Source organism: Scomber japonicus, chromosome 24, assembly GCF_027409825.1.
Source record: "Scomber japonicus isolate fScoJap1 chromosome 24, fScoJap1.pri, whole genome shotgun sequence".
Lineage (NCBI taxonomy): Eukaryota > Metazoa > Chordata > Actinopteri > Scombriformes > Scombridae > Scomber > Scomber japonicus.
This window is the reverse complement of record NC_070601.1, coordinates 17,967,637-18,093,049: the sequence shown is the minus strand read 5'-3', so window position 1 is coordinate 18,093,049 and position 125,413 is coordinate 17,967,637. Positions and strand designations below refer to the sequence as shown.

At 39.0% G+C, this 125,413-nt stretch overlaps 4 protein-coding genes across 4 annotated transcripts; all 4 read right to left on the bottom strand.

Annotated features, from left to right (window-relative positions):
* Window positions 1-17,393: 17,393 nt before the first annotated feature.
* On the bottom strand, window positions 17,394-42,401 carry gucy1b2 (guanylate cyclase 1, soluble, beta 2). The gene is made up of 17 exons (XM_053314492.1): window positions 42,270-42,401; window positions 37,972-38,045; window positions 37,790-37,884; window positions 36,071-36,231; window positions 35,322-35,421; window positions 33,209-33,381; window positions 33,011-33,104; window positions 31,376-31,479; window positions 31,102-31,203; window positions 29,184-29,277; window positions 28,562-28,758; window positions 27,072-27,195; window positions 26,840-26,988; window positions 21,825-21,971; window positions 18,857-19,011; window positions 18,142-18,323; window positions 17,394-17,593 (listed from the first exon to the last, which is right to left on the bottom strand). The coding sequence occupies exons 1-17, from the start codon at window positions 42,399-42,401 to the stop codon at window positions 17,394-17,396; spliced, it is 2,283 nt and encodes a 760-aa protein (XP_053170467.1).
* A 6,530-nt stretch (window positions 42,402-48,931) lies between these two features.
* On the bottom strand, window positions 48,932-74,772 carry LOC128354484 (protein SON). The gene is made up of 20 exons (XM_053314710.1): window positions 74,680-74,772; window positions 73,481-73,696; window positions 69,583-69,617; window positions 69,190-69,392; window positions 68,293-68,501; window positions 66,971-67,188; window positions 65,801-66,095; window positions 62,901-63,094; window positions 61,830-61,982; window positions 61,238-61,413; window positions 60,886-61,020; window positions 60,406-60,492; window positions 58,905-59,123; window positions 58,655-58,765; window positions 56,458-56,574; window positions 54,757-54,904; window positions 54,176-54,244; window positions 53,398-53,513; window positions 52,590-52,691; window positions 48,932-50,083 (listed from the first exon to the last, which is right to left on the bottom strand). The coding sequence occupies exons 1-20, from the start codon at window positions 74,760-74,762 to the stop codon at window positions 50,006-50,008; spliced, it is 2,964 nt and encodes a 987-aa protein (XP_053170685.1). The 5' UTR covers window positions 74,763-74,772; the 3' UTR covers window positions 48,932-50,005.
* A 3,095-nt stretch (window positions 74,773-77,867) lies between these two features.
* LOC128354485 (protein downstream neighbor of son homolog) lies at window positions 77,868-84,502 on the bottom strand. Its single transcript, XM_053314711.1, has 12 exons — window positions 83,953-84,502; window positions 83,560-83,634; window positions 83,230-83,430; window positions 82,958-83,136; window positions 82,042-82,117; window positions 81,863-81,962; window positions 81,301-81,412; window positions 79,501-79,620; window positions 79,222-79,420; window positions 79,059-79,128; window positions 78,810-78,946; window positions 77,868-78,179 (listed from the first exon to the last, which is right to left on the bottom strand). Exons 1-12 carry the CDS (start codon window positions 84,400-84,402, stop codon window positions 78,039-78,041), a joined length of 1,860 nt encoding a protein of 619 aa, XP_053170686.1. The 5' UTR covers window positions 84,403-84,502; the 3' UTR covers window positions 77,868-78,038.
* A 13,499-nt stretch (window positions 84,503-98,001) lies between these two features.
* On the bottom strand, window positions 98,002-125,110 carry runx1 (RUNX family transcription factor 1). Its single transcript, XM_053314712.1, has 8 exons — window positions 124,601-125,110; window positions 122,442-122,593; window positions 122,225-122,335; window positions 119,052-119,208; window positions 111,146-111,250; window positions 109,164-109,367; window positions 100,028-100,174; window positions 98,002-99,040 (listed from the first exon to the last, which is right to left on the bottom strand). The coding sequence occupies exons 1-8, from the start codon at window positions 124,626-124,628 to the stop codon at window positions 98,493-98,495; spliced, it is 1,452 nt and encodes a 483-aa protein (XP_053170687.1). The 5' UTR covers window positions 124,629-125,110; the 3' UTR covers window positions 98,002-98,492.
* Between the last annotated feature and the right edge of the window lie 303 nt (window positions 125,111-125,413).

Here is a 125,413-nt window from a genome sequence, read left to right as displayed (position 1 = left end):
TCTGCTGCTCTCCTCTGGAGCTTGTACACTGCCTCTTGTGCTTTCTGTCCTCCTTCTCCTTCTCTGTTCCGTCACTCTCTTTTTCCCACCAGCTGTGTTTCTTTTAAAAGGAGTGGGTCTATCAGGCTCACATGTCCAGCAGCTCAAATTTCAAACTAAACACATGCAAATAAAACATATATAAAATAAAAGCCACCACAAAACATAAAGATATGAATGTAAGAATACAAATAAAACATACTTTCAGTGTGACACATTTACTTGAATGGGGATAAAATCATCAATCATTAATCTGCTTTATTGATACTTAACAAATATTACTGAATGGATGAAATTCTGATAATAATATGAGAATATTGATGTTGTGATGTTCGAAAAATGTATTCACCATTTTACAACTGCTCAATTTCCAATGATTGTGTGTGGGGAAAAATGCTTGTTGGGCCAGTGTGCATCACATGATGGATCTGGAAGTTGTAATTACATGCTGGGGCAAGATACTGAACCCCAAATTACTCCCAAAGGCCATTGGTGTGTGTGTATGAATGAACATTAGACCTCCTGGTGAGCAGGTTGGCACCTTGTATGGCAGCCTCTGTCATCAGCGTGTGTGAATACCTGAAGACCATTGCGCTGTTCTTATTATCATTAGTCATAATTGTATTACTATTAGCGATGTTGTTGTTGTGCCTCTATGTGTGTGTCTCCCTCTCTCACACTCTCTCTCCTTTCGCTCCTAGGCAACTAGAAAGCAGCTATAAATGCAGCCCATTAACATTACAGTTTGGCCACTATGTCACATTGGTTCACAGCCCAGCATAGTTCCTGGTGGTTTGCCTGAACCACCAACAATCAACAATCAAGAGACCACAGTGCAGTATGTTGTTTGTCTCAGAATATTAGTTTCTGATATGAAGCTGAGCAGGTTAACCTACTTAACAGTTGTGCTATAAAAGGACTGTAATAGACTGTACTTATAGAGCAGCTTTCTAGTCTTTTTGACAACTCAAAGCACTTTTACACTACATGTCACATTCACCCATTCACACATTCATACACTGATGACAGGAACTGCCACACAGTGTACCAGCCTACTCATCATTCATACACAGTCACACACATTCACACACCATTGGCACAGCCATCAGGAGCAATTTGGGGTTAAGTATCTTTCCAAGGACACATGGACTGAAAGTAACTCCTGAGCCACAGCCGCTTTACTAAAGTAGCATCTGCGCCTACAAATGCTCAACTTACCTCCTGTTCAGTGTTAAAAGCTGCACACTATAGCTGAGGACTTAATACTTCCTTTAATTGATATGGTTTCCATCATGATTGATGAAGCAACAGCCGGAAAACCAAAGACTATATAACCAAGACCCCAGAAAGACCAGATTTTTTCCATACTGCACAGAAATGGGAGCTGATCACACAGATGTTTTGTTTCACAGTGAGTCCCAACGGCTGTCATGTGGGAAGGTTTTATCTAGGGTGTTTGAATTATTCTTTAACAATAATAACTTCCTCATGAAACTTGCATACCTCTGTGACATGTTTCAGAAGCTCAATGAAGTAAATCTGCAGATGCAGGGCACCAACACACACTTTCCACAGCTGGCAGATAAAATCACATAATTCACAAGAAACCTTGAGATATGGGAGCAGTGAGTGAAACAGGGGAATATAGACTCATTGGAGAGGTTGAAATCATTCATTGAGGTAACACAATCTACAGAACACAGTGATTCCATGTGTGAAAACTCATATCTCTGCCCTACAAAAACATTTCACACTACAAAATATGAGTGGATGTGAGGCCCCTCCAGTGTAACACCAGCTGCTGACTTCAGAGCTGCAGAAGACCAACAGTTCATTGATGTCATCTTTAATTCAACAATTAAGCTGCCACAGTCCTGCCTGTGTGAGGTTTTTCTGCAGTTGCCTCAATCAAGACCAAATACAGATCAAAGCTGGACATCGGAAATGAGCTAAGGGAGGCAGTCTCACTGCTGCAGCCCTGATTTTACTTTTTTTTCAGATTTTTGTTTATTCTCAGGGATTTGTTAAACTTGCAATTATTGTGCCGAGAGGCAATTTTGAGAAAATCTGTTGAAAGCAATTAATTCTGTTACACCATAAAATTGTTGAATGGCTGTGGTTACAAATAAGACAAATATCAAGTGATTCAAAAATCAAGTGTGTACAAAAAATTAGAGCATGCACGCTGCAGTGCTACTTCTAATGCTTCCACTCTAAAAGTGACTTGTTCTTTATTTAGTCTTTTTCAGTAAGAGGTCACACATTTAGGTTGCAGTTTTGTATAAATTACAGAAAATACATTTTTCCAAACTTTTGTTTGCTCTAAGGATCGGGGCTTGAACATATTACATTTATTTAATGGTCAGGGGTTGAAAGGCAGCCAGTGGGAACTCAGTGGTGCCATAGTACACCTTCTCCAAAAACTTACTTATGCTTATTCAGTCATTTCAGTTATTCTTAGTCATTTGTATCAATCTTTTATTGACAGTCTCTTTTTTATCGTTTATTCTCTGGTTTTGTGAGTGAGAGACAGAAAGTTTTGTATAGAAAATTAAAACATTGTGAATACCTTTTAGGGCCAGCAAATCATGAGGAAATCAAAGAGCATTGCTGCCTTCAGGGCATCACTGTACTCTACCTGCCTTTTAAAAAACCTTTATTGTCTCATCTCATCATAGTGTTTGTAATACTAATGATACCAAGGTTCATATTAGTGCATTTTGAAGACAAAATATAGCCATCTTTAAGAAAGAATAGTAATTATGAGCTTAAATCACATTAGTTTTTGTACACAAAATTGACAATATACTGTATCGTCCACTGTCTATCTCAAGTATTAAATTATGCTGATGAATCAAACTGTCAGCATGTCAATGCATAACACTTACACAACCTGCTTCAAGTCCTGAAGGCTTCCATTTTCTGTTTTGTTCAACTCTTCTTGATGCTTTCTATCTCACACTCCCTCTCTCTCAGCCTCCACTCTGCACTGCGCTGAAATATTGCCATTTACATAGACACACACAAAGTAGACTCTTGTGTACTGTTACTGTCACTTCAAAGCTAACATGTTAATTAATCCAATTAGGAGAGGAGGAGGACTAAGTGCAGAGGAATGGAAAACAGGGTGAGGTGGGATAAGAGTCTGTAACATCAGTGCATATACAGTATATATAAATACTCAAAAAATAAGGGCAGAAATATGGTACAATAATAACAGTATTTACAGCAGCTCCACACAGTCATGTTAGCATGTTAAAGCAGAAGCACTATTCACTGAATCTGCAGAGTTTAGATAGACTAGGGAAGTAATAGTTTAAGTAAGAATAAGCATGATAGATCAATTTGATTTGAGAAGTGGATTAGAGAAGTTAAATAGGTTGTAATAACTGAAATAATGGGATGGATAACTGAGGTAAAGTAAGTGGTTAGGTAAGATGGGTAATGGGTAGAGGTTTAGGTGGACAGATTAGGGATAAGACTAAGAGGTAAACGCATACAAATAACATATCTTTTCTGCTCTACCAAACAAGTGAGACTATGCTTCATTAATCAAAAAGAAAACTTTTTGTACCCTCCCTCATTTCTAAAGCAAACTCCCACACTTACTTTCTCTCCAGTACACTTTGTACTGTCCCTAATTACAAGGGAGACAGAGACATTTCTAGGATTCCCCTGGTTGTGCCTGATGTTGTGTTAACGAAGCTTAGCTGAGACTGCACACTGTCTGCCAGACACATTTGTTGCAAGTGTGGAATTTATACTTACCATAAACAAAGACATTCTCTATTCTTGCTTTTCAATATTGCATTTGAACAATGGGTCTAGATTTCAACACTGAAAAACACACAATATGTTATATGCCTTTACTAAAGAATAAGTTCTAATCTCTGCAATTGCATATAACCTGGACACCCTGGGAGAAGGACATGGTCTGCCTGTCATGTGGGTCCAGATTGAAATATATCAAAAAAATATTGGATGGATTGCTGTTGTATTACATGATGTCATGTATACTCCAGACATTGCTGGTCCCCTGATTCATCCTCTAGTGCAGGGGTGTCAAACATGCGGCCTATGGGCCAGAACCGTCCCGCTGAGGGGTGCAATCCGGCCCACTTTTCTTCCTGTTCTTTTCCTTCCTTCCATCTGTCCTCCCTTCCTACCTTCCTTTTTTCCTTTCTACGTTCCTTCCTTCCTTCCATCTTTTCAATGATCCGGCCCACATGAGATCAAATTGGTCTGTATGTGGCCCTTGAATGAAAATGAGTGTGACACCTCTGCTCTAGTGCCAGCAGCAGGTTGATGTTTGTGGTTTGCTGTAATCAATCTAATTCCAATATTTCATGGATTGCTGTAAATGTGGTACATAAATCCAAGTCTTCTTCAAGATGAAATGTAAGATTTTGGTGATCCCTTAACTTTTACTCTGGCACCATCATCTGGTCAAAATTTTAAAGTTGTCCATTTCTTTGGTGTGTCATCAAATACCTGCAAAGCTAATGACATTCCCATCATCCTCAGCTAAAAATGGTGACCATGGTATTAGCAGCTCAACATCAGCATGTTAGCATTGTCAGTTGGAGCATGTTGCCATAATGAGAGAAGCATTTAGTTCAAAGCACAGTTCTGTGGAAGTACTAGTAGCCTGGACTTCAGACTTTAGGTCAGGTGGTTAACAGGTGGGTAAATCAGGTAAGTGACATACGTGATTATAATCAGGTTAAGTAGATTCGCTAAGGGGATTAGAGATAGGAGGATAAGAGGTAGATGATTAGGTGAGATACAGTAAGAACTAAGGTCAGATGGGTGATGAGCAGAGGCTTGGGTGGATAATCAGTGGGCTAGATTAAATGAATGACTAATGATTAGGTGGATGTCTATGGGGATTACAGGTAAAGGTAGTTTGGTAGGTTGTGAATGGTGGTTTAGTCAATTTACTCTCAATCTCAAACAAGTCATAGAAAAGAGTCACAGACTAAAGGAGAACATAAAAGAAAGAGGTAATTCAGTTAGCCACTTCTTAAAGAGAGTTAAACAGACCTCATATAAATGGTTGAAGGTGTAGAACATGTTTCTTTATCTTTCTGATGAGGTGTTGACCTGGGTTTTAGCAGGAGGGAGTACAAATGTCTGTTTGTTTGTATGTTTAAACAGACAAGCTTACATAAGAAATTCTATGCTCTACTCACCTCAACTTTGACATGCACACACACAAACACACATCGTGTGTGTGATTATGGACTGAAGTGGGCTGATTTTGGCTTAGCCATTATCTTCTTACACAACCCACTACAGTGAAGAGAGTCTCGGCGTATGTGTGTGTGTCAGCACTTACATCACTCATGTGCTTATGTGCCATTTCAAGTCATTTCTAAAATTACACCCTAATAAAACAGCTCGTTCTGTCTATCAGCCCTCTTTGTCAGCAGGGCTGGTGGGCCTCCTGGTTAAGTGTGTATGTGTGGAACAGAACTGATGCAATTGCTGTCAGTTTGAAACCACTGAAAACAGCTTTCTTAAACCAGGTGGCTCACCAGCGTCAACATTTGCTATACAGTACGCTAAAATAATATAAGTCTGATCTCTCACACAATACTAATGCATTGTTACACAGAGCTTAGTCATGCCTTTCTGCTGTTGTTAACGTGGAAACTGAGGTATTGACTTGCATATTGCCAGTGTCATATTTTACAGTGGCCCTGGGATGCACTAACCAAAAACACAACCAAAAAATAAAACTGAAAACTAATACCACAACAAATCTGAAAAGCACAGCAACCTTTCAGAAAACATGAATGAATCAGTAAAAAAACAACAACGAAGCTGAAGACTCAACATTTCAGGAAACACATTTGTAGCAACTCATAATGTAATAAATTAAATATAATAAAAGTTCATAATGTAATAAAATCTTGAGCGCATAACGTAATGATGCCTTTGTGCATAATGTAATAATGTAACAATTTATTACATTATGAGCCCAACTATATAGCATAATGTAATAACAGCTCATAATGTAACACTGGCTCATACTGTGACCAAAGTGTTGCATTATGACCATTTCTTTACCGTTGCCGTTCGTGAAAGGACTTGTGATTGTCTGTCTGTATGTAAGCAGAATCATACAATTTCTGCAAAACGTGGTGGAGCATTAAGTCCATAATGGCCACACCTGCACATTGACTACTCGAATTCACCTACAGGCAGAGGTCTGTGTTTGACTATGATTTGTACATAGGTGGCACTACAGTAATAGGGTGGATAAGGGAAGAGGGAGGGGACTGTAGTTCATGTAGTTTAAGAACATTTTCTATTGCTACAATAAATGCAGAAAACAGTAACTTCTACATTTAAAAACACATTTAAGATGGTTCTTTTCAAATAAGTAAGTTAAACACTCTTTCCTTCACAGCCTGATGACGACCTTAGAGTTAAAATGTTGCTGTTTTTTTTATTGCTGGTCTTTAATGCCAATTCAATAAACACTTTTAAACATTTTCCTGCTACTTACATTAAATACATGATACAAGCAGCATGTTCATTCAACATTCACTTTATTTAGAAACTGGTGAAACTATATACTCAACATGAACCAGCTCACTGAGCTCATAACTTCTTCAGCCTGTCAGGATACCCAAGTAAAAAAAAAAAACACAAGCCGTGATTTAATTAAACAATTCACATAAATAATACATCATTTTTGACTGAAGAGCTGTCTGATGTTGGTTGCAAGGCCACTATTGTGTCCAGCTGCTTTATATAACCTGCTAATATTTATACAGCAGTCTTCATCCATCTCAATATCTAAACATTCAACCAAAGAACCACGTATATAAATTCTTGGTAGGAATGGCCGGGTTAGCTCTCTGAATAAGTTGGAAACTCTGTAGGTGCCCAGCATTGTGATATCCATCAACAGACAATGCTGGATAATGGATGACACTACCAGCAAAGGCAGGTTAGGGCTAACAACCAAGAGGGTATCATCAGGAACAGAAGGAACAATATCAGGGCCAGTTTGATGGACTGTGTTGAGGTCACCATGTGGGAGATCACATGGTGACCCTAACACCATGTCATCATTCTAGTGATGGTTAGAGTCAGGGTCAGAGTGATAATCAGAGTCTGGGTTTGAAAATTGGTCAGAGTCAGGGTATGAATGGTCTGAATGGTGGTCAGAGTCAAGGTTTGAATATTGGTCAGAGTCAGGGTTTGAATATTGGTCAGAGTTAGGGTTATAAAGATGTAACCTCTGCTTCTCTGCGTCCTGTATTCTTTTTATCAATGGTCTGACTGGTCCCATGAAACCCATGTCTTTTGCTTTATTTGTACCTTTATTTCAGAGGTAAATGATGATAATGCAACACTTTTTTCACAATATAATCTATATGCTCTATTATGAGCATCATCAGTAAGGCTAATGATGTAATAAGTTATTACATTATGTGCAAAGCTGTTACATTATGTGTTCATGATTTTATTTCATCATGAGCCGATTATTACATTATGAACTTTTATTACATTGAAGTTATTACTTTATGAGCTGTTATTACATTATGAGCTGTTATTACATTATGAGTTGCTACACACATTAACAAAACCGTGAACACAACAACAAAACTGGAAGCACCACAACAACACAAGTTTTGGTCAGCAACAACAGACTGCACTGAGTGGGGCTGTGTGGGGCTGCTTACTGTCAGTCAGCACATGCCCAGGTGTTTGCTTCTAAATAATATCACTGACCAAAACTCTGAATTGACTTAGATTCTGTTCAATCTAGAAGAATTGTCTCCACCTTTTCCATTCTGTGAAAAGTTTTGAATATTTTCATTTTGGGCATTATGTGTTCTCACTTCATGTAAATTCAGTGGACACATTCTTATACATTGAACATGAATTATACTACATTGGGAATTATACTAGATTTACTAGGTAATAACATTAAATGACATCAGAAATAATACTGGAAAATGATACTTGGAAAACGGCAGAAAGATTTATTTTCGGGAAGTCCTATTCCTCCTGGTTTTGACAAGGTTGTTCTTCAATGATATTTTTACCATCAAATGTAAGGTAGCTATGAATATACCAGATATAGCCCAATTACATTTCTGAACCACAGCATTACTGTAGAAGTTAAAAGGACTATGGACAAAGCTAAATTGAAAAAGGCATCTGGAAGAGAAGGTATCTCAAATGAAGATTTAAAATCTCCACAAGTCTTATAGAGGTCCTCTTTTATCTTTTCAAGACATTCTGTGAATATGGTATAATCCCATCAGTGTGATACAAATCAATTATTAAGCTTGTTCCACAGTCATTGAAGAATTAACCCAGAATAGCTCTCAATTACAGGGGCAGCAGCCTCCTTAGTACAGTTTACAAATTGTACTCTAGTATAATGAACACCAGGCTCAGGCATTATAGTTAGAAATGGGGCAGTATCTTGCCTCTTTACCTGCTCTTCTGGTATTTTTCCACTCACCTCCACCCTAACCCTAACCCACCTCTGCTCCACTCTGCCAGTCAGCCACACCCTCCTCATCAATCAACTCTGTTCACCTGGGCATTCAGGTGCTCCTCATCTGCAATCAGGCCAGTACATATACTCCCACTGCAGGCTCACTCTTTGCCAGCTTGTTCTTCATGCTCTACATGGGAGGCTTCTTTCTGTTTGGCTGTTGGGTATTCTGCTTCCCTGTCATCTCACTTATTGTCCCCCATTGGACTATTGCATATGTGAGCTTCCCATTCTGTCCCTAAAAACTGATATCTGTCTTATGAACTGTACCTTGCTTCATTCCCCCTGTTAACCTTCATGCTTGTCACATTTTGCAATAAAGATCATTACAAAGTCTAGCTGTGGTGTTTGTGCTGCAACTGGGTTCTACCTCCACCCGTTTACAGTCTGAGAAAGAAACTATTTTAACATATTTTGATTTTCAAAAGGCATTTGATTGGATTAATTTTAATTGATTTTATGTTTTTGATTCTCAATATATGTCAGTTTAAAGGCTAATTCTATGAAACTTGGCCAGGATTTGTTTTTTATTATAATTTTTAAAATTCCACAATGCCCTCTATTACAAGGTGCAGAGAATTGGAGATATGCATAATGCTGCCACTTTTTACCCTAGGGCCCGATTTAGTCCCATTGACTCCCATTATAACCACATATTTTTGATATACTGTAATCCTGACATCTTATAAAGCTTTTCCCACAAATACCTAATAAACCTAAGCATCTACCCCAAAACCACCAGGGGCAGCAGAGCTTTATCATGTAAAGTTTCAATGGAGGCCTGGTTCTCTTAACTTGCAAAATGCATGGCAATAAAAAAGCTGAACAGCATAAAAATGGTCTTGGTGTATTGGGATTGATATAAAAGAGTGGTGTGAATGTGGTTGAGGATATATGTTGTGTGTGTGTGTGTGTGTGTGTGTGAAATTCAAATCATCAAAGGCCAAATGTACGGTGGCCCTGAAGGGCAAACGACACCAACAAAAAGGAAAACACAACGACATTAACAAAAACACAACGACAAGAAGAAAAACACAACGACATTAACAAAAACACAACGACAAGAAGAAAAACACAACGACATTAACAAAAACACAACGACATTAACTCCTAACGGAAAGGGTAGGTACCTGCTATGACAAGGATAATTGCTGATTGGACAAAAGCACGTCCGTCTTTTTAACAGGTGGGAAAGGCTGCTTTACGCCATACCAGGTAATCAATTTCATATTTGGTCATATTGCTTTCCTCGCTCCACTACCCACTATCCATTCAGTCTAAACTTCTTCATATCAACAAGTGATGTGATGAATGATTTTATAACTGAGTATGCCAATATGTGTGGATATCCTATATGCCACACGTTACTCCGCTCGACTTCAAATTGTTTTATTTTACACACTGTTGCTCCTACATGATTTACAACACACGGACTGATGGACATAAACGTGTCTAAAACATCAAATGCGTGATTTTCCTCGACCATCTTTACCAAACGTGATCTTTGATCATCGTGAAATGTTTTTCAGAGGTGCAACAAGCTGGACCTGTAAGGTGTTAGAGTGTTATCATTGCAATAACAGTGGTCACAAGTTAATTTGGCCATGGTGTGTTGACAGTCGTGGCTATGCAAACGTGATTTTTAATTCAACAGTAATTATATCACTTTATGACAAATACTTGTTGTATAGCTACGTGGCCTAATGGTAAATCATTAGGCTGGGAATTTTTTGCAGTTGGTTCAAATCCCGTGTCGGGTGACTTTTTATTTATTTATTTTTATTTGAACATGTATACAGAATATGGTGTCCAGTGTTTCGGATCCCACAATTGTACTTCACAACATGAGGCATCATGCTTGGATTAAGCAGGTGGAGATCATCAGATATATATATATATGGACGTGCATTCACTAAACTACCTGGTATGGCGTAAAGCAGCCTTTCCCACCTGTTAAAAAGACGGACGTGCTTTTGTCCAATCAGCAATTATCCTTGTCATAGCAGGTACCTACCCTTTCTGTTAGGAGTTAATGTCGTTGTGTTTTTGTTAATGTCGTTGTGTTTTTGTTAATGTCGTTGTGTTTTTGTTAATGTCGTTGTGTTTTTGTTAATGTCGTTGTGTTTTTGTTAATATCGTTGTGTTTTCCTTTTTGTCGTTGTGTTTTTGTTAATATCGTTGTGTTTTCCTTTTTGTCGTTGTGTTTTCCTTTTTGTCGTTGTGTTTTTGTTAATATTGTTGTGTTTTCCTTTTTGTCGTTGTGTTTTTGTTAATGTCGTTGTGTTTTCCTTTTTGTCGTTGTGTTTTTGTTAATATCGTTGTGTTTTCCTTTTTGTCGTTGTGTTTTTGTTAATGTCGTTGTGTTTTCCTTTTTGTCGTTGTGTTTTCCTTTTTGTCGTTGTGTTTTTGTTAATATTGTTGTGTTTTCCTTTTTGTCGTTGTGTTTTTGTTAATATCGTTGTGTTTTCCTTTTTGTCGTTGTGTTTTTGTTAATGTCGATGTGTTTTCCTTCTTGTCGTTGTGTTTTCCTTTTTGTCGTTGTGTTTTCCTTCTTGTCGTTGTGTTTTCCTTCTTGTCGTTGTATTTTCCTTCTTGTCGTTGTGTTTTCCTTCTTGTCGTTGTGTTTTCCTTCTTGTCGTTGTGTTTTCCTTCTTGTCGTTGTATTTTCCTTTTTGTCGTTGTATTTTTGTTAATGTTGTGTTTTCCTTTTTGTCGTTGTGTTTTTGTTAATGTCGTTGTGTTTTCCTTTTTGTTGGTGTCGTTTGCCCTTCAGGGCCACCGTACAAATGGGCTCTTTTCTTGATCAAGAGAGAGCCTCCTCGCATGTTTACGCAGGTGCATGTTTGAAGTCTGCAAGAAGTTTGCAGCCTTGTCTGGCTGGTCATTTCTCCAGCAGACAGCCATGAAGAGAAGCCTGAAACTGGAGGAGGCTCTTGCTGAAGTCTTGCAGTCCTCTGAGGAGAGTGAGCAATATGTGAAACTAGCCCTGTTTCCAGTGAAGAGCATTTTACAGGGCAGGGGCCGTTGGTGCGTGTCTCCATAGCAGGAACCTCCCCCGAACGACAATCTCCCAGAACTTTTACAGGGGCTAACCGAGTCCCTGCCTTGGGGTACTCTGTTCGGCACCGAAAAACCCCAGGGTGGGGCTTTACTCGGTGCTGATTGGGTATACTCAAAGCGGGATGTAGTGTCAACAGAAAGCACTAAAATAGCAGCATTTTTAAAAACCAGCAGAAGATGAACAGTAGTAGAAAGCGTCTACACCGCTGGAAAATAAGTCCATAGCGTCCACCACCATGTACACAAACACACAAACCAGAAACATGGCAACCACCTCAGCTCCTTCCATGTTCACCTCCTCCATGTTTATCTCCTCGTCATTTTCTTTATGTTTTTGGCGAGTCGCCTCTGTGATGTCACGGTGGGTCCTATCTGGGTCCTACTCTGCTATGGAGACACAACAGCTGAGAGGACAGAGTGAGAGGACTTTCCTGTAAAGGTCCCGCCTCTTAAATTTTACCAGGAACTTCCTTAGTGGAAACGGGGCTACTGTTATCCATCCATCCATCCTCTTCCGCTTATCTGGGGTCGGGTCGCGGGGGCAGCAGTTGAGCAGGGAAGCCCAGACTTCCCTCTCCCCAGCCACTTCGTCCAGCTCTTCCCGGGGGATCCCGAGGCGTTCCCAGGCCAGCCGAGAGACATAGTCTCTCCAGCGTGTCCTGGGTCTTCCTCGGGGTCTCCTACCGGTGGGACGTGCCCTGAACACCTCACCAGGGAGGCGTCCGGGAGGCATCCTGATTAGATGCCCGAACCACCTCATCTGGCTCCTCTCGACGTGGAGGAGCAGCGGGTCTACTCCGAGCTCCCTCCGGATAACTGAGCTTCTCACCCTATCTCTAAGGGAGAGCCCAGCCACCCTACGGAGGAAGCTCATTTCGGCCGCTTGTACCCGCCATCTTGTTCTTTGGGTCACGACCCAAAGCTCATGACCAGAGGTGAGGGTAGGAACCAAGATGGACTGGTAAATCGAGAGCTTCGCCTTTCGGCTCAGCTCTCTCTTCACCACGACGGATCTGTGCAGAGTCCGCATTACTGCAGACGCCGCACCGATCCGCCTGTCGATCTCAAGCTCCATCCTTCCCTCACTGTGAACAAGACCCCGAGGTACTTGAACTCCTCCACTTGAGGCAGGATCTCATCCCTGACCCGGAGAGTGCACTCCACTCTTTTGTGTGTGTGTGTGTGTGTGTGTGTGTGTGTGTGTGTGCAAGGGCGTCAGTTTGGTTTTAGAAGTGGTGGGGACAAAAAACGTAACGCCCCCCCCCCCCCCCCCTCCTTTCCGTTTTTGTTGTTTTAAAAAAAACAACTTGTTATATCCACAATGAGTCTTGAATTAGTGCAGCGGTTCCAAAACTGTTGCCCCACGACCACCCACCATCCGACACAAAAGTAACGCATTCTATTGATGTAGCTGTTCCAGCGTCATGTTTAATAAGCTGCCCTTTTTTTGATGAACACCTACACAGTTTATAAGTGATATCCTTTAATTTCATGTTTCCATATCGTTATGATCCGATTCGAAATTATGTATTTATTCATGAATTAATTACAAAAGATTTAAAAAGTTAATTTTAACACCTGTCCGCCATAGCCCTTTTCATCTCGCGTACCCACCCCCTAGAAGCAGCTCGCGTACCACCGGGAGTACGCGTAGGCCTACCACAGTTTGGGAATCCCTGCTCTACAGTGTATTGTCAGGTGTTGAAAATTGTATTCGAACAATAAAAGTTGAAAACCACAGATTGTGTTTTGGCTTGTTTTGCAAAACGGCGTTGGAAACACCAGTGTATTGGCTCGGGATATGTAATACTAATACACATAGGACAAAGAACAGTGTTGGCAATTTAACACTTCTCTTGACATCAACAAAGTTTACCAGACAAACAATGCCAGACTGTAAAGGGGGTACGAAATGAAACGAGGTACTGAGCATCAGCCTTCTGAGAGCCAGGGCTGCTGGCAGCTTATGTTATACTGCATTAAAAAAAACAGAAGAAAAAAGCACCCACGAGAATTGCATCTGTCAAATCCTGACCACCAGTAAACACTTGCGAAGGACCAATGTAGACTTCACTCGTTACATCATAAGCAAATTGCCCGCAAATAAAATCCTACAGTTTAGGATAATCACATAGGTTATGCGAGAACATATTGATAGGCCTACCAGGCTTCAAGTCTAACGTCACATATCTCAATCAGACAAAACAACTATAACCACATTGGTATAGCAATCCCACTGTGTGTAGCTTGTTAGCTGACCACCAGCCAGAATCAGATCACAATCGTAGCTTAGGACCATGGGTTACCTTTGGCCAGGTCATCACGAGCAAACAAAACCAGCAGCAAAATTACGTAAACCAATTTCTTACCTTATGTGGCAGTCCACATGCAGGCTAGATGATGTATCCATATCGTTATCCAGGGTCACAAGCATGCTTTTTACAGGAAGCAAAAGGACCGGCTATTTTCTGAATAAAAATGTCAATTTTGTCTGTTTGTCTTGAAAATGATTTAAGCCACTTCTCCATTATAACGCCGTGTACAGACAGCACACGTTTTTTTCGGTCGCAATTGGTTTGCACATTTTAAAAGTGGTGGGGACAAAATTCAAATTATAAATAGTGGTGGGGACATATCCCACCCGTCCCCCCCGTAATCTACGCGTATGTGTGTGTGTGTGTGTGTACTATAGATAACTATCTGCAGAAAAATACTCTATGAAGTGGAAATACATTTACAGTTGTTAGGAAAACATGGCATTATAATTGTTTACTTACCCATGGTGAAAAAACAGCTCAAAGTGTAAATACAGAACAGCTGAGGAGCAGAGCAGCCTGCCGACCGGAGCGGAGAAATGTGCGTCTGGTGTGAACTGAAGGGTTGAGGCTCGAGCGAGAATTTCGGGGCGCGGCGCTTCCGCATCCGGTGTGAACCAGACTTAAGTGTTATTATACACATTATATAGTTTCTCTGGCTGGGCCTTATCTACAGAATGTTAAATGTGGTTAGTTTGTGGTGTAAATGGAGATTAGCAATTTGAGCAAAACACAGTAAATCTTAAAAAAGGTATGAAAAGAAGTACACGTTTTGATTCAGTAACTTTAGAATGTGTTAGTGTATATAAATACTTTGGTTTCTTTCTTAAGGAATTGATGATCTATGAGGTTGGCACTGGGGCCCTTGCTGACTGCTGGAAGAGCTTTGGGATCAGTTATTGAAAAAAAACTAAAACTATGTAATCTTGCTGTTCTACATCCCAACTTTACAATGCATGTCTCTTCCCCCACACTGAATTATGCTGCAGGGGTGTAGGGTTTAAAAGAATCTAAACATATAGACACCATACAGAACAGAGCTATAAGATGTTGTCTTGTGGTTCATAGATTGACTCTGATCCCAGCAATTCAGGGAGACATGGCCTGGGTACCACAGTCCATAGAATGAAAATATGAAATGATCCAACTGTGTAACCATCTAATCAAAATGGCAGAGGACAAAATAAATAAGAAAGTATTTATGTGGAACAAATCACAGTTCTCCATGGGCAAAGGAGCTTTACTCAATTTTCAAGGAGGCGGATATGCTGTATATCTACAGGAATAATCTGTGCTATAATGTTGACAGCATTATAAAAATAAGCTTTAACTGAAAATGTTCAAATCCTAAATTATGGACATATGTGCATATAAAACAGAACTGTGGCTCTGAATTGTATGCCCCATCTTGTCTCCTGTAGTTGCATAGTTGAGAGCTGATATCTGGCCATTGAAGTTGGTCCATTCAAAGATATTCCAGAGGAAAGTAGCCTGTGTGAGTTGGATGAACTTGGATGAGTTGAGTGAACTTGGATGAAGTGGAAAGTGAGTCCCTTTTTTCTTTTGCACTGTACAATTTATGGCAGAAGAGAGTTACTCATCCATGAAATCAGAGACTGAGATGAGCAAAAACTGGTATGGCAGTTTAATTTTGTCTGTTACCTTTATCTCAAAAGCCTGGAAAAGAAGGCCAGGTAGATCGTTTAATTAGTATTTATTTAGATTTTTCAGTAATACAAAGTAAGCTGCTGTCAGAAAATAACAAGTTCTATGCTACTCAGATCTGAAAATGAAAGATGCTTTAGTTGTTTCTTTATTTTCTTCCTTTACTGCTTGACAGTGTATATGCTGTGCTGTGGTGCTGTCTTATTTGAATGTATGGTGTCTTGTAAGCCCATGTGCGCTGGGCATGCAATTGTATACATGACACAGTAATACAAACTTCATTCATTCATTCATTTATTCATATATATGGAACAGTGTGAATCATAATTTAATCATATCTGGATTATATCTGCATATGACACTGTGCCACACTCTCCTCTCTCCCTCTCCTCTTTATTTCTCTCTCTTCTCTTTCTCTCCCTTTCCCTTTCTCTCCTTCAACCCAAACCAGCCAAGGCATATGGCCACCCACCCAGAACCCAGTTCTGCATGAGGTTTCCTCCTGTTAAAAGTTTTTCCTTGCTGCTGTCACCAAGTGCTGCTCATGTGGGGATGTTGGGTCTCTTTAAATTAAATTAAAGAGTACCTGCTCTATGTGAAAAGGGCCTTGAGATGACTTTTGTTGTGATTTGGTGCTATATAATTATAATTATCTATTGGCACATTTAAATTGACACGGGTAAATGGGGTTACGTTTTTAACAATTGTCCTGGACAGGTTTGTACCAATTGCCAGGCTCTCTTCCACTCCTCCAATTTGAATGAAACTTTCACATTAACGCTAATGATGACGGAGAGAGATGACTATACATCATCTGTATTATGGCTGAGGTAATATTTATTTTTAGCCATTCTTGAGAGGAAGTGAGAGTGAGTACCACACAGATGAAGGTAAAGTTTGGTTCAAAAATAAAAGCCCTATCAATGGGGATCTATTAGATTTATTATTTAAAGCTGAATTTACAGTAAGGTTTGTCTGGTCTTGCAGTGCAATTCAGGGACCGTACACTGTAATCATGAATGTTTATGAGTTAAAAAATGTACATAGTTGTAATGAATGCCGCTTTGTCTTCTTTAATAGATGCAGTCAAAATAATAGTTTGTAATAGTTGACACAAGATATATTTTCCAAATGCTTTGCCTTCATCTCTGTGTTCAAATGATTTGTGTTTGACTTTGCAAAAATGTCTACTTTGCTATATTCAATATATATTTTTGTCTGGTTTGGTATGCTATTTGAACCAACTGTATATAGGGAATCTATATACCTATCTTGCCTTCTTCTGGATCAGAAGAAGTCATGGCCCCACAGAGCTTTTCATCTCTTTCAACATACACACAGCATTTATTTATTTGTTTGAGCCATGGTGTGCAGTATTTTGGATGACAGGTAAGAGTAAAGTTAAGGAGGTTGACCATCAGTAATTGCTTGGATTGAGTCTGGAATTGATTTAGAGATAATTGTGGGTAACAGGTTTGCTCCTATACTGAGCTGTGTAGGTGCAAGACTGGACCTATGTGTATATTCTGTTATTATAGCATATTTGGACAGAGTGACTTTGTGGTTTAGGATATCACTTACAGTATCTGTGACAGCAACTTTGTGAAATAATGTGTGTGTGGTTTGGGGTTGAGCATCGACTGTTAAAAAGATAACTAATCTAACTAAAGTAGCCTCACTGTTGTCTTGTGTGCTGCTGTAATTGTAATTGTAACAAACTCAGCATATTTTGTCTGTGGGTTGAGCTCATACATCTCTAAACTGTAAGACACTGAGAGGGTTCTCACTCAGAGTAAGACACATAGTCTGCTGTTGGAATGGTTGGCAGGTATGCTGTTGCTGTCCTCATTGGTCTCATATGGCTTGGTGATGTCCCAGGCAAATGGAGTGATTCTGTCTAAGTGACTGGGACCTGGGGCAATGACTCCATCTGAGGATGTATCTTTCCAGTCAATTTCAGTTTTTCCATCAGTGTGTGTGTCAGGCTCTAAATGAAAGAGAATGTTTATGATTTAATGAACCACTGTACCCACACTTGAAATTCTCTCATCTGCTACTCCTTGATGTCACAAGTTCCATTGTCTAATAACACACTCACCAAATACAGCAACTAATGATGTCTGGATGTATAGTAATCTGTCTCAAAACAAGGGGTCAAGTTCATGTATTCCTTTACAAATAGCTTCTAACATGACCACCTCCCTTTTTTGGGGTTGCTCTGACTGTGCTTCTGCTATGCAGCTTCTAATAGTTGATTAGGTGTGAAGACAACTGGATAGTTTGTTTCCAAAGCAGAAGCTCTATACACTTACCCAACTGCTCATCACCCATCTCACCTAACCATCAAGTTAGTTGAAGTTAGATCAAGGCATAAATCACTGTCAAGGTATATCCCTTTATTCACTTAGTTGTTTTTTTAGATAAAATGTAGTTAGCTAATCTAGTAGTTGTTTTCAATCCTACTGATCTACCTTTACAAATTGCATATTATACTTTGATATACTACTGTTGCTTAACCATCACATTTGCTCTTACCTTTCTTGGTCTGGTCATGAAGGTCCTCTCTATAAAGACAGGTCTGTCCAACTGCTTTTCCCATGATGCAATCTTCTGACATCAGCAGGTTACCGAGTAGGAAGTAAGTGGTCATCAGGCCTTTACCCTTCACCTCAATGTGCCCGCGCTCTTTTATGTCAAATCCTGCATCCTTCAACTCGCTTAAGAGGGGATTGGGTGGGAGGACAGAGTGACACAGAAGTGTATTAAGTAAAGTGTTGAGCCCCCCCCCACTGTACAAAATCTACAAAATATAGATTAGAATACATGCTGTAGTAGTGGTTGGAAATTGTCCAGGAAATCCATGTTATGGAAAAATTGACATTCCTGTTGAGACTTAAAGGAAAGGAACTGGGAAAAATGGAACATTTACATGAGACGTGACACCAACTGAACAAACGCTAAATGGAACAATGGACTGAACAGCAGCATCTCCAGACAGTATTAGTGTTAGTGTTATTATTGTTACCATAATTTGTACCTTGTTTGTTGTACTGTTTACTTTTCTGCCTATATGTGAAAACTCAATAAAAATTTAAGTGTTAAAAAAAGAATACATGCTGTAGTACAGTGTAATGTAGCCACAAAGTATCTGTACCACATTGATATGCTGCTCCACACAAAAGCCTTCAAGCTAGTAGACAAAGTCACAGTTGGTGGGGACTGAAACATACGCACGCATGCACACACACACCTATATGTGGAAGTGCTGAGGTGAATGTGATCAGGGACTCCATGACTCTCCATCCTGGAGGCAGTGTTAACTGTGTCTCCAAACAGGCAGTAGCGAGGCATCTTCTCCCCCACCACCCCAGCTAACACTGGGCCGGTATGGAGGCCAACACGGATCTGAAACATACACACCATGTCAGCACATATATGCTAGCCAGAAAACATGACCACGACAGTTGTCTAAATTGAGACATAAACCTGAGTATAAAGCATAGACTGTATAAAAGACATGAACGTAACATCCATGATGTCACCCATTGGTTTCGGATCTGGGCAGCACCATCTTGAAAATTTCAGGTGCATGCCAAGAAAAAAAAAAAACGGATTCTACTTATATGGGCATGAGGTGGGGTCATGGGCGGAGCGGGAGGTTGTGAGGGATGGATCTCAAGGACATAGGGCAATCAACCTGTCAATCACGACGTAGCCACGCCCTAATGCATACCCTGCTTTATCGTCAAATATAAAATCAGGCCAAAATTTCACAAATGAACATCATACTGCATTGAAGAAGGCTTTAAACTAGTGATTGAGATCATAAACACATTTTGAAAACGTGTACTGAGGTTAGAAATCAAGTGAGAAGTTGGTGAATTCTCCATTGACTGTAGTGTAGAGATGGAAGTCCTTTTGACACCAAAACAGTCACCCCCTGGTGGCCTTTTGATAGAATGCAGTTCTAAGTTACTTCCGTGTTGGCCTCATTTCAGAGGACCGGAACTCCCCGCCTGGTATAAAGTATGTCTGTTCTCTGAGACAGGATGAATGTAGAGGCACATCAGGGTATACATTTCACCTGAGTGAGCTATTCAACTGCCTGGCTCTTCTACTTTAGTTTTACACTATATACCTGCATATATATAGCCTCAATACAGTGAGCAGGGACTGACCTGGAATGCACTGTCAAGTGTGTTCACCATAAACTCTGGTGTGAAGGGATATGTGGTCTGGTATGATGGTCATGTTGTCCTGGTGTGACAACATGGAGCAACCAATCTATACTCCAAAAACAAACAGTAACTGTAATAGACTGAAGCTGAGGCCAGTGCAGAATAACCTTAAAGTGTAATGCCAGCTGCCCATTCAGAAAGCATCATCTCTTTAGAAATACCAAGACAATCATTTGTCACATTTTGCCTTAACAAGTCAGGAGTACAGCTGTTAAGCTACAACATTTTTGTGCGTCAGTCACCAGCAGTCCCTGCCAAGGACAAGAGGCGAGACAATCCAAAACAACAGATGAGACAGCGTTCTGGAGAAGAATTGCTACCGCCTGAGATAAGGACTGACCACGAATGTCAGCACACCCAGAGAGAGGATTTAACGTCATTATCCTTACCCCAACACAAGGAGTCTCCCCCAGCCCTAACAACCCAACAGGAGGAGTCTCCCCCAGTTTTCTTAAAAGACTTTATTGGCATAGGCGCCTTTATTCATCAGTACATCGACAGGAAACCTGGGAAAGAGAGGGGGTTGGTGACATGCAGCAAAGGACCTCCGATCGGGATTTGAACCGGGGTCGGCTGCGTATATGGCATGCACTCTAACCACTCACCCACCTGCGCGCCCAATTGTATGTTTTAATTCAAATTACATGTTTTTCTGTTTTATGTAAAGCACATTGAGTTGCCATTGAGTATGAAATGCGCTATATAAATAAAACTGCCTTGCCTTGCCTTACAACTGATACTGAACTTTATAGAGTATCTCTTCACCCAAGTGGAGTAGTTTGCAAAACTACTTGCAACTAACTAACTAATGCAATAAAACTGCAAAAGATACTCTAGCAATAACCACTCTCAACAAAAACAGGAGCTAATGTGCAATAACAAAAATGATTGTATGTTGATGAAGGTGGAGGGGTGAATATGTCTAGATATATATTTATTTTATTTTATTTATTATTTTTTAGTTATTTTATTTTATATATGATGCACTGACTGGAGAGCACTTTTAATTTCGTTGTACCTGGTGACAATGACAATAAAGATCTATTCTATTCTATTCTCTACTCTTTGTGAATTCATCTTTAAATTTCCACAACAAATATTCATTTACAGAAGTATTCATTTTAATCATGTTAACCCTGGAAAATCTGATTTTTAATTGGCTGAGAATGGAGGAAGTGACATTGGTTACATTTAATACATGACTGACAAAGATGAAAAGGTCAGCTTGTTTGATCAGTCAGCCTGTGGTACGTATATGTCAAGTTTGTAGGACACAGTGCAGAGGGGGAAAAAAAGCAAACTGTAAATTCAGTGGGCAGAAAGTGGAACTCATCTGAGGCAGTGCAGCAGGCGAAATCCACTCTCATGCATGGATATATTGCGTGCCAAGTGCGCCATATAAAAGGTAGGCCCACCTACCCAGAAGAGAGGGCTGCTGGTAAAAGAGACATGGCAGCAGGAAGAGGCAGAATGATTCAGTTCAATGGTATTTATATAATGCTTAATCACAACAAAAGTTATCTCAAGGCACTTTTATCATAGAGCAGGTCTAGACCTTTCCCTTTAATGATGTGAAAAGGCAAAACAAGCCAATACAAGATAGGAAAACCTTGAACACTGGAGGCTTGCCTGAAAAGATGCAGATTTCCTCATCAGAGTGATCTACAGTGCTCTTTCAAGTCCCAACAACCTAAACCAGTAGCTTGGGGATGACAACCCTACAACACATACTCACCAGCCTAGATCAGCCTCAGGACACTACACATGGAGAAACAACCAGGTCCTTTGACAACTGACACTAGTTCTGGAAGAGTGGTGGACTAACAACAATGCCCTCTCTCCCTCAATCCCTGGCTTCTCAAACAAAATGGACTTTGTACCAGCAGGTACTCATAGCCATAGCCTCTCATTCACCTGTTGTACTTCCTAAGCCACGGTCCAAGATATGAATTAGTATTGGTAAGAATGCAAAATCCTTACCTGTATGGGTTTGCCCGTTACAGGGTTGATGACCTCTCTGGCAGCTATCCTCATACCCAAAGCAAAGTTTGCAACTCTGTGAGCATGGGTTATTGTAGGGACTGGAACACCTCCCACCACCATGTATGCATCACCAATCGTCTCAACCTTTAGAAACCAAGGGAATTCAACCAATATGTGATTAAGTGAAGTGTTTTTCAATTGCACAAATAACCATATACCAGATAATACCAAACACTGTTAATTAATACATGGGTTTGATAGCTAATTCCATCTTGAACTGGATTACAGGTTGATAAAATACCAGAATTTCCTGTGATGTGACACTATATTCATTTCATTTTCAGATAGACGCTACATTATTATGTACTTAAGTAGTTTTTATGCTTTCTCATGACTACAATATTGTCAGGAAACTCATCCAGTACAACAGTGTATTTCATTATATTCCACACAAAAACCTTCCTTTTGAACATGAATATTCTTTCATAATCTTATCTCAAATATTCATTTCAAACACAACAGTATTGTTGTAAGTTTAAAAAAAGGGTTACCCTAACCCTAACCACAGCCTAAACCTTGTGGGGAGATAACAATTGTCCATGTGACATGCCAAAGAGGATTTTAAATGCCTAAATGACAATACATACAATACATGTTGTTATTTGCATTTCTTTTTGATGTATGCATTTATTGTGTCATAATTAAATGAAAAAACAATTAAATGACAATATTTAGATTTTTATCATTTATAACTGAATAAATAATTTTTCATTATGGCATGAATTTTCCTTTCCACATCTAAATCACAACACAGAAAATAAATTAGTGTGTTGTCCAGCACAGAGTAGCATTACTTTTCATGAAGAGGTGCAAGGGAGCTTTTTCTTTAACTAATGGAGATGCATCATCAATGCCAAAGTGAGAAAAAAGAAGAAAAAAAATCAATCACAGCTTTGGGGACAAGAGCACAGGAAGAGCTTATTGTAACTGGCATTAGTTTTGTGAAGTTATAGTGTTTGTATTGTCAGACTATATCCAGGTTTGAACTTTTAAATGTATTGAGTCATTTCAGCATTTTAAATTTTCCAGTACTAGGAAGTGCACTTTTAGTACTTCTTCTCAGTTTCTGAGAATTCTCAGAAAAAATGATGTAGAACAGAAGTTGCTGGTGACCTTCTATCGTTCCTCGATTGAGAGCGCATCACAGCGTGGTACGCTGGGAGCTCGGCTACAGACAGGAAGACTCTGCAGAGGATTAGGGTTAGAGTTAGGGTCCAGATCAATTCTCAAAGACTCCTCCCACCCAGCACATCATCTGTTCCACCTGCTGCCCTCTGGCAGGTGTTACAGCTCAATGAAAGCCTGCACCTCCAGACTCACAAACAGTTTCTTTCCCTGGGCCATAAGAACTTTAAACAAACAATGATGTTGTGCAATACTCTTGACCGCTGCTTCTAAATTTTTTTATTTATTCTATTTCATTCTATTGATCTTATAAAGTGCAATACCCTCCTACAGTACTATGCCATCTTTTTTTTTAGCTGCGTGTGTGTCTTGTTATCTGGTTGTTGTTTTATTGTCTCAAAAGTACAAATGGAGTGGCACCTGTAATCTTATTATATATTAAATATAATAACAATAAAGCTTTCTATTCTATTCAAAGCACTTTTACACTACATGTCACATTCTCCCATTTACACACATTCATACACTGAAACTAACCATTCACTCACACATTCATTCACCATTACACCGGACGATTTGGGGTTAAGTATCTTGCCCAAGAACACATCAACATGTGGACTGGAGGAGCCGAGAATCGAATCACCAATCTTCCGATTAGTGGATGACCTGCCTTACCTCCTGAGCCACAGCTGCCCAAACAAAACAGTTTTGTTCACATCCACAAAACCTCAGTGGTTACCCCACTGAGGTGCTGGGTACCAAATATCAGCTAGATATATCGAGTACCACCCACACACTAAAATCCGTTTCTCTATTTGCAACATTTTGTTCAAGTCTTCCTCTGGCAAACACCCACAGGAGGGAACTGAACATACACTATAAATGACCAATCACATTCACATGTGTTGAAACAATTAGAAATATGATGGAGCAGGGTTGGAGACCACCGGTCCATTATATCACATGCCAAGTATTCATAGAAAGTCCTAGAAGAAATAGTACAGGAGGAAGATGTTCATATACAGTATATAAATATACACCTCGGTAGGTGTATAAGGTTAGAGGCACTGGAAACAAATGTACAGTATAGGCCCTAATACTGGATAACCTACAAGAAGGGTTTAATGTCTGAGTAAAAACGTGGTTGAAACGTTAAAAGAGTTGATAGAGTGAGATTCATAGTGCAGGTAGTCCTTGTAGCTACTCTTTCATTACAACATTAAAAGATCTGTGATATTTATACATTTTCAAATACATCTCCCTCCCCAGAAACGCTTTTCAACACCAAGACAATTCAAAGAGCTTTATATAAGACAAAAAAAGTATGAATGGGTGGGTGAAGCCTCATGAAGTTTTGGGGCTTTCTTTCTGTTTGTGCTGAAATAACATTTGAAGTTAAATCGTTTTCTTTTCAGATAAAGATGAATAATCAGCAACAACAGTGCAAAAAGGATATGTCCTGTCAAAACTTTGAACTCTACAGTGTCCCACAGTATAGGAATACCAACCATGGCACAGGAAGAGAATCTGGACTTTCATACATGAAGCATTTTGGTAAACAGACAGGCACACATAATGTTGCTTATACAAATTCACCAATCCTGGTTTTGTTTTAATAACAATGACACATTTAACATTATGTTCCATCTGTCTGTGGGCTGTGTAGTATCAACAGTTTCCAACAAGCTAACATGATTATTGTTAATCAGACATCAGCCATCTTGTTAAATTACTATACAATATATTCAGCTTTGAATGCTGAAGATATCATTTGCATTTCAAGATCCACTCTGTAGTCTACATCATAGCAGAATCAAGGCTGATGCCCTCCACATGTCTCTATCAACCTGTACGTCAGGGAACTTCTTAAGGTTCTGATTTTTGCAGGATGTGCAAATGTAGGCTACAGTTGATGCCACATTGTAAAGCTTCTCTAACCAATAACAACATCATGGTAAATGGTAAATGGACTGTACCTCTATAATAGTGAATAGTGACAGCACAACAAACACCAGACTTGGCTGAGCTGCTTTCATCAGTTGTAATTAACATTATACACCTCAAAGTCCATCCATCCTGTGGTCTTACATTAACGCATTCCTAGCTATCTATCTTGGAGACATCTGTTAGCATTAGCTAATTCCCCTCCATTAAACCAGCTGTTTTACTCTATCGCTAGCTACGTTACACTAATTAGTTTAGCAGACAACACCAATAATTTGGCCGAGAAGATCCTCTAGGTGTCAATTTGAACAACTTCCTACAGCACAATCCATTAACAGCAGACAATCGCAAATATGACTAAATGTACAGTAAATAGTAGTGTGCCTTCAGTGGGCTGGCCCACACAGGAAATGTCCATGTGAAAGACGGTCACAGCTGCCATCAGCTTATGCCAGTCAGCAGATACAAAAAAATAAGCCAGCTGATATGATTTCTCCTGCACCACCACCACCACCACCACCACCATCACTGCAGTGGAACTGAACACAAAGCAGAGATGTTTCAGCAGTCACCCCCTCCAACAGATGAAGGTGTTTTTTGTGAATATGAAAGTTATTCAGTCTCTAACAATAGTATGAAATTAATTAGGATGCAGGCTTTGTGAAAAAATAACACTGTTTCTTCTCCGACCTCCACAGTACTGTGTGGGGTAACTTTGAGCTAATTAAACCCAGCGGGAATGACTTGCTAGTTTGTGATTTAATTCAAACTCCACGATTTCATGCATTTTAATCAAAATAAAAGTATAAGTTCATTAAAACACTAATATGGGGCTGATGGCAGCTCTGTGTGTAGTCAGATCACAGTCTTTAGCAGTACCTGGTGGGTTCAGTACTTCCCTTTTTTCAGAGTCTCAGAGCTGCTAATAACAGAACAGCTCACAGTATAGTAAATAATCATGTGTACAAACTACACTATCAGTTAGAATTTGCTAGATGGGTGGATGCTTAGATGCTGTAAAACAATGTAAATATCCTGTGATAGTTATTACTAAGTCAAAAACTATGATAGAAGTCACAATCATGCCTGATTTCAACTTCTCACTTTGGAAAAAATGTGTTGAAAGCAATGCATCCTACTGGCTATTCACTCCCAGTGTTTGGAACTATTCTATATCTCCATGGTCCACCATTATAGAAAAAAACATAGACATAGAGTCAATGGAGACGTCACCACTCTGCATTAATCACTCTGATGCCAGCACTGATAAACAATGTCCATGATCCTTCCCCCGAAGCTTTGATTGGACATTTGATTGTTTTTCATTTTGGTATTGAGGATGTGTCATCACTTGACGAAAAAAGCTCCTTTGCACCTCGTCATGAAAACTAATGACATGTTTTGTATTTAGTATTGGAAGGTATATGCTGCTCTCTGCTGGACAACACTGAAATGCAATACTGTGTTGTGATTTGATTTCAATGAGGCATGGGAAATTCAAAAACAATTCATTCAGTTATTAAAGACAAAAACTCCAAATGATCATCACTACAAGTGTGTGGCAATTCATTTATCTGCAGAGACTTTGTATTTTCTTATTAGTTTGCTGTGTTTGTCACTTGTGTGCGGCAGTCTTTGAGCAGTGGGTGTGTAAGCTAATAAGGACGCTCAGTGTGTGACATTGGGACTCATGGTGTAGGGACCAGGTTACATTGTTGTTTCCGTCTCTCTCCTCTGCTTCTCTTTAAGTTATGTTTTACATTTTAACATGATGCAGTAAATGTCTACATCAACACAAAGAAATATTTCTTAGTTTGATTTCTTTTCATGTAGGCATTTAACACCTTTCATACACAGGAGACACACTTTACTATAAATAATACCTTGTAGATGTTGTGTATATTGGTGAGTCGGTCGAATCTGGAGTACATGGAGTTTAGCATGTGAACAATATGAATGGGCTCACAGGCAGCACAGATGTTCGTGAAGGTCACCACGTCACTGAACAAAATAGTGCACACCTCAAATTCCCCTAAAAAAAGACAGACACTGTGACAGAGCAACAGAAGGATATGATGAAATAGACTAGTGGGTTGATTAGATAGACAGACTGACCTGCCTCTACGCTTTTCCCATCTTTAAGCTGATTGGCTATGTGGCGTGGCAGCATGGCATACAGTAGAGTTTCTGATTTCTCCTTTTCAGCCTCTAGGTGGCGTGAAAGAATTCTCAATTCCTCCTACGGACAGACATACGCAATATGTATTCCTCTATGTTTGAAAATAATCTATAGTTGCCATACAAACCTCATATTTAGTAAATAGTTAGTTTAGATAGTTTGTATCTCTATCTATATATCTATAGATCGATACAGATATAGAAATAGATCTACGCACATACACACACACATACATGCACACACATCCCAATCCTGTGTTAAATCAAATGTGTCACAAAAAATGCAGTTGTGGACTTAGGGCGCACTCACACTAGGGCCAGTTGTTCTGTACTGTGCTGAAGCACGAATGTCCCCCCCTCCCCTGTCCCCCGCTGGCCTGCACTCACATTACCTCAAACCCAAGTGTACTCAAGCACGGTTGCCTCCGACACATACGTTGTGCAAAAACATATAGACAGTTTATTCTCATAAAACATGCTCAGGTTTGTGTTTGCTGTGCGCTGGTAAAACACAATACAGCTGATCAATTAACACAACGCACTATGATTAAAAAGTTCAAGCTTGTTCTTCTGAGTCATGCCTGTGTAGTATGCAGTACTAGATACTTGTGTAAAAAAGACTCTAGTAAAAGCAGACGTACTGATTCAACTCTTTACTCCAGTAAAAGCAAGACTTAGTTTAATGACTTAGAAGTCGCCAAATGAAACAAAACTTTTATGAGGTTACAGGTCACAGTCACAAACAATAAACTTAGCATTTGATAATTGTGGTAGCAGCGGTGCAGCAGATGTAATGAAGTCCACGCAGCACGCTGGATGCAAACTAATATTAAGCCTATAGCCTATTCATTATAATGTCCATGGACATAAATTGAGTTATTTTGCCTTAATAATGATACAATAATACACAATAAATGGTCGGATTGGAAACCCATATGCATAAGTGTTGCTTGAAATGACCAGGGCTCAGCTAGTGTTGCCTTTTAAAAATCGTTGATTTCCCAGGATTCCCTGGAAAATTGGCTTCTTTTCCCGGGATTTAAAATGTCTTATTTTTGGGAAAAATATTAATCCCTAGTGCGCATGCGTGACCAAGTGTACCGTGCTCAAGCACACCTCTTCCAAGCGTACTGTGCCAGGGAAGTGTACCGTACTCAAGCACTCACACTAGCCAAATAATCCGGATTTTAGGGGGCAAATGTGCTTGGACACGGTACAATTGCCTAGTATGAGTGCGCCCTAAGATATGTGGACTTCAACACAAAGCAATGAAAACCTGTACAAATATCGATTACAATGTTATGTGAGCCCAAAAATGGATATATCGCCAAAAAGGATGCCACAAAAAATCATGGCAATTTTTTGGCATTTACTTTTGGTAGCATTTTTTTGCCAGAACTCACAAAAGACTACTATTGCTTTCCTACTTTTTTCCTCTCCAGCTGATTGGTCAGCTCCATCTCAGCTAGGCGTTGCTGGTTGAGGAGAACCAGGTCTCTGGTGACATCATGCTGGGCCAGGTCAGCCAGGTGGAGGCCAACATTTTGAAGTTCCTGGAGGCTTCGTAGCTTCGGAGAACACAGGTACAACATACAGCCAAGAGACTCCATCCACAACATCTGACCTACAGATACATAAATAGCATACAGGTTAACTATATATTTGTAGATGTTGCAGAGTTGGGAAAATGCACTGACAGGCTTTGACTAATGTGTCCCACTGTAAGTTCATAAGTTCTCCACTCTCTTTTGCCTGCTTTGCCCACAACTAAATGGGTGTAAAACTCCAAAATCTCAAGTGCATGTCAAGGTACCGCTTGAGGGTCAACCTGGATAAGAATTTCATTTTGTCTCTTAATGGGAAGGGATGCCCACACTGACATTTGTCCATCGCCATGACAGTTATGTAGTGGTGGAGTGGAGACTCAGATATGTGGAACCTGGGTGTGACCCTGGGTGTGTGGGTGGGCCTTTCCGAACAGTGCTTCTACTGTAGAAGATAAAGAGATAGGGTGATGGGATGTAAAATGTGTTGTTTGTCAGAACACACCTCTTAGCTTGAGCGTGGTGTTTTTCTCTTTGGAGCTCTTCAAGACAAACTGACTGTTGATGAATTTCCTGATGCTTTCAATGGTAAAAGTCACCTGGAAGACAGAAATAGAGGCTGTACAATACCTGTTAAATATCTACTACTGCTCACCTCTGTTTAACTGCATTACACAATTCTCTATTAAAATTGTAATCCATTGTAATCAAACCCAATTGATTAAGTTTGTCATCTCCTACAACCATACCAAAGCACTATTAAGTAGCTGCTAATACAAAACCAGCATGTTCTAATGCCGCAAGTTCACATTGACATCAGGATGCAACTTAAAGTCCATGTAAAGTAAGAATAAATATGTGTTCTGAGTTTGACATACCACAGAAAATTGTGTTATTAACCACCCTGCCAAATTTGAATGATTAAGGCATCCAGGCATTATTAGTGGGGTCATTTAAGAGATACACTGGAGGTCCCATTAGCGCCTGCACTAAGCCATTCGGCTGATGCCTCTAACAACACTATTTTATATTAGATAGACCTCATGGTGCATATGAAACTAGGTCGAAATTACGCCAAACCATTGCTTTAAAGTCTGTGTAAAGTAAGAATAAATATGTGTTCTGAGTTTGCTATACTAAAGAAAAGTGTGTTGTTAACCACCCTGCCAAATTTGAATGATTAAAAAAAATCGCCAAATATATGAAATTAGGCTTCAAAGTTGTGTAAAAATCTGCCTCTTTCTCTGCTCCCAAATGCTGTGGGAGTGCCCACCGAGCTCGCTTAAAAACCGCCCCCTACCAAGTGTCACCTGTTAATCAAAGTCACCACCTCTACCAGAAACATGGACGCTAGGTCTGCGAGCTTTCTGCTGCTAACTCTGCGGCTAACTCAGCAGCTAACTCGGTGGTTAGCTCAGCTAACTGGCTAACTGTAGACTGTAGTAGTAGTGGGCGGGTTTATGCCAACTGTGATTTTCAGACCCGCCCACTAAATCCTGAACACAGGAATGTTGAAACACAGTTTTATAGTCATTTATGACCTATTTAATGTGTTTAGAAGAAAATGTCTGAATTCACTTTACACGGTCTTTAACTATCTTAAAATGGTGTTATTTAAACATGAGTGGATTCAACAATCCAATGAAATGGTGTACAGTTATAATTAAGCTAAACAAGAAATATCTAAAGAAGATTACTATATATAAGAAACAACATACAACTATCAGCTCCAGGATGCTGAAAGAACTCTGCTGGAAAGGTAGTCAGATTCTACGTGAGAAAATCATGCAAAGAGGATCTGACAACTTTAGGGCAGCAGCTGTACATTGTTGAAGACATATATTGAAAAACACTCTTGTTCTGAGAACTCCACTATTGGAGTTCAATGAAAAACTGGAAAATTACTTCCACTTATAAATCAAGGACATTACTAAAACCTCTGTACAAATATTTGAAATTGTGCTGTACACAGGCACAAACTGTGCATTTCTATGGTGGAAAGTGCAGTCTTGGAAAACAGTTCACACTATTGAACCTCTTGCCATCACATACAGCGGCATACTTGCTATGTATTTTCTGATTGATTGTTCTATGTAGTTTCCAAAAATGTTTTGGTTTGCAAGTCTTAGCTAAAATGTTAATATAGTGACTTTGACAAAGTACTTGTCATGTCCATGCATGCATATTTTCTGTATACATACATCTGTATTAAGATGTGCAAAGGAAAGTGAACTTATTATTTTCGACAAGTACCTCCTGTGGGTTTAAGACTCATAGTTGCCCTAGAAGCTCAGAGTTGATAGCTGTAATTATATCAGCTGCAATCTTCTTTTCACTCCTGATAGATTTTATTCTGCATTTCACAAAATCTCACAACTCTATTACTTTGCTCTGGAACTCTTGGCTCTATGACTGTGGTTTACCTGTGGGTGTATAATGGTGAAATAGTGATCCACTGAAGCATCTCTGGCCTGGAGACCTGGAATGAACTTCTGTATATTCACCCCTGTTTGCTTTACCTTCAGCTGATAGACCATCCAGCACAGAAACCGTGTGGACAAGAAACAGAGAAACACAAAAATATGTGGTATCATGATTCAACAGTATGAGTTTGAGCCAAACCAAAACATTTGAAGTGTTTTTGAGTAAAAACAATCTCACAAGGCTATAAAAGCACACAGATGAGTGTAGCCTTACATTTTCATCAAAGATAATATGGAAAGGAAAAGCGTTGCAGAAAGTTTTCTCTTCCATCCATAGCTTGTCAGGGTAACATGGACTGCAGATACACTGGAAGTTGCCTGGGAAATAAATCAACTCCATCAGTGATGAATGAGCTATTCTTAAAACATAGTTTACTAACCTAGAAATGTACAGGATCTGGTTGTGTTGTGTTCCAGTGTCTTCAGGAAATGTTTCTGTGTTTCACCAGACACATTTCCAGTATTCTGTAGTTTCATTTTTCTTGTTTTACAAGCATAAATACACATTTGCAGCTCATTTATATGTATATGTGCTAATAGATGCTTTGTGGCTGTACCTTACTCTTTAATTACCGTAATTTCCAGACTATAAGCCGCTACTTTGTTCCCACGCTTTGAACCTCGCCGCTTAAACAATGACGTGGCTAATTTATGGATTTTTATGGACTGCTTAAATTGTAAACATCGTTGAAATATCGCGTGACCACACGGTATTTCAGTGATCACGCGATATTTCGACGATGTTTACAAATTGAGCAGTAGCAGCAGAGTAAAAACCATCAGGTAAGTGTTTATTTTAATAAACTCCTGGTGTACTTACAAACTTTCCAATGCATGGATTTATGAGTAAAGACCTTATTTGTACTACTGTAGAAGTTTGATAACAATCCAGGCATTATTAGTGGGGTCATTTACCAGATACACTGGTGGTCCCGTTAGCGCCTGTACTAAGCCATTCGGCTGATGGCTCTAACTCCATTATTTTATATTAGATAGACCTCATGGTGCATATGACGCTAGGTCAAAATTACGCCGGACCATCTCTTTAAAGCCTGTGTAAAGTTCCTTTGTTTCAATGTAGGCACCTGTGGCTTATAGACATGTGCGGCGTATTTATGTTCAAAATAAATGTTTTTTAAAAATTCAGTGGGTGCGGCTTATATTTACGTGCGCTTAATAGTCCGGAAATTACGGTACTGTAATGTTCCAATGTTGTCTTTTATTTTATTGTCCTGAATAGTTTCAATAGATTAGCCTCACATCTAAATTACACTTATAATCCTTAAGTTTTTCATTAAATCAAATGCCATAATTGATACTAATTATGGTCTGCATCTTTTCCTTTGTATAGTAGTTTTTATTGGGAGTCTGCCATTCCTGTGCATCAGCAACACATATTCTATATTGCTCACTCTCCTACTGCCATTTCAGAACCATTAATACTGACCCTGCAGATACAGATGTTTGCTGTGATATTGGCCAACAAAAGAAGACAGTTAGTAGCCAGAAAAAAACCTGCTGCCCTCCCGTTCTCACTTTTCCTTGCTTGGAAAGGCTATGGCAAATGATGGAGCTTGAACTAGATGCAGCCGGATCTGAACTACACAGCAGTGGAAATACTTAAGACAGGGTGGCAGCAATGCTGAATGGCTGATACGGTATATCACAAAGCTAATAAAAAAGTATGTAGTAAAATGAAATATGGCTACAGTTGTCAGAAGGTACAGCTGCAAATTCATTATAATGCATGAATAGTTCATACACTGATCTGCTATCGTTCAAAGACCTAAATGAGAAAATTGACATCAATCACATTTCTGTGTTAAATGCAGATATGGAGTCGGTTAACCTTTATCAGAAAGAACCACAGCCCTGATCAGGTCCCAGCCTTTCTTTTCTCCAGCCAGGGACACACACCTGCCCCTCATTCTTCTGAAAAATGCCTTTTGGGGAAAATCACAGAGAACACATGAGAGCCAAGAGTCAGAAACACACAGGATGTATACATATGAAAACAGACCATGCACATACAATGACAGACACTCACTTCACTATGACTAGAATGGTCCTGGTGTCTGGTCTCATTAGCTTGGATAGTCTGTTTGACCAGAAACACAACATGCTCCTTCTTCCCTGTCCGTTCATCTTCTTCTGATTGACTGACAACCACCATGTTCACTTCACTGTCAAAAAAATCTCTGGCAACTGCTTCTATGATACCTGCAGCAAGAGGGAGCAAAGAAGGAAAAGCTACAAGGATAGAAGATGGGAGGTAGCAAGAAATCAGTGTGTGGTCAACGATTCAATAGCTACCTGGAACATTTCTCTGCACACAAGCAAACATGCACAGATTTTGTTCAGGACATTTGTGAGTCTTTGTTAAGAAATAACTCATTATTCTGCATGGTGCTTTGATCATCATGAAAATTGTTAAATCTTCCTAGCACCCACAGCTTTCATGTTGACTGAAACTGATGCCAAATAGTGTAGTGTTTCTTGTCTGTCTTGTCAGCCACACATACCCAGTAGGAGGAGGATTACCTGCTCTGGCATTTTATTGTGGACAAAGGTATTTGCAAGAACCAGCTTGGGAACTCCTGCTGTGGATGCATGTCATTTTTGCTAGAATTTGCCAGCTTAAAGGATAATTACTGTTTCTTACAATTTGGACCTTATTTCTAGCATAAAATACGATCATTTACTCACCCAGACAACTTTGGTGTCATTTGGAGTTGTTCGGACGAAATTAGCTTGTTTTGCGCTACGTATATCCATATAATGCGAGTGCACGGGGCACCGAAGCGCAGCCTCTATATAACACATTATCTGCCACAAAACTAGTTCATTTAACCAATATTTAGTTATGACACGTTAGTGCTATACGTGGTGGCATGTTATCAACATCCGGGGTTTGTAGGTTGACCAACTAACCTCTGATCTGGATGATGTCATTTCCGAACGTCTCTACCACAGCCCGGTTTATCATTGAGCGTAAATCCTCCAGTGTTGTGATACAGACGTTTATTGACACATCCAGACGCGTACCTCACATGCCACCACGGGCTCGGAGGATAATAGCACTAACGTATCATAACTAAATATTGGTTAAATGAACCAGTTTCATGGCAGATAATGCGTTATATATAGGCTGTGCTTCGGTGCCCCGTGTACTCTCATTATACGGATATACGCGGCGCTCCACTGGAGCTAATTTCGTCCGAACGACTCCAAATGACACCAAAGTTGTCTGGGTGAGTAAATGATCGTATTTTATGCTAGAAATAAGGTCCAGGTTGTAAAAAAACGGTAATTATCCTTTAATGTAGACATAATCTGATATTGTAGCAAGTGATGCATTGTGCAGCTAGGTTAGGACAAATTACTCAACAAAACATTACAATCTCAGCCTGAATCCAGTCAAATTATTCAGTTCAGTTTTATTTTTAAATAAAGGTTAAAGTAAAAGTTCAAATTTTTTGTCAGATCCCCAAACAGCATTTGAAACCCCCTCCACTCACACATTTATAGTTGTTTTTTCCCCAAACCCATTGTAACTAACAATCTGACAATCATGTCCACTTTACAATGTCCAGTTATGTGGAGGTGTCAAATTGGCAGTGTTTAATTTTTTTCTTTCCGGCTCTCTCTTTCCATTCTTAACACAAGTATTTGGTCACATGGACAACACCATGCTTCCAATGAGAGACTGTCAAAAAGTGTGTCTTTCCTGTGTGTATATCTACATTTCTACAACCCATTACATCAAGACTCCTAACACAAAAGAGAAGTTCATGAGAAATTAATTAATTTGGGATATGTTTTCCTTGGATAGGAATGCTTGCAATGCATTCTGGTTAATGTAGGATTTTCATCCATCCAATAGTGAAATCTAAAGCCTTTTCCTCTGCTTTCTCTAGTGCACCTATTTCAAAAATGAATGTCATTTCTACTACATAGGTGACCTAGTTAACTTAATGTGATAAGATATTGGGTTTAACTTTGGGGTGCGAGATGGGCAAAGGCCAACAACACAAAGCAAATCTAACAAGACGGTTAATAATTCAATGAAAATAAAGTGCAAGAAATTATTTCCTGAACTCTTTCCTAACAAATTAGGACAGGAGAATCCAAGATAAACAAAACTGACAATGCACACTCACCAGGTACAATATGGTACAGGCCCTTCCTGTCAGAATAGTAGTGAAGTAGCATGTTTCCATCATCTGTCATCTCTACTCTGAAAGATGGTGCATTCATTTCCTTAAAAACAGGAAGGGTTGAGTTAGATTCAGTGTAGGAAAAAACAAGAATATAATTGAAGAGACACACACCAATTACCTTTATAAGGCAAAGCTCCAGTGGTGGAATGTAAGTACATTTACTCAAGTACTGTGCTAAAGTACACTTTTGAGATATTTGTACTTAACTTGAGTATTTCCTTTTGATGCTACTTTATACTGCCACTCACATAATATACATATATTTAACAATATCAAGATTCATCTGGTGACCCTTTGGAGGGGCTAAACTACCTAACTGTATATAAAGTAGTATAAACTAGCTAACTGTATATAAAGTAGTGTAACTAACACTGATGCTTCACTATTAATAATCTTATGATGTCATCATATAATAATATATTGGCCACTGGCCACATTTTGCAGGTTAACAATAACTGTAAAGTATATATGTTTTTGGGCACTTGCATGAAACAAATGATTCTATCTCCTTCTTTAACACTGACATCATAATCATCTTAATCATCATAGTCCGAGTCCTTAAGTAGAAAATCAGAATTACATAGATTTTTTTTAATTTATTTATTTTTGCTTTGCTTTGTTTTCTTTTAGGTTTGAGAGGTTTTTGGCTGTTACAATGCTAACAGAAATAATAACATACACAAGCATACCTGATAGGACAGGGCCAGGTAACTATGGAGAGCATCTAAATTGCCTATGAATTCAATGAGATTTCCCCCAAGTGTCCTCAGCATGGTGTCATAGCCTGCTTGCTTACAGAAAATGAAGAAATGTTCTCCAAAAAGCTTCAGTAACACATCAGCAGGGACATCTGAGATATCAAAACACATACAAGACACTGTCACAGACATTTATAGATATTATATTTTTAAATATACATCACATATCATTTTGTAGAATGGCCTCCCAGTTTACACCTGCGTGTCTCATTATACCTCAGGCAGCAAACAGATATTCAATTACAGCCTACTCCCAAAAGTATGTCCAGTCTGGATAATGAGACTCTTGGGAAGAGCTCAGTACCCCGTTGACATGCCCTGAATAAACAATTCTTGTTAAGTTTTATACATCTGTTCCCAGCGGCCCACTGTTTCATCATCTGTCCATGGATCTGCCAAAGATGAGCCATGTATATATAGCTATACACAATTTGTCATTTACAAAGCTTTCTGCAGCAGCTTAACTCAAATTTAAACTAGTCACCCTTTATACGTAGTACACCATAGATACTCTGGCTATACAGTGTTTCTTTTGTGCTAACATGATGAAAAAATAAACAAAATTATCACTAAAATACTGATTTAATAAGTCTCATAGTGATCCTTTACAAATAACTAACAGTAACTCCTGTTCTGTGCAAAGACCAAACTGGTTCAAACTGGCTACAGCATGCATCAGTCACACCTGCCATCTGCTTTACTCCACTGGTAACTTCCAACACTGGCTTCTGCTCTGCATTGGTTAGGATGGTCTTAAGTAGGAGTGTGTTGGAAGGATTTACATCACACATGTCTAAATGTTTCATGTATTATCATCTAATTTTAATGCAGGATGCCCATCACCACTATATCTGCACTATATAGACATCACATCGCTTTGAACATAGACACTTATCATTATTTATTAGTTATTGTATATGGCTGAAATTACATAGGTTGGATCTTAGGAGATACTTTGAAGCTTTTTATACACCTTAAAGACCATGTAAAGTGAATTCAGACATTTTCTTCTAAACACATTAAATAGGTCATAAATGTATTTCTAAAAAAGGTGTAAAAAGCATTTCAACCATTTAGATTTGAATTGTGGAGCTAGGCTTCACAAACTGTGTTTCAACATTTCTGTGTTCAGGATTTAGTGGGTGGGTCTGAAAGAAGAAGAACATTTCTGAATTCACTTCACACGGTCTTTAATGTTGGTGGAGTCCTACACCATGATACGAATGACACAACCTGACTATACCGTCTCTCAGTATGTACTTGAAAGAACTAACAGAAGCCCAACCAAGTCGTTATATATGTATTCTACAGCACAATAACTATTATCTGATTTTCCCTTGTTCAGCTCATTTGCTCCTTTTCAAGGTTGTAGGCATTGAAAGAAATTGATTTAAGTACACACACACTCTCCAAGACACAAGAACACCACACAGACACACACATTCCCACTATACAGTATATCTGACCTTCAAAACTTTTTCTTGCAAAACATATAATTTACTTTCAATTTGTCATTCTAGCCTCAATTGATTATTATTTTATCACAAAGCAGCTTTTTGATTGGAGTTGGATATTTTTTGATTGCAGTGCAAGGTTTACTCTCAAAAATAGGGGGCTCCTACCAGGATGTAGAGGTAATACAACTCTTACTCAGCAGTGAACAGGCCTCCTGCACCAGGCTTAGGGTTAGGATATCGTCGTAAACTGTGTATGTCATGAAGGTGTCCTGGACTCCTGGTAGAGAGCTGGACAAAAAGTGATAGCAAGTATCATCTCAACAGGCATTGTCATTCATAATAATGTACAGTGAGTGAGTGCATGTGTGCCCAAACCTCAGTTTGTTCCAGGTCTCCTGGCCAAACCTCTCTATCACAAGTGACTGCAGGCAGCTGTTGATGAACCCGTACTGCCAAGGACACAAATCAATTCAATGACATCATGTTATTTCATTTGTGTCACCTTCATTTGTAAAAACAACTTTATTACTGTAAAAGCTCAGTCATTATGAAACACATACAGGACCTTCACTGAATCAAATCAGGTTCCTTATGAGTTTACATGTAAGGACTTTATAAACAGTGTCAGGGAGTACATTCATTATTTACACTGTACATACATACATACATACATACATACTGTACATATATACTGTACATACATACATACATACATACATACTGTACATATATACTGTACATACATACATACATACATACATACATACTGTACATACATACATACTGTACATACATACATACATACATGCATTTTATTATTTTATTGATTGGATGAACTGAAGATGATTATTTAGTATTGTTGTCTGTCTGACTGAATGCTGGTGTTAACAAATAAATCAGATGTTACTCAACAGTTACTCAGTACTTGAGTAGTTTTTTCACCAAGAACTTTTTACTCTTACTCAAGTCATTATTTGGATGACTACTTTTTACTTTTACTTGAGTCATATTATTCTGAAGTAACAGTACTTTTACTTGAGTACAATTTGTGGCTACTCTACTTACCTCTGCAAACAGCAACAGATTCATTACTGAATGGACATGTCTTCTGTCTGTGCTGAAACGGTTTATTAAATTGGTTTTGCTACTCAGTTGAAGCATATGGTACTGACAGTCCATACAGGGGGTATATGTTATGTTTGACAATGTTAAACTTGCTTTTATTATTCTTGCTTATCTGTCTTGCACATCATTTCCTTAAAAATGAGGTGCTTTAATTTGTCATCTTGTCTGGGAAGATAATCAATTAAAATTGCGACTTGATCCTAAGATTAAACATTTATTGGCCATACCACCCAGTCCTGATATGAGTCAGCCTTTTGCTCAGAAGAGTCATTCAGGTTTTATAGTTTGTTATAATTAAACAATTATTTATGGCAATGCCAATCAAGTAAGAGTCTCCATTGTTTGTAAAGCACAAGATTCAATCCTCTGCTTAAATGGCAGCAGGGAAGCATTACATATGTACAACACAGATAGATAGATGTTGACTGTATGAGACAACAGTGCGTGTGCAATCTGAAGTGCTTAGAGAAGAGACTCAAGCAAGACCAGCAGTATTACAAAGGCTTTTATTGAAAACTGTCTGAGATACTGAGAAAAATTACTGAGACAGTAATTTAAAAGATATCCATCATGGTACATTCCACTCCATGGGATTTATTACCCAGAAAAGTTTGGAAAGATTCGTATCAGCTGTCACTGCTCAGTGAAGTTTCCAGAGATACTTTTCTGAAATATCCGAAACAGATAAAACCCAAGCAAATAAAAGCAAGTGATTTACATGGATACACTAGGGAGGCACCATCTATCAGTGACTGACATGCTTTACTTCACTTGATGATGGCTCATTATCAAGTGCATCAAAATCACCAAGCAAGTGTGACAGTATGATCAATGTATTATACAACAGAAATGCAAAGTCTTTGAAAACTCTGACTGCAGTCAAGAAACCGACTTTTGAAAAATCACATTTCAAATAAACGACTATTTTTCTTTCCCAAAAGAAAAAAAACAAATATATTTACTCCAAGAAATGTTGATTCATTTGGATGGTAGCAAAAAACTAACAAACTAACTCAAACCTAATAGCTGTGGCTGAAAATTCAAACCTGGCTGTAGAGTAAGGTATCCAGCTATTTTTAGTGGAGAGAATTCATTCATTCATTTCATGTCTGTACCTCATCTCATCACACACAACTACAAACTGACTGCACCAATGCATTCCTTTGTTCCTAACTAAACCTCCAAAATACAATCCAAAAGCATTGGACCACACATTCTTAATTATTGGCAGTGTTATATAAACATGTTATGCTTGTCAATAATCCCACCAGGGTTTGGTAGACAGTCTGTAGTCTGTGAAATTAGCAAAACATACTTACCATGTCTGTTTATTTGATGTTGTTCTACTGAATTCTTCAAGCACAATGATGCAAATTTAGGATGGACTCTCTCTCTCTCTCTCTCTCTCTCTCTCTCTCTCTCTCTCTCTCTCTCTCTCTCTCTCTCTCTCTCTCTCTCTCTCTCTCTCTCTCTCTCTCTCTCTCTCTCCTCCCCTTCTCATTGCTTACTGCTTCTTGTATACCAAAATCTAAAATATACAAGGCCTGTTTTTCCTCTTTTCTTTCTGTGATTTGAACATTCATGTAAATGTATACAACAACTTCTCATCTGCACTCAACTCTAAATTGTAAACCCATGTGTGTGTGTGTATGTGAGAGTGAATGTGTGTTTGTCTCGATGTGTCAGCCATGACTGTAACCTGCCTCTTGCCCCCTGTCTGCTAGAATTAGTAACAGACCACATATGATGCATAGCCACTCAAACACAGAGTGCTTTATCTGAATTAGTTACATAAATGATTGGTTCAAAACCTGCTTTATCTAATATTCAGTCTATTACTAACAAAGCTCATCTAATCAATGATTTCATCTCAGATCATAAACTGAACATTTGATGTGTTACAGATCTATGATCTATTAGCAAAGATCAACAGGTTGATGATCCCTGGTTTATGATATGATGAAGAAGGAGGGATTATTAATTCAACTAAAAGTAAATGAGGGGTTTAAGGTTGTTTTTAGGTGGATCATCCAAGACACTGGAGAAGTTATCCAGGAAATGTGGTTGCACTGGATGGTTTCTATAATGATTAATGATGTGTTTTTGAATATGGAGAGAGGGAGAGGGTTGTAATGAATGGCTCTTTATCACTAGTGACTGATGGCTTTGGCCTTGTAAATATTGCACAACTGGATCTCTGTGTAAATGACATGTTTAAACAAATAACTACACTATGCACTTTGTAATGACACTTTTGGGGTGATATATGCACATTAATTAAACTTTGGGCATTTTGTGTCAAGTATTTATTGAATATTAAACAGTGCATGATTCATTGTGTTGGGTACTCAGCTCCACCCGAAAGAGAGGAGAGTTAGATTCTGTTTGTGAATATGTTTCTTCATAATTGACAAACAATGGTTACAAAATAAGTTCTGTTGAGTTTTGTGCATTAACATCTAAGTGCCACAATATTGTGATATAATATTTAGGGATTATAATGTTTTAATTGAGTTGATTTTAGGTTGTCCACTCACACCTGGCAGGGACAACAGATGAAACTAGACTTTGGGCTAATTCTGGCATATTTACAGAAATGTTTTTAACATGGACTGTCCCTGACAAATAAACACATGTATATCACATTCAATATAAACACTGACCTGTTCTGTGCTTGGTCTCCTCCATAGTGTTCAGCCATGAGAGTCCCCAGGGTTTACAGGAGGGACCAATCACAGGAGAGTTGGAGAGTTACATACAGGTTATGTTTATTCTGTGTAAATAGTAGTAAGTAGATCAGAGTAGATTGAGAGCAGCTGATAATAGAAGCATCCAGACTTATAAAGCAGGATATACAGTAGTATAGAAGACATCAGTTTCCATCTGTCTGTATTGCTGATCATTACCTGTTACACATGTCAAACACAGCAACCAGGAAATGTCAGGAATCGAAAAATAGCACCAGAAGTTTGTTTACGCCCCTCAATAATTTGATCTCTGTTCTCTCTTCTAGCTAGCTTGTCAACAGGAAGCAGCGTATACATTTCAACCAATAAGAAGTGTTTAGAGGAGGGACACGGCCATGAAAGTTCATCCAAATAGAGACAGAGCGAGTGATTTTTTGAGGGGTGGGCCTCTTCGCTGGACAGGGCGATGTCACTCGCGGCGTGTCAGGAAAGACTGATCTCATGCATTTGAATCACTTTTTCTCGCTCGCTTGCGTCGCTGTATGTCAGGATGTGGTGTAATGCTACCATGGCTCTGCTGCTAGAATTGATTTGTTGATTGGTTTAAAAACACCTGTACTCACCTATACTGTGCTCCAGGCACGCCGGATGATTGGGACTAGGCCTACATTACTAAATGAACACAACAACACATGAAAAAATAGCCTAACATAAAGGCATTTATAAAACTTTACAAAACATTTACAAAACTATGAATTTATTAGACTTTGGCAAACTATAAAACTAAAAGTGCTTATTGAACTGTGAACTGTGAACGGTTTGATCTAGCCTAATTAAGGCATAATTAATGTCCCCTCAGACTTTGCCGAAGTAAATTTCTCTTCGCTCACTGGCAAAGCAAAAGCTGCGGAGCACCTTTCGGAGGTCCAGGCCATCGGTCAGGTGTTTGTGGATGTGGAGGAAGAGGAGGTGATTCAGGTGTCGCTCAGTCATTGTCGAGCGAAGAAAAGTTTTCAACCGACGGAGGGAGGAGAAGCTCCGCTCAGCCGTTGCGTTGGACATGGGCAGCGTCAAATACAGCCGGAGAAGCCTGTCGACTTCACTGAAGAAGGATTGCGTACCTCGTACCTGTGGCCAGCATGTCTGCAAGTGTGGCCATCTTCGTCACCCGACTGATGGGACTTTCAGCAGAACTATTATGTGACTGCAAAACAGCTGGAAGCATTGACAGCTGGGTGCGTCCACATCGCCTGTGTACATGTCGACCACATTTTGGGGGATGCTGATGCTACTGAATCCGGGGGAACTGTTGTTAACTGCTGTGAGGAGTATTTCTTCCATGCTCATCAACAGATGCAGAGTGGGCTGGTTGAACCTGCGAGTCAGCTCAGAGGTGAGCAGGTCGACTACTTGAAAGAACTGGCTCCTGTAGTAGTCCTCTGGATTTTCCCACTGGTGCGGTGCGTCTCCGTCATCATAGTGGCGAGGAGGTGCGCGTCGCCGTGGGGGCGGAGCCGGTTCCTGAACCAGGTCAACAGTGACCGTTTTTTGGGCATCTTCAAAGATGCTGTTGAATGCCTTGGTTGACCGGAGGTTTTTGTAGTGTGTTTGAAGCATCTGCACTGATGACTGAACTGTCTCTGGACAGACGTCTGTGGACTGAAGCACCCGAGCCACCTCCTCTGCAGAAGACAACAGTTTTAGAGACACTTTCAAGCCCAGAAAAATGCTGAATTGTGTCATCAGTGCCTGTAGCCATGGTGCTTTTTTGCAGGCCTCTGTGTTTCCCACCATCCAGATCATTTCCTCCAAAGTGTCGAACACCACTTCATAATTATCCAGCAAGGATTTTACTGCACTGGCTCTGGCTGTCCAGCGAGTGGGGCAGAGCGGTTTGAGGCTAGTGGGTGTGACATTAGATGCGGCACTGATAGTGTTAAAGATGGCAAGTCGTTTCTGTGAGTTATTTATTATTTCATGTATGTCATGAACTAAACTGAAGACACCACGCACAATGTTGCACTTTGAAGCAGCTTCTTGTAGTATGAGGTTTAAACTGTGATTAGTGCAGTGCATTGAGAGTGCTTTTGGATTTATGTCTTGTATCCGTTTAGCCACACCTGACATTTGTCCCTGAAGAACGGATGCTCCATTATAGGTTTGCCCTCTCATGTCAAGGCCGCATCTAAGTAATATGTCCTTTATCGTTTGGGTTATTGATTCTGCGTCAGTTTTAGGACAGTCATACATTCCTATGAAGTCCTCATGGACAACATAGTCAGCAGATACCCATCGGACAGACAGAGAGCTGTTCACGCCCAGCAACATCGTGAGTTTCATCCACGATAATCCCACAGTGTTTTGCATTGGATTTTATTTCCATTAAGAGAGTGGTGAGAGACTCCCGGTACATCACATTTATAAGTTCATTGATGGTCTCGTGTGATGCATATTTCCCAGTGAGCATAAAGCTTCGTCACAAAGCTGTCTTCTCCACATTTGGGTAAAGTGACAAGCTGTTTGATAGCAGCAAATCTGCATATTTCGCAGAAGGCTCACTTGGTGGTTTTACACAGGACTAACCACTCTCTGTTTTTGTACCAGTCTGCATTGAAGTACCGCTCTCTTTGACCAAATGATCTAGCGGTCTCCTTTTTACTGATGATTAGCTGTACAGCTTTACCCGTCTCAATATCTCGGCAACAATCCCCCACGCAGTCTGAACCAGCCTGGCTGGGTTCATCGCCAACTCCGGCAGTAGTCTCAGCGGGAACAGAGCTGCTGCTTTGGGGTTCTTCTGTTGGCTGAGATGAAGATCCAGGCTCCGATAAAGTTGTTGAAATCGATGTAGCATTTTTCTTTATGAAGTTCAATTTTGTTTGGTGTTATATTTTCTTATTCGCCCGTTCTTCTGACATGTTTGCAGGAGTAGGTTATGCAGTCTATTGCAGCTACAGCAGTTCAAACAGACAACACACAATATATCGAGTAAATAATTGTATTGTTTTTTGAATTGTATGATGTGATCAAAAATGTAAATAATCTCTTCTTCTCTTGTTTTTTATGTTTGTGTACTACTCTCTTCTTCTTTTTCGTTTGTGTACTACGGAGCCGTGGAGGGGCCATTGAGAAAAAAAAACACAGCACTAGAAATTGTTTGATTGCGAACCAGATTCACACAATTTGGCTTTTTAAAAAAAAAGTATTTCCATTTTTATAACTGTTTGTGGGGATTACTGCGAGGTGCTAGAGCCAGAGGGCTGAGAGTCTACCCGGAGCCTGCCGAAGACACTCGAGGCTTTACCGGTGTTGTGCCGTATTAAGCACCCCTGCCGTGAAAAGCACCCCCTCGTCGCGGGAACGCGCATGTGAAGACAGACGCGTTAAACTACTACCAAACGGACATATATTACCCACAGATCTCTTATTCACGAGTAAATGTCAAAAAGGACTAAATGCTCATGTTTAATTTACTACAAATGACAACGTACACACAATGACAAAAATGATATTCTCATTCCATGTCACGTTCTGTTTAGCGTCCAGTTTTGTGTTAATGATTCATGTTTAAATGCGCTCATGGATTCCACAATAGTCATACTTTCCCACAATCACAGTCACAGATAACAAAAATCAGGTAAATGGTTATTGATGTCATTAATTAATAGCCTGCTTACTGTGTTGGCTTCCATAATATTTGTAAATATATTATTTATTTATATATTTATAAATATATAAATATTCCTAAGTATGTGTTTGTGTGAGTATATATATATATTGAAGTGTCAGTGTGTTGTGTGTCTTGGTCTACTTATCATTGAATATAAACTCCTAAGTATGTGTTTATGTGAGTGTGTGTGTGTATACATATATATATATTTATATCCAGGATACTTACTCACTCCACTTATCAACACCTGTCCTATGACTATGCTCTCAAAAGTATTGGATGCTGGGACCACCAGAAAGGGCTTTTTTGGGAGGGGGGAGGGGGGGGGGGTGCATTTCCTGGCAGGTCAGTCTGCCAGGAAATGCACCCCCTGCTATCTCCCACCAGGAAAGTGTCACATCCATGAAACTTACTCCACTTATCAACACCTGTCCTGTGACTATACTCTCAAAAGTAATTGATGCTGGGACCACCAGAAACTATCTTGTAATAGGTTAGTGTAAGTTGTTCACCTCAACTCTTCTTTTGGGATATGTGTATACAAACTCATTAATTGAGAGCATTTACAGATTTATTGTCATAAAACCAACATGTTGAAAACACTCAACAACATCACACGAAATGGTTATCTGTGTTTTTGTCCTCAACCCAAACATTACTGCATCCAAATACTCGTCCCAGTTTTCTGGTTTTTTGGCCACCAGTTTGCTGAGAGCTCTAAAATAATAACAGAACTTTAACTGACAATAGGCATCTCCCAAAAACAATATATTTATGGTCCAACTGGCATTGCTGCTGTAAGTTGAAGACTCTATGGTACACATGATGATAATGTACATAAAGTATATCATGATTTTTTATAAATTAACCAATTGCCTCACCTTTGTATGGTGCCATTCATCCTCTCTACCAGCCCGTTTGTTTGAGGGTGGTAAGGAGAACAAAGACTCCTTTTTATCCCCAACTTTGCACATACGTTCTTGTTTATCTGTTAAAATAAAGAACTTATTGTTTATAGATCAAAACACAATAAAAATATTTCAGCAACATTTTTTAAATGTATTTTCAAAATGACCTCATTCACAAACTCTCTTCCTTGATCAGTAAGTATCCTTTTTGGAGCCTCAAACTGATGGAAGAACTTTACTATGCATCCAGTCACCTCAGCTGCGGTTTTATTATGGAGAGAATAGGCCTGTGGCCACTTTGTCAGGTAGTCCACCATGACACAGACGTACTGATGGCCTGTTTTGGTGGGTTTTAGTTTGCCAATCAGGTCCATACCGATAAGTTCGAATGGATGTTTTACCTGAAAAAGCAGCACAAAATAAATATATACATTTCATTCTGGATAAAATGTTTGATATGTTAAAATTATGTAAACATTTATATCAGTAAGGTAAATATGTTTTGTGAAAAAAACAGACACTGATTATGAGAATGTGTCAACAGTTACCTTTATGGGGGTATACTCCACCTCCTGTTTTATTACATGAGCAGCTGACTGGCACACTGCACATTCTGACACCTGTTTAAAACACATATACATGAGGAAGTTAACTATCTGCTGGCATTTGTCTGTCACTTCATATTAAATTCAACCATGTACAAACACATTTTAAAGTTTCTATAATTAAATGAAAATATACATATTCCTCCATGCAAGTAATTATGTAATCTACTGAAACTCATTAAAAAGCAAAGTGCTCAATTGTTCCTCAATTGCAGTGCTTACTTACCCATTTATCTATGTCAGCAGACATACCAGGCCAGAAAAACCTTTTGGAAATAGCATCTCTGGTCTTCTTTTGACCGGTGTGAGCACCTGTGGGGCTGTCGTGGAAGTCCCTAAAAATGGCGTTGGCCTCCTCCGTGCCTCTTACCACTTTAGTTTTGGTGACCTTACCAGGACCTTTCAAATAATACAGTGCTCCATCTAGGAGATAAATTGAAACGTCCATTAACATCAAATATATTATACAGCAAATACATTAAACATTACAGTGTCGGCATGTACATGAGTAAAAAAACATAAACGCGTGAAGTCTATATTTAAAACAGAAATCCTTAACTCACCTTCGACGACAAACTTTGAGGCCTTTCGTCGAACTTCATTTTTCTCTGCTTTGGAAATATTTGCAGGATACTGGCCTTTAGTTTTATAAACCAGAATAGTGTGATATAAGACTGTATCCATGTTGCTGTCAATACACCTGTCGCTCTCGATTTCTGGGTCCTTAAAGGGGCCCCCACAAATTTGGGGTGGCGCAGTGGTGTAACGTCATTTGCATGATTGATTATTATTATTATTACATGATTATTGCAAAATTGGAAAATAGAGCTACACTAAACACATTTAGCATCACATGCTGTTTGTATGTATATAATCTGCACCACCAGTCCTCAATGTAAAAAATCAAATGTACTTTAAGGTTTGTCAAGACACAAAGGTCAGGCTTCTAATGAGGATGGATAACATTTGTGTCTTCATGTTCAGCGGTACCTACTAAAGATGTGAATTGTAAAAAAAAAAGCTTCATAAATATACACATTTGGGGTGCCACTTCTTTTGTTTCCTCGTATCTTACACCCACATACGATGCCAGGGAGAGATTTAATGTTAGAATAGAATACATGTTTTAATGAAGTGAGACATGTTTTCCTCTCAGCCGTCAACTGTAGTGAAGTCAGTTTCCAATGGCAACAGTCTCAGCTGGTTCAGCTGTCAGTTAACTTCAGCATCTCAGTAGCTTCCTTTGATACCTCAGAGTTGTATTTGTTCAGATATGTGTTGTCCAAACCATGATAATGGTGCACAGTCACTAATGCAATTTTTCTTTGTTGGCCCACATAACAAAATACAAAGCAGAGAAAAAACAAAAAAGAATATTAAAGGAACTTGAAATTTCAAGTTTCAGTACTATTCATGAATACATAAAAGCTCCATTGCAGTTTTGCTCATGGAAAAATCTCAGTGTTCCGAATTGATGGACAAAGTTTGAAAATCTGCATATAAAAAAGACAACAGAAAATGACAATGTGTTTATGGTAGTGAAGAAACATGTCAGCCAGTGCAACAGTGTGGCTCGTGTGTTTTTAAAAGATTTAGGAGCCCTGTGGCAAAGACATCAGTATCAGCCTCGTTCTTTTCATGGGATTTGTTGACAATGAGAAAAATATAGAATTTTATCCTCAAAGATAAACTTCAGTAGAAATGTTGTGCTGGTAAACAAGTTCAGAGTGTTCAGATTGGGAATAATCTCCACACTTGCCTAATAGTAATATGATCAGAATAGAAAACATCGAGCAAATACTGATTTCAAACAGAATCAGAGCCAGTGTTTTATCCATTTGGGATAGCTTCTCACAAAATGACTTGCAGTATTTACTTTTCTCATTTCTTTGAGGTAGAAAATATATGTGTGGGAATGTATCAGCTTTTTCATCAACATAGAATAGTGAGTGGTGAATTCAGGCAAGCTGTGGACAGGATCATGTTGCTGCACTTGCGACTCCTGCTGGTTGTAGTAGCAAAGTCTTTTTGTTACTATACTTCCACCGCAGCTCAACAGGAAACACTAAGAGGGAATTTGATGCTCTGATGCTGACACCTCAGATAAACTTCCCTTTTAAATGCATGTTTGCAAAAAAAAAAAAAGGTTGAGTGGACACAGGATTTGGCAGCCATCATTTACATTGTGTTCATATGGACAGCTGACAGAAATGGTTATTAGCTCCCTCCTGCTCTTATAAAGGGAGGGAACTTGAGGACACTCTTAAGAAGCTTAAACCACATGTAACAGGAATTTCTAAAAGGAAATAGAACATGGCTTCCTCTACTACATGACATAAATATAATCTTTATTTCTGTTTACACATTTTTTGAAGGTTAGTTCTATAATGTTTAACAGCCTCTTGAAAGAGAAACATTTTGTTTGAGGCCACAAATGTAATATAAGGACCAACAGAAAAGTTGTTGACCGACAATACACAGTGATTTACAAATACAGTACAACTCTTCATTTAACAGCCCAACTCAGCTCTGCCTTGCTGTGACCAATGAGACTAATCCAGTTCAGACAAACTTGACTAGTCTATGGTTCCACTACAGTATTGGTCAGCTAATATATCAGGCTGAAATGCTACTATATCATACACATCATCATACATGCATACATACATACATACACGCCATCCACTTCTGATATGATGGAGAGACTTTTGCAGTTGTAATAACCTGGCAAAAATATATCTGCAACCTTGTCATGAATACTGTAACATGAAGTGTGATTTTTTCAGGTAGAAAATCTGGATTTTCCATACAAAGATATTCTGCATCATCTGAAGCCAGGCTGGTCTTCATGGTTCTCACTGGTGTTCATTTCTTAGTGCATAACTAAGCCACCAGAGTGGAATGATGGACCTGTTATTTAAAGGACCAATGGGTAGGATTTAGTGGCATCTAGTGGTGAGGTTGAAGACTGCAAACCAAATGAATGCACCTTCTCTTCCAAGTGTATAGGAGAACCTACTGTGGCAGCGAAGCTCGTGAAAAATGTGCAAAGCACTCTCTAAAGAGTCTGGTTTGTCCATTCTGGACTTCTGTAGAAATATGGCGGTGCAACATGGAGGGCTTCATGGAAGAGAACCTGCTCCCTCTGTAGATATAAAGGGCTCATTCTGAGGTAATGAAAGTACAACTATTCTTATTTTGAGATGAGTATACACTTAAAACATACCCATGAATATTTATATTCCAACTTCTGCCGTGTCTGCTCCACTACATGCCACTAAATCTTACATACTGCTCCTTTAATGGGACAAAACAGCCTGTCAATCAGTCAGTGTCCCACAAGTGAAGTGAGAATCTTGTGAAACAGGTTAACCATGCAGAGTCTGTCAGGTCCATTATTGTGTGTGTGTGTGTCTATGTAGAGAACAGGGGACCAGTAGAAGCAGCAGTGAAGACAGGGCCAGTGTAGAGTCCTGGTCCATCAACAGGAACCTAGCAACAAAAGAAAACAGGTGAATATAAAGGAGCATAGAATTCATCAGATAATTGATGATCTTATGATATTTTTTAAAGACTGTGTAAAGTGAATTCAGACATTTTCTTCTAAACACATTAACCCTTTCATGTACAGTGGGGCAAAGAAGTATTTAGTCAGCCACCAATTGCGCGAAAATCACACTAACCCTTGTTGTTGAATGCAGTTCCAAGCTACTTCCACGTTGGCCTCATTTCAGAGGACCGGAACTCGCCTGGTTTTACACAACTTTGAAGCCTAATTTCATATATTTGGCGATTTCTTTAATCATTCAAATTTGGCAGGGTGGTTAACAACACACTTTTCTGTGGTATGTCAAACTCAGAACACATATTTATTCTTACTTTACACGGACTTTAAAGCGATGGTTTGGTGTAATTTCGACCTAGCTTCATATGCACCATGAGGTCTCTCTAAACACCACCTCAGCCATTCATTTTCATTTGGTCGGAAAATAGTGGAGTTAGAGCTATCAGCCGAATGGCTTAGTATAGGTGCTGACGGGACCAGCAGTGTATCTCGTAAATGACCCCACTAATAATGCCTGGATTGTTATCAAACTTCTACAGTAGTACAAATGAAGGCCAGGTTTTTAAATCATAAGCAGCATGAAGTCTATGTTAAGTAACAGTATGGGAAGACATGAACTCTGTGTGGACATGAAGCTCAAACAGTCTGGTCATTTACATGATGATACAGTTAGACTTATAATAGGACTAAAGACTTTTTAAGACCTTCAGAGCTTTTTCAGCCTGTTTTTTCTTTTACTTCCTACAGGTTGCACAGGTATTATTTGTTATCACAGTTCAAATATTATTAGCTTTTAGAATTCATAACTGTATGTCATCAGTTGATACAATGTATTGACATAGTAAATATAACAGGAGGAGTCTACAGCCATGCTAGCAGCTCTGTGAAGCTGAAGGCTACTGTCAGCATGCTAACATGCTCATAATGAGTTCAACTAATGCTCCCAGATGCACTTGGAATGAAAGACATGAAATGAAAAAGGAAGAAAAGCCTTCTGGCTCATAAAGAAAAAATAGTATTGTTTTCTGTAACAAAGTTATAAAGTTTGTAATAAAGTTAGAGCAGCATTGGTGCTTTCATCTCCGCCTCTTCAAAAAGTCCTTGAGCAAGACAGTGACAGCGCCTTGCATGGCATCAGTGTGTGTGTGTGATTTAGAGACAAATTGAAAAGTGCTTTTTTCCATTAAAGTAAAAAGCACAAGATAAGTGAAGTTTACAGGAGTGCTTTCATGATTAAGTCATATATTTATTTTAGTTGTTGTTGATGCAGACATCTGTGTGTCCTCACTCCTCCTCTGTCCAGCCTGTCAACCTAACATGTTCAGCAGATTTGCTCATTAGTGTTACATTACAAAGTGAATTCTGAACTGGTGATGGCGCTACAAGAAAAGTGAGGGGTCATCAAAGTTATTCATACCTGAACCAATCATCGCAATCCATCCAATGACCTCAACATCTTACAAATCCATACAATTTCTATTTATACAGCCTAATATCACACATGCTTGAGGGCCTTTACAATCTGTAAAGTATTAAACAGCCTCTGTGTTTAGACCCATGAGGACAAACAGTAATGAGGAAAATGGAAGAAAGTTCAGAAGGAGCAGCTTTTCTTTACATTGAGCATTAAGCCTCCAGAGCTGCTAGCAAGCCTGGACAATCTTCCTCTGCATTAGTTTATGCATACATGAAAGCATGATGTCAGGGCAATAAGGCTTCAATTATTTATTAAGTGCATGAATTCATTTATATTTAAATTACATTCCAGCTGTGTATACAGACTGATGAAAACGTCTCTGAACTCTGATTTGAGAGTTTTGATGATGGGATGCAGAGTGCTGTCTAACACGTCAGTTCAAAATCTCCCAAAGGTGTTCAGCTGTGTTGAGATGTGGCGACAGTAAAGACCACAGCATATGATTCACATCATTCTCATACTCATCAAACCATTCAGTGATCTCTTGTGCTTTATGGAAGGAGGCATTATTCTAGAAGAGACCCCTCCCATCAATATAGAGATGTTTCATCATTGTCAGTTATGAATAGATGAGTCTCTTAACTACTGCTGCTAGCAGGAGGAAAAATGTTTCCAAGAAATGATTAAACAGCTCCTGCAGCACAAGCCACTGTCACACCAGTCTGTGTGTCCTGACAGCTAGCAAACACACAGAACAAGTACAGAGTAGTGAAAAAGTTGAGATTGACTGACTGAATGTTCTGTTTACAGGAAACAAGAACAAATATTCAAGACTGGTGTGAATAAAATGTAAGATTGTAAGACCTTTTCTGATGGAACCTAATGAAATGTTTTTAAGAGTAGCAGATCCTTTGATTTTATGATTGATCTTATGCACCTGACTGTAAGGAGAATGTCCACACAGAGTCAAAGAAGGTTAAATGGAATCAGGTTTTCTAGTTATTAGAAAAGATTACCTCTCCCAGAGCCTGCAGGGCGACTGTAGCTGCCATGGCCTTGGCATGTTTCTTATTGGGACTAGCTGTCTGTGGTTGGTAGTCCACACCATTCACTGTGACCTGGACACAACAAACATGGATGGATGATCAGGTGTCACAATTGAAGCATTACAGGATAGAATAAATAAAAGCAGCATGTGAATGATCACTGATACTGAGCTGGGTTGAGTTCCCTGTTACATACAGTGAGGGTGATTTATGGCACAGTAAAAACAGCCTGGAAGTATAGCTTGTTGCTTTTTGGACCATTTCTGGCCTGATCTGAATCTGATCAAATAGACTTAGATAGTTAATAGTTGCACAAAACATGAACACTGTGAATCAGAGGTCACAGCACAAGGACATTCTGAAACAGAAAAAACTGAAAATATATCAGTGTTTGATCAGTCCTGTATTAAATGGTCTGATCCTCCAGTGTATCAAAGAGCACGACTGACTCATTCTGAGTAGAACAACAGCACTTAGCTCTTATTTTCCAACAATACAAATGTTCTACGTCTTATTCTAAAAACATGTGATGCTGTTGAAGCCCTGGAGCAGAGTCAGGTAACAGATGTAATGACTGTGTCTTTCAGTCATCAGAAATATTTTTGCCAGTTGAAGAAAGAAAGAAAAACTAAATAAAAGCTTGAGAATCTCTTCACATGTGATACATCAGAGCTCAGATGAAGTAGAGAGATGAAAAGATGGAACAGTGTGCTCACACTTTTAAAATCAAAATGAAAAAGAGGAGGAGCACAGAATGAACAGAATGAACATGGCCCACCTTGAAGAGGAAATTCTTGCGGTGGTCAGGACCACTGTGATGAACCATGACGAAGTCTGGCTGCATTATCCGTCTCTTATTGCACAACTCAATGAGAGCAGACACTGGGTGTTTGCCTGTACACAGAGGAAAGGGAATGATGACATAAAGGGACCAGAAACATCTCAGAGAGCAAATTGACACTAAATCTCACACACTGGACCTTTAATCCTCTTTTTCTGCAGCACTTTATTGTCATATTTTACCTTATTTAACTGTTCTATTTTAGGTGTGTGTGTGTGTGTGTGTGTGTGTGTGTGTGTGTGTGTGTGTGTGTGTGTGTGTGTGTGTGTGTGTGAGTGTGTGTTTGAGCAGTGAATGGAAACCTTTTTCTTTTATGAGAGACAGCAAATGTGTATGTGAACATGCAATGACAATAAAGGCATTCATTCATTCATTCATAAATTCACCAGTTGGAAAAAGTGATCTAACCAAACAGAAGCTATCATTGTTCTATATCTTCATCTAGTTTGACTTTTCAAACACTGATCCCACTTGATGCCAGTGACTTAATCTCTCAATTAAGTTTGAACTGCTGCTCTTATTATAACCACATCTGTATTTATTTATCTATTTATTAAACATTTTTTAGATTCTCTCTTTCATTTTATGTGTCACATCATTTGCTGGTTTATGTTATTATTTATGCATTGCAGATTGAAGACTGAAGTACATTGAGAGCTAAAATGTATAACTACTACAATATTGAGTGTGATTGTGTCTGCTGTGTGTCTGTTACCCATTAGATCCTTGGTTACCACCAGTCCTCCTGTCTGTTTCTGTGGCTTCTCTCCTTCAGCTACTAGTCCTGAAACACACAAAAATCATCATCATCATCATCACCACCACCACCACCATTAGTATTAGTGGCATTATTCTCATCATCAATATAAAACATTGTCCCTAAAGAGCAGTGTGTATGATCAGGTGGAATGTGTACAATGACAGCAAAGTGACAGCAGTACTTTTCACAGCTCTGACAGGAAATGATTGAACTTTAATGTGTGATATGTCACTTCTGGGTTTACTGGTGCCAAATCTCTTCAGTAATGGCCACCACCTGAATTTCATTTACGCAAATGAAACTCCAGCATTTCTAGTTCAAAGGATGATAGTCTCTCCTTCCAGCAGGTACAGAGGGAAGTAGTGATGTGAGGTCTGGAGGAGCTATGACAGTCATATGGACACTAGTATGTAAGCAGCTCAGGATCCAGAGGTGAAGCTGTTTGACAAGTTATTCTTCACACACAATTATATCTGCAGATCATTTATTTAAAACACTGCTGATAAAAGCTGTATGACTTTAGACTGGCTTCAGACCTTTGCGGTCGACCTTGAAGTCGATAATGATGGGCTCTACAGTGCCCTCGCGGTTCCTCCCGAGGCCCTCTCCTGTCCTCCAGCCCATCTTTCTCATCAGGAACTCCCCGACACCCCCGGAGACCGGAGCTGCTCTGAGGAACTGGTCCTGAGCAAAGCACAGTGAAAACTCCATTACATCCTGATATCTCATACAGGTAGAAAGTAAGAAGAAGAAATCTATTCTAAGCTTGATGATGACAGTAATGTGGGATGTCTAGACAATCATAATGTGACATCATCATAATAACATAATAAACATAATCATGCACAATAACAAGTCAGATTGTTGTGACTCTAGATAACCAATGGTCAACTGCAGATCACTTGACACAAACATTTACATAATAAGTAACCCTTACCACAGTGTTTACATATAAAGGAAATAAGGATAGAGTCATATAACCCAGAAGAGGAGAAAGTTTGAAATACATTTTTAAAGTTTGAAAAGTTTGAAAATACTCAATAGCAAATCAAACATCTAGACCAGGGATCCTCAAAGGGTGGATTCTGGTCCGCACCCGGACCGTGGGACACCTTGGTCTAATCTTAAAAAAAGAAAACTCTTACATGAAATATTATTATTATTAAATGTGAGTGTTGGCGTGAGTCTGAATGACCCGTTTCATCTCTGGTATGGATGTGTGACTCCAGTCCTTCACCGAGTGTATTTTGGTCTCCATGGCAACAATGCGCTGATAGGCTGTGACTTGTTGGGCAAGCGCAGTTGCAGTGTGACCCACATTTTGATGCACAGCTCTACAGTTCTTTACTCCTTTCTTGAGTCTTTGTGTCTGTATTCTGTATTTTTAAAGACAAGTGTTGAGATTTGTTTTGGATGATTTGCAGGAGTTGTGAATTTTGTTTTATTTATTTGAATTTATGTTAAAACGAAAAATAAGTTTTTTTTGAGTATTTATTTGATTTTTGTTGTTTTTATGAGAAGGACATTTTTTAGTATATTATTATTATTTTTTTTTATGAAAGGGTTAAAATTAAAAATTAAATATAGTTGAGTCATTCGTATTTTTCTACTAGACACCACTATATTGTTAAGTTGGTAAGTTTGTTGTGGCTTGACTGACTAATAAACAGACCTTTGACCTTTGATCTAGACCCAACTCAGTGAATGTAAGTCAGGGGTTTTAATAGTGACATGTTCATCAGCAGGCCACCAACTACAGCACTTGTCTATTATAAACTATTGTTCTCAGTAAACATGGCAGCAAGAAGCTTGCTCCTCTAGATTCCTCCTGTAAAACATCTGTGTCACTCCGTAGGAAGCCCAGTTCTCCACCTGGACTACAACAGTCTCCATCCATGTGCAGCTGCTGCATAGGTGTGAAACTGGCAGAGCTCCTAATTCTTTTCTCTACATATATTATTGCCAGTGTCTGTCTTCAATGCTGAGCCTCCCACAGCTTAGATTATATGTGTGTGACATCATCTCAATTGAAAGTCTTTAGGACAGGCAGTTTTTATTACAATGAATGTCCATCATCTTGAAGACAGAGCTAGCTCTAATAAAACATCCATGGTAACCTCTGTGTCTACTCATGCAGTAACACGTACTGAAATGCACAGGAAACTTCCAGAAAGAAAATGGGGAAAAATGTTCCCTATAAATAAAATAGAATGTATTAAAAGCTCATAGTAAGTTACCTTCTTCAGCCATGCTTGTGGTCCACTGTTGGACAACTCCTCTGAGCTGAGGACCTGAGCTCCTGTAGAACCAGTGAAAAGACCAGGGACAGTGTTGGATTGGGCCCATGCATCAACCTATAAAATAAAAACCCATTACATCACACAATCAAAGACGTGATCACATGTAGCTGATGGTGTAACTGAGCAGAGAAACATGAAGCAGAGCTGATATTATAACTGAGGCATACTGCCTTTTTGGAAATATTAATATAGTAGCTGAACATTTCTAGAGCTGCAATGATTAGTTGATTAATTGATCTGATCATTGCATTACATATAACTATTTTGAAAATCAATTCATCATATTGAGACTGTTGGTTGGACATTTACACATCTTGGGGTCTGGGGAATTTTCATCACCAATTTAACCTAACATTTTAAAGACTAAACTACTAATCAATTAACTGAGAAAATAATGAAAATAATTATTGATAATAATCATTAGTTGAAGTCCAATCATCACGTTCCAAAACAGCTGGTTGGAAATGGGAAACATAGAGGGATTATTATATGTACAAATACTAGAAATAAACGTATGTACATTGGCTGATGACCCCCAATGCTTACTGTGTGATTGGTTTTTATTTATAACATTTCTTATCAGTCTAGAATAAATGACAACAATAGTAATTAGACTTAGAGTCAAGTATGACGAGGTCAAAGCACCCACCTCTAATCACAACTAAACTATCTCATTCATATGTGATGAAGTATCTGCAGGTTTACTCCTCTCTCTGCAACTCACTTTAACCTTAAAATGTAAAAATAGAACTGTACACTAAAGGTACAGGAAACTACAAAACAGGAACATTTTCAATGTGTAGATTATGGAAGACGTTTTGACATAGAAATGTTTTAAAATGTGCTTCAATGTGGTTTCTTTCTGGTTCACATGCTAGGTTTGAAGCCCTTCTGGATGTTGTATCACAGATTCAAACTGGGAAACTCCAGCTGACCTTCCCCTTTGGTTGTGACTGACAGTCAACTATAGAAAAAGTGTTTCTTTAAATTCTGTGTTTCTGTTCAAAATGAACAGAATGAAATGATCAGCATATCATTAGAAGATGTTTTAACCCTTACATACTGTTCATATTATATATTATCAGTGTTATAATATAATAACATATAATTATATGTTATAATTAGTCAGTTTATAACATATAACATTCAATTTATTAAAAGTGAAGAATGCAACAGCACTTGAATGGTAAGCTTCATGATAATCTTTAAAAATGTGCAAAAATGTATACCAGCTGCACAAAAATAAATGATCATAAAATTTAAACAAAACATTTTTAGGACACTATAGGAAAGACATACAATTTCAGACTTAAAAAATGTATTTTATGTGGTTTTAAATTGCTTTCAAATGTCAAAATGGGTCAACAGTATGTAAAGGTTAAAGTTTGAAATATTGAAATCAGCATCAGCCTTAACAATCCTGTATCAGTATCTAATCTAATAATGTCATCATTTCTAATATTTATGTCATATGTCATATTCCTGTGCAAAGCTAGACAGAGCCAACAGCATGACAAACTGTTCATTATCTCAATATTGATTTCATTATTGTGAGTGTATGTGTATGGATGTATTTCTGTGCCATCTGAGTTTGAATATGAATTTCTAAGATTGAAAATTTTCAGTATTAAAATCAGACTTTAAATGTTAAAATCATCAAATTTCACTGAAATTTTTTTTGCCACTGAATTTTTTTCAACATTGAAAAAAATTCAATGTCTCAATTCAGCCAATGTCTAACCAATCATGTTACGTTCCATTGGTCATGTGACGACCAGAGTAAACTAGCTCTCAGTATCAAAATCAGACTTTGAATTTTAAAAACCATCAAATTTCTAGCACTGAATTTTTTTTTGCCTCTGAATTTTTTTCAAGGTTTGTAAAGGTGTGTAAAAAAATATCTGTGTCAAAATATTCAGTTTTTCAAAATTCAACATGTAAAGAATTTCAACACCCCAAAAAATCCAGTGTAAAAAAAATTCAACATCTCAAAAAATGTGATGGTTTTTAAAATTCAAAGTCTGATTTTGATACTGAAAATTTTAAATCTTAGAAATTCGTATTCAAACTCAGATGGCACAGAAATACTTCCATATATGTGTTAATAATAATGGTTAAGATATGTGGATTATACCTGCTCCTGTGCCCGGCTGAGCATGCAGATAGCGCTGACATCATAAGGATTCTCTGCCAATCGCCTTTGAGCTTTGATCCTCTCAGTTACAGCCTGAGAGATATCTACAGGCTGCAGAGACAGACAACACATGAAGATGAATTAAACACTTCAAACTGTACAAACTGTAAATGTCTGCACACTTACAGACATACAAAGCTGAGTTAAAAGGTACAAACTTACAATATTAAGACTAAAGTATACTTCTCACCTGCAGTGGTGGGTCAGGAAACACGCTGTCACTTTCTGCCACAAACACTGGCTGTTCCACCACCACTGGTAACACTGCAGCTGCTACACTTTCACCTGATGAAGCAGTGGGTGTCACTGTGGGGGCAGCGGTCAGGGTCTTTCTGGAGGCAGCAGCAGCTTCATCTGCAGATTTGTCAACTGGAACCCATTCTCCATATGCACCCAGTGTCTCGCCCTCCTGGACAGTATAACACATTACATTACTCACAAGGATATTTAATGATCTTATGATGGCATTCACATATATCATTTGTCACATTTATAACCCTAACACAAATGCACTTACTGTATGTATTTGGATACATATACATTTCATTCTTCAGGCTCTGTGCTTAAAGACAGTGTAAAGTGAATGCAGACATTTTCTTCTAAACACATTAAATAGTTCATAAATGTATTTCTAAAAAAGGTGTAAAAAGCATTTCAACCATTTAGATTTGAATTGTGGAGCTAGGCTTCACAAACTGTGTTTCAACATTTCTGTGTTCAGGATTTAGTGGGCAGGTCTGACAATCATAAACCCGTCCCTGCTGCTGTAGAGGTATAAATACATTACCATGGATACTAATAAAGAGGTGGTCAAAGTTGAGAGTGAAGAGGAGTAGTCTGTCAATGTGAGGGACAAAGAGGTGACCATGGAAGTGAGGAAGGGTTATCTGAACCAAGGAAAAGGACTAAACTCAACACTAAACACAAATCCTCTTCTATTATCTGAACATAACCAACATAAACTCTAACTCACATTCCTGAAGTCTGCCTGAAAATGTGATGTAAAGTTATCTGTCATGTAAATACAGGAAGAATGGTAGAACTTTAATAGCTGTGTGATTATTTCTTGAGGAGATATTTCATTCTATATTTTATTATAATTTCCGCTACATTGTGCTCTGTAGTCACATTTCCCAATGTTAAGAGTTAATAAATGTATATGGTAACTATGTCATTGTTGTAACATTATTAAAACTTTCATTTAAGTGTAGATGTTGAATCAATATGAAAGTTAATGTTTGATGGACTCAAATGAATGCATAATCCTGAACAGAATATATTGTACATGAAATACACAGATAGTGACAGAAATTTGAATTTGAGTTCAAAACTTAATTCCCCAGTATAGAAAATGATTTGCCATCTCAAGTCAAAGTAAACCACACTTTAAAAGTCCTTGAAACAAAGAAGTTAAATATCAGTAATAAAACTGTTTTATCCAAACTTATAAAACAGTCTCAAGGAGATTTCCCTTTAAGCTGGCCTCCACAACTTAACACGTCTCTTTTCTTTGTGTTTTGGCATTATCCACATTCTGAATGTTGAACTAAGCCATTACAGTCTGGAGCAAACACACACCTATCCAAGAATGTGAGTGACAGGCTGTCTGTATAAAATGCATACATATAACTCAACATGGACACAGTCTTACAAGATCTGAACTACATGTACATGTATTACAGTCCGTTTACCTTCTTCCGATGCTGACATCCTGAAGACACTGGAAACTCTTTGGCCATGCCTGCATCACTACGCACTGCTGGACGAACTGTGGTGTTCTGGAAACATTACAGAAAAAGACAACTGATGAGCATCTACATTCACACATTAGTAAAAACAGTTAGCAAGTATTCTTACATTTGGAACCACAGTAGTGTCCAAAAGTCTGAGAGAACTTTCCCATTCATTTCAATGGGAAATGATACCAGACTTTGGACCGTTTGTATGAGGCACATCAAATAAAAACCAAAGCTAAAGGCAGGCAAGCCTAACTCTCATAGATAGTGAGCTATTATTACTACTTCCATGTTTTCTTGTTATTTCTCAGCTGTAACATAAAGTGCTATCATATACTTGACTTTATTTACCACACATCCACATACATCACAACAAAGGAAACTCATTTCTGTAAGACACAGTGTATAGTGAGTGTGTGTGTGTGTAGAAGTTACATTGATACTGAAGCTGATGGCTTTTTGCTCTCGAAGAGCTGATCCTCCAAAGGGTTTCCCATCATCCTCTTCATCTGACACATGAGGCATTGCCACAGGAAGCTCTCCTTTACTGTCCACAATCATCTTGCATTTCTATAAACACACATAGACACACAGCAAATGAAGTACTGTCTGGTAGAGTTGTAAAAACCTTTTCACCAACCAACAGTTTGGAAGTTTCTCATTGTGCTATAAACCCTGTAATCCACTTTACTGTGTGTTGCTGGATCTGAAGTGCAAGAGACTTGGCACTTTCAACCTGTATATAACTACACTGGATACAACAGACAAGTTATAAGGGTAATCTTACATCAGTGAACTCCTTAATGCTGATGCTGTTGGCCTGCTTTGCTACTTTCCGCTTCACTTCCTCCAAAGCAGCATTGTTGGGTTGAGCGGGGACAGGAGGTGGTTTGTTGGTGATGGAGGGCAGTGGGAGCAGTGAAGACAGAGTGCCTATGTTAGACAAGGCTGCTGTCATGGTGGCTAGGAAAAAACAAAGTAAGCTAAAAGTTAGATTAAAGCTTGTCAATAGTTTGTCTCAGAAGAGGACTTTCATAACAAATCTGTAGTGACATCAAATCAAGCTAACTGTCAAGATGTCCACCCAATGACATCAGTTTCATTAGACTTCATATTAGAAACTCCTTCATATATAATGGAATACAATAAAACAGGAGCACAAACTAACCTCCAAAACTATTTTAACAAAAACTGAAAATGATTATTACCATTATGAAGGTTAAATTACATAAATCATAATTTAATCATGATTAACAGTTTTTCATTCAGTTCTATCAGAGTCAGTTCTTGGACGACATACAATATATATAATATACAATAACTGGATTAGTCATTATAGAAAACAGCTTACAGGAAGGAGACAAAAGTCAAAGTCATACCAGCAGTCATACTAGCCATAGCAGCATTCATGGCCATACTTGGCAGGGCCAGGGGAAGCACCGTGGACCTTAGGCTGGCAGGGATGGGCATACCTGCTTTGGCACACATGGCAGCAGCATTAGCCTTGGCAATTTCCAACAACTGGTCTTTATCTGAGGAAACACAAAGAATAAAAGGATCAATACAAACTATGAAATAGATGTATTGATGTGATAGCTGTTTCAAGCAAGTTTCCTGACTATGTATGGTTCTAAATATGTTCAGATATTTTCCAATAGATATCTGAGCAGATATGAACCAAACCAACTTAATAATTGCTAGACTACATACTCTAGCTATGAAAAAACACCCAAAAAACCCCACCAAAAAGTCAAAGTTTCTAAATCAGAAGTTCAATGGCAGCTTCAAAGGTTAGTTGTTTTTTACTTAAACTTACTTCATTCAAATGTAACCGCGGTTAACAACATTCTGAAAATGTACGTACAGAGGATATAAATGATGAATTTCATATGATATCACACTCCTCACTGAGTTTGACTGGCTAAAGCATACCAACTCGTTTCTGCTATGAGCTATCAAACAAGCAGCTCCATTGGAAATGACTGATGATGTCACAGACTGTCAGTATTTATGGACTTTGAGATGAACCCAGAATATATAGCTCAACATCAAGCATATACTAAACAAAGCCTAAAGGCATAAATGGCATAAATGGCATAAATGGCCACCGCTTCTCTACAGCAGCAAAATCACAAAAACCTTCAAGATGCTGATGAACAGGTTTGTAAAAGTAGTAAAATATGCTTCATGTGCTTGGATGGTTAATGTCATAGTGTCCCTGAGAAACATGTGGCTTATTATGGTTTTGAATTCTTTCCATCATATTGTGTGGTTCTTTATCATTACAGCAGTGTTTTCAGTTATTCTTCTAATCAGGACTCATGAAAGAACATGTGTCACTCAGGCAACTTTTTCATATGTTGACATCATGACTAATACCCTCTTTATAAATAATAATGTCAAAACATGGACCAGCAGTAGAGTTAGTCCATGATTTCATATCATCTGACCCAGTTCACTGATGCGTTGAGGGCTGCTGATGGAACTGCAGTGTTTCCGAGTGGGTGATCTATTTTTGCGGAGGATGAGTACAGGGGAATGACTCGGCTCTCGTTTCCAGCGGTCCCTCTGACTGTATGTTGCTCTTCTTCGCCCCCGTGACACCGACCGTGAGCGGGATCTCCGTGACCTCCGGCCCCCTGATCTGTACAGACGACATGTACATCCATTTATTTACAACATGTGTTAACCAATCCTTAAATGTGTTAAATCTCAAGTGTTGCAGGGTCTCAGGTACACATAAAGCCAAAGCGTAAAATACACTATGATAATCGGGGCATGCTCCACATGAATCATAGGGTAGTCAAATATGCTGAGTGGACAGCTGGGCTATACAGTCACAAGTTAGGCATGCACAGCAGTTAAAGGAACTAACCTGAAAAAGATATGAAAATAAATGTTAAAATGAAGTGAATATAAAAAAGCATGTGAAGTGGCTGATTACTGACAGATCATTTGCAGAGGGGCAACAAATGATTACACATGATTATAAAATACCTATCATCTCCACTACTGATTCTGTACTTTTATTTTGTATTGTTCTGCCTAGTCTAATAATGGTCATAGTGCTTTATTTTGCCAGTGTGAAGGGGTTTACATTTGACTGAAGGGGAAAGAAAATGTACGGTAACACTTTACTTGAAGGTATCGTCATAAGAGTGACATGACACAGTCATAACTGTTACATGACACAGTCATGAACGTGTGTTACACATTATGTCAATGTCCTAAACCTTTATGACGGTTGTCACTAAGTGTCATTCGCTTTTTGTAATGACAAGTTGACATTGTTTGGGATATCCTTATTATGACAACTTGACATTAATCAAAGTGACATTACCAGAAAATGCACCTATTTTTGTGTTTATGGCAAGTTGACATAATGATTATTATAATTAGATGTGCAAGTTTACAGACCAATTCTAGCACTTGGTCATAGATGTTTGACAAGATACAGACAGGATACCCACAACTGACTGTCATGACACCATTATGACAGTATAATGAAGAAATTAGTAAAGTGGTAGCATTTTGATTTTTCATTAACATATCATGAAGGAGTCAACTTGTCATAATCAAGACAACCCAAACAATGTCAACTTGTCATTACAAAAACCCAATGATATTTAATGACAACAGTCATAAAGGTTTATGACATTGACATAAGGTTTATGACGTGTTCATGACTGTGTCATGTAACAGTTATGACAGTGTCATGTCACTCTTATGACGATACCTTCAAGTAAAGTGTTATCAAATGGAGTAATGTTCTGGTTGTTGTCAATAAAGATAGTTCTTAATGATTCAGGCTGTATGATAGGGCTCGTTGTCATGCAGAATACATTTGGGATCAATCAGATACCTCCTTGACTGTATTGCAGAATGGATAAGAATGTGAACATATGAAGAGCATAATTCACCTTTTAACTAGTTTGCCAACATGCAAACTTCTGCTCAAATGTTACCAATGTACCACTTCAAATGGTGATGTTTACGAGCTGCATCGGCTAACAGCTAGCTAATATTCTCATCAAAATGATACTTTTGCTTCACTAGCTATTGAAGCAAAGCAAGCTAGTTTCTCTAACTAGTGAGCTACAATCAGACTAGCATTAAGGTACTGGCAGATCTGGAAACATTTACAAATGATTGGCTTCTTGGGCTTGTGTATGGATAAGGTTTTGTGGAACATGCCTTCATATAAAAAATGACCAGAAAAAAAGGTAATGGACAAGTTTCTATGCCTCTGTGTGTGTCTGTCCAAACCAGATAAAGAGTCTGACTAGCCTATTGCTATTAGCAGACTCCATTACCACCTGATAACATCCTGGAATTGGCCAATCACAGTCAGCTTTGTCAATTTCATGCCCACCTCCTGTTACCACGGCAGCCAAAGACAGCAGTTACTGAGCCAAAATGGAATCCCCTAATAGTGAGACCCACTCACAGGTTACTGGGCAGAAAGGAATTCACTAATAAGAAAAAGGACTCAGCAGTTACTGGGAGGAAATGGAATCCAAAAAAGGGAGTAAAGGATATGAATACTTCTTCCATCACTGTTGCATTGTGTGTCCAGTGTCCATTTCCCCTGTTAATAGCACTGGATGTGATGTCACAGTGGGATAGGGAGAACCAATCAGATTAGACTTCTCCGATAGAAGAATTCTGATTCTGATGTGTATATTTGTAAGGTTTTGAGTGTTAGACCTGTCAAACTCATTGAATATATAGGCTAAAGTTGTGTTTGAAATCATATACTAACAAACTACTCCAACATAATCAATACATATAAATGAACAATTAAATATGCTATTACCAGCAGACTGTTCTCAATGAAGTACATTTAACTAAGACAGCGTAGTATACCAACATGCATATTTTGAATATTCCATTTTAAGCAGATGGATTATTTCAGAACATCTGACACAGTCCTTTTTGAGTGTCATGGTTCTGCCTTTGTTGCTTTTAAAGTTCTTGAAATACACTTGGTGAAGTTGAGTTCCAGCACCTTACCACCTATCTATCAGTGTGTTTGTTAATGTGCTGAGGTGATGGAGGAGATGATTAATGGTTTCACCAAGTCATTTTTGATCTCTCTACTCCACACTGAACCTTACATTGTAGAGGCTGTGTGTTTATGCTGGTTGACTTTTCTCACAAATGTTCAAAAATCCAAAGTTTCCACTAAAATCTATTTCTCTCAGTCTACTTGAGGTGATTTTAGGTTTGTATGTATATTGTGTGTTTATTTTGATCTTACATGAATATTGTCTATCACATTCTGTTTGTCCTTATTTGAGACCAACAGGATAAAGGAGATGTTAGAGAAGAGAGAAAGCAGTTACTCTACCTTGACCGTGATCTTCTCTTTCTTGAAGGGCTGCTGGATCTGGATCCCCTCTTGTGGCTCTTAGATGGTGACTTGTTTCTTTTCTGCTTCTTTGATGACTTCACTTCTTTGTTCCTCTGAGGGGATTTGGATGGTTTCCTCTTCTTCTTTGCTGGTGATTTAACATTGGCCACCTCTGCCACAGAGGTTGACCTGGGGCACTCTGATGCTTTACACTGAGGGGGGCTGGGCTCAGTGGTCTGGTAAGGTTCAGTAGATGTAGACTGGTTCAGCATAGACTGGGATATAGTAGAACCTGTAGGTTTAGCATTAGACCATGAATGACATTACAAACTTATGACTTCTGGTGTAGAGAGAGCAGCATCATGGTCTAAGCTAGATATGCAACAATATGGAATTTATGGCCAACAGTTACAACTGAAAGTGATAACAACAGCACAGTCACTTTATAAATGAACTCATTTCTCTTCTTTGTTATTCTAACCTATTATTGTTGTGTGTATCTTTTTTGTCATGCATTATTGTTGTGTGTTAGGGAGAACAGCAAAGTAAGAATTTCATTGCATTGTCTTGAACCACCATGTTTTTTACTATGCATGTGATAATAAACTTGAATCTAATATTGTAATGATAAAACACACAGTTTTTGTCTGTAGCCTCAAGAAAGATTGGCAAACTGTGAGAGCTTAGAAAATGTTCCTGCTCATTTGACTCATTTCTCTGAGTTACAGCACTCGAGTGAGTCCAATACAACACTGTTCACTTATGTCCTCACACACACACGCATGTGCACACACACACACACACACACACACACACACACACACACACACACACACACACACACACACACACACACACACACACACACACACACACACACACACACACACACACACACACACTATGATCAAGTATTATAACTGGCTTACATGTTATATCATTGGTCTTGTTCTCCCCTGTTTAAGTATACATATTTTGGTATAAGCTGATTTTTCCTCTACTCCCTCCACTCCGTCCATCTCTGTGTATTTTATGCCTCTACTTGTTTATGTGCTGTCACTCAACACCAATTTAAAGGAATCCCTCCCTTTACTGTAAACTACACTGAGGTCAATAAACTGGGTTATGCCAACATGGGACAGGATGATGTCATCAAACAGGCCCTACCTTGTCTTTCTGTTGTGTCCTCTGCTTGCTCTTGTTTTGTCTCTGCAGACTTGCCACTCTGGTCAGAGCTCTGCAGCTCAGTGCACAGCTCTGTGTGCACCTCTGCTCTGATGTTTATTCCTGTCTGGCTGGAGAGCAGCTGTGACAGCTCGAGGTCCTTTGAATGAACCTGGCTGGACTGTGAGGATTGATCCAAAGTTTCCTTCTTCTCTGAGGAGCTAACAGCAGCCACATCATGGTAGTACAAAGAAACATCACAATGAGAACATGTACCATGTAAGGAGCAATACTGCTGCTTTTCTCACAGTATTTATTATGTAGGTGTCAATCTACAAACTATAATCAAACCATTACCTTATTATACCACAGCTTTCTTTAAGCTATTAGACCCAAAGCTGAGGATGTGTGAAGAACCCTGACTAGGTATTAGTATGGTTAGAGTTTTACTGATTCTATTACTCTTATCAACACTCTTTTAGGTCTTTTTTTATTACCATAAAATGAATAAATTCAGAGCATTTATTCAGATCATTTCAGAGTATCACTTTGTTTCTACAGTAGCAGCTGTAATGTTTACAACAGTAAAGCCAGAACATAAACTCAATGACGGTCACTACCACTAATTCATCTTGTTCTCTACAGTGGTAGTATGGACAGACTGCTGCTGGTATAGAGAGAGAGAGGCTGCCTCCTGCATGCCAGTAACAACTTACCACATTTGAATATACTGCACATGACAGCTAGTCTGAATACTAACCCTACAAACAGTAAGGCTGTTTTTTTTAGGTTGTTCATAACTATTTATTGTCAGTGCACTACTATATACCAGCAGTAGATGAATATGACTTTATGCTTGTTAAACAGGACTTTTGGTAAATATCTCTCACTGACTTTTTGCTCCTGAAGGTTTTAAATCACTGACAGTTATAGTAATGAGTGATGTCATAAACTCATAGACTATCTGCTGTCTGCTCTCTGTGTGTGTGTGTGTGTGTGTGTGTGTGTGTGTGAGGTGGAGAAGCTCAGCACTGCCCTTGTGCAAACACAGGCAACGACACAGAGAATAGAGGTGAAATGTCTGCATGCGCTTTAATAATAAAACTGTATTTCATGATCTTTCTTTCATGTACTGATAAAAGAAAGAGCCATATAAATCCTCCAGGTTCTTACTTATTTATAACTGCTTCTAATTCAGAGCCAGGTTCTTGGGGGGAATCTCTGACTGCATTGGCCAGTCAAATATGTGCATGTTCACATTTCATGGCAGCAAAACTGTAATAATAATATAACGGTGACGGTAAGTGAAGGATTTGTCTTCATACCTGGACCAGACCCTGTGCTGCTGTGAACCAGACCGGGAACGACTTCTAGATTTTCGATGGTGATGTCCAGACCGAGAGTGAGAGTTCCTCCTCACTGAGCAGGAATGGGAATGACAATTGGAATGTGACTTGGAACGGGAACGGGAACGGGAATGACGACTCCTCCTGTCATAGCTTTCCTCATCTCCTCTTTCTTTATTGGAGCTGTCCTGTTAGGAAGCAATAAAGACACTTGTTGCTTTTGTCTTTCCCCGTCATTGATGTCCAGTATGTGTGAAAATGGTTAGATGCTGTTCATTAAGTCACCTCACACCAAAGATGGACCTCACAAGTATGAGAATAAGTTTTGTTTCTTAGGGATAAGCATGCAGTGTTTATATTTAAAGTTAAAGTCTGTGTAAAGTAAGAATAAATATGTGTTCTGAGTTTGACATACCACAGAAAAGTGTGTTGTTAACCACCCTGCCAAATTTGAATGATTAAAAAAGTCACCAAATATATGAAATTAGGCTTCAAAGTTGTGTAAAAATCAGCCTCTTTCTCTGCTCCCAAACGCTGTGGGAGTGTCCACCGAGTTCGCTGAAACCCTGCCCCCTACCAAGTCACCTGTCAATCAAATCATTTCTTTTTTTTTCAATGTATACATGGTTCTAATTCCTAAAATGATAACTTGATCACTTTGATGAGGTCTGTAGATTTAAAGAGCAGGACAGGGACACAGAGACACACAGTCATCCTAGCATGCATAGCACAACTGAACTGTGTAATGCAAAAGAAGAACCTGGCCGGAAAAGACAGTCACAGGCCTCAGAACATGAGATGTCATTAGAACTATGTCCTGTAAACATGATCAAACCAGAACGTGTGTGTTTTCATTCTTTTTTTGTATGTTTTTACCTGTTTTGGGATGATATCTGGCAGGTCTTCTCGGCGCCGTGGCGATGAGCTTTGACCACGTTTACTATCCTTCTGCTTTGATACGCATTCTGAGTCCGAATCTGATGAGTTTCCCCTCCCTTCACTTTTCCGCTTCCTCTTCTTTTTCTTCCTCTTTCCTGTTGACCGTTTGTGGCATCTGGATTTACAGCTGTTATCTTCACCTGGACAAACATTTCAGCAGCTCTTTGCTATTACAGCATGTCATACATATTGTATACAGTAATATAAAAGTTATACCTAGAGATAATGTATAGATCATTATATCATTTGGGGATTTGAGTAGTCACCTTTGCTAATGAGCATGTTATTATATTCTATAGAGGAATGCTGTGAAGAAAGACAAACACTTACTTTGCTCCTTATTCGCCGCTGTTGGTGTTCCTCTTCTATGAAGCAAAGATAAAACCTGAGTTAGGCACATTTGAAAAGCAGGTATTAATAGTTAAATGGTTGGAAACCAACTTTTTTGTCCACATATTTCCAAAATAAACCCAACCACTGACACTACTTTACAGCTGTGTATAGGTAGTGTGCTATAGGATCCACCAGGCAGTGATAGAGCAGAGCACTGAACTGTTCATACATCTGTCCAGTGTGTGTCTTCCCTTAAAGACTGTGTAAAGTGAATTCAGACATTTTCTTCTAAACACATTAAATAGGTCATCAATGTATTTCTAAAAAAGGTGTAAAAAGCATTTCAACCATTTAGATTTGAATTGTGGAGCTAGGCTTCACAAACTGTGTTTCAACATTTCTGTGATTTAGTGGGCGGGTCTGAAAATGAATAGCATAACCTCCCCTCTGCTGCTGTAGAGGTATAAATACATTCAGCACACACTACTACTACTACAGTCTACAGTTAGCCAGTTAGCTGAGCTAGCAGCTGAGTTAGAAACAGAAAGCTCTCAGACGTAGCGTCCATGTTTCTGGTAGAGGTGGTGACTTTGATTGACAGGTGACACTTGGTAGGGGGCGGGATTTCAGCGAACTCGGCAGGGCACTCCCACAGCGCTTGGGAGCAGAGAAAGAGACTGAGTTTTACATGACTTTGAAGCCTAATTTCATATATTTGGTGATTTTTTTAATCATTCAAATTTGGCAGGGTGGTTAACAACACACTTTTCTGTGGTATGTCAAACTCAGAACACATATTTATTCTTACTTTACAGGGACTTTAAATGATTTTAAACAATAACATGAGCCTATTTATTGCTGCCTGTTGTTCTGATTTGTATTTTACACTTTCATATATTGTTACTCTGTTGTTGTTGTTACATGCAGCTGTGTGATGCTGTTAACTGATCCTGTCTTGGCCAGCTCTCACTTGCAAAAGAGGTTCATCTCAATGTGACTTCCTGGTTAAGTAAAGGTAAATACTTACAACTTAACAAAAAGCACAACTAGCAAGGCCAACTTATCAGCCAGTGTTATCTTACTGCAGATATATGATTGAAGAATAAGAATAAGAATAAGTTGATGAACATTAAGAAACAGCGGGTCAGATTTACTAAGAAAAATGCTTGTAGTCAGCAGCTCATTACCCAGTGACGCCTAGTACAGCCACACACACACACACACACACACACACACACACGGCAAATCATAAGTAAAGCCCTCACACTCTGATTGGACACTGGATGTGAGGATTACAGCAATCCAAACTAATCTGAATATCATAATATCCCATAAATGTTTCTGGATCAGGACCAATCCACTCACTAACATTTAAATGCAGATGTTTGCTCTTAAAATGACAGATGTGAGATACTGTGCTCTGTTAGAGCTTTGTGAGAGAGTGATTGTGCAGCAGTCAGTGTGTGATAATGAAATATGACAGCATTATATCATTATAACACCACTAACTTACTTCCAGTTGAAAATCTAATCTATTAGAAGGAAGGAAAGCAATAGAAGATCATTAGCTAGCACTAGTTAAGATCTCCCAGATATGCATTATTATGAGGCGAAATACTTTTAATACCTAAAATAAATACCTTTGTCTTTAATATTACATTATAATTATCATGTAATGTAGTGTTAAGAGGTCGTGGTCATTTTGCATATTTCTGTGAGATGAGGTTGACGCCCGTTGTGACACCCCAGGGTGTAACATATGAAACACAAAGTGCTGCAGACATGAAGCAAACAAACAAACTGGATCAACTGAGATACATTCAGTACCCTTTCTAAGCTCTGTCACTGTTACATAGTTCTCCTTTAAGATAAGACTGAGTGGTTAACATACATGCAACATAACCACAACATCCCTGTTTCAACTCCAGCTAGAGACCTTTGCTGCATGTCATTTCTCTATCTCCCTGTTTCTTGTAATCCTCTATGCTATCTACCTTCAAATAAAGGCAAAAATACCCAAAAGCACAAGATGAGACACCTGCCTCAGGTTAAAATATATACAATTATTTGGTCGGGGGGGGGGGGGCAGACACCCTCCCTACATTTAAGAGTAGGCTTAAAACTTTCCTTTTTGATAAAGCTTATAGTTAGGGCTCTTTGAGCTGTTAGCTTATGCTGCTATAGGCTTAGACTGCCGGGGGACCCCCATGATGCACTGAGCTCCTCTCCCCTCCTCCCACTCTCTCTCTCTATCCATCCATCTATATCCATTAACATTCATGTACTATTAATGCATTCAATAACCTAAACTTCTTCCCCGGAGTTGTCTGTGCTTTCTGGTCTCACAGGTAATCTGGGCCTGTAGACTTCCGGATGACAGATTCCAGTCCCGGACCTTCTTGTTAGTTAAAAGGGAGTTTTTTCTCATGTGGGAATGTTGGGTCTCTTTAAAGTTAAAACCTGAAGAGTTCGGTTTAGAACCTGCTCTATGTGTAAAGAGCCTTGAGATAACTCTGTTGTGATTTGGCGCTATACAATAAAGATTGATTGATTGAATTATTTCTCAATTAAATTTTTGAGCAATTTCAACTGATAGTCAGCCACATTAATAATGAATAGTCAATTAATGTTGAATTGATCACATACAGTGAACACTTTCCCATAATAAAACCAAAAGTACTGACTTGATTTACAGGCTGTTCAACACAAAGAACTGACAGAGCAGACTCAAACACAAAGTTACTTGAATTATAAATGAAATAAAACTAAATAGAGACGTCATCTCACACTGCAGAGCTCCTGTGTGTAACTATACAACAACTAGAATCAGACAGAATCCACACATTAAATACAGCAAACAGCTTCATTAGATTAGTTTCTACACTCCAGCTGTCATACAGCAGCACCTGGCTGTGATCACACTCTCAACCAAATGTCACTTTCTCCCTTCAGACTGTGTTGATGGCTGGAGCCAAGAAAGAATCCAAATGTTGAAGCCAGTAACCAATATCACAGCAACATAGTGTCAGCTATTTATTCAGAGAGAGCAGTGCTTTCTTTTTCTAGGAATGCCCTGATCACACTCACACAGTTACCACGGTTATTATAGGTAACCAAAACTAAGACTAAAACTAAAACTAGCTATGAAAAAATCAATTGGTTAACTGAAATTAAAATAAAAACTAAACGAAAACTAAATAAAAACTACAATAAACAATGTAATGTCGTTTTGTTTTCTCCCTGGATTACTGCCTGTCCTGCAGCAGCCACTATGCTACATGCATATTTGGTGTCACACATTCTTTCATCTTTTTCAGCTTCTACAAGTCAAGGCTTTCTCTTAATACCTGAAAAACTTAAACTAAGACCAAAACTAAATAAAAACTAAACTAAAACTACTAAATCACTTGTTGAACTAACTAAAACTAAACTGAAATAAAAAAGCAAACTGAAAAACTAAATAAAAATAAAAACTAAAGAAAATTTCAAAACTATAATAACCTTGACAGTTACACACACTGACACCTGGAAGCCACCCAGTACAACCAAAGTCTGATCCCCTGGAGCAGGTGGGGTTTAGGGCCTTGCTCAACGGCACCTCAGTGATGGTAATGAGGGAGGGGCAAGTGCTAGTTCTTCACTTCCCCCACCCAGATTCATCCTGCCGGTTCGGGGAAATGAACCAGCGACCCTCCAGCCATAAACTCGTTTCACTAACCTTTAGGCCACCACTGCCCAGTCTGACATTTAAAATCTAGACAATCACCAACCTTATCTTTTAACAACAGTATCAGTGAGTAACCCCATGCATTCCACTCATTTCTCATTCTAATGTTATGATGGAGTTGTGTAGAGTACATATATATATATATTTATATGTATGGTAATGTGTCACCTGCTCTGATGTTTACTTCTTGCATCCAGTTCTGCTGCAGACTCTGAGCTGCTCTCCTTCTCCTGGTTCCTCCTCTTCTTCTTGCTTTTGTGTTTTTTGTGTTTTTTATGTTTCTTCTGTGAGCCGCTGCACCTGAACTCTTCCTGTTTGTTTCTCTCTGATGGAGTTTTCTCTGCTCCGGCCGTCTCACTGTGAGCAGACACTCCTTCAACAGCACTGATGATGGACAACACAAGGAAATACATTAGTTATCACAGCTACACACAGCGTTTGTGACAGAAAACATGTGCTTATAGATGAATAAAAATGATTCAAAGATCATCTTCAAGATGTTTAGAGCTGAAATGATAAGATGATTAACTGATTCCTGTCAACAATTCAATTATTCACCAACTATTTTGATAATTGATTAATCGATCTGAGTCTTTTTTTCAAGATTTTTCTTCTTCAGTTTCTTTAAAGTAAACAGTAAACTGATCTTAAAAACAAGACATAAGAGACATATTTCACCACTTTCTGGACCAAATATCTAATTGATTCATCTAAAAATAATAATTTTTTAAAAACAGACAGACTGATCACTAAAGAAAACAACTTATGTGCATAAATGTGCGTAATAGAACCCTGAACATGCATTCAAATCTCATAACACATTTAACTTTAACTGCAGGGGAGTTGAAGCCTGGAGGGAAATGATGCTGTGCTAACATCATATGAACATTAATATTACATTATTACATTTCAGGTTTATTATTTGTTATGACTCAATAACTGCAGACTTGTTGCAAATGGAAAATACTTTCCAGCTTGTAGGAAGTAAAACACACGTTTAGTCTCTATTAGTGTGAATATAAGACGCATAGAACAATGTGAGTGTGTCAGCAGGTATAGAGATAAAGACTAGATGATACATAGATAAACATGAATGCTACACTGTCTCCTGCTTTCACACTAACTCCTCCCCAGCTACTGTAAAAGGAGCTTTATTTACACCCAGTCAGCTACACTATAACACATAAACAGCTGTCTCCGAACTCTAAATCCAGAGCTAATGTTAGCTTGTGTGGTAACATTTGATAACAAAGCGTCAACCGGTCAGTACAGCTGTAAACTGTGCGTGTTCACACACATTCAGCCGCTAGCTTCTTTCTGTCATTTAAACGTCGCTAACATCAAAGTGAAACACAACGTTAACATACGCTTTATCTTCATTCTGGTCTTCAATTTCTCTGATCTTATTCAATATAAAATCTTGGAATATTTGCTCTATGTTCGCTGCCATGTTTACGTGTGCGCCTAATTGGAGGTCCGGGTAGGAACTGTTTTCTGTAGGTGCGTTCCTTCTTCTTCGTTGTTGGGTTTTAGCGGTAGCTTGCATCTTAAATGTAGCAGTGCAGTGGCACTAATGATGTCCTCTGGAGTTAGTTAGTTTTTAAGCGTTTAATATGTTAGATTCCCTTCATTGACTCTGTTCTAGTCATTACGAAGCTTTCTATCCTGCCTTTCCATCACCACACCACAGTATTTACTCCTGCTCCTGAGAGCTCAACTCTTCTCATTTCTTCTATCATGTCTTTTCTCTCTGCTACTTACTACTCATATTATAATATTATAATAAACCAGAACATGTTCTACAGTTTCTGATACATGGGAATGATCACAAAGCTGTCCTATAATGTACTGTATACAATTCAGATTATTGAGTCCCATCCTTAACCTGCTCATGATTGTCTCTTTTCTTTTTCCTTCCCAGCTTCTCATAATATTAATACCAACTCTATTTTGAATGGAATGTAAATGTCTCCTGATTCCAGTGCTTTCTTCCCATACAATACTCTGTCCTTCTGATAATGAGAGACTAATATGTGTGTCTAACTCAAAGAATATGACCTCATTTCTGTGTTTTCTTATTCTTGTGTATCTCAGCATTATTTCATGAAGTAAATCCTGACAGTTACTGGTCGTAGCTTACCTGAGACTGGATCACTACATACTAGGACTTTGTTTGGTTTGTATTGTTCACCTCATTTTAAAGCCTTTAAGATCATGTATAATTCAACACTCAGGTGGTTTGAGGTCTGTCTACATATCTCACCTTTATAGCTCCTGTTATTGCATTCTTTCATCCATCTGGAGAAACCTGCACATTGTCTTCATACTTAGATTGTTCATACCTTTAACTCTCACTCACCAAATGTGTGCTTTTATTTTTTTCTTTGGCTTGAAGTAACTTCAGATCTACCACCAAAAGTTTTCACATCCACACAGAGATTACAGGCCATATTATAGTTGGATAAAACTCCTTCTTGTGCACTCCTAAGTCTCTTGCTGTCCATGCAAAATTTCATTTTTACATTCTCCTCCTTTCCCTACTGACCTGTAACACTCTTTTGGTTGGATGACTCTCTCCATGCCCTTTTAGATTTCCCAATGGTTTAAAAGCAACCGTCTTTGATACAAACTCAGTTTCATATCTCCTCCCTGGACTTGAAGCACACACACTGGTCATGTTCTCTCTGTCCCTAAAAACACTGCCAAGGCCTGAGACTGTATTACATCCAGCTTCATAAGCACAGATTTCACTGCTGACCCATACACCACACTCAATCTGACTCAGGTTTATAACACCGTCTTCCTGAAATGTCTCCACTTAGTCTTCCCTCCCATGCCTCCTGTATCCAGTGATGTAGAAATGTTGACTAAAGGCTGGGTAATGGTCTCTATCTATACTATTGATACACATTCCAATCACACATTGGTGCCATATTGTTGGAGACCAGTGTGAGGTCCAAGCACAGATTCATATCTGGTGTTAATAACTACAGTATCATCCAACAACACTTGATAATTATCCCCACACTATACATTATTTCTATTCTGTCCCTCTATTTCTTCAAGCTTGTTTAGCTCTAGTCTTTTACAGAGGGATGAATGAGTGTTTGACTTCTAACTTCTTCCTCTCACCCCAAACTTCTACTATCACATATTTGTGTTCACTCCCTGACCCTTGTGCCCTGTAGGAATGCCCCTGCCTCACAAACATGACACACCATCCACCAACACTGTCTTTCCTCCTGTCTAGCTTAACTGCCACATTCTGTCCTATGACAAAATGTTAGGCATTAGCCAGGATTCTTGACTGTCTTCTTCTTCTACTGTTTTAAACCTCGTCCATGTGTAATCAGGCTTCTCTTATTCCACTGAAGAATGGAGTGATTAACCTTTGTGTCGTCCTCGTCTGTTTTGACTGTTCCTTCTTTCCTCCCTTCCTTTGTCCCTTCATTCTCCCCTTCCTCCCTCCCTTCTTTCTTTCCTTTCCTACTTCCCTCATCCCTTCCTTCCTCCCTCCCTCCCTCCTTTGCTTCCTCCCTTCCATCCTTCCTTGACTTGTGGACAACAGGAGGGTTAATATTATAAATCAATATATGTTAACTCTAGGCTTGACTGCACACTAAATTCAACCTTTACTTCTTTCTATTTGAACTCTGTCATATCCAGATGATACACTACAGCTTTCACAATAACCTTGATCATTTCAGCTTGATTTCATCTCCACCTCTTGTCTCAATACTTCACATCCTCAGTAAGCAGCATGATTACCTCTACAGTTGCAGCACTTTGGCCTCACTTCCTCCACATATACCATACTCATGTATTACACCGCTTGATAAAAGACAGTATGGTGTGGGAAGAGTTCACTTTTATTGCTCACCAGTAGGATTGGAAAACACATAACGTCTCAGTACCTGAGCTCCGTCTCACAACAATCCAGAAAACTTCTGCTGTTAATTAGTTGGCAGTATTTTTAAACAGTTTCACTCTGCCCCCTGCTGTCAAGTATAATTACACATGCTTAACCAAAATAACTGCATATAACTGAAAACACTGTACAGAATGTTAACAGATGATAATATCAAATCAAATATATTTTCAGGTGCACATCTTTTCTTTCCTTTACACACTCTGGCCACATGTCCAAACTCCTTGAAACACAGCACAGGTTTAGGCGTGAGTTCTCTTACACTAGATTTTAGAAATCTAAACTACAGCTGCTTTAGAAGAACTTTTTCCTCAAACTCTTCCAGGATGTTTCACTCTACTTTTGCTTTACTTCCCTTTGTCAATGTCACACTTTTAACTGAGCTATTCCTCACTCTCTGATTCATTCATGGTAACACTGAAGGGAATTCCAGGAATCTTACTGTTATATTAAGTAATCCTTCCTTTGGGCAGATGAGTTCTGTTCCCATTAGTAGATAGTAAGAACACTCATAACATGTAACAGTGTACCAGTAATTTAATGGGATACATTTCATGGATAAAATTACATATGTGGGGGGGGGGGGGTTACACACAATGTATGACAACATAATACAAATTAAAAGCAGTTAAAACACATTTTAAATAAGCTATCTAAACTAGAAGGAATCAATTCAAACAGTAAAAGATCACAGCTTTAAAGAGATTCAAAATAAGTACCATCAGGTCTGTTTTTAAAGGCATTGTAAAAGAAAACACACACTCAGTAAAACACACTTTGTAGTTAACTCTTCCTCTGTCAGTTCTTCCAGGTGTAGCTGGAGTTGGTCATAGTGATGTGTGTCAGAGCAGTCTTTCCCAGGCTGGAAGGCTTCTGCAGCTGCTGGATGGAGGCAGGATGGAGACCGCAAGCAGACAGGTCCACTGAGCCACCTGTACACTGCAGACATACACAAGACACATCATTTCTACCAGTATTCAAACGACACACATGAAACCTCTGATTCTGTCGTGCTTGTAGAGCCCTATGATTTCCGCGACCACGGAATCGCAGACTTGGCCAATTTAAAACGGAATTTATTTTTAATGCGGAATATCGGGCGGAATTTGACATAATTTGACTGAAATGCTGTTTTTGTGTGGAAGAGGAACATATGTCTGGGGAAAACTGCACGGAGGGAAGCAAATCTGGGTGGCACAACAAGCTCCCTCCACACACTGAGCCCACCCCCCTTCTAAACAATGTAAGCTTTGCGAAGCGGCTGGCTACGGCTCTGTCGTCATCGGCGAAAAAACGGTGAAAATTCAACACTAACCCCTCAGTACAGACCTGAGCAGCTCCTGAAGGACTTCTATGTGTCAGGTTGTTTTGCAAAGACAAACTGTTTTTGTTAGTAAAATAAGAGTAAAAGGTAAAAAAAAAAAAAGGAAGGAAAAAATGAAATGGATTTTATAGGGCCCTATGCTTGACTGACAGTGACACTTTGTTTTTTATTGTACATGTGACATCTGACACCTGCATGAATTCTGCTTTCTTAACTGTTAAATGATGATACTTTATCTGTCTTACCTGTTGCTGGTCCTTGTTGTTGTGTATGTTCATGACAGTTGTAGGTGTGTGAGAGTAAAGAGAGGCAGAAAAGTTTCCTTTCTGTGCAGTCCGCAGGAGGTTTGTGATGTCATGGAGAGAGGAGGGGAGGATGGGTCCTGGAGGAAAATGTCTTGGTTAGGTGAAAGAATACAAACAGAAAACATAAACTGCTCACTTTGAAAAAGATTGGTAGTTAGATTACTATTAGAGTTTGGTGCAGCTGTTTACCTGCAACCTCCAGACTGCCGATGTTCTGGTAGGTAGAACCAACCTGGCTCTTTACATTCACACTGCGGGCCTGAAAAACACACAGATACAGACAGATGCTCACAAACTAACAGCTGTGTGTGTGTGTGTGTGTGTGTGTGTGTGTGTGTGTGTGTGTCTATACCTTCAGTGTATGCATTGTAGCTCCTCTGAAAGCGATGGGAGCCAGCAGAGTAGGAGGTAACCCGGCCTGGGAACCAGCCGCTGCCACCAGACTCTTACAGTTGATGAGGAAGTTGATGAGGGTGAAAGTGTGTGATCCCTCCACACACACCACAGACTCAGGTTTATGGTCCATAGACACTGCGTGAGCCTCCTTGCGACTGTACAAGCAGTTAAGGAGTTTAGACTGCTTCTTACTGAAATATGACATGATATATAAACATGACAGTGAAGAGGATACAGTTGTATAGTGATGCTGTCTGGCTTCTTGATTTTGTCCTGGACTCCCATCTCCTTCAGCCAGGAGAAGTCTTCATCATCACCTGCCTGACAGTCCTCACCCTCCTTCAGCTCAGAGCACCTGGAAATAAAATCAACCACATCATTAGAATTATATGTAGATTTGAGCCAGACCAATATATTGGTCAGCTGATGTTATCTGCTCATATTGAGCTATCACAGATATATTGGTATCCGCATATATATGCTGTCCAATAATCACAATATTTATTTATTTTTAATAATAACACATTTTATTTGTATTGCACATTTCAGCCATCTCAAAGTGCTACAGAGCAGAAAATTAAAAAAGGTTAAAAGGAGAACCTATAAAATACATTTAGCAAAAAGCTTCTATGTATATTTAATCCTTTGTCTTAATTCAAGTTTAATAAACGTACATATGTTGTTGTATGTGTTTTATTATCTGTAAGAATATATAATGATTCAATTCCCAGTGAAGTTTATAGTTTCAGTGCACTGTGTTTACAGTTAAACTGCATTACATATCTTTATCACAAGGGTTTGACAACCACATAGCAAAAAATGTGGGTTTTATACATATTCTGTTTATACTGTATAAGATTATTGGCCAATATACTGATATTGGATTTTAGTCCCTAATATCGGTATCGGCATCTGTCCCAAAAGGCCAGTATCAGTCAGGCCGCAATAATGAAGTCCACAGCATCAACATGTGTCTGCTCACTGATATGATGCAGGGTCACTGAGTCCATTTCAGTAACAGAAATATTTAGTTTTTATAAATGTGTTGGTGGCTGCTTCCTACACCATGATGAATCATATCATCCGTGAAGAAGATCCTGAGTCCCCTTACATCTTCAGTTCAATCACTGCATCATAGCAGACAGAGTTATGCAGGTTATCATCATGACAGACTGGGAAACTTTCTTTTCTAAAAGTGAAGTAAACTAGAACTCTGCTGGTAATGGAGGGTTTTTTTAAAATAAATGTGTTTTTTCTGTGTATCATCACTAATGCTTCTTTCATGTACACATAGGGCTGGGCGATATGGACAAAATCAAGTATCACGATATATTTGACCAAATACCTCGATATCGTTATTGCAACGATAATGTAGAGATGACTCTTGATGCTTTCACTAAATATTTCCATGATGAAATGTTTGATAAATAATCATCGGTAATGTGGTTATAATGACAAAGTGAGTAAAAAGTAAATAACAGAACAGCTAGAAGAGTCTGGTAAGTTCAGAAAAGTACACGTTTTTACAGTAATGCAACATTTAAAAGCAGGAAGAGACAACTCTGACATATCACGATATTACGATACCCGAAATCTAAGACGATATCTAGTCTCATATTACGATATCGATATATATATATATATATTGCCCAGCCCTATGTACACATTATGCAACAACAAATGTGACATCACTCATTCACTGAGAAACAGAAGGGGCCGCTCTGGAGACCTGACATGTACTGTAGGCTGTTACAGGAGTTTAGTGTGGGTGTTAGCTAAAGTCTAACTATGAATCATTTATTTCTCAATCAATCAATCTTTATTTATATAGCGCCAAATCACAACAAAAGTCATCTCAAGGCTCTTTACACATAGAGCAGGTCTAAACCGTACTCGTCAGGTTTACTGTGTACTGAAGGAAAAACATTGGTAATAATCTTAAGTATTTATAAGAAAGAAATATATCTAATTATATTAAAATGAAAATACCAAAGTCAATCACTAAAAAGAGAGAACAGAAATACATGTAACTTACCCCTCTTCTTTCTCCTCCTCCTCCTCCTCCTCCTCTCCCTGCTTCCCTATCGGGTTCTGTTGCTCCCTGCTCTTCCTCCTCTCCTCCACTAGAGGGAGACTGAACTCTATCCCTGAACAAATGGACAGAGGCAGAAAACATTAAGACAACTAATGATGCAGTCACACATTTGATCACATTAAACATGAATTAAAGATGACAGTGTAACCATGATGAATACATTTTTAAAAAAAAGGTCCAGTTTATGATTTTTATGGTGGAGAAATAATTGTCCAGGATATTTGACTTTTTCTCTCAATGTCCATGTGTTTTCTATGACTGGAAAATTGCTCAATCATTTTCCAGGTTTTCCAGGATGTGTGAGAACCCTGGCTATGGCCTGGCTAAGATATGTTTTTTATTGGTGATGATGATGATGGAATATAAGATAAAACCAAAGACAAAACTATGGTCACTGTGAAATGACAAAATCAAACAGGAAGTTCCAAATGAAGCAAGAAAATGTATTGAAGTGACAATGTCTTGAATTTAAGTTGTACACAAATGTACATTAAACACTCACCCTCAGCCTTCATTGCCACTCTGAGCCCTCTAGTTGTGGGAGAAATCAAGGCAACGATGCTGTTTGAGCCGAGACCTGCTGCCTTGAACAGCACTGTAAACTGACACAACACATTATTATTAAAAACTTGGATTATTTCATTTTAGTGAAAACAAAAACCTCTAAATAGTGAAATGTACCTGATAGGAGCAGACGTAGAAGTATGGACACAGTCTGGCTTTAAGTAGACTGTAGAGAGACGACAGACTGACAGACCTGAAACAACAGAGGAGAGAAAACGCTGTGAATGATCAGCACTGTACAGGGTTACTGAGCTAAAGTATTACAGAAAGATGTTTTGATGTCTCTCTTCATGCCAAAACTCAGATGACAAGACCAAACAAGACCTTGACACATTTGTATCAGAGGTGTCATGCTGGATTTGAATATACAGTAGTGTAAGCTCTTTATCAGCCTTTGTTTCAGAAAGCTCCATTACCCCCATCACACAAAGCAAGACTTCTATTCTCTTTCTGTTACTATACTTCCACCACAGCTCAACAGGAAACACTAAGAGGGAATCTGATGGTAAAAAGACTGTAAATGTGTCAGATATCACTTGATATGACTAACTCACACTGATGAAGCTCAATAGAAGCTGATCATCTACTTTTAAATGACACATTTGAAGGAGATCTTTTAATAGTCAGTATGAACAGGAGGAATGAAAACCTCTTTACTGTTCATATGGACACCTGACTGATGCTTCAAGACACACTTGAAAACTGTGAACCTGTCCTTCAAGATTTTAAAAGTGGTGAACAGAACTTTTTTGTAGAACCCCCCCCCCCCCCCCACATAAGTCACAATGTATTATTCAAAGCAGAGTATTTTAACATATGAAAGTATGATGGAAGACCAGTGGGGACAATACAGACAACAATTACATTATATTACATTATATTTTATTAATAGTTGCTAGTGACAGGATTTTTGTAACTATTATCACCATGGTAAATATTTGATATTTTGCCAAAATGATGGTGGGGTAGACTGTTAAAATACTCTGCCCTTTAGAGGTTTCCTGTCATCAACCCTGTAGCCATGCTGCCTCACCATTCACTCATGAGACTCTGCTGCAGTGTGGTGTCTTGTGCCCAGGGAGTGCTCTTCCCTGCAAAGCTCCTCTCAGCGTTGATCCTGGGAAACAGAGAGATCCAGGGCAGGGACGGATGTTGCCAGTAGACTAGACTCCTCTGGAAGGCACAACGAAGCTCGGAGCAGGATCTGGGATCCTGCAGGGGGGGGGGGCAGAGAGGATTCACTGAGTGGCACTACACAGTAAAAATCACATAGGGATCAATATTGTATTGACACTAAAGTTCTACCTGTAGATTTAGTGGCAAGGTGCCAAACTGAGCTCTGCAGTGCTGACTGAGACCCAGAGCTTCCTCCTGAGCTTTGGGCTGCTCTGCCCACGACAGTGAGAGAGGAGAGGTGAAGAGGAGCCGAGTCTTCAGGCTCCAGTCTGCTGGATACTCAGTGCAGATGGGAGGAGCTATGGACACAGGAGCAATGGCTCGGGGGCTCTGTGGGGACAGCAATTGGAAGATTATATTTTTAGCATGTTGACCAGTTGCACATGGGTTTGCTACAAAAACAACATATTAGAGTCGCATATTTTATATGGATATATCAAGTAATTATGAGAAGAGTACCTTCAGCAGTGGACTTTTTACATCTTCCTCTTCTTCTTCAAACAGAGAGTCATCTTCAGAGAAAGTGAGACTCCTCTAAAGCAGATCACAGACAAGTGCAAAAGGAAAGTATGAAAATACACACCACACTATCACAAAATGCATTTTTCCTCATGATTTTAGACATGAATCCTGTGAACACAGCAATGCTTTCTCAGACTGGAGAAATTAAATACAACAATTAAAAACTCAGGAATTATTCCCTGGTCCTTGAATATTCAGCATGTTCAGTCAGTAAACAATATATCCATTTATTTTCCAATATTATAAATGTCAACAAAAGCTGATAAGTGTGTGTAGCTCTTAGATGTTCCTCTCATCACCTATTACGCTTTATGTTTAGGTTTCACTAACCTTGCTGGAGATGCCTTGGCGTTCCTGTTTTTCTGCTTCAATCAATCTTGCACTGAAAGGTAAAACTCCTTGACTCTCTTTCTTCGCTGACATGTCCTCCTCTCCCTCCTTTTCTGTCGTTTTCTCTGTGTTGTAACTGTCCCCAGCTTCTGCTTGTCCGTCGTCATTATAAATGAGTAATTTCTTTTTCGGGCTGTATGTATTCTCAATGCTTGCGAAGGGGTTTCTGCGTTTCTTCCCTCCTCCTCCGGAGCGGTTCTGGTTGTTGAAAAGCGGACCTGGGGAGAAAGGTCGGACCTGAGTAGAGTCGCTTTGTGCGGGACTGCTGGTAGAGCTCTGTCCGCTCGGGCTGGAGAAGACTCCGGCGTCGCTTCGGGCTCTTTTCCTCCTCATTCGCATGATTTCAGCCGGACGCTTGAAGCTGGGTGAATAACCTGCCTGCTGAGACATAATGAAGAGCTATAGTTAATCAAATCTAGTTGAAATTTAACGATAAAAAGTCAATAACACTGCTGGAGCCTCAGGTGTTATGTTTTCCGCACTATACAAATTTGGCGCGTAGCGTGATGACGTAAAAGTCCCGCTCGTGTGGCGTTCAAATCTCAAGGAAAAATGATAAATATAAACGGCTAAGGAAGTCTATGGTTAGGTTTTAAGCAGAATAGGAGAGGTAATGTATCACTCTCGAAATGACAGGAACTAAATAGTGCCCTGTTTCACCAAGGAAGTCATTGGAACCCCAAAATACCATGACATTGCATATATGAACATATTTGTTTAAACAAGAATGCAGTGTCTTGTTTCGCATAAACATTAATTAAACATAAAGTAACAGTACTGGGAAATAACTATATATACATGTTAATAAGAAACATATAGTAATAGTAATAATAGTAATATTTTCATAAACCTAGCGCAAGTGTGATTTCTGACTTTTACAAGTAGCTTAAACGCATCATGTCCCTAGGGTCAAAAGTATGAAAACAGAAAAACGCTTGTTTTTTTTAATACAAGCGTTAGACAAAACAAAGGAAATGGTCATGGATGTCATGATTGCTACTGTCTGTGTTTGTGTTTGCTTGTTATCTGTTACATATAGAAGAGGATGTCCATGTGTTGTGCCTTTTTAAATGTGTGCTGCCCTGAAACCAACTTTACTGAGAATGTGTGAAAACAAATATTCCCTTGGGGACAATGAATAACCTAATCAAACCTTACATTTTTGAAGTGAAATGGCTGTTTAATGGAGATAACATAGACTCCTCTCCTACTTTGCTTTCGCTGCCTCCACTTCTCCTTCAAAATACGGTGCACCTTTAAGAAAAATATAAGAATTCATAAGTAATATAACTCATTTTGTGGTGAAAGTGGCATGTTTCTAAACTGTTTTCATCTATGGTTTTTTGTAATAAATACATTAGAAAAAAGATATTCTCGGTCTTCAAATCTGCATTCAGTACTTACAAAATCACACATTCTGTGTTTCAGTGTTACTCACTTAATTGAATTATTATTAATAGTTATTTATTTTGACTGTAATATGTATAGCACTTAGCTGGCCAGCTGTTGAAGCTTTTGCTTAAGGCATTAACTACTGCATTACAACAAAGCCTAGGTCTTCTGGCTCTGTTCAGTGCTGCCTTTGACCATTTGGTGAATCATATGAATGTGCTTTCCACATTTCATTGACTGTCTGCTGATTTAATTTTGAAGGCTAAAATTCAACTTTTTGTGTAACAGTGGCACTACAGGAAACATAACAGCGTCTCAGACTCATATACAAACACAAGCTATCAATATACAATGTCAAAAAACACTTCCCCTGATTTTTTTTGGATATTTCGAAGCACAAAACAAACTTCATTTTTAGTCAATAACTTATTGTGCTTGAAGCATGGACAATGTTTTAGTCTCTGTAGTAATACTTATATAAAATATAGTGTTATATAAATTATACTGTTGACTGTCTCACCTTTCTTTTAGTGATTTGTTGCGTGTCATGGAATTCTGTGCAGTGTGAGAGTCTTAGTAAGTGTCAATGAAGTCATCATGTCTGGTCAGTCGTCTTCCTTTAAAATGGATTTGTTTCAAGTCTCACTGATTCTTCTCCATGAATCCCTGTGTGTTGTTGTCTTACGTGAAATTCTGATTACAACAGAACAATGATTATTGGGGCTTTACTATACTTAATTATTTACTATCAGTACAGTAATAGGTTTAAACTCTTACAAACACTTACATTTCTAACATTCATCCATGTTATACATCACTTGGCTTTTTATCTCCGATATCTTGGCAAATTTCTTTGAGAATTGATGATAAGTGAGCCCTTCACCATGCCTGCCGTGGTCACCTGAAGATGTAAAACATTACTTTCAGATCTTTTTTGAACATAGGTAAAGGACACATATCTGCATACATCATACTAAATCAGAATAGACTTGGTTAATCCTCAGGGTCACAGGAGTGCACAGTTAAATTGATGTTTCATAACTATAAATATTTTCAAGTAATTAATTGGTCTAATTAAAACTGAAAATAATTAAAAGCATAGCTGACCCAGCATCATACTTGTGGCAAGAAGTAAGCAATCAACTGTGCATCATCAACTGTGAGAGACGGATTCTAAAACAAAAATCCAGAAAATCACATGATATGATTTTTAAGTAATTAATTTGCATTTTATTGCATGACATATGGAGATGTTTGGGGCTCTTTGGTGAGTGGATCAGTTAGAGATAATGCAGGGAGGTACGTACACAAACAGCCCCAGTGATGATGATGTTTGATGAAGAGCTGCAGGTGACCAGCGCACCTCCAACAGGTCAACTATTTATTTTACTCTGTCCTGCTGTGTAATGTAATTATTGTAACTGTGTTTGCTGCTGTCTTGGTCAGGTCTCCCTTGTAAAAGAGATCTCAGTGGGACAAACCTGGTTAAATAAAGGCTGAAAACAATAATAATAATAATAAAAAAAAAAGGAAAAACGCGCAGCATGCCAGCTCTACTTCAGTCATGGCTTGGTGTGACTACCCCATAAACAATGGAAAAATGCCACAATAATTGTGTAAACAGTGAACTGTGCTGTGCATGGAGCAGATCGAGATACAGTATAAAGAAATGTGACACTGAAAATAGAGAACATAGGAAAAAGAGTTCAGAGCAGTTTGAAGCCAGAGCTTTTTGCCTACAGGATTACTTCTACATACATTAACTTACTTATGTGACAATTTGGCCACGTTTAATATGAACATCTGACATTTTAATATTATACTTTTCCTTATATTCAGTCATATATATAATATTACAATGTTACGGTCATTATTTAGTCAATTAAAATATTTTAATATGAAACAATAAAGCAGGATTTGAATCAGTGGTAACTTAACATGACTCTGATACATGCTGCCCCTCAACACTCTTCTAGAAAGCTGGCCAATCAGAGTAGAGTGAGCTTGCCTCTTCTGACAGAAGCTGAACTGAGGGGCTTCATAAAGATGCATTTTTTATTTAAAGGCGCCTTTCAAAGCACTCAAGGTCACCTTACAAGGCACATATAACACAACAACAGTACATCAAACAATATAAATCAGGTGACATTTAGTGCAGAGATAAAGAATAAATATGAATGTGACTACAAAGTGCATTAATATAATAAATAAACAAGAATGAAGATTGCATAGTTAGTGAGAGACAGAGTAGGCCACTCTGAATAGGTGTGTTTTCAGGCTGGATTTAAAGGTGGAGACAGAGTCTGCGGGGGGCAGATCGGCTGAAAGCTCTTGACCCCATGGTGGTTAAGTTGGCAGATGGAGCGAAGAGCTGGTTGGCAGAGGAGGATCAGAGAGTTCAAGAAGGTGTGTAGATGTGAATAAGTTCAGAGAGATATGATTGTGCCAGGTTGTGAAGGATCTTGAACGTGAGGAGTAGAATCTTAAAGTCAATGCGGGATTTGATCGGGAGCCAGTGAAGTTGCTGCAGGGCAGGAGTGATGTGTTCAATAAAGGGAGTTCTGGTTATGATACGAGCAGCTGCGTTCTGTACCAGTTGGAGTTTGTGGAGAGATTTCCACAGAAGACCAAAGAGGAGAGAGTTCCAGTAGTCCAGATGGGATGTGATCAGGGTGTTTACCAGGATAGCGGTGCAGGTTGGTGAAAGTGAGGGACGGAGACGATTGATGTTACGTAGATGGAAGTATGCAGACCGAGTAATGTTATTGATGTGGGCTTCAAAAGATAGTGTGCTGTCCAAGATGACACCCAGGCTCTTTACTTGGGGGGATGGAGGAACAGTGGAATTGTCGATGGACATGGAGAAAGTGTTGAGTGTTGCTAAGGTTGATCTGGTACCGATGAGGAGGACCTCAGTTTTTTCGCCGTTGAGTTTAAGAAAATTTAGTGAGAGCCATGATTTAATTTCCAGTAAGCAGTTGGTTGAAGCTGTGGGTGGCAGAGTGGAGGTAGGCTTGGTGGAGAGATAGAGTTGGGTATCATCAGCGTAACAGTGGAATTGTATGTCGAATTTCCTGAGAATGTGACCAAGAGGCAGGAGATAAATAATGAACAGGAGGGGGCCAAGGACAGAGCCCTGGGGAACACCACTAGAAACTGGAGAGGAGCCAGATCTCAGGTTTTTGATTTGAACAAACTGTGTGCGGCCAGAGAGATATGATGTGAACCAAGCCAGTGGGATGTCAGTGATTCCAATGGAGGCTAATCTGTCCAGGAGGATGTCATGAGAAACGGTGTCAAAGGCTGCACTCAGGTCGAGGAGAACCAGAATGGAGAGAAGTCCAGAGTCAGATGCCATCAGGAGGTCGTTTGTGATTTTCACTAGGGCTGTCTCAGTGCTGTGGGGGGGACGGAAGCCAGACTGAAATTGTTCATAGAGGTTGTTCTCAGACAGATGGCTGTGGACCTGAGCTGCAACCGTTCTTTCAAGTATTTTGGAGAGAAATGGCAAGTTTGAGATGGGACGGAAGTTGTTCAAGTCATTCGGATCGGCGCCAGGTTTCTTGAGTGTTGGTGTTATTGCAGCAGTCTTTAGTGATGATGGAACAACACCAGAAGTCAGTGAGGAATGAATGATGTCAGTTATTAGCGCGGACAGGGCAGGTAGGCAGCTTTTGATCAGATGGGTCGGTAGTGGATCTAACTGGCAGGTAGATGGCTTGGATTTATGAATGAGACCACTTATTTCAGAGACAGTTGGCAGTATGAAACTGGTGAGCGGTAAAGAGCCAGTATAAGATAAATAAGGCTGGACATTAGGATATAGGTCCCCTTTAAAGGTGCAGTGTGTAGGATTTAGTGTCATTTAGTGATGATGTTGCAGATTGCAACCTACTGAGTACCCCACCCTATCCCCTTCCAAGCATGTAAGAGAACCTGCGGTGGCTGTGCAAAATGTGGAAGGCCCTCCCTAGACCCAGTGTTTGGTTTGACCCTTCTGAGCTACTGTAAAAACATGGTGGTGCAATATGGTGGAATAGTACCCACTCTATATGTAGACATAAAGCGCTCATTCAAAAGTAATGAAAACACAACACAGGTGATTATACACAAATAAAAACATAGATATGAATATTATATTTCTAGATGTTCCACTAGATGGCACTAAAATCTATACACTGCACCATTAAACTATAGCAAGGTTTAGTTGTACCACTCTGCTGGCACCAAAATTCATACAAATGCACACAAACCTATTGGATTTTGTATTCAGATGTAGCTCAATAAATCTGCCTTTCATGGACTTCTCCTCTTTGCATTCACCCCCTCTGTCTGTCACAGTGATTAATAGGACATTATGTAAATTTCTCTCCCTGTTAATTTCTCTCGTTTGTCATTACTCTGGGTCATCAATCACATCTGAAGATCAGCCAAGCGTCAAATTATGGTTGCTGTTGTAAATCAATGTTTATCCATGTTGGTAGGCCAGAAAAGAGAAAACTAGAGCTTTTTAAGCATCACAACAAGGATTCAAGGATGGTAATTGATGACTGATATGTTTTCATGTCCTCACCCCCCTAATGAACATGCAGTACACTCAATGAACCTCCATTTAGTAAGTGTGTCCAAAAGAACCAAAGGGGAGGTTGAATTATTTATTAGTTCTCTTTAACTGTTGTTTAACCAGGTTTTTCACAGTTACAGTAACGATTTCATACACTTGGAAGTACTGTAACTCCAGACTATGAAGAACCATTAACCCTCTATGTCCTTTTAATGATTTTAAAGCAAATCATCATTTTACGCTGCATAAAAGAGCATGTAATGCTCTATTCTAGTATTGTATTTCTCTCTCTTTCTATTTTTCTGTACTTTGTTTTATATTTTATGTAAAGTACATTGATTTGCCATTGTGTATGTAATGCTTTATATAAATAAAGCTGCCTTGCCTTGCCTAAATCATGCCAGAAACTCCAACAACAAAATGTACTTAAAGTATCAATAATTAAAGTGAAAATACCACAGAAAATCCCTTTGGGTGATATATTAGTAAGTATGACATTGTTAGACAGTCATACAGATGCATCAATGTGTAAGCAGGATTTGGAGGAGGAGCTACTTTGAACTAAATAACTTACTTTTAGGCCCTCCTGTAGGTTGCTTAGAGGAGTGACCCCCTGCAATTAAATCTGATGGGTTGCGACATGATTAATAGAGTAGAAAAGAAGAAAAAACTAAATTCTTTACAAATTTATATTCTATTTGTTTTCTCTAATCTTTGCTGTTTTAATGAACAGTCATTTAACAGCATCTGACAATCAGAAATTGGTGTGTAGGTTTAAATATATACCTATATAACTGTATATTAAAAGTATATATACAAATTAAGAGAAAATTTAATTGCCACAAAAGACAGGTGATCATAAATAGTATAAATATTTTTTCATAGTAAAATAAATAGAAATATAGTCTAAGTGAAAATAATCTGAGGTTGTACAACACAAGGCACTCAAAGGACTATATTACCGTTGAGATGACGGGTCTGGAGTCATTAAGTCCTCTTTCTTTTTTCCCCCTCTCTAACTGCCGTAGAAGTATGAAGTAGATTAGAATGTAGGGCGCCATTGTTCTATTAAGTGCCATATTTATTTTAAGCCACTAGATGTCACTGTTCAACAAGGATAAATGACTTGTTCACCACTACAGTATTACATATAAGATAATCTCCTCATTCATTGATTTGATAAAAATGTTATACACTGCATTTCATATACACAGTCATTTGAAGGTAAGGATAATTTCTCTTAAGCAATGTAACTTAATAATACTGAATGTAAAGAAGCGCAATTTTTTAAATTGAGCTTTCAGTCAAGCTGTTGGTTCTGAATAGGTGGTCCGACAGAAAAGAGCATCTGTAAACTGCATGAGAGTTACATTTTGAAGGCTATGGTCAATTACATCTAAGGTTAATGTAAAGTCTGAAGAAAGCTGCAGAGAGTCCCGAGTGAACATAGCAAATGAGTGCTTTGACAATATGAATCAGCAGTTGGTAACCTAAAATAGATATGAGGTCCCTTTGATGATATTTTAAGGTGAATGTTCATTCTTAATATATTATTAGTCAGAAACAAGGTTAGCATTAAGCAATCGATCTGCCTTAATTAACACCAAGCTGACTACTTGTCTCTAAAATTCTTCTGACTTTTCTGGATCCTCTGACTTATATTTTTGTTAATAATGAAAATTACCTTGAAATATACAATAGTAATTTACCTGCTAAACCCAGAGGAGAATATTCATCTTTTTTATATTCCCTGTCTCAAACTAAAAGCAAAGTGAACTGTACTCTGGAAGAAGTATAGCACAGTGATGTGCTAAGTATTATGAGTGATATAGTATACAGTATTACAGTAAAAGTACTGCAGTATTATGAGTGATGTAGTATGCAGTATTACAGTAAAAGTACTGCAGTATTATGAGTGATATAGTATACAGTATTACAGTAAAAGTACTGCAGTATTATGAGTGATGTAGTATGCAGTATTACAGTAAAAGTACTGCAGTATTATGAGTGATGTAGTATGCAGTATTATAGTAAAAGTATTGATATATTATTATATATGACATCATTAGATTATTAATAGTGAAGCATCAGTGTTAGAGCAGCATGTTACTGTTGTAGCTGCTTTTGTAAGATGTCAAAAGACAAAAAGGTTGTAAACCACTGGTTTCATCTTTAACAATGTGTTGTATTTTAAAAGCTTGTTATATTATCCATTGTGTCAAATCTTCTGAAAAATAACTAAAGCTGTCAAATAAATGTAGTGGAGTAGAAAGTACAATATTTCCCTCTGAGATGTAGTGGAGTAGAAGTATGAAGTAACATCAAAAGGACATACTCAAATAAAATACAAGTACCTCAAAACTGTACTTAAGTACAGTACTTGTGTAAATATACTCCACCACTGGAAATTAGTTGATAGATCCTCATTTTCTGACCCTAGTTAGTTTTCTATAAACTTCCAATCATCAAAACCAGTTCACAGGAACCTGAATTACTTGATCACAGCAAACATCATGTCTGCTTTTATGGCTTTTATCAAAAACTCTATATGGATAACGGAAAACTCCCCCACAAAAAATCCTTTGATGTGGAAAAATGGAAGAAATCTCAATAAGGGCAATAGATGATGTGTGTCAGAATAGGCCAGGAAAACAGCATGGACTAACAGATTGACAAAATTATAGATAGATTGATAACATACTGTATATGAAGAACTTTCAAGCAACTTACAGGTGCTGTCAAACAGAGTAAGTTGATAAGTATAGTGAAGAGACCAGTAGCTGGCCTGTGACTAAACACATTCAGGAACCTACAACACTGTACCGACAGTGTATGCTATGGAACATTGTCAGAAGAAAAATAAATAATAGATAATTGGCATTGAATAGGCTTTAAGTATCCTTTATAGTGATTCAGATCCTTTAATCACTGGGATGACTGTTTTTATGTTATGAGTATTCAGAATTTCCACAGTTCCAGTGAGGGTAAAAAAGTGATATAATAATGGGACACTAAAAATCTCAGTTGACATTCTGAAATTCAAAAATTCAAGTAGCCCTGGGAAATTAATCCCAAAACGCCCCAACCTTAAAATGGTTTTGTGGACCACTTTAACATTGTTTCTTATTACTGTATTGGCCTGAATATAAGATAATGTTTCATTAAAAATGCCTGTTGTCATAACCAGAACTTTGTATCATAACACATCACTCCTGCCCTGCAGCAACTTCATTGGCTCCCTATCAAATCCCGCATTGACTTTAAGATTCTACTCCTCACGTTCAAGATCCTTCACAACCTTCACCTCTGCCCCATCTGCCAACTTAACCACCATGGGGTCAAGAGCCTTCAGCCAATCTGCCCCCCGCCTATGGAACTCTCTCCCACCAGACATTCACAGTAATATTGGCTCCGATAGAGAGAGTTGTTTGTAGCATTAATGTTGCTAGGCCGACCAACCTGCAGGAGTTTTTCGTCCAAAAAGGAAATATATTCATGACAAGTGAAAATGAGTCCAAAGCATCTCCTGAAATTTTTACTACAGAAACGGACCACAGAATGAATCTGTCAGTCTGCCATGAAGCATGCTTGTTACTTAACCCTCTTCTTTCCCTATGGGTCATTGTTCTTTATCCTTGGCAACATGTTGAGCCTTACTCCAATTGAACTTCATCTCAGCTCGCTGTTCTACGTAATCTCTTCTGCTCTAATTCAATCTCAGTGTAACGTTGGGAATGTGATCTGTCTCCATTCGAAGGACCTCTGCATCATTTTAATGATGATGTTCATGTTTTCTGTGTTTCTGTTCAATTCAAGGGTGCATAGGCCAAACCATTCCGATATTAGACTTGGAGTGGGGGTTAGACAACTTTTGTAAAGGCTTGGCTATGCTAGAAAAGATGTTTGTTTAACATTTAGCCCAAACAGGTGAAACTGTGCTTGCAATAAATTGTATAAATGGGAATAATGGCACTCATCTGTGGATAGTCTACCTTTGAAGACATTCAAAGTGTGGCAGTTGTTTGAACACTGAAGTACCTGTGTAACGGAATGAAGAGTATGATACAAAGCTTTGTGCCCACTATTTAATTGTCCACATACTTAGCCAATCACTATATAAAGTGTCCATTATTGGGAAATTGTTGTTATCTGAATGATCCAACTTCCAAGGCATACTGACCCTTAAAGTCCATGTAAAGTAAGAATAAATATGTGTTCTGAGTTTGACATACCACAGAAAAGTGTGTTGTTAACCACCCTGCCAAATTTGAATGATTAAAAAAAATCGTCAAATATATGAAATTAGGCTTCAAAGTTGTGTATAATTCAGCCTCTTTCTCTGCTCCCAAACACTGTGGGAGTGCCCGCCGAGTTCGCTGAAACCCCGCCCCCTACCAAGTGTCACCTGTTAATCAAAGTCACCACCTCTACCAGAAACATGGACTCTACATCTCATACCTCTACAGCAGCAGGGGCGGGTTTATGCTAATATGATTTTCAGACCCGCCCACTAAATCCTGAACACAGAAATCTTGAAACACAGTTTGTGAAGCCTAGCTCCACAATTCAAATCTAAATGGTTGAAATGCTTTTTAAACCTTTTTTAGAAATACATTTATGACCTATTTAATGTGTTTAGAAGAAAATGTCTGAATTCACTTTACATTGTCTTTAACTTTCAAAACCAACAATCACACCCGTTTAAAGCAGCTCCTATCATGCTCCAAATGTAGAAATTCATTGAGTCTCATCCCTCTATGACAGCAGCTATACTTTTTCGAAAACGTTCACCTTTCGGCGTGTTCAGACAACGGTTTGTGAGTAACAGTTTGCCTGAAGCATACTGACACATTTGTTTGGACTATCAGATGTAGAGTTGGGAAACAAAGCCTGGGCTTTCCCTAGCTTTGTCTTTATGTTTCTGCTGTCCTTTCTGATAAGGCTGCCTGAACAGGTGAAGTCCTCCACAAACTACAGTGGCTCAGTATTTGTTCAAGCTTGGAAGGTGTTGAGCATGACAACCATTACTCTCTATAAACATATTGATGATTTTTGGTGTTGATTAAATAAGCTGACTAACGTGATACTCTGCTTGCACTGTACACTTATTTTCCCAATGTCTGCCTCCACTACAGCAGCTTTTTATATTGTGAACCCAGGCGGCAACCACCACACCTTTATTTAGCAGCCAGTGCATGTATATGTGTGTGTGTGTGTGTGTGTGTGTGAGTGTAAACTTGCAGAGACAGCGAGCTAGGGCATGTCTGTTTGGCTGTGGAAATTCCTTCATGTTCAGGAATAGCAAGATGCAATGTGTTTGTGTGTGTGTGTGTGTGTGTGTGTGTGTGTGTGTGTGTGTGTGTGAGGGGGGGGTCTGCTGGAGAGAATTTATATATGGAGAAAGATAAAGAGGTCAGACATTCAATAAATACAGAAAACAGTTGAATTCTCTTCACAAGAATATTTATATAAATCAAAACCAAATGTGAGAAACTCGATGCTGCACAATCAACATTGTCAAAACAAAACTGCTGTGTGTGTGTGAATGTGTGTGTGGAAGGGCAATAAAAGCATGATCAAATGCAGGTGTAATTTACAGCCATGGTTATATACAATACTTTAACAGTGGATCATAGGCACCCTCTCTCTCTCTCTCTCTCTCTTTCACACACACACACACACACATGCAGATGCATGAAAGGCTACTGAAAACGGTTTGATAGGAATAAATTAAAATATTTTATAAAACTCCATGCTGTAATAGTTTCTCTGTGTGGTGAGGGAATGAGAGCAGTGGAAGGCCACAATAAGTAATTTTCTAGTAGAGCTGCTGATGGAAGACGGTGGGCCTCACGCAAGAAGCACTAGTACCAACACATTTGTTGTGGCACATATGAGAGATTTCAGAAAATTTGTGGCATACACCAATTTTCTTGCACTTTGAATTTTCTCTGAGGTAGGAATGAAATTCACAAGTTGCCCAGACATGTTGTACCAGTCATGTACAGTCTGTGGCAAAAACATTAGACACAAAATTATAATACCTTTAATCTGAATTAAAAGATTCAATTTGATGCTGAAATGAACTGAAATAAAATATGTAACTAGATTTGATGATTTTTACTGTCACATTTTATCACAACAGCTTCTACATTTCTGTAATAGTTGTAAACAGCTGCTTTGCTGTCTGTGCAGGCCTCAGCCTAATATCATGTTGTGTAGCAGTGTAACATAACTTATCGTAGGCTATAATAGTCTCTCCTGTAATATCCTGTAATAGCGCTTCACTTTAGAAAGATGTTTTTTTTAGCATAAGCATTCCCTCTTCATTTCTGTTACTAAAGTGCTGCTCTTGTGACACATCATTGACAGCTGGATTCACATTTTCTAATTGTTTCATGATCTCTGCTAAATTAGTTTGCTGTTTTTAGCTCTGCAGCGTTTACTATTTGGTAAAATTTTGTGAATGAAGTGAACAGTTCATCTAATATAGAAATTGTATTGGCATTGATTATGTTAATGCTAACAAATCTCATCAACATGTATCCCCCGATGCAAAGTTGGCATTCATCAGGTTGAGTTTTGTTGAATCTGAAGTCAGAGGTTCACGAGAAAAATACAAAAATGATCTTGCATGAGGCCCAGTGTGACCAATGTGTTTCTCTGACACATACTATAGTTTAGGCCTCAGCATTGTCTTCTGTGTGAGTGTAGAAATCTGATCAAAATGTTACATCAAATGTAGGTTTGATCAATGTTACAATAAATACTCAATCAAGCAAGTTGGTGAGCTGCTAGACAATCACTGCTGTAGAGCAGTCCGGTCATTAATCACTAAGGTTGGTGTTCGGATTCCAGAGTTTCTCCCATGTTCATGAGCAAGACACTAAACCTCAAATTTCTGCTGACACGTGAAAAAAAAATCTGCTAAAAGGTCAAAGCTAAAGAATAAGGCTGGATGACATTTATGATGAATTATGTTGATGCAATAGGACTAGGTCAGCTTCAGGGACCATGAAAACCTTCAGTGAGTGAAGTGAATGTTTCTGTATTTTCTTCATGAGGTGAAAGTTTTTCATAAAAATAATCACCAATAATGAGAGAGAAGTTGTGAAAGCATAGAGAAGGAACAAATATGGAGAAATGGATGAGATGAAGGTAAACACAAACAGGCCATCAAAATATTTGGCAAGAACAAATCATCTATTCACAACACCAATGACGTGATGAAGAAGTCCTTTTATATTACAAAGGAAGCTGAATTGATCAGTTAAGTGCTGTTGCATGCACTTTGTCAGTGTAAAGCCTCTCGGTGTTTCTGTCCTTCATTCTATAGAAGCTCCTTTCTGGGCTCCTGTGTGAGAGTGAGACTGGGATGTCTGACTTTATGACCTATCCAGTCAGCTCAGTCCCACTCAGCACTGTTTGTTGGTTAATGCACCTGTCAGTCATTATGCTTGTTGTTCCACTGACCAACATTGTTTGTCTGCTGCCAGTTTTAAACTGGGCCCTCTCTTCTGGTTCCTAGTTGAGTGATGTTTTCTTCCCCAAAAGTAACAAACCAACTATCACTGAACAATTAAAAAAGTCAGAGCAGTGTCAAAGCATATTGATAGATGGCAATCAATATTCCTGCTAACTAGGCTCGCCACCATACTATCCTTTCAGTTCTGCCAGGGGGCTTGAGTAGTCCTTGGAGCCATCATGACTTTACTGTAGCATCCACTCTTGATGTTTTGAAGTCACATTGCTGATATGACCTGGTACATTTGGGATTTTTGGGTGAGCATATAAGGTAATGCTACATGTGATTGCTAACAAAATATATGAATTGGCAGGTGTTCTGTACTATGGAAGACTGATGAAAATATGTAAGAAAAGTATCATCAGTAAATAATATGGATCACACTCAAGTGACTATAACTTACATATGGTCCCTTAAAGGAGAAGTCTGGTGATATTCTATATGTTTACCCTATGAAGAGCCAAACCAACAATGAATTGATTCACTAACAAGTATTTTGTGTACTTACTAGAAAACCAAATGTGGATTAATTCACCATTAAAACTAATCCCTGACAAATGTACAATTTCTTCCTGTTTGAGCAATTGTTTGGTAAAAACTACAGTGACCAACTGTTTACAATTACTGAGCGTTTCTGAAACTTTATATTTGTTGGCCCAAAACCAATTGGCTTGTGGCTGAGAGGGGGAGTGAAGTCAGAAAGTACTGAGAGATGAACTAACACATTATTGGGTATGTTTTTTTCATGAGATTATTTGACAGTAAAAGAAGTATACAATAGCACCAACCTTAGCCTATTATGTTGACACATCTTTCATATAACATTGACTTATTGCCTTTAATGTCTCATTATATTTTGGATTGTTGCGTATTTAAGTGTTCATTGATGTCAGCTTGCTCCGCCCTTGTTGGTGTCGGTCGTCACATAACCAGGAGATCACCTTATATGAATGCAACCATTGTGCAATCATTCAGTGTTGGTCTATCACCTCAGCTGGTTCAGTAAGGTCTCCACACAGCTTCAGCTGCTGCCATGTTTGTAGGGGAGCTACTGTGGCTAGACTCCACCTCCACACCCACTCCTTCATTCTGATTGGGCAAAGAGGGGTGTAGTAGGGAGGAGCCTGTTGAGGCGTTGGTGCACGGTGGCAGGATCCTTGGTGGGGAGCGCGAGTCGCCTCCACTTCCTCCTCCAGCCATCATGGAGAACTGGTAGGAGCCGGCAGCGGTGGAGTAGTATAGGTGGTATGGCGAGGAGGTGGACTGGAAGGGACCATTCTGAGCCTGGTGGGGGGTGTTCGCAGGATAGGGAGGAGGCAGGTAGGTGTGGTACCTCCCTGCAGGTGTGGTTGCCATGGCTGTTGCCATAGTGATGCCGAGGGCGCTGTTGGAAACTGGGTTGTGGGATGGGGTGTAGGTGAAGGCAGCTGCGGTGGGAGGGTAGTGTACCCGTGGGTCAGAGAAGCGGGAGTCAGGTAAGGATGGGAGGGAGGTAAAAGGTCGTTCTAATGTCATCCTGGGATCACCAAACGCTGTTAGGTCAGGACCTGAGAGACAGCAAAGGTCAAAGGTTACTATCTATTTATCTCCTCACTGATGTTCTTCTTTGTGTTTTCTCTGTGTGTATGTTGTAGCTCAGGATGAATTCACAAGCCGGACTGTCTCTCACAGTGTCTTTTATTTATTTTCCACAATATCAAGTAGGAAACAATAACTTTACAGTCCACCTGTGTGTCCTTAGCTGCTAAAGCAACTAGCATGTAAGCTCTTATGCTGGTTACAACCATAGACATATATACATAGACGCTGCATTGACTGTGGAGAGGCGTGCCTAAAGTGCCGCCATCTTGGTACAGGGCTAGCAGAGGCAGTAGTGCATGTATTTCTATTGAGGTAAGAGGTGCTGCACAGTTTCAAAGTAGAATTATTCACTGAAATCTCGACCGATTTCCAAACGGTTTGATTTGTTAAAAACATGTCTATCTATCTTTCTGTCTGTCTTTCTGTCTGACATTTGTAACAAACAACCTGCGTGAATATATGTTGACAATTGAGCAATTTTATTTATTTATTTATTTTTATTATAATTGAGCGATGTATGATCACTTTTTAATAGTGCAAACACGTCATTCCTCTACAGACAAAATGCGCTGCCGGAGCAAGTGGCCCTGTACCAAGATGACCAGCGTGTAGGCATGTCACTCCAATCGGCAGCAGCAGTCAATGCGGCGTCTACGTATATATGTCTATGGTTACAACAACAACAACTCTGAACTGTGTTTTCTTCTTCTCCTAGCGCATTACACAAATTGTCTCTTGTTGCCTCAACAGCATCACCTGGTGGTGGAACTTAAATAGCGCTCAACTCTTAAATGAACTAAATGCATTGTAAATTAAACCATTAAATGAACAGAATTACACACAAAAATAAACCAGGGGGGATCTCTAAATTCACAATATACCAACAATAATAAACATAAACAGTCTTGAAATAACTGACCCCTCACATGTACACGCTCATGTATGTGTGTTACCTGTCAGTCGGGACGACAGGTCACTGAGTGAGGAGCGACCAGGGGAAAGGGGATTGGCTGAGTGGACGCTGGGAGCAGTTATCTGACCAAGGTAGGGATACGATTGGTCATAGGACCAAGATGGAGATGACTGCATCTGTCTGGAATCTGAGAGAGAGAGAGACAAAGGGAAAAAGAAAGATTCATCATTGAAACCTTCAGAGCTATAAAGCAATTATTTTTCTTTCAATTTTGAGAGCAGTTATTTTCAGTTGACACATCAACTTTATTGATAATATTAATTCCACTTTTTTTTCGCCAGTCATTCTATTTTCAAAATTTTGTCTGTCTTTCTAATAGAAATTACAACAGTAAAGTGAGATCTGGAAACACAGTATGATTGATGCTACAAGGTAAAATGGGTCAATAAACACAGGCAGTCAGATGATCAGACAGGTTTCAAACAAGCCAACAGCTGAATCTGATGATTTAAACCAGAGGATCCTTAACTTTCTCTCTCATTCCCCCCTTCAGGAACTCATAACAATAGAAATACCCTATTACCATTTTATGACACATAAATCATCAAAATGTTTACCAACTGGTAAAAATATTGGGGGAACTAATACAATTTCATCAAGAGATTGTGTTTCTTATTAGTTTTTGTGTTTTGCAAAAAAAAAAAAAAAAGCAAGTTCCATAAAATATTAAGAGTCTGTGAAATCGCATAATAGGCTTTGTCATATTTTTCTTTTCTCATCTGTTAAAAGTGTCTCCATTTTCTACTTTACATGTTGTTTTCCTTGCCTCCTGCTGCAGTAGCTCTATGCCCTGCCAGAGCCCACCAAGCAGTTTGGAAATCACTGAGCTATGACTTTATTTGGAGGTACAATTGGAAGAGAGTACACTCAAAAATGTCGGCAATAATCCTTCATTGCAAAGGAAAACTGTGTGCACGCATCCATGGTGAGTACCGTTTGCTTTTGTTTTCTCTTCTAAATGAATTTGAATCATCTGAGTGATCACAGTATTATCACATACTGTAATAAAGAACTTAATAGAAGAACTTCAGCTGTAAATTGATGAACACTGTCTGATTCTGGTAACTGTAAATCATATGTATAATCAGTGCTGGATTAGTGTAGAATGTGGTGTTTAAATACAGTCTGACTGCAATGAACTTTGTCTTGAGACAGAAGCTGTTGATAGTGAAAGAAACAGAAGAAACAGAGGTGGAGAGAAGAGGAAGCAATTAACTTAGTGTGGGGGTGGACGGATGAAGGGGAGGGCTGTGTGTGTGCGTGTGTGTGTGAGAGAGTCAGTCAGTTCTTTCATTCAACCCAGTCGTTTCCCCACAGTCTAATAAATGGCACTGATCACCCACAGACTTGCAGACATGAGTGTGTATGTGTGTGCATGTGTGTATTTGCAGACAGACGAGGAAGCAAATTGTACACAGCAGCCAAGACGTCAATGAAGGCTTTTCAAGTCTAGCCAAGAACCCTCCCAAGCACTGGTGTGTATATGTGTGTGTGTGTGTGTGTGCGTGTGTTGTATCTGGGTGGTGGTGAAGCCCAGGCCCTGTGCCAAGCCCCCTCCTTTCCTGGCTTCTCTCCCCCAGCAGAGTGCTCTAATGTGGGGCAGGGGAGTCATAGATGGCTGGCTGGTTGGAGATAGAGCTAGAAACATATAGAGACATTTCTGTGGTGTTATTGTACTTCCATTTTAACATTTTACACTTCTCATGCTTCCAGACTGTATGGTAAGCTAAGCTAACCGTTTCCTGGATAGGCTTCATATATAGCATACAAATGCTACAAAAAAGAGTAATATTTCCTCTTCTAACTCTCAAATGTGAAGCACAAATGTGAAGTAAGTGAGTATATTTCCCAAAATGTCTGAAAATTCATTCCTGCTGGCATTTTTAGAGCCTTAATCTTTTTGTGTCATGGCTGGTGTAGACAAAGCATGAATGGTTTAGATGGGTGTTTTAGGCTCATCATGATATCTTGGTTTGTTTTGAATTAAAGTCTGTGTAAAGTAAGAATAAATATGTGTTCTGAGTTTGACATACTACAGAAAAGTGTGTTGTTAACCACCTTGCCAAATTTATGAAATTAGGCTTCAAAGTTGTGTAAAAATCAGTCTCTTTCTCTGCTCCCAAACGCTGTGGGAGTGTCCACCGAGTCCGCTGAAACCCCGCCCCCTACCAAGTGTCACCTGTCAATCAAAGTCACTACCTCTACCAGAAACATGGACGCTACGTGTGAGAGCTTTCTGCTGCTAACTCAGCGGCTAGCTCGGTCGCTAATTCGGCGGCTAACTCAGCTAACTGACTAACTGTAGTAGTAGTAGTGTGTGCTGAATGTATTTATACCTCTACAGCAACAGAGGCGGGTTTATGCTAACGCAGCGGAGATTTTCAGACCTGCCCACTAAATCCTGAACACAGAAATGTTGAAACACAGTTTGTGAAGCCTAGCTCCACAATTCAAATCTAAATGGTTGAAATGCTTTTTACACCTTTTTTTAGAAATACATTTATGACCTATTTAATGTGTTTAGAAGAAAATGTCTGAATTCACTTTACACGGTCTTTAAAGTCATGCTATATTAAAGTCATTATCACCAGTGTGTGTGACAAACATAAGTATTTGTTACACAGTGAGGTGTATCATACAAAGAATGAATAATTAGAGAAGGCACATGACAGTGTCACAGCCTGGACTGGTTGTATGCTGATATGATTATTCACAAAATAACATAGAAATATGCACTGTGTAAGCACATGAACTGGAATAATGAAGGTCTTAAAACTAGATTTTAATAGAGGACAGGGCCTTAAGGCAGTTATAATGTCAGCTGATATTGGGCTAAGATTTGCATATTCCCAAACAAAGTCCCAACTGATCTTTTGGTAATCCAGTTTTGGGTAGTGTACAGCAGCCAATCCAGGCCCACAGGACTGTTACAGGGACAGTAGTACAGACTGTACAGCACAGGAAAAATATGAGCTGAATACATTTAATAAAGAATAAGATAAAGCACAAAGCAACAAAATGAATTAAATGATACAGAATGAACAGGTCTTGGTCTTCATTTAGTGCTGATTGAATGGAACAGTTTTATCTCTATTGCAGTCTACAATCATTTGAATGAAGACCAGTATTACAAATAAGTTATGTGCTTGGCTGCGTGTGTGTGTGTGTGTGTGTATGTGTGTATGTGTGTGTGTGTGTGTGCATGTCTGTGTATTTGTCTGCAGCTAATCTCACATACTACTGGACTACACATTTATGCTCAAGGACACCTTGGGGTAGCCCATCATAGAGCTGAGACTTTTGTCTTTTCAGCAGTCCTCATCATTATACAATATGCATTATGACATAGAAAAGGATTTTCCAGCAATTAGCTAAAAACAAGGCTTGTTTGTTGCAGGCCATATGTCGGCCTATGTCATGGCTCAAAAACAGACATCCACAGAAAAGTTTTGTCTTGTCTTGAACTGAGGCATCTGCAGATTAATTTCATACCTGATAAGTTATGATCCACTGAAGTTAGGCATGATACCACATGAATAAATCCCTGTTTCTGTCACTTTGCCATTTTGACTGTACACACCTGCAGAGATCTACAACCTACTGAGTCTGCTCTTCTAGTTTTGTTTCATTGTTAGTTTGCAACACAATAACACTTCATATCCAATACCATCTGAATATCCTGTTCACACATTTGAATTGTTTATGCTTAAGCCCACACTGACTTTCATTTCATCTGGACCTTTTTCATGTGACACTCACTCTGAGTATTTTACATCTGTTAAGAGCTGTGCAAGGTTTGGCAGCAGAGTGAACATAGTTTTACTACACTGCCAGACGTGCAGATCAAAGCTTCAAAGTTTCATGCAAATGAACAAATATGTATACATGCATGCACACACAAGGACATTTAAAGCACAACAAAACAACATGGAACAACATATACACTATTACTGAGAAAAAAAAATTAGAGAAGTGAAAAAAAGCAAGACAAATATTAAAGGAGAAATGAAAACTAAGCAGGGGGGTGATGATGGGGGAGGAGAGATGGTAGAAAAAAAGGAATGAAAGGGGGAAGAGAAACAAAAAGAGATTGAGGTCTTGAACAGCTTAATAACAGATTCCTGTTGCCATTTTCATTTTTAGAAGAATCAGAAAAACACAGAACACAGAGAGCTACCTCTCAGTCTTCCCCTCCGTCTACTACTACATAGTTCTTGTTCTCAGTCTACTACTTTACACTTGCTATTTGTTTTACATTTCAGCTCCTTGCCAGTCTGAAACTTTGCTGATTTTCTATTGCAAAGAGTGAAACCTACATGCAAGCATGAGAAGAGACTGGAAGCACCAGTAGATCAAAGAAGCTCCTCTCACAAGTAGGAAACTTTCCATTAGCCAAGCTTTAGCATTTTCACAGGTAAATCGAAACAGCGACTCTATTTCACAGCTGTGTGCTTTAAGATGCAGGTTCTCTAAAGGCCACTAGATGCTGGCCCTCCTGCAATCCTGCCTCATAGAAATGATATTTGTATATTTCCCCATTACATTGTGGTATCAAACGCAATTGCTGGATTATGTTCATGATTGAGGAAAGCATGATATCTTTGTGTATTTCTAGGTCTACAAAGCATAGTATGTTAACACCAGAGACCAAGGTTTGCATCCTGAAGTATGTGTGTGGTTGTTGTTAGGCAACAGAAGAGCACTGCAGACTTTCTGTCTTAACCATAACCACAGTGGCACAGTGGCTTGGAGGTTAACAATGAAGTTCCAGATTGCAAACAAACTCTCCCCTGCCCTTTCAAGTGAGTAAGATGAGCTATGGTAGCTGCAAAACTCGCAAAAAAATGCTAAAGGCCCTCTCTAGAGTTTTATTTGTCCATTCTGGGCTACTGTAGGAACATGGTGGTGCAACAAAGTAGTCTGTAGGGAAGAGGACTCATTCTAAGGTAACAAAATCCTACACACTGCACCTTTAATGGTCTGGAATTTGTATGCTTAAATTGTTTTTTTTAATGTTTGGATATGCATCACATATTTAAAGTCTGATTTGCTAGTTTAAATTATTTTGAGGTCTATTTATTACTGTAAAATTAAAAAAAAACCTATTGTATATCTATTATTTATATATTTGCATGCATTTAGTCTATGTTATAACATACCTGATCTACTTTCACCTTTTCAAATGCCTTGTATTAGTTTGAAGAATGAATGTTCCCTTTATATGAATATGCAGAAATTTATTAGGAGCTGCTTTTAATCTCTTAGAGGTCCATGAGTTGAACTAAACTTAATCTTATTTTGAAAACCTGTAAACTACATGCAGGGAAAAAAGTAAGTCCACCCAAAACTGAATTATAAACTATAAAAAAAACTCTGTCAACCACTGGTGACAAAGCCACAATATGCGTCATATCCATCCTATCAGTAGTGGACCAGACTTGAAACTGAATGGGAATTCTTTGTTAGAGGAATGCAAGTTTTTTTTTTTTTTTATGAAGGCAAATTCCATGTTAAAAGTTATACATTCAATTTTCTTTCTCACAGAGGCACTTCCTGTCAGCTAACTCTCATTTCCTCCTTATGACATGACTTGCTTCCTCACTTATGGACACACACACACATGCAAATGCAATCACATAGAAAAAAAAATACTGTTTCAAACTGCACTTCAACAGTTGTGTATGCCTGCGTAAACACACTCTGCGTCACTACCAGTGAAGGCAGTAGAGGAACAGATACTTCTGGGGCCACATGGAGTATCCACAGCAACCACAACACACACTCTCTCACACACACACACACACATACACAAACACACACAAAGACCACAATGGATATCACTAAAACCACAAAGAGGAACAGTGGGGTTGATGCAAGCTGAAGTAAGCCATGAGCAACTTTGGGAAACACACACACACACACACACACACACACACACACACACACACACACACACACACACACACACAGTTAGACATATAAATGATGTTGTATTCAGTATTAACCTGCTCCTCTGTGGCGTACACAGATTCTTTAAAGGACAGGTTCACAATTTCTCAAGTGTGTCTTAAAACAACAGTCAGGTGTTCATATGAACACTGAAAAAAGTTTTCCTCACTGTAATCATCATACTGACGGTTAAAAGATCCAATCTAAATATGCTTTCAATTCACTGCTTTACTGAAGAGTTGATGCCTGTTGATGCTGGGACATAGAGCAATGATTTACCCTGAGTATTCTGATGCCAACATCTAGAGGTCATTAGAGGTATTGCATCTTAAAGCAATAGTTTTGGAAAATATGCTAATCTGCTCTCTTGCTGAATTAGATGAGAAATCTATACTACTCACATGCCTGTCAAATATGTTAAGTATGTTGCCAGCTGGTTAGCTTACCTTGAGCATAAAGACAGGAAACAGGGGCAAATACTTAACAAATGTTTGTCTAAAGGTAAAACATATCCACATGCCAGCACATCTAAAGCAAATTAATTAGCAATTTATATCTCCTTTGTTGAATCCATACTGAATCTCTAAGAAATAATCTGGTACATAAAACCCTCATAAAACCACAGCCTGTCATTTTTAATATTGTATTCATCAACCACGTTTAGAAGAAGTGGTAGGCAGATATATTTATCTTTGGACAGACTCAGGCTTGCTGTGTCCTTCTGCTTCTCGTCTTTATGCTAAGTCTGCTTCATTTTTAACAACAGGTTTTGAAAGTGGTATCAATCTTGTGATCAAGAACCTGAACAAGTATGATGTCAAACTAAGTAACATGTCAAATGATTCCTTTAAAGACATAAAGGCTGGTAGTTACTGATTAGTATTTGGCAGCATTGGTGATAACTGCAGTATTGCTAAACCAGTATAAGTGTTGGCAGGTGGCAGGATGATGATATTTCTTCCAAATACACTGTTCTAAAAAAAAAAAAAAATGGGTTGCTTTTAGTTGTCAGCCTGTATGTAGGGAGTGTGACTGCAACCAAAAAGGCGAACAATTATTATGTGACACACAGTATAAATCATTGGCTAAAATGATTAGGTCATTCAGATGTCTCCACACAACCCACAACAACCTATCTCCACCCAACACGACAAATATAAGATAAAAGTCAAAAAATGTACTGTTACCAAAGAAAGAAGTGTGAGCATCACTTTATGCACAGTAATCATCTAATCTACTGACATCACCAGCAGAGCTGTTGAGTAATGATTAGCTCTCAAAATGAAGTTAGATTCTGAAAAGTGGCTGAAGAGGAAAGTTCTTCATGTTCTTTATTACAAGAGAAAAACAAACAAATGATTGGTTGAATTCATTCTCCAAAGCTCTACTTTTGTTTTGAAAAGTAACTCGCAGAGTTATTTGTAGAAAGCAGGACATGCACAAGATAAACATGGCATGGCAGTAGAAAACAAATGCATCACTAACATGAGCTAGACTCAGTTCTCATGTAAAGACATGTCTGAGTTTCCTGTTTTCTAAAGAAGTTTTGAAGCCTACAACAATGATTGCCTCACTAGATTGTGTTTAAGCCTACAGAAGCTGCTGAAAAATATGTTTCTCAATACTAAAGGCTGTTACTCAGAGTGTAAAATGGGTCAATCATTAATTGTAGGGTTGGTGGCTAAATCCCCCTCTACTCCCATCCACATGTTGAAGTGTCCTTAAAGACTGTGTAAAGTGAATTCAGACATTTTCTTCTAAACACATTAAATAGGTCATAAATGTATTTCTAAAAAATGTGTAAAAAGCATTTCAACCATTTAGATTTGAATTGTGGAGCTAGGCTTCACAAACTGTGTTTCAACATTTCTGTGTTCAGGATTTAGTCATAAATCATATTAGCATAAACCCGCCCCTGCTGCTGTAGAGGTATAAATACATTCAGTACACACTACTACTACTACAGTCTACAGTTAGCCAGTTAGCTGAGTTAGCCACCGAGTTAGCCGCCGAGCTAGCAGCTGACTTAGCAGCAGAAAGCTCTCACACGTATTGCCATGTTTCTGGTAGAGGTGGTGACTTTGATTGACAGGTGACACTTGGTAGGGGGCGGGGTTTCAGCGAACCTGGCGGGCACACCCAGTGTTTGGGAGCAGAGAAAGAGGCTGATTTTTACACAACTTTGAAGCCTAATTTCATATATTTGGCGATTTTTTTAATCATTCAAATTTGGCAGGGTGGTTAACAACACACTTTTCTGTGGTATGTCAAACTCAGAACACATATTTATTCTTACTTTACACAGACAGTGAACCCCAAATCACATAAAAGATAAGATCACATTGAACAGTCCAGTGAGGAGTGAGGAAGACATCTAGCACCATCTTCCATTTCACTGTAATGTAAGAGACTGTGGTCCTTTTTTTAATTTTTGTTTTAACTTTGCTCCTGTCCTTTATATCCACCTTATAAGTTGAGTATCTCTCAAGATGTAAGGCACCCTATTGGCAGCAGTAAATGCAAGTGGTAATTGCTCCACAAGGATGAAGTGAAGCAGAAAAGATGGTGTTGCTGTTTTGACAGTGTTGCATTAAGTTACTCAGCAGCAGTGAGCTCAGTGCTGCTACTGCTGGCCACATGATGCAATTTGGGGTTCACTGTCTTGCTTAAGGACGTTTCAACATTTGGATGGGAGTAGAGGGGGATTTAGCCAGCAGACCTACAATTAATGGCTGACCCATTTTACACTCTGAACAGCCATAGCTTTTAGTATTGAGGAACTGTTGTTCAGTAGCTTCTATGGGCTTAAACACAATCCAGTGAGGCAATCGTTTTTGTAGGCTTCAAAACTCTCAGACATGTCTTTGCATGAGAACTAGCCATGTTTATCCTGTGAATGTCTTTCTATTCTATTCTATTCTATTCTATTCTATTCTATTATTATTTATTGTAATGCAACTTGCCAAAACGTGGTTCACATCCAAGTCTATTGGTTGCTGTATTTGAACCAAGTCTCAGCTCTATAGCAGAATGGCAGTGATAGTCTAACCAAGAGAAGTTTTGGTCATACTGGTTGAATCTTCGGCATTTTAATTAGGAAGATGGAATTCTTTTATTTACTTATTTTCCATTATTAAGGCTTGTAGGATGTAAACTTGAATACTTACCAGCAGTTATCTGAGCGTGTGTGGGGCTAGAGAAAGGGGCAGAGTTGAGCGCTGCAGATTGACGGGTGTTGGCGGAGGGTTGATGGTGATGGTGGTGAGGAGGCGTCACCCTCATCGAGCTCCGTCTCAGCTGTTCCAGCTCCGTTAGCCTCTCAGAGAAAGCCAGAGAGCCGGACTTCACCTCATCCATTTTCTGTCGATGACCTGGGAGAGAAAACATTTATTTATATTACTTCCTCGCAGTTTCAGTTGAAAATGGCAAAAGATATCTACATGTGATTTGTGAGCTGATCACTTTATGTTTGTAATCTGATTACATAATCCAAGGATTACAGTAACAGTTACGACCCAACACAGGCTTTAACAATGTCTCGGCAATGTTAACATATTCTGTCTGCTATTGCATTTGGGAATCTGACGATGGGCGCCGCGCAGGGGTCTGGCTGTCTCCCTGTGCATGTGTGTGTGGTGGTCTGTCACGCTGTCTGTGGTGCTGGCTGTACTTCAAAGCCCTGAGAATAAGCTCCAGTTACAGGCACTTCCTCCCAATGGGGGAAGTGTGCATGAGTGTGTATTTATACCGCGCGTGTGTGTGTGTGTATGTGTGGGCGAGTTAGAGACGAGTGATGGTTATTCACAGCTGAGCAGAGCTGGCAGGAGTCTTCCTCTCTTTTCTGTCACCTCTCACTACTCCTGATTTGTCTGACCAGTGTCACCCAGTTCACTTCACTGCTGTTTAAATGATAATCATTCAAAAGACACACCTAATAGGAATAGGTTGAATAGGAAAACAAAATCAGTCTTTCTTAGTTTTTGCTTTCATTTACCATCAGAAATCCCCATGTTTCATCACAGTGAGTGGGAGAGGAACTCAGTATTGCATCAGGTTCCTATTGACTCACTAAACTGAGACTTTCCCTGCAGGGATTAGAAGTGTTTGCCTCTACAATGTCTTTGAATAGTAACTACAGTATAGAAAAGGTTAGGGAAAGATCATGGCTATGGGTAATGGAAAGATCATCCTGTATTGGCACCAAACGCTGGTTTCGAGATGTAACACAAACATGGACATACTTATATTGAAAAGACCCCAGGTTTGGATAACCATTACAGAAGTGTTTGTACCATCTCTTCATAGGAGTATCCATGCTAGATGAAGGAGCCTGTGACTCATAGTGAGACAACATATGACAAGAAGCTAAACTTAATGTGGACACTAAAATTAGTAAAATGAAAGGTGGCTGCCTCCAACATGAGAACCAAGAGATTGCTGACCTACTGTGAATGACGCACAGCCACAGGAAATATGCACAAATAGAGACATAGCACAACATATCAAAATGTGGTGCAGGCTAAAATCTATGCCTGTAGCTAAGGTAGCTGAAAACATTAGATTTCAGCATGTCACAGGATTATTTTAGCCACCTATGTCATAGCCACCTCTGTCTTCCAGAGTATAAAGTAGTTTATAGTGTAAACTGAAACCTGTTACATTGTATATGCTGAGATGTAATGCATGAATGCAAGGGCTGACATCATGTCTGCAGTAATAACTCCACTACATAACAGAATGGCTTGACAACTTTCACAGCTGATATGGCGACTGCAGTTTGTAAACATAGGAAGGGAAATTCCATGCACACACATTCAGTCATTTCCCATCCAGACCTGTTTTACCTCTCAATTAAATGTGTTATGTTTTTGCTTTCATGTGTGTTCTCTGTGACAGCAGTGTGTCCTGGAAATGCGTAATTTCAGCTCAGGTCAGGTCAGGTCTGTCTCTTCCACCGCACAACACATCATCATGTAGCATTATCTAGTTTGATTTAAGTTAGCTGTGCATCATTTCACATCTGTGCTCAGTTGAGTAACAAATAGAGAATTAGACGGGACAATTGAACCTGGTGGCAGCCCATGTGTAACTATCTGCTGAGTAGCAAAATGTTAAACGTGTGTGTGTGTGTGGTGTGTGTGTCACTCACGTCGTGGCTCTCTGGGACCATCCACTGTAATTTTAATGGCTCTCTGATACGTGGCGACTTGAGGAGGGCTGGTGAACACTGTGATGGTGAGAGTAAAACTCTTCCCTACGAGAAGAAAACAGTGAAAGTGGGAGGAAGATGTGTAGAAAGAAGAGGGGAGGATGAATGAGAAGATGAGAGAAAGAAAAACAGAAGGAGCAGAATCAGTATTTAGATCTTCATAAAGCAATACTCTCGTCCCTCCCTCCTGCTCAAACATGCAGGGGTCTGCTTGATGCATTAAGTCATGTAAATCATAGACCTCTGGATAAGACTAAACCAGACACCATACACACACACACACACATATATAAAACAAGTTAAAGACAGTGTAAAGTGAATGCAGACATTTTCTTCTAAACACATTAAATAGGTCATAAATGTATTTCTAAAAAAAGGTGTAAAAAGCATTTCACCCATTTAGATTTGAATTGTGGAGCTAGGCTTCACAAACTGTGTTTCAACATTTCTGTGTTCAGGATTTAGTGGGCGGGTCTGAAAATCATAAACCCGTCCCTGCTGCTGTAGAGGTATAAATACATTCAGCACACACTACTACTACTACAGTCTACAGTTAGCCAGTTAGCTGAGTTAGCCGCTGAGCTAGCAGCCTAGTTAGCTGCCGAGTTAGCAGCTGAGTTAGCAGCAGAAAGCTCTCAGATGTAGCATCCATGTTTCTGGTAGAAGTGGTGACTTTGATTGACAGGTTACACTTGGTAGGGGGCGGGGTTTCAGCAAACACATATTTATTCTTACTTTACACAGACTTTAAAGACAAAGAAAGAACTTGTCAGTGATGTGACTGTGTTGTATATCACCAATAATCTATTTATTATGGTATTATGTTTCATGTTAAAACCAGCATTGCAAAATCCTTGTGAAACAGGCAGTGCTAGAGGCTGCTGTGACAGAGGAGGTTAAATTCAGTACGACTGAGAGGTGACACAGAGACACAAAAAGCCACAACAGCTTCCCCTGTTCCTCTGTCTGTTAGCTCAAAGGTCAGTGTGGTGACGATGGTTTAATATTGGTCAACAATTTAAATTTGCGTGCCAAAGTTCACCAAACTTGAACTTGACACAAATATCTGCACACTCCTGCAGATGTAAATTCATCCATGCTTGCAAATCCATTCATAGTGGTAAATCCATTGAAATGAAATGATTACATTTGCATACAACACATCAGACCTTGTGCACATCTGTTATGGTGGATGTGATTATTGATTCATTTATTGTCCAAAGTTCAGGTTGAGGGTTTTAGTGTTCTCTAATGTTGTAAATACAGTTTCAAGATAATTATGCATGATGTGATATGCAAGACAAACTCTACCAAAAGTTGTTGCTCTTTGGAGTGCATCATTTATAAATCAAGAAAACAAGATAAGTTTCTAATTGATTTGAGCTAACGTGAGATGTTTTACTTTCAGTACTGCTGCTATGGTTACTATGGTTACTTGCAACCTAAACAGTTTCAGTACTGATTTAGAAGAGAGAATGACAGGGTGCCGCCAGAAACAGTTGGGGTGGAAGTATAACTGCTATGTCCCAATATACAATTTTAAGGGACACCTGGCAGCCAATGAGAAACAAGTTTTATTTGACCGTGGTATAATCCAAAAATATCAGCCTTAAAATAATCAGTTGAAGCCTTATCTGAGAACAAATATATGTTCATTGGAACCCTTATCCGTACTGCATATTTATAGGACTATTTATGCGTTTGTGTGTGTGCGCGCGTGTGTGTGTGGACTCTGCTGGAAAGGAGTGTGGGGTCACTGCTAGCCTCAGCTTTGGATGTAGCACTCACTCAACACTATGCCTGCTGCAAACACACACACACACACACACACACACACACACACACACACACATGCTTGCAGACCACCACTGTTATTGTGTGCCAGGGTTGGAGTACAGTTACTGCATGTAGACAGTCTGATGCCACACACACACACACCCACACACACACACACACACACACACACACACACACGTGGGTGATGCCAGGTGTTACTCTCACTTCTCTCTCTGAACATGCCCTTACATTAGTGCTAAGAGCAGTGATAGCTTATCATATAGTGTCATATACATCATGTGTCTACAAATGGAACATACATTTCAGTTAGATGGATTTATTAAATTTCAATATTATAATATAATATCCAAAGCACACAAGATTAAATTGGTTAACAAATTAGAAACAGCTGTAAAATAACATGTGGAAACATTTCAGCTCTGAAGGAAGTGCTGATAATCAACCAGCTGTAGATAGAGGTTGAAACCCTGCATTATACAAAAGTATGACTATGAGATTAATAATTAATTGATAAGGTTAATTTAAAAAAGCAAATGTTAATAATTACAGTTCTGTGACAGGATGCTATGACTGGCTCTTACATAAAAATGCTACAGTACATGGCCCTTCACAACCCTCACTTTATGATTTACACTGGACATTAATAGCCTGTGTTTTGGGGTGTGTTCAGTCTATTGAATCTTTCACTGGTTTGGTGGAAGCATCATAGTATATCCTTTGAACTTCGATTGAGACATGATAATCCATGTCAAAGTCTCCTCTATATTGTTTTGTTATGTTGCTGGTACATTTGGTACTCAATGCACTTGCTGTACAAGCCATTGATTTAAATCAACATATGTGGTATGTGTTTTGTTTTTTTGTTGCATTGAAATGAAGTGGAAACTATACCACAATGGTACAAATTGGCAGCAGGCCGGGCCCTTTGGGGTTTGCCCTGCATCCATCTTTCACTGCCATACTGATGGCCACTAGAGGGTATGTTACCACCTAAAACCTACCTCTGTCCTTTTCCCAGTGATACACATCAATACATAATGTTGAATCTGTTTGTTTTGCTGTATATAAACTGTATAGTGTATATAAGTAAAATCATATAGTATAAAGGGACTGCAGTGTTGTTGAGCAGGCTGTTTACACAGAGTTTACAGTAAGAGATGTTGGGTGATAGAGAGAGACAGGAGGAGGAAGAGAACAGCTGAAGGCTTTGTGTCTGTTGTGTCTATCAGCCAGCCGGTCGCATCAACCCCCCCCCCCCCCCCCCTTCTGCACACACGCAGATAGATGACTGTGTTTCCGGGACTTTCTCTCTAATGTACCCCCTATGTCTCTGCCACACTCAGTAGATGAGATTTCACACATGTTCTGTTCTGTGTGCATCGTGTTGGAGCTTCTTGAGTTGGGGAAGTTTTTTCTCAGCTGGCTAGGCCAATTCTTTTATTTACAAAGTAATGTGTGCGTGTGTGTGTGTGTGTGTGTGTGTGTGTGTGTGTGTGTATGTGTGTGTGTGTGTGTGTGTGTTGTGTGTGTGTATGTATGTATGTATTTGTGTGTGTTCCTGGAATAACAAGGCGGTGGTGACTATGTTGTCTGTGTTGCAAAGAAAAAATGATGGTCCCGTGTGAAAGAGGAACTAAAATAGAGACTAAAAACACACACACACACATGCACATACACTCTCTTACCAGAGCCCACTGTACATGTTTACATGCATTACCATCAGTCTGAACATAGCCTCAATCACTCTGCAAACCCGTTTTGAACATTTTCACTTTCAGGCCTGAGTAATGCTGCTTCAGGGTGGCTGTGTACTCCTTAACATGCTTTTTGGATAGTGGAAAAGTCCCTTTAACCCCCCCCCCCCAACACACACACACACACACACACACACACACACACTTTCTGTCCACTGCCATTTCTTTTACTTTCTGAAATGGACAAGTCAACATTCACTCCCACTTCACACAGTGATTGGTCAGCTGTGTGAAGATAAGAAGTTATGAGAGGAGTCTGAGTTTTAACTAGCTTCATCACACAACTTTTTATTCTCATGTGAAACAAGGAGAGATTCTCTGAAAAAATGTATCACCATATTAAATGATGTGGAACAACTATATTTACATTTGATTTCTGGCACGATCTGACAACTCATCATCAGAACCCTTAAATCAGCCCTCAGTGTAGATGGAGGGCCAAAACAGAGAGAAAAAAGGGGGGTTTTCTACATTTGCTGGCATAGTGTGGACGTGTTTCACACAGTTTCACCAAACTGGAAACAACTGACTCCCTGATTTTTGTGACATCATCACCAAATAAGCAGTTTCCTCCCAGATCACTGCTGATGTTCTGGAACTCAGACGATCGAATCAAACATATAACAAACATTAAAACAGATTCATTCACTCTGATTTCGTGTGATGAAAGAAGCTGTAACAAATACGCAAATCCACTCAGCAGCTCTGCATTGATGTAGACACTGTGTGAATACTGCACAGATCATGAGTGTATGAGTATCTGTGTGCTGTAACTAAGAGACTTGGACAAACAGGCAACACTGACTAATGATGACTAAGTTTAAAAAATCTGACACACACCCCTCCCCCAACTAACACACACACACACACACACACACACACACACACACACACACACACACACACACACACACACACACACACACACATAGAAAAACCACTAGTCAAACCACTAAACCACTCATTGGTGTTGGCAGCATGACTCACCACACAGACAGTTAATGAGTGAGGTCTGAGATGGAGAAACTCTTCTAAATATGTGACTTTACTGTATGTGGCTTCTTATCTTACAATACATTAAACCATCAAAGTATTTTCAGTTTCCTCCAGTTATCAGAGTGGGAAAAGTTCTGAAACAACACAAAATCTATGTATGATGTACTGACACTATCAGTATATATACACTATGTCCTCCTGTTGCTAAAAATGGAGTTTGAGCTGAAGTCCCCCAAAATTCTGTTCTGTTCAAGTTATGCCACATCTTCTACTCAGACAAAAACATCTGGAACTTGCTACCTGAACACTTAATCCTGGTTAATTCAGCAACAAACCTCCTGTCTACAGTCTACTCCTGTCTAGTTTATTCATTGTAGCTGTCCCTATTAAATAAACCATAATAGTAACAATGATAATAATGATAATAAAGGACAGAAAACTTATTAAGAAACACATTGTTAGTTTTTTGTCTTTTCATGGGATTTGTTGATAGTAAATAATATAATAATATATAGAATAATGCCAGACTTACTAGTTACTGATTTTCTGTTATTAAAACAAAATATAATCTATTAACACCTTAAGGTCAATGAATTATGAAAAGTCTGCAATAATCCACATAGTAAAACCCTTAAGATTATTGCAATTGTGTCTACATGTTGGTAACACAACACAACATGGAAATGGATCACAATGGAAAGACCATAATACATTTATGATGCCCCCAAAGACAAAAAATAGCTAAAATGTCCTCTAAGGTTCCCCCACAGTTTGATATGACGCCCCCTAAGGTTCCCCTATACCCCTCGATGGTTCCCCCACACAATGAAAAAATGCTCTCTGAGGTTCTCCTACAGTATGAAGAAATGCCATCTAAGGGGCCACCACAGTCTGATGTAATACCCTCTAATGGGCCCCCACACTACTAAAAAAAGTCCTCCAAGGTTCCTCTACAGTATGATGAAATGCCCTGTAAGGTTCCCCCACAGTATGGTAAAGTGTCCTCTGAGGGGCCAGCAACAAGGAGACTATTCTGTATTGACTGTAGACTTGTGGGCAAATCAGGATGAAATGTCCTATATAGGGGCTCTATATGTGACTATCTGGAATGAAGTTATGGGTAGGGCTGTGTACCAAATTTCAATACTTTTATGGCACCAGCCGAATCGATTTAATACTAGCGAACAAAACATTTTTATCATTCAGTACCAATTTTGTTATGGTAGTTATCCAGATCATCTGGCTGGACCAGAGGTTCTGTACGGGTCTAACATCTGGGTCTAACATCTAAGAGCATTAATATAGTCTTTCTTTAAAATGCATTTGATTGCAGAGAGGAAGATTACAAATATATATATATATATATATATATATATATATATATATGTGTGTGTGTGTGTGTGTGTGTGTGTGTGTGTGTGTGTGTGTGTAATATATTTCTAATATATGTAATATATATCTTCCTCTCTGCAATCAAATAAGGATAAGGATACATTTATTGACCACAGTGGGGAAAATTCATTGCTACAGAAGCTCAAAAAATAGTGATATAGAAAAAAACAAAAAACAAATGTATACAATAAAATTAAATTAAATAAAAGGACCGTAAAAATGTATGTATGTATGTATGTATGTATATATATATATATATATACCTTTACATATATATGTTTGCTTTAGTCATTAGCAATTAGTTATAAGTTAAACCTGAGCCTGGTCATTTCAAAGTTTAACAATTGTATCCTGTCATGAATCTGCTATGAAATATGAAAGATAACCTTTTAAGTAATCTTCTAACAGACAAACAGAGAGAGCAGCATGAGGAGGAAGACAGTATTGTCACTGAACTTCAGTTGTTCCACTCTGCCTGTGTTCTCCGTGTGAGAGCGACTGATCATTCTCCAAACTGAGCTGTCAAGCCCCAGCGCAGAAACAAATGTGGAGAAGGAAGGCTCTCAGATCTTCAGCTGCATTTTATGTTTTATGTAAAGCACTTTAAATTGTCTTGTTGTTGAAATGTGCTGTACAAATACGTTTGCCTTGCCTTACTGTTGTCCATTGAAAAGGACGTCCAATACAATATATACATGACCATAACAACCCCAACCAGTCGAGGCAGATGTTCTCCCACTCTGAGTCTGGTTCTGAGGTTTCTTCCTGTTAAAAGGGAGTTTTTTCTTGCCACTGCTGCTCATGTGGGAATGTTGGGTCTCTTTAAAGTTAAAACCTGAAGAGTTTGGTTTAGAACCTGCTCTATGTGTAAAGTGCCTTGAGATGACTCTGTTGTGATTTGGCGCTATACAATAAAGATTGATTGATTGATGATAACAAGGAAATGTTAATAGTTCCATATTTTTAATATTAGTTGCTGTATAATACTGTAACCTTTTTACTTTAAACATGCATCATTGTTCTCTGCTAAGTGAGGCTCATTGACTCTATCAGGTGCGCTTTATATTTTTTGGCCCCTGCCCCTCAGACAGTCTGATTCTGCCACCGGTCCCTTCACCTCATGTTGTTAATGTAACATGATCATAGTGGGTCTTTGTATGGGAATATAAAACAACATATAAGAAACAGATACAATGAAAATGTACACCTAATATCTACAAATATATATGAGTCTCAAATCATGTTGCATGTCTTTAAATCCTCCTCAGACAGAAAATGAACCTCATTGTACTCTGTGCTGTTACATTTGCATGAAAACAAATTTCTACTCCTCAACTTTCTTCATTTGAATTTTACTGCATGAGTTATTAATATACCCATTTTTTTTAGCTGCAGGACTGTCGAATCAGTCAAATATTGACAGTTATTCCTACATTTCCATTCAGCTGGGGAGTACATGTCCCTTTTATGTGTATTTGTGAATGTGTGTGTGTGTGTGTGTGTGTGTGTGTGAGAGAGAGAGAGAGAGAGTGAGCTTGTGTACACAGGACTGGTGTTTTAAATAGATAAGTTGGGACATTTGCCTGTGACTGATTTAGAGTAACTGTGGTCTAGTGTGTCCGTTAAAGAGAGAGGGGAGAGGCAGAGCGAGGTAAACGTTGAATGGAGTGTTACGAGGAAGTTGTGAATACTGGTTTTATTCACATGTACTTCCCCTAATTTATCCAAAACACACCTATTCAATTTTTAGTAAGATTGTGCTTTCAGTACTATTTGGATTGATGCCACTATAGCACATACAATATTTGACCATCTTTTAAATTAGGCCAAAGCAAAATCTGCATACTTGTTTTTATTCTTTTTGTACTTGTGCATGTGTGTGTGTGTGTGTGTGTGTGTGTGTGTACCTCTCCCGCTGCGGCCAACGAAGCGCAGGTCATTGAATCTGGCCACTTGGTTCTTGATGGCGGCCGTAGCATTGCGGAGCTCTGCTGAGTAGTTCTCATCGTTTCCTGCCATCACTGTTACCAAGGTACCATCAGGGATGTCACCCAAGGAAACCACCTGGTGCCATGATGGATGAAGACACAACTAATTATGACAGATATGCTCACATGGCACTCTAACCCTAACCCTAACCCTGGGCCTGGATGTTTTGGTGGACTAGCACAGCTTGTATGATCAATCTGAACTTTAAAACATCCATGGATAGTTTTGGAACTACAATTCCCACCATGCTTTGGGGGCTTCAAGAAAGCAAGGAAGTACAGAGCTGAGGTGAAAGTGGAAGTTTCAGGTTCCAGTAGTAACAAAATTAAGACATTTTTAAATTATTACAAATCCAACAGAACCTCGCTCATCAGTATAAATACAGATGGTACATTTTTAAAACCTTTTTAATGTGGTAGTTTAATCAATATTTATGTTTGATAGCATTTCCTATAAAAGACTGAGACCATTGAGGGTTACACAGCTCTACAGAACACCCACAGTCTGATCTGCTGTTGGTCACTGAGAGCCCCTCACCTATCACACCATAATGAAGTTTGCATAAGCTCAGGCTCATATATCTAAAGGAAGGTGGACATGGAATGCTAAGCTGTTAGCAGTTCTGGGGTCAGTTTTATTGATCTTAAATAAATATACAAAGTCACAGAGAGAGACACGCAGCTTTAGACCACTGAGTGCTCAAATTTCTTGTAAAAGATGTCAAATCTAACTTCTCCCAAAACACACGTGTAAAATAGAAGTGTGTGATGCTTAGTGCACTAGAGAGCACATTCTCCCCCTTCACACCTACGCAAATACTGAGCGAGGGAGGCCGATTTCCATATCAACTCTAATCACACTAAACCATCAGTTTGCAAATGACCACCACAGATATACTGTACTATGGATGGTTTCTCTTGTAACCATGAGCTGTCCAGCAGAATAACCGCAGCTCATGATGAATGAGACACTTTTGGGTAAAGCTCTTATTTAGACCTTTGATTTCCTCCTCAAAACTCCAAAATCAAAGAAAGCATTGTTTTTCTGGGAATACTCTCTCTTGATATTGGTCTAATTCTTACATTTACCATCTGAATTGACTTAAGTAAGAGTTAAAATATCAATAAGCTGATGTTCCAATAATCCATCAATGACAGTATTGATCTGAGCCTGCAGTGGAATGTGAATGGATGAAATTCTAGTAAAGCTGCGCTGACTTGTTTGGTTTGAAAATACGGGTCTTACCCTGGAGATAGTTTACATTCAAGAACTGGGACAGGAGGAAAGAGACGCACCCACCCACACACACACACACACACGCGCGCACACAGACACACACATGTACAAACACACACGCACTAATGCACGCACACACACATATACACGTGCACACATACACACACACACACACACACATACACACACGAGCACACACACACACACATGCACAACACACGTGCATACTTATACACACACACACACACACACACGCACACACACACACACTTGGCTCAGTTTGACAAGAGAGAGACTGGTAGCAATAGAGCATGAAACTAGTCCAGCAGAATAAACAAGATAATGGAAACAATTATGAGGCTCTCAGGCCAAGGCCAGCATGTGTGTATGTGTGTGTGCTTATGTGTGTAAATTCTATTAACAGATGCCTGTTTATATACATACTGTACCTGTGTGTGTACCTACAGCATAGCCTGTGTCGTCATATATGTAATTACATTTGTGTGTGTGCAATTTTACATTCATTAAATGTGTGTGTGTGTGCATGTGTTTGTATGTGTGTGTACATCATAACAATCATCCATTGTCAGTAAGAGGCAGTGACATCCGCTCATGACACTCCATAATGATGCATAATGCACCAAACTCTCTCTCTCTCTCACACACACACACACACACACACACACACACACACACATGCATGTGCGAACACTAATGCATAAAATTCAATAAATCAATCAGCTGTTTTCAGCTCTGTGGCTAAAAGCTGCTTTTCCACAAATGCATTTTGTCTCAAAGTGCAGGAAAGCCGTCCACATCCACACACATCGATACATGAGGGAATACACTGTAAAACATTCAAGCCATCATATCTACTGCTCTGTATATGTAAAACATTGTTTCACTAATAAACATAAAAAGAATGAAACAGTGGCTTTAATTCCCTGATCAGTCTTTTCATTGCTGTCAAGTGAAATCCATAAATCTCTAAATATGGGTTAGGGTTTAAAAAAATCTTTCAAACTATTTCAAAACCTTTCAAAGATTCTCTCTGTCTCTCTCTCAACATTTTTTTTTACCATCGGTTCAGCTGTAAAATGTCTCAATTAGCTGTCAGTATTGATGAAATAATCAGCCAAAACTGATGACAATCATTTTTGATACTCAATATAATCAATTGGATGAGTTTTTCATAAATCAAAAACACCAATCATCAACCAATCACTCATTCTCTGGTTCCAGTTTCTTCAGTGTGATGAATGACTTTCTATGTTTTCTATCACTGTACGCTGAATATCAGACATATAACAGACACATAGGCCAACACTAATAATCAACACAGTAACTGATGATGTGTGTCCCACCACACTAACCTATTTAAAAAAATCAAATCAGTGAATATATAACTGAATGTTTCATTCTACAGCCAGAAAATCAGCAATGTATTTGATGAGTATGGGTAAAAAGATGCAGACAGAACATCGTATTATTATTTACAGTGGTGGATGATGTGTTCAGGTGCTGAAGTACTACATAGTAAAAGTACTCCATTATAAATATATATATATTTTTTTTTCATATATTATTATTATTATTATTTCGTTTTATTAAAGTAAGTATTATTAAGGGTTAGGTATTAATTATATTTTGATGTATAATATTGGAATATTATTACTGAAGCAGTGTTTTAATATTCTATCTAGCTAAGCCTACTGATTTAATATTTATGAATGAAACTTATTTTATTTGTTGGTCATATGTTTTGTTAAATCCTAAATTGTAACATAACTATAGCTCTTATACTTTATAAATAAAGTGGAGCAGACGTATAAAGAGAATGAATTGATATACACACCTTAAAAGCAATGGGTAGAGTCTTGTTACATCTCCAGTGTGTAGGCAGCACAGAGCAGAGGAAGTTAGGACTGTCTGTCTTCACCAGCTCTCCAGGATGATCTGAGATCACCTGAAAACACACCACAGTTACCGTCAAACCCAAATATGAACTGAAGTGTAAAGATATTAGATATTATAAACAGTTTCAGTGAGTGCATCTTTAGAGTCGTATGTACTTCAACCATGCCGCGGTCGGCCATGCGTAGTTTGCCCATCAGAGCGGCCCCGCCTCCAGCCTCCTGGGCACCCAAGGGCAGGGCCTCGGTCATCTTCCCCCCTGAGGCGAGGGTGGTGGAGGGGGGAGTGTAACGCCGGCCGGGGGCTGGGTCTGCGAGAGAACAGATGAGGTTACATTCAATATATTTCTGTTTGTGCTGCTCTAAATATCTCCACACTGGAAATGTTAATACAGCCACATATCACACCATTCATTACTAAAAAATAGTTAAAAAATAATTTGTAAATACTGTGATATGTAAATGTATGTATCCTGTATATCTGTGTGTGTGTGTGTGTGTGTGTGTGTGTGTGTGTGTGTGTGTGTGTGTATGTATAGTTTTAGATTAAAATAAGGCCTTTAGAATCACACACGTCACTGAAAATCCCTGTAACAGATCAAAACAGGAAGTGTAAAATAATAAAATGCAACACATCCATATTGGTGAAACTCAGAGAAGATGAAACTGCACATATACAGTGTATGATGACACAGCATGATCACACCGGCCTGAATACCAGAGTGTGTAGTCATGAAACTAAACACAGTGGCAACGCTGTCATCCAGCAGCGACGGCCTTCCACCTCTTTTCAAATCTTCTTTAATAATAATAATTGGGAGAGAAGTGGCACGCTATCAACAGAGAGTCCAAGGTAAACTCCAGTATAATTCATGTAACACGCAGTAATAAAGATGACCTCATTGAGAAGTGAGTGAAACAGTATCAATCTGATGAAGAAGCAGAGTAAAAAGCCACACAGTCAGTCAATCTGTCTGTAGAGTCAGTGGAACTGTTGGTTTGTCACTTAGCCAACCCACAACTGAAGCCACATGCTGCTGGTTTGGAGGTTAGTTTACAGTTTGAAACATTCCCACTGCTACTATACTGTACAACTGCAACCTCACTGAGACAAATGTCTACACACACACACCCAATCAAGAGTCCCAGGAAGACAAGTCAAACATTCAGGGGTCTGAGACATTAAAACACAGCAGATGAACAGAGGTAAACTATGCGGCTGGTTAAAGGCCTGAAAGCTCTCAGGAGGAATGATTAAACAGTCTGGATATTTTTGGATAAAATGTGGTCATTTCTTCAGTGGTCATCATATCCCTGATACCAGCGCTGTTATTTTCAGCACACTTTCATTCAAAGTTAAGTTTTGTCAGGAAGCAGACGGGTAGAAGATTGTGCTTGTGGCCCGAGTTAACCCTGCACCACACGGCTCAACCATCACACTCTGATATAAGTTCAGCTTATCATGAAGTGGGACTTAACATAAGTCATATCCAACATGCTTTATCATCTGTGAGCCTTTTTATATCCACAAATCTCACGCTGCAGAAAAAAACACATTATTTTGTTGATTTGATATTATATATATATATATGTATGATATTTTAAAAAATGATTTTCTTACAGATATACCAAATAAGATTTACATTTGGTAGTCCTAACCTCAAGTTTGACAATATCTGATATTAAGTCATCACAATTACATGAATCACATCGTATTAGCTATTCATATATTACTGTTCATATTACTATACTATCATATATCATATATGATATTATGGCATTACTTATTTACTTAAGGTGACATTATAGTAAGGTAAGCAGCACTGCTCGGGAAACATTCAACATTATATTACACTGAATGCCTGGTATATTAAAAATTGCTATCTTAATAATATTTTGGAAGAAAGAGACTCCCAAACAACACACACACACACACACACACACACACACACACACACACACACACACACACACACACAGAGAGAGAGAGAGAGAGAGAGAGAGAGAGAGAGAGAGAGAGAGAGAGAGAGAGAGAGCGCTAATTGGAGATCATTCACTCTGTTTTTCTCCTTTTTTTTAAATGATGAAGCAAAACTAAAATCCAGCACACTCACACACACTGGACTGCTGGACTGGAATGAACATGAAACACAGGATATCAAAGAGGAGGGACACTGACTATTAGTGACTAGTTTGGTCCACATTTGTACAGAGCATGCTGCATCACCTCAGATACTGTTCACAACAAAGACTCATACTTAATATGGAAGCATCAAAGAAATCTTAAGATGATACATTCATAAAGAATTGAGCTGTACCGTATTTTGCGTCCCACAGAAACACCATTTGTGCGCCACAGTGCGTCCACAGAGTATCAACTTCCCCGATCTTCACTATAAATCTCCCGATTTCTTCTTGTTTGCAGCACACAAAGTAATTATTTTCTAATAATTACTTAATTGTTACGTTAGTTGACTTCTTCTTATGTGTCCGTATAAAAGTGTTCAGTTTGCGGTGCGTTATCCGCTCCTCACGCGCTGGATTCAGCCGATGTGCGTAAAAGCCAGTGCGTAGACGCGATGAAACGATCTCTAATTTCCAACACTTGAGTGAGTTTGTGTCGTGCTCTCCATGCACAATAAAAGTCAGTTTGAAACTTGTGGTGAATTTTGGAACGTATTCAAAGCTCCTCGTGTCTCCCCGCAGCTCAAACACATGGTTCGGTATCAGAAGTGGAAGGAAAGAAAAAACAGGATGAAAAATCTGCACAAATTTGACTTTAAATCTTGTTTAATTCTGAATATAACAGCCTTCATGGAATAGACCGCGTTCTCTCTCCACCCACAGCTGTCTGTCTCTCTGCCTTTTAGATGAGTGGTCATCAAGGTTTACAGCGCCAGGCTTTTACCGGCAGAGCTGTGGATTTGCATCTCATCTGGACTACTCAGCCAATAGAGAGGATCGCCGCTGGCTGTCACTGGAAGGGGATTGACCAATAAGCGCTAGGTCCGTCCGACAGGAGGCGGGGTTTAGAGGAGAAAGAGAAGGGGAGGCAGACTAAGCTGCACTTCCTCCTACTTAGAAGAAGTGGCAGAAGTGGCTGTATCTCTCTGAACTCACTCTGTGGTCAA

What these genes read in the sequence shown, in the direction of transcription:
- runx1 (XM_053314712.1), bottom strand. Translation starts at nt 124,628, where the DNA reads ATGGTGTTTCTGTGGGACGCAAAATACG. An exon ending in CTCTACCCATTGCTTTTAAG is followed by an intron (nt 119,209 to 122,224) that starts GTGTGTATATCA and finishes TCATGGCACCAG; the next exon opens with GTGGTTTCCTTGGGTGACAT. An exon ending in CGTTGGCCGCAGCGGGAGAG is followed by an intron (nt 111,251 to 119,051) that starts GTACACACACAC and finishes TTCTTCTCGTAG; the next exon opens with GGAAGAGTTTTACTCTCACC.
- LOC128354485 (XM_053314711.1), bottom strand. Translation starts at nt 84,402, where the DNA reads ATGTCTCAGCAGGCAGGTTATTCACCCAGCTTCAAGCGTCCGGCTGAA. An exon ending in CCTTGCCACTAAATCTACAG is followed by an intron (nt 83,137 to 83,229) that starts GTAGAACTTTAG and finishes CCCCCCCTGCAG; the next exon opens with GATCCCAGATCCTGCTCCGA. An exon ending in GAGGAGGAGAAAGAAGAGGG is followed by an intron (nt 79,621 to 81,300) that starts GTAAGTTACATG and finishes TTTTATTTCCAG; the next exon opens with GTGCTCTGAGCTGAAGGAGG.
- LOC128354484 (XM_053314710.1), bottom strand. Translation starts at nt 74,762, where the DNA reads ATGGCAGCGAACATAGAGCAAATATTCCAAGATTTTATATTGAATAAG. An exon ending in CTTCAAGGTCGACCGCAAAG is followed by an intron (nt 54,245 to 54,756) that starts GTCTGAAGCCAG and finishes TGTGTGTTTCAG; the next exon opens with GACTAGTAGCTGAAGGAGAG. An exon ending in GGTAACCAAGGATCTAATGG is followed by an intron (nt 53,514 to 54,175) that starts GTAACAGACACA and finishes CTCTGTGTACAG; the next exon opens with GCAAACACCCAGTGTCTGCT.
- gucy1b2 (XM_053314492.1), bottom strand. Translation starts at nt 42,401, where the DNA reads ATGACTGAGCGACACCTGAATCACCTCCTCTTCCTCCACATCCACAAA. An exon ending in CCTGTACCATATTGTACCTG is followed by an intron (nt 33,382 to 35,321) that starts GTGAGTGTGCAT and finishes CTCTTGCTGCAG; the next exon opens with GTATCATAGAAGCAGTTGCC. An exon ending in TGTGGTTCTTTCTGATAAAG is followed by an intron (nt 31,480 to 33,010) that starts GTTAACCGACTC and finishes TTTATTTCCCAG; the next exon opens with GCAACTTCCAGTGTATCTGC.